This window comes from Rutilus rutilus (genome assembly GCF_951802725.1).
Source record: "Rutilus rutilus genome assembly, chromosome: 1".
NCBI classification, from domain to species: domain Eukaryota; kingdom Metazoa; phylum Chordata; class Actinopteri; order Cypriniformes; family Leuciscidae; genus Rutilus; species Rutilus rutilus.
The window spans coordinates 57,314,020-57,458,198 of record NC_140209.1 but is presented as its reverse complement, the minus strand read 5'-3'; the positions used below and the strand labels follow the sequence as shown (position 1 = coordinate 57,458,198).

General features: G+C 40.5%; 4 protein-coding genes and 1 long non-coding RNA gene across 7 annotated transcripts; 1 reads left to right on the top strand and 4 right to left on the bottom strand.

Annotated features, from left to right (window-relative positions):
• Nucleotides 1–11,352: 11,352 nt before the first annotated feature.
• On the top strand, nucleotides 11,353–27,527 carry LOC311286621. Its single transcript, XR_014626603.1, has 9 exons — nucleotides 11,353–13,624; nucleotides 14,036–14,121; nucleotides 20,372–20,437; nucleotides 21,291–21,324; nucleotides 21,447–21,543; nucleotides 21,733–21,880; nucleotides 23,852–23,937; nucleotides 25,158–25,334; nucleotides 27,390–27,527. It is a non-coding gene; the product is annotated as an uncharacterized lncRNA (long non-coding RNA).
• On the bottom strand, nucleotides 26,640–36,673 carry LOC311286477 (tripartite motif-containing protein 16-like). Its single transcript, XM_084402692.1, has 6 exons — nucleotides 35,982–36,673; nucleotides 35,159–35,254; nucleotides 34,840–35,073; nucleotides 33,096–33,255; nucleotides 30,024–30,071; nucleotides 26,640–28,921 (listed from the first exon to the last, which is right to left on the bottom strand). Exons 1-6 carry the CDS (start codon nucleotides 36,558–36,560, stop codon nucleotides 28,401–28,403), a joined length of 1,638 nt encoding a protein of 545 aa, XP_084258818.1. The 5' UTR covers nucleotides 36,561–36,673; the 3' UTR covers nucleotides 26,640–28,400.
• Nucleotides 36,674–58,587: 21,914 nt separating this feature from the next.
• Nucleotides 58,588–68,431, bottom strand: LOC311286488 (tripartite motif-containing protein 16-like). The gene is made up of 6 exons (XM_084402703.1): nucleotides 67,726–68,431; nucleotides 65,919–66,014; nucleotides 65,600–65,833; nucleotides 62,729–62,888; nucleotides 59,851–59,898; nucleotides 58,588–59,623 (listed from the first exon to the last, which is right to left on the bottom strand). The coding sequence occupies exons 1-6, from the start codon at nucleotides 68,302–68,304 to the stop codon at nucleotides 59,106–59,108; spliced, it is 1,635 nt and encodes a 544-aa protein (XP_084258829.1). The 5' UTR covers nucleotides 68,305–68,431; the 3' UTR covers nucleotides 58,588–59,105.
• A 7,421-nt stretch (nucleotides 68,432–75,852) lies between these two features.
• LOC311304881 (E3 ubiquitin/ISG15 ligase TRIM25-like) lies at nucleotides 75,853–93,286 on the bottom strand (the record flags this gene model as incomplete). The annotated part of the gene is made up of 6 exons (XM_084432224.1): nucleotides 92,696–93,286; nucleotides 90,336–90,431; nucleotides 90,017–90,250; nucleotides 77,649–77,808; nucleotides 76,620–76,667; nucleotides 75,853–76,373 (listed from the first exon to the last, which is right to left on the bottom strand). Exons 1-6 carry the CDS (start codon nucleotides 93,272–93,274, stop codon nucleotides 75,853–75,855), a joined length of 1,638 nt encoding a protein of 545 aa, XP_084288350.1. The 5' UTR covers nucleotides 93,275–93,286.
• Nucleotides 93,287–107,028: 13,742 nt separating this feature from the next.
• LOC311286445 (general transcription factor II-I repeat domain-containing protein 2B-like) lies at nucleotides 107,029–133,398 on the bottom strand. Of its 3 annotated transcripts, none has more exons than XM_084402668.1 (7): nucleotides 127,521–131,120; nucleotides 122,894–122,989; nucleotides 122,575–122,808; nucleotides 113,239–113,398; nucleotides 111,139–111,186; nucleotides 109,258–110,911; nucleotides 107,029–109,137 (listed from the first exon to the last, which is right to left on the bottom strand). In XM_084402668.1, exons 1-6 carry the CDS (start codon nucleotides 128,091–128,093, stop codon nucleotides 110,394–110,396), a joined length of 1,629 nt encoding a protein of 542 aa, XP_084258794.1. In that variant the 5' UTR covers nucleotides 128,094–131,120; the 3' UTR covers nucleotides 107,029–109,137; nucleotides 109,258–110,393. The 3 variants fall into 3 exon arrangements, with proteins under 3 accessions (XP_084258794.1, XP_084258795.1, XP_084258793.1); XM_084402669.1 differs by lacking the exon at nucleotides 127,521–131,120 and adding an exon at nucleotides 131,138–133,398 and having other exon boundaries at nucleotides 107,030–109,137; XM_084402667.1 differs by lacking the exons at nucleotides 111,139–111,186; nucleotides 113,239–113,398; nucleotides 122,575–122,808; nucleotides 122,894–122,989; nucleotides 127,521–131,120 and having other exon boundaries at nucleotides 107,042–109,137; nucleotides 109,258–110,385.
• Between the last annotated feature and the right edge of the window lie 10,781 nt (nucleotides 133,399–144,179).

Genomic DNA, 144,179 nt, shown 5'->3' with positions numbered 1-144,179 from the left:
ACAAGAGCTGTGCTATAGATTTCCTTAAGAAAGTGGCTGCAGTGTTACTCAGTAACGGACAGGTGGAGTTGAGCTGAGAGTCGACGCTTTGCTTCAAACTTATGAGCGCGTGAATGAATGTGTGTGTGTGTGTGTGCGCGCGACGTCAGGGGCGGGACGGATAAGGTGTGGGACGTCACGCGCGGTCCTCTCTGACAGGTGCAATCGGACAGAAGCAAAAGATAAATGCTGACATCTGCTGCTTATTGTCGTTATTGCAGACATCTGAACATTCACACAGAGTCTGTACTTGCTTTCAAGAAAAACAACACAAAAATGCACTGAAAAACAAGTGTAAAACTCCTTTTCTTTTACTTTGCAAGTTTTTGCACTCAGTTCTTTTTAAAAGTGAATGCAATTTTAGATTTATTGAGCTTTTTACTTTTTATGCACGTGATGTTTTATGTTCTCTTTTTGTTTATATTTATAATTATAATAATAATAGTACAAACTTTAACTGCAATTAATCGATATTACATACACACACACACACACACACACACACACACACACACACAGATATATTAACTTTATGTTTGTGTTTTTTAAACATCTTGCGAGGGGTGGCATTGGCAACACCAAAGCAAATGCCCATGCATAGTTTTATTGTGGATTTATGGCCTAATATTCATGAATGTATATTGGGTGCTGTCCAGCCAAAATAAACTTTGTTGCATTATTTTATTATAATTATATTATATTTATAATATTATCACTGCTGCTTTGAAACAATCTGTATCGTAAAAAGCACTATATAAATAAAAGTGACTTGATTTGATGAATATGTGAATAAAACAGCTGCATTATCACATACTAATCTGTCTGAAAAGAGTTAAAGTCCCCCTGAAGTCAATCATTTTATCCCTTAAAACCCACCTTTGATCACCAAATTGACACATTTAAACGCTTTTTCCTTGAAAAAAAAAATTATTCATGTCTTAAAATAGCTTGAATGTAACTCTACACCTTTACCTCATTTAGTATACGTGGTTCTATGAATATGTAAATGAGCCCCGCCTCCACTCACTCACACCAGCTCAGAGATCCACTGGTTGACGATCACACGTTGATCTGATTGGTTACAAGGTAGTTTGTGACGTCAGAAACACCAGCGATTTCAAACCGTGTTTTTGAGACTGTCTTTGGTTCACTGCAGTTTTAAGGAGAAAATACTCAGCAATGGTGTCGACTTATGAATTTACACATGGTTTGTCTTAAAGCATATTAAAAATAGCACATAGACATATAAACAACATTAAAAGCTTGATTTTCACCACAGGGGGACTTTAAAAATAAATAACAAAATGTCATTATCCAGAGCACAAAGTCAAGACACTCTGTGTACTGTACATCAAAAACATCAAAAGATTATAAATGTCTCTGAGCTTGTACAGTATCATTACTTCATAGAAAAGACAAGTTGTTTTAGTAGTATTATATTCTGGCTACTTGGATAATATAAATCTTAAGAGCAACAAAATCTTGTGAATTTGTTAACATTAGAACGAAATAGCCTAACATTGTTGCATCTTGTTTACTCACATTTTGAGGTTTCCAAAAATCATGTGAAAATGTAAGACTCTCTCACTGTTACTGATTTATCATGCAGCTCAAAGCATCCCTCACGAAAATTAACCATGGTTTTTTTGTAGTTACCATGGTTTAACTATGGTTTTTGCAGTAAAACCATATTAACTACAAAATGAACCATAGTTTAACTATGGTTTTTGCAGTAAAACCATAGTAACTGCAAATTAACCATGGTTTTACTACAATAACCGTGGTTTAACCATGTTTTTTTTAGTTACCATGGTTTAACTATGGTTCTCTTACGAGAGGTCTCTCGTACTGCGTAAGATATCTTACGCTAGGGGAAAATCCTTTTTCCGCGAGATATTGAAGCCAAAAATTATCCTTAATTTTGTAATAATGCAAAACGCGTTGCGGCAGCATGCAGACATAGGCGAGGCAGCTCGCGCGCCTATTGGCTGCTCTGCGGCAACTGCAGCAGCCTATCGAGCGAGGCCTGGCGTGACGCCAGACCCAATCAGGGCACTTCGCTCCCGCTGCGTCACGTCCCGCCGAAATGGGCGTGGTCTAGGCCTATAAATACCGCTCGCAGGCAGCTATTATCTGATTTTTCATCCTTCAAGCGAAGCACACGCATCGCTGGAGCCGGAGAAGAAGCCGCGCCGTCTGAGAGAGAGCACCTTCAGCGGGACGAGTCACTGAAGTCGCTGGCCGCGCCGCCTTCCTGCTGCGCTTTCCGGCGCTTATATCCTTTCTATTACTCTGTACTTTTGAGTGTGTGTGTCGCCGCCGCGACACACATTCTAAAAGAGCTAGCGTCTTTTTAAAGATGCCTTCCTGCGGCTCGTGCAGAGCCACACTCAGCGACGGGGACCGCCACGTGATTTGCGTTTCCTGCCTGGGTGAGGAACATGCAGCTCTCGCGCTCGCTGACGGCGGCTGCCCTCACTGCGAGCTGATGGCAATGGCGACTCTGAGGACTCGCCTAGCCTTCTTCACCGAGACTGCTCCCCCGCCCGCCGCGGCGTCGCGCCGTAAAAAGCGCCGTGCCCAGCGGGCCCCGGAACCCTCCCTCAGCCGCCAAAGCTCGCCGGTTCGCCCGCTTGCTTCCCCGGCTTCGTCACCCTCGCTTCCTGACGGACAGCGGCCGCCGTCTGCCGCCGCTTCCGTTGACATCGTGGATGAGGAAGCCCTGCTGGGAGAGGATGATTCCTGCTCTATCCTGGCGTCAGGCAGTGAGGATTGGGCGGGCTCTGAGGACCCCGCGCCCCCTGCCCGCATGTCTTCAGGCAAGAGAGCGTCCATCGAGACGGAGCTCACGCGAGTACTCGCACAGGCCGCGGCGAGCCTCGGCCTCGAGTGGTCTTCGCCTGAGCAGCCTGCTCACAACCGGCTGGATGGATTTTTCCTGCCTGGGGAGCGCGCTTCGCCTGCGTCCAGACCGGCGCCTTTTCTTCCTGAGTTACACGAAGAAGTCGCCAAGTCCTGGAACGCCCCCTATTCGGCTAGAGTGCGTCCTGCTGTTTCTTTGGCATTCTCCGCTGTTGACGATGCCAAGAAAAAAGGATACCTTTCGCTGCCGCCGGTCGAAGAGGCGATAGCGGCCCACTTATGCCCGCCCTCTGCTGGACGGCGTGCTAAGTCGGCCCTACCCTCTAAAGCTTGCCGCACGACGTCAAGCCTGCTCCGCCGCGCTTTCTCCGCCGCCGGGCAAGCTGCGTCAGCGCTGCGTCAGCGCTGCACACCATGGCAACGCTTCAGATCTTCCAGGCCGATCTCCTCCGTAAGATGGATGAGGAAGGGCCTGACGCGATCTGCGTGCCGGACTTAAGGAGTGCCACGGACCTCGCTCTCCGTGCTACTAAGTCTGCAGCGCAAGCCATTGGACGGAATATGGCCTCTCTCACCGTGACTGAGAGACATCTTTGGCTGACGCTCTCGGAAATGGCCGAGTCTGAGCGCACCGCGTTCCTCGACGCCCCGCTTTCCGCCACAGGCCTCTTTGGATCCTCCGTCAAGGATTTCGCGGAGAGATTCGCAGAGGTACAGAAAGCGTCACAGGCTATGAAGCACTTCCTCCCGAAGCGCTCCAGCTCTGCAGCAGGCCGTGCGAAACCGCCTGCTCAGAGCTCACAGCCACAGCCACCGTCCACTGCCTCCACTTCACAGTGCCGCCAGGCCCGAAGCGCGAGACCGCGCTCCCGCTCATCCGGTCGCCGCCCCGCTGTACGTGGCCCGCGACCTAGGATTACGGTGAAGCCCGAGGCCCCGAAGTCGTCCTAGCACAGCTAGGAAAACGACGGTGTTTAAGTCCCGCTGCGGCCAGACTCACACCAAAGCTATTCGCTCGTCCAGTTCCAGCAAATGTGACTGTTCCAGTGTTTTCTGCAGCCAACAAGTCGGTTCTGTCACCCGCTTGCCTGCACACAAATGCCGTTTTCACGGCTACCCAGATAAATCCCCAAAAGAGTGTATTTTCTGGTGTCCCGGCCGCGGCCGATGGTGTTTCATGTGTAGTAAGAATGCCCACTGCCCAGTGCCCATCCCTACACACAAGCACAGCCTGTCACACAGGGCTCGCGCACATAAAACCGACTCAGATCGGTTGCGCTTCAAACATGGTGAAAGTGCCCACTACCCAGTGCCCACTAACACCGCGTTGTGCATGTTTCATGGTTTCTGTAAAAACGAAACCAACGTGCACTCGCTTCACGCAAGCGAACGATGTTTTTGGTGTGATAGATGTGCCCGCTGTCCCGCGCCCACATTATAAAAAGAGGCTATTCGCTGCAGTTTCGCCGACGCCCTCGCCGCTATGTGGCGCGCGTCGAGACCACGGTAAAAACAGAAGTAGCACATTTACTTCGAGCCGAAGTGACGAAACTACTGAGCAAAGGGGCCATAGAGCCTCTCTCTCAAGTTCAGCGCGAAGGAGGGCTATACAGCAGATACTTCCTGGTACCGAAAAAAGACGGGGGTCTCAGACCCATACTCGATCTAAGGCAACTGAACAAAGTGCTTGTGAAGCGACAGTTCAGGATGCTCACGACCAGACAAATCCTTGTGCAGATTCGCCAAGGAGATTGGTTTGTGTCAATAGATCTGAAAGACGTGTATTTTCAAATACAGATAGCGTCACGTCACAGGCGATATCTGAGATTCGCCTTCGAGGGCCAGGCATATCAGTACACAGTCCTGCCATTCGGTTTGTCCCTGGCACCCCGTACATTTACGAAGTGCATGGATGCGGCGCTCGCACCCCTCAGAATGAGAGGCATACGAGTGCTGAACTATTTGGACGATTGGCTGATTCTAGCGCAATCTCGCGCAGTGCTCATAGAACACACGACCATTTTACTCGATCACCTCGAGGATTTGGGTCTCAGTGTCAATTGGGCGAAGAGCTCTCTGTTACCCAGTCAGAAGATATCTTTCCTGGGCACAGAATTGGACTCGCTGTCCATGATAGCTCGACTATCACCACAGCGCGCGGTAGACATTCAGCGCACAGCGAACGCGTTTCGCTGCGGCGCGTCTGTCCCGCTCAAGAATTTTCAGAAGATGCTAGGTCTCATGGCCTCAGCATCGTCAGTGCTCCAGCTGGGCCTGCTCCGCATGCGCCCGCTGCAGTTTTGGCTGAAAGCGCGAGTCCCACGCAGAGCGTGGGCATCCGGTTCGCTTCGCCTCAGGGTCAATCAGAAGTGTGTCACAGCTCTGAAACCTTGGAGAGCGAACGACTGGTACCAATTAGGTGTAAGCCTGGGGACTTCCTCGAGGGTGAAAGTGGTGTCCACGGACGCGTCCACCTCGGGATGGGGAGCGCTGCTCGAGGGCAGACCGTTCTTCGGCCAGTGGTCGGAACGGGAGAAGCTCCTGCACATAAACTGCCTCGAAATGCTGGCAATAGACAACGCGCTGACGCGTTTTTGTCCCCAGATAAAAGGACGCCACGTCTTGGTCCGTTCGGACAACATGTCTGTGGTGTCCTACATAAATCGCCAGGGCGGCCTCAGGTCCAAGAACCTGTACAGGCTGGCAGAACGCCTTCTGGTATGGGCTCAGTGCAACCTGCGCTCGCTCAGAGCAGCGCACGTGCCAGGGCTCCTGAACATAGGACCGGACAGACTGTCCAGGAACAATGTTCCGGCAGGCGAGTGGTCTCTACACCCACAGACAGTCCAACTGCTGTGGAAGAAATTCGGCAGAGCGGAAGTAGACCTGTTTGCGTCTCAAGAAAACGCTCACTGTCAGGAATTTTTCTCAAAGAGCAGGAGCGCGCTGGCCCATGTGTGGCCCCGCCGCCCGCTCTATGCTTTTCCCCCCGTCTCTCTCCTGCCTCAGGTGATAGAACGGATCAGGGAAGAAGGATGCTCAGTACTGCTGGTGGCACCGTTCTGGAAAAACCAACCTTGGTTCCCAGTCGTGATGCAGTTAGCAAGTACTGCCCCGTGGCCAGTACCAGTGAGGAGAGACCTCCTCTCACAGGCCCACGGTTCGATCTGGCATCCTCACCCGGAACTGTGGTCCCTTCATGTCTGGGCCATCAACGGGTACATGTTGGACTCCCTGAAGGAGTATTAAACACGATCACGCAGGCTAGAGCTCCGTCTACGAGACGACTCTATTCCTCGAAATGGTCAGTGTTTTCGGGCTGGTGCACAGCCCGTGGTGTGTCACCCACAGACTGTGGTGTGACGGAGGTGCTTTCCTTCCTACAAGAGCTGTTGGATGGGGGCAGGGCCCCCTCCACGCTCAAAGTTTATGTGGCGGCTATAGCAGCGTTCTCAGAAACAACGCTTGGTCAGTCAATAGGAAGGAACGATTTAGTCATCCGCTTCCTTAGAGGGGCTAAGAGACTGAATCCTCCCAGACCTCCCTCAGTCCCCGTATGGGACCTTTCTACGGTTCTGGAAGCCATGAAAGGTGCGCCATTTGAGCCTTTACAGTCAATCGATTTGAAACACCTGTCTTTCAAGACGGTGTTTTTGCTGGCTCTCGCTTCGGTGAAGCGCATAGGGGATCTACACGCGCTCTCTGTGAGCGCGGCGTGCATGGAGTTTGGGCCTAATGACTCAAAAGTTATACTCAAACCTAAGCACGGTTATGTTCCGAAATCCCTCAACACACCGTTTAGGGCGCAGGTTATTTCCCTGTCAGCCCTACCGGTCCCTGATGAGGAAAGAGACGCGAGCCTCCTCTGCCCAGTCAGGGCATTACGAGCTTATGTGTCTCGCTCGTCTGGTTTCAGACAGACGGAGCAGCTCTTTGTTTCGTTTAGCGGACGTTCTAAGGGACTAGCCGCGTCGAAACAGAGCCTATCCAGATGGATAGTTGATGCTATAGCGCTGGCATACGCCTCCAAGGGCATGCAGTGCCCGTTGGGTGTCAGAGCGCACTCCACGAGAGGCATGGCCTCTTCGTGGGCCTGGTCAAGTGGGATTGCCTTGCAAGATATTTGTATGGCGGCAGGCTGGGCCTCCCCGTCTACATTTATAAGGTTTTATAACCTAGAGGTTCCCGCCCTGCAGGCCAGGCTGCTGTCGGTCTAAGTTTACCAGTATTATCTGACCTGATGCGTCAGCTCAGAATGCTGCGTCTACTGAGCACAGCTCAATGTTCAACAGTAAAAAAAGTAGCAGCACGAGATGTGCCTGGGCAAACTATGTAAGACCCACATTCCCCCATCAGTTCAGGCCGTACCCCGCCCTGTCTGTATGATGAAATTCGCGTCTCAGCGACGCTACCATATGTGGAAGAGTGCGGCTTCGCCCCTCCCTCTTCCTGGACTCCCTGTGAGTTCCCTGAGTGATTGTGCACTATATGTACCCCGGGCTTTCGCCCTTGGGTCTTTGGTGTCAGATCTCAGCATGCACGGCGTTTTGCATTGGGTCCCCTAGCGTAAGATATCTTACGCAGTACGAGAGACCTCTCGTAAGAGAACGTACTCGGTTACTAACGTAACCTCGGTTCTCTCTCGAAGAGGGAACGAGTACTGCGTATCTTGCCGTGCATGCACACGCTCTGGTTGCTTCGATGATGAAAAACCAGATAATAGCTGCCTGCGAGCGGTATTTATAGGCCTAGACCACGCCCATTTCGGCGGGACGTGACGCAGCGGGCGCGAAGTGCCCTGATTGGGTCTGGCGTCACGCCAGGCCTCGCTCGATAGGCTGCTGCAGTTGCCGCAGAGCAGCCAATAGGCGCGCGAGCTGCCTCGCCTATGTCTGCATGCTGCCGCAACGCGTTTTGCATTATTACAAAATTAAGGATAATTTTTGGCTTCAATATCTCGCGGAAAAAGGATTTTCCCCTAGCGTAAGATATCTTACGCAGTACTCGTTCCCTCTTCTAGAGAGAACCGAGGTTACGTTAGTAACCGAGTACGTTTTTGCAGTAAAACCATAGTAACTGCAAATTAACCATGGTTTTACTACAATAACCGTGGTTTAACCATGTTTTTTTTAGTTACCATGGTTTAACTATGGTTTTTGTAAAACCATAGTAACTACAAAATGAACCATGGTTTTACTACAATAACCTTGGTTTAACCATGGTTTTTGTAGTAAAACCATAGTAACCATAAAATGATCCATGGTTTTTATAGTAAAACAATAGTAACCATAAAATGAACCATGGTTTTTGTAGTAAAGCCATAGTAACTACAAAATGAACCATGGTTTTCAGTGTACTGTTTTTTTTTTTTTTTTTTAGCATGTTTTTGTTCAGTCCAATGTAAATATATCTGCTGTGCATTGCACTGACTTGTTTGGTAAAAAAAAAAATCTGCAAATATTTTTGTGAACAATCTGAGGAATTTCCTACAATTTGAACTATTTTAGTATTATGGCAAAGCGTACTAAAGTGATTTTATGCCCAACAGTAGTTGGTTAGACAAAAATCTATGGAGGTATTTTTGGTGCAAAACTACTGAACGCCTGTGACAGTGAAATTTGTAGTTGTAGAGAATAGCCACACATGTGTATCAGTAAATTTGAAGTCGCAGAGAGAAATGTTTTAAGAGTTGCAAACTTGTAGACTTTTTTTTATCTTCCACAAACACAACACAACAGTTACACCTTCTCAAATACTTCATTGCAGATGCACAAATCCTATTCTACAAATCACAAATTAAGAAACTCATACGCTCACATTTTTGCTACAGTTGCTGCAGTGAATATGGTGCAAAACGCATTTAAACACCTGCATAAAAAAAGGTGAAGTCACGGACTAATTTTGCTCATCTGCAAATCAGTATGTGAATTCATCCAATGAGAGTTGCACACTTGTAGAATATTTTCTCACAAATGTCTTGTATATTTTTCTAGCACAAACACAAGTATATAATTACAGCTGCTTGAATCTGCTGCGACGAATCTCAAAGTTTTGCGCGCTCTCCCTTTTGCACCAATGGTGCCTTCACGTGCTATGGAAAAGATGATGTTTTCCACTTGTGAACTGGTATTTACCAGTGTGTTGTGTTCAAGTGCTTTTGTTGTCGTAATGTAGGGAAAAGATGGACTCTCAGATCCAGGCTCCTATTGACTGCTAGCTAGCATCTGCTCTGGGTAGGTAACACCAAGCCATAACGGTATTTTTAAAACTGACACTGAGTGTTAATGCATTATATTACAATTGTTAATGACACAACATTGTATAGGCTACAAAAACTGTCCGCTAACAGTAGCAAAAAACGTTTAGTTGTGTACAATGCTTATCATTCACGACTCTTGCGATGCTCTCCGCCATTTTGAAAAGGTCAAAGGTTATCTCATCTCGGCAACTCGTGCAACAAAATATCCTACGAGTTGCCCAGTGGAAAATACCACATGAGGGGGTGTTCATGTGCATTTTCCAGGTCGGCTTTTGGTATTTACCATAATTACCATAGCACGTGAAGGCACCACAAGTGCACCGTGAAATGTGGGGCAAAAGTGAGTTGTGCATCTGTAGAGGCAGTGGGCGGAGCCTACATGAATATTCATGAGTTTCCCGGGCATGCGCGTGGAACTGCTCATTCTAGTTCACGCTCCTCGTTTCTCAGCAGGTTTAATGGATTATTTCAAAAAAGGTAAATATAGTTTCAGCGCGAACTTAAATTACAGTTCTGTATCGTTTTGTTAAATTCATAATGTTTTTATTAATTCATCACTGACTGAATGATTGCTGGCATTCACTTCGTGTAGGCCTATATGGTCCGTGTACGTTTTGATAGTTTGTTTTTTCGTTTGAAACACAAAACAAAATAACGAGAAACCACCTGTTTTTCGTTTGTCGTTTCAAACCAAAAACAAAGAAACGGTAAAAAAAGAGCCCTTCTCCCGTTTTTGGTTCTGAATCCAAAAACGAAAAATTACAAAACCAAAATCAAATAACGGTCCGATTTTGGTTTTTTGAAATTCCTTTTTCCATTTTTCCGTTTGAAGATCTACATTGAAATATAGACAGGTTGGCCACGTGACCCGGAAGTAATAGTAAATATGGCCTATCAAAATAAAAGCCAAGCTTTTAGAACGGTCATAATATTCAGCGCTAATGTTATACCAGAGTAACGTTAAAGGAAGAAAAATCAATTAATAAATAGCCTTATATAAACCGGACCGGAATAAATATGTTAGCAACAGTAGTTTATTACAGCTATTTAATATCCAGACATCACCAGTCACGTTTAATGAGCGCATTGTTTGGCTCAATTTGTGTGTGCAGAGTTGTTACTGTTAGCGCTATATTATATAATTAAATGTATTTAATGTGGTTTCCACCGTAATGGATAACTGTTCCCCCTTTCTACCAGCAGGTAGCAGTATTTAAATGACTGATTAACACTGTATAACGTGAGCGAGGTAACAGCGTGTCCTTGGGCTTTTTGAAAATAGATATGATGCGTTAGGATAAAATTATATTTGAGGACCAACACAAGTTTTACGAGGGTGTCAATCGAATGGCAAAGACGAGATAGGGACGGATATTATTAGGCCTACGCATGACGTCACGTGGGAATTCACGTTGACAAGTATTCATTCAATCGCTGTCAGATCGCTGTCCATTACGGTGGAAACCACATTAAATATAAATTTAATTATATAATATAGCGCTAATAGTAACAACTCTGCACACACAATAAGTTTTTAGGTTAACCTATATTACCAACTGTATTGAGTCAAACAATGCGCTCATTAAACGCGACTGGTGATGTCTGGATAGGCACGATATTAAATAGCTGTAATAAACTACTGTTGCTAACTACTTTATGTTTGCAAAATATCGAACAAGTACCCCTAGCTTTATCTACAATATCTAAATTCTCAAAAGTATCAGGATTAAACGTTAAAAAATGTGAAATTCTGCCCCTTAAAGACAGCAGCCAATCTGAAATATGTAATATCTCGCTCAAAAACACTATAACTTATCTTGGTATTAAAATATCGAGAAATCCTAGAGAAACTCTGGACCTATATGCTCCCGGTGACTCAGACCATCAAAACCAAATTTAATTGTTGGTCTGCCAGAGATCTATCCATATATGGCAGAGTTCTGTTAAGTAAGGCAGAAGGGATGTCAAGAGCAGCTTATGTTTTCTCATCTCTAGATGTTCCAAAATCCACTTGTTCCCAATTTGATAAAATTCTCTTCAAATTTATATGGAAGAATAAGCCTGACAAGGTTAAAAGGTCTGTTCTCTCAAACCCTCTGGCTGAAGGTGGTCTGAATGTACTGACATTTACTTCATTTAACCAAATTATAAAAATCAACTGGATTAAAAGGTTCCTCAAGTGTCCAAATAGTATGTGGAATATTATTCCAAACAGCTTATTTGAAACTATTGGTGGTCTTAACTTTCTATTGATATGTCCTTTTTCGGTAGGAAAGCTCCCCGTGAAATTAAGCAATTTTCATAAACAAACCTTGTTATGTTGGAATCTTATCTTTAAACACAATTTCTCCCCTCACAACTGTATTCTTTGGAACAATGCATATATACTACACAAAAACAAAACACTCTTTCTGAATAATTGGTTTATGAGTAATCTGAATACAGTAAACAATCTGCTAAATACAAAAAATGAATTTTATTCTTATGAGCACTTCATGGAAAAATATGGTATTGATACATCTCAAGAAGAATTCGAAATGGTGATTGAGTCTATTCCTGTTAGTCTTGTTTCTTTAGCACAGAGCATACAGACAGATACTTCTCTATCTGTAACAGTCGTTCTCCTGCTATTTCTGGCATACCACTTACAGATAAGAGATGTAACAATACTTTTATTAGAAACATACTTGATCCTATCAGTACTCCTGTAAACACCGATGGACTTTACTGGTCAAGAAACTATGGAACATGATCTTCCTGCTACCTCATCAGTATATTATTGTAAATAAAATCAAAGAAGTTTTATTCAAAATTGTTCACAGGTATTACCCTTCAAAAGCAAACATCTGTACTTTTTTTCCAACTGTGAGTAACATTTGTACTTTCTGTGGCTGTGAAGGAGAAACCATTGAGCATGTTTTTGTTGATTGTCCCCTTGTAGCTTCCTTTTGGTCCCATTTACAAAGATTTATTTCCCAAAAGATAAAAAAGAATATTTCTCTAAGCAAATTTGAAATACTTCTTATAGTCACTGAGCCATATTTATCAGCCAATGAAAAATATGTAATTAACTTAATTATTTTAGCTAAATATTATCTGCACAAAATGATTTGGCAAAGAAGCAAACCCTCCTTTTACAATTTCAAAATTACAGACCTTAAAAAATATTGGGACAGCATTGAAAATTAAAAAAAAAAAGAACAACAAATTAAACAAAACAAATTATTTCATTATTTTAACTTTAATGCATAAGCAGACCCCTAAGTGTTTTTCATTTATGTTTCTATGTGTTTTGTTATTTTATTTCTATTTTATTTCTTTATTTCTTTATTTTTAATTTTTTCACCTTGTTAAGATCAGATATATGAAGTTGTATATTGATTCAATTTCGTATACGTGTTAAAATTGTAATTTGACAAAATGTTAATAAAATTTGTAAAAAAATAAAATAAAATAAACTACTGTTGCTAACATATTTATTCCGGTCCAGGTTTATATAAGGCTATTTATTAATTGATTTTTCTTCTTCTAACGTTACTCTGGTATAACGTTAGCGCTGAATAGTATGACCGTTCTAAAAGCTTGGCTTTTATTTTGATAGGCCATATTTACTATTACTTCCGGGTCACGTGGCCAACCTGTCTATATTTCAATGTAGATCTTCAAACGGAAAAATGGAAAAAGGAATTTCAAAAAAACAAAATCGGACCGTTATTTGATTTTGGTTTTGTAATTTTTCGTTTTTGGATTCAGAACCAAAAACGGGAGAAGGGCTCTTTTTTTACCGTTTCTTTGTTTTTGGTTTGAAACGACAAACGAAAAACAGGTGGTTTCTCGTTATTTTGTTTTGTGTTTCAAATGAAAAAACAAACTATCAAAACGTACACGGACCCTATATACAGTAGCTACAGCAAACTTCAACTCGTCGTATAAATTGCACGAATCTTTAAAACTGTGGCTTTTACTAATTGTTATCATTTGTTGATTGCAATAAATTAAATAAACCCTCATAAATGTATCTGTGGGCTAACACTTTTTAAAATATATATAATATATCCTGGTGTGATTGTTCTTAAATTCTTGTTCGTTTAAATAAGCCAAATTAAAAGACCAAACTCAAGCATGAATGTGTTGCTTTAATACATGCGTACAATTTGGATTAAACAAAATTGTATGGACAAAAGAGGATAAATTACATTTGATACAACTAGGTTACTGTAAATGCGTGTAACTTACACATAATATGGCGTTTGTTCTCCATTATCCACTATAACTGTTAAATGTTAACTTTGCTATTAGGCAACATAAATCTGATTGCCCAAGGTCGCTACAGCCGTTACTGCATTTTCAAATAGATGGAGAGCGGGAACATCGGAGCACGAGCACCACAACAACCATGGCTTCGCCCTCGCTTCACAGAGGCCGGACCCGAATTATAAGATGAAGAGAAGAGGAAATGCAAAGGTGGGTTTTATGTTTATGTTTAACCAAATAACACATGTATAAAGCGTTACAACTTAACATGACAATAACGAGTGTAAATTGTGTAGGTACGAATCGAGTCGGTGATATCTGCAAATATATTTTAAAGCAATTGAGTTTCTGTGTCGTGAGTACACATTTAATAGGTAATTATTGTAAATGAATGCTTAACCAGAGGTTCCTTGCTGGTGTACTTTACATTAGTCCACAATACTGTATGCAGTTGAACGTGACTGAACACCACTGAACAGTGCACAGATAAAATAGTTGATCACTCGTTCTCTGTGAAATGATTGCGATTAACTTACCTGATTCTGCCCTAAGTCATATACAGGTCATTCATTTTAACAGAGAACTTTGTTGAAACTCAGCAAATGCGTTTTTGATTTTTAGATCATGAAGATGATGGGGTAAACTACCAGTGCTGGTCTCACTGATCATCACACATCTGGAAGTCTTCCTGCATCCTCAGATGTGAGGCAAGTATCAGTACAATGAGTTATTTGAGTTTCTTAAAGGGATACAGGGTGGCCGCGGGTCCTTAAAAAGTCTTAAAATGTCTTAAATAAAGTTTTCCTAATAAAAGGCCTTAAAAAGTATTAAAATGTCTTAAATTCAGATTCGATAGGTCTTAAATATTTCTGGTCACGTTACCGCTAAAATTTCTCCAGTCTGACGGACCTAATGTCCGTCAAATAACCAGTGAAGCATCGAATCGCGAGAATGATTCAGATTTTATTACATAAACAGATATTGATAATGTTAATGTAGGCTTTTTCTGGTAACGCCGTTTCGTTGTTTCAAATGTAGGCGCGTTGCGCGTGGAAAGCGCGCTCATAATGTAAGAGACGCCGGCGCGACCACAACAGTGCCCAACATCAAATGGCAAACGTAAAATGCAAGCGGAACGAAACTGCTCGTTATTATGTGGTTGAAGGACCTTTTATCAGTTTGGACCAGTGCAGCGCGAGCCGATCGTGATCATGCGACACTGTTACTACACAGCGCTAATAAGAGATGCAGTAAAGAAAGCATTTGAATTCGCCACAGAACTGACAGAAGTAATAACATCGCTGCGAGATCTAGTGAGACGCATTCATATTTCTCCGTTATTAACGGATCAAACAGCGCTGACGTGGAAACCTGGAAGAAACATTGTGCCATGAATGAACTATCAGTGTCCACAGATCAGCAACATTCACCATGGATTTACTGTAGTAACACTAACTGCAACCAGGGCCGGCCCTGACCAATTTGCTGCCCTAGGCAAGATTTTACCTGGCGCCCCATGCATCAACACTCATAATAAATCATCATATTAGAATGATTTCTAAAGGATCATGTGATAGACCGGATGTCACATGTGACACTGAAGAATGGAGTAATGATGCTGAAAATTCAGCTTTGCATCACAGAAATAAATGATAATTTAAAGTATAATAAATTGAAAACAAATTATTTTAAGTTGTAATAATATATCACAATATTAAAAAAAAATTCTGTATTTTTGATCAAATAAATGCAGGCTTGATGAGCAGAAGAAACTTCTTTCAAAAACATTAAAAATAGTAATGTTTCCAAACTTTTGGCCTGTACTGTATCCCCCCAAAAACTGCACAACTGTAGAGTAAAACATTAATAAAAAAAGTGATAATAAAAAATGCGTCTTAAAACTGACATGATTGTACAAAATCACAGTCTGGGGACTCAGAACTCAGAACAGCTGCTAACATTAAGTTTAAGGTAAAAATAACTGCCATGAAATTATAGTATCTTACTCCTATGCAATAAATTGTTCATTCACTACATCTCTTTACCTCTGTCTTTATCCTCTTCTCTTCTTTTTGGCACTGTATCTATCGCAGACTATGCTCATTTATAATGTGTCATGTAAATTCGGCATTCCGTCAAAATCAGGAAACTTTCACCGTGTCTAGAACTGGCGCGAGCTGCCAGGCCCGTTTCTACGAGCTGTTAGCAGTGCTGTCTACATTAGATGCGGCGTCGGGCGCGCTACACAACAAATTACCAACAACTGATCGCGCGCGCGCTCTGTTTCTGACGCACTTCAAGCACTCGATGGGCGGGGGGAGATTGAAGAGCCGGATTTTTTTTTTTTTTTTTTTTTTTTGCTTTATTTGGTAGTATTTCGAATTAATGGTTTTAAAATAGTAGCCTATTATATAAAAAAAAAAATGTAAAAAATAAAAAAAAAATTCACTCGTTCACTCATTCTGGCGCCCCTATGGATGAGTGGCGCCCTTAGCATTTGCCTATACCGCCTATGCCGCGGGCCGGCCCTGACTGCAACCATGGACGTTTGGCAGGAATAGTAGGCTATAATGCCTTCAAGTAACACGTCGGTTTTATTTTGACATTATGAATATAATTGCTGCCCTCAAATGTTAATCTGAACTAAAATAAACCTTTGTTTATAACTATTACAATATGACATTTCATTTTTTCCAAGGAGCTGTTTTTTTTTATATGCTCCTAAGAATAGTCAATTATAGCTCTAGAATTGCTCAAAGTAAAAAAATAAATAAAAAAAATCATACTTTATGATGTTAGTTTTAATATAAAAAAGAATAAAACATTTAAATCAAGGACATTTCTCTGGCATTTATTTCTTTATGCTGTATCAAAAACGTACCGAACCGAACCATGACACAAGTGTATCGTATCGAACTGAACAGTGAATTTTGTGAACCGTTACACCCCTAATATATACTTATGTAATATAATTTGTATTTCCATCACAGGTTTGGTCTTAAATTTCATTCAAAGTGGCATTAAAAAGGTCTTAAAAAGTCTTAAATTTAACTTGTTCATATCTGTAGACACCCTGACTCCACTTTTTTTGGAAATAGGCTCATTTTACAACTCCCCAGAGTTAAACAGTTGAGCTTTATCGTTTTCGAATCCATTCAGCCGATCTCCGGGTCTGGGGGTCCCACTTTTAGCATAGCTTAGCATAGATCATTGAATCGGACAGGACCATTAGCATCTCTCTTAAAAAAATGAACAAAGAGTTCATATCATTACGCCTGCTGGACCCATGGTACGGCAGCGAAGTTTCTTGATTATTACGCAGGAATGAGAGTATAGTTCCTAGCCATATCAGCCTAGAAAATCGCAACTTTACATTTTCCATCGGTCTTAGTACACGATGTAACTACAGAAGAGTCAAGTTTTAAATAGGAAAAATATCAAAACTCTTTGTTCATTTTTTTAAGAGACATGCTAATGGTCTTGTCCGATTCAATGATCTATGCTAAGCTATGCTAAAAGTGGTACTGCCAGACCCGGAGATCGGCTGAATGGATTCGAAAACTGTAAAACTCAACTGTGTAACTCTGGGGGAGTTGTAAAATTAGCCTATTTCCAAAAAAAGTGGAGTATCCCTTTAATATTATGATATTCTTTTTTCTGGTGAGGTTGAATTTTTAGTCCTAAGAGTTTGTTTGCCATAATGACAGAGTGATGTCAATCTTGATAAAGTGCCTGCTGGGATTACTATACTAGCTTTAACATATAATTTGAACATACATTTGAACATTTATATGTTTTTAAAATTACAATTAAAATTTATTACAGAAATTAGATGTTTAACATGTTCAAGTAAATATTGTAACAAAATGATAATTTAAGTTGTGTTTCCTAGCATTTACACTCAAAGTTAAGGCACTTGATGCAGTGATTGACAGGGCGGTGCGGGAATGTGATTGGCTCGGAATCCTTTTTTTAAATCCACATTGAATTTTGCTACGTTCATTGCGGGTATTTATAAAAATGCAATCGTAAGTGTCTTAACTGTGAGTGTAAATGCTATTAAGAAAAAATAGCATTTAAATGATCATTTTGCTACAGTTTTAACTTGAACATGTTAAAGGGTTAATTCACCCAAAAATGAAAATTCTGCCATTAATTATTCACCCTCATGTCGTTCCAAACTTGTAAGACTTTTGTTCATCTTAGGAACACAAATGAAGATCTAAATAATGAAATCTGAGAGCTTTCTGACCCCCATAGACAGCTAAGCAACTACCACTTTAACGCTTTAAAAAGTTAAAGTGATTGTAAAACTAATCCATATGATGACATGATCGCTTCCTTTATGATGAACAGGTTGAATTTAGGCTTTTATTCACATATAAACATTCATAAATTCACACATCAGTTACGGTAAACAGAAGCTCAAGCATGTTTGCTTGACATGCAAGAACAAACAAGGTTCATTCTTGTGTGTTGCGCAGCACGTTTGAGAGAGGTTTGCTCTCACGTGTCAAGCATGTTCGGTTGAGCTTCTGTTTATGTTCGCCAATCATTGTTTTAAGTGTGAAGAAAAGACAAAATTAAATCTGTTGTGGCGATAACCGCAATATCGAAGTACCGCGCTACTGACAAGCCAACCACAGAGGAATGTAAGTAACCGCAGCAACCGCGATATTCGCGTGTTTTCTTTTTTCAAAAGGCTATACCCTTCTAGTTTTGAACTTCGTGCATGTGTATTGAATGTAAAATAAGTTAATAATGATAACAAGACTGTTTTTATCATGGTGGTTTGTATAGAGGCTTCGCTGATTTGCACTTAAGCCTAAACAGACAGTGAATGAGAGTGATCGACTGAGTGCGTGCGATGACCTGCGTCTGTTTTTGAGGTCAAGTCATATATATAATCGTGAAAAGGTTGCCGTGTCCAAGGAAAGCGAAATATTTGTCTTGTCATCCTTTTAACGTTTAAGGGTATTTAACATGAATGGTGACAGTGTCAACCTGTTCATCATAAAGGAAGCGATCATGTCTTCACAAAATTTAGACTAAACCATTCAATTTATATGGATTAGTTTTACAATCACTTTAACTTTTTAAAGCGTTAAAGAGGTGGTTGCTTAGCTGTCTATGGGGGGTCAGAAAGCTCTCAGATTTCATTATTAAGATCTTCATTTGTGTTCCTAAGATGAACGAAAGTCTTACAGGTTTGGAACTACATGAGGGTGAGTAATTAATGACGAAATTTCCATTTGGGAGTGAACTATCACTTTATTTACTTAATTTAAATTCTGAAAGTATCAAAAATATTGTCCATGTGACTTCTTCATCTTATTTTTAGTGAACATCTTGCCTTTCACAGGGCTCTAGAGTGCGACCAAATTTTGTAAGTGTGCGACTAACATTTTTCCTAGGTCGCACCGGTGCACCTAACGTCCTCGCATCCGCTGCCTCTGCACGAACGTTTGTTGGCGTTTGTTCTCCTTTGACGGAACTCACACTCTTCTCTCACGCGATGCCACAGCTCGCACAACACGACAGCCCTGCTTAATGAGTGACGACGGAGGACAGAATTAAACATTCAAACGTAGCCTGGTTACACTTAAGGTCTGTTATATTAGTCTGATTTTATTTTAAATTTCGGCTTCCAAAGATTATAAAAAATAATATATTGAGGTAACTTAAAACCATTAAAAACTATCTACGCGCAACTTCTTCCCTTCGCAGCATTACGCTGTCATTTCTCCCTAAAACTCAGAATCAGAATCAGCACGATCGGTGATTGTTGTAAATGCAGTCTAGCTACTGTTGCTAAATTGCTGGACGCGTTTAATAATTGAAAGAGCTATTAAAAACACAAAAATCTGCGCAAGAGATGTTGTTCGCATGGCGGCGCGCGCTCCGAAACAGTCCGAGACAAGCAAATTATACTTTCGGTTTCATGTGCAGATTGTGCGCGTCTAAACGATCAATTGTACACAAAAGCGTGTCAAAATTACCGGCTTTGAGATTCACTAAAAACAGTTTATGTCTTAAATGGACGTAGTTATGGAAACAGTTGGGAGAATATGGTGCCTTAAAGGGGCCGCAGTCTAATAAACATGCTGACGATTGCGCCATTACTGCAAATCAAACAACAAGAGAAAAATCACTCACAGCTCTCGAAAGAATAACTTCAGCTTTGATAAGCATTAATCTATTGATGATAAATTTTACAGTGTTATTTTACATTTTATTACTTTATTAGATTTCTTTTTAGACCATGCCTGAACAGTAGTAGGCCTTCCTGAAATTAAAGCACTGTGTAGGCCTATATAAAGTGTATCTTTGTTTAATTGTTTATCTTTTGTTTATCTATTGTTTATCTTTGTTTATTATATATAAAACAAAAAGAACCATAAGAATACAGTTAAAGTACTGTATCGATAAGCAGTATCGGTAAGAGTAGGAATACCGTTAATAATTGTGCTTCAAAAAATAAATAAAAGTTTTTACCTACACCTTCTTGTTTAAATTCATTTACATAATATATATGAATGTGTATAGAGCGTGATAAAAAGGTGACCTTAAAATTGTGGCGTTAAAGGTGATATGTCCGAGGAAAAATTTGGGTGCACCCAAATTTTGTGCTGGTGCACCTAAATAAAAAAGTTAGGCGCACCAGTGCAACCAAGGCAAAAAGTTAGTCTGGAGCCCTGCTTTCATCATACAGTAGCCCTAGCTCTACTTTGCACATTCAAGAGTGCATGACAAATTAAAGTTAAAGCAGTATTTTTGTGTAAACAGTTTCTCAAATGTGGGAACAAGCTTCTATCATAAAAGTGCACAGTATGGAGAAGATTTGCGCTGTAAAATAGGGCTGCAGCTAACATTTAACTTTTCTGAGTACTTTATATGAAGCTTTTTAAAACTGCTGTGCTTTTTTGTGAAACTGTTGTTTTCTTATCTGCATTTCAGTCATTCCAGAAAATGGACCGAGTGCATGCTGTGGTTGAATTAAGGTGTTTCCAGGATTCCTTAAAGGTATAGTTCAGCTAAAAATTGTAAAAACAAATTCTGTCATCAATTACTCACCCTCATGTCGTTCCAAACCCGTAAGACCTTCGTTTATCTTCGGAACACAAATGAAGATATTTTTAATGAACTCCAAGAGCTTTCTGTTCCTCCATTGGTAGCCTACGCAACTAATACATTCAAGCCCCAGAAAGGTAGTAAAGACACCATTGAGGTAATCCATGTGACTCCAGTGGTTTAACCTCAGTTTAATGAAGCGATGCAAGTGCTTTGTTTTGTGCAAAAAAAATCCAGCATAATTTACCTCTATATTTACAAAATAATATTATTTAAAGCACATTCACGGAACAACTTCCGGTCTTGAGTCAACACAATTCGCATATGTCGCCGTGCTCCCCCTACTGGATTGCAGGTCAGTATTTTTATTTTTTTTGCAAAAACAAGCAAAGCACCGGCATCGCTTCATAAAATCGGTTAAACCACTGGAGTCACATGGATTACTTCAATGATGCCTTTCCTATCGTTCTGGGCCTTGAATGTGTTAGTTGCATTGCTCCCAATGGAGAGACAGAAAGCCCTCAGAATTTCATTAAAAATATCTTCATTTGTGTTCCTAAGATGAACGAAGCTGAACTGAAGTGGGAGAGGGAGTGCGCTGTGATTGGCTGCTGTGAGAACCTGGCATCTATAACCAATTCAAATTGAATTTGAATCTAAAATCTTGTTCCGTATTGTTAATATATTTTGACATCCACACAGAATTGTCTATCCATGCACAGATCTTAAGCATTACATTTAATGACATTGGACAATTTGTGACTGTCAAAAATGTCATTTCTATTTATCATCTTCTTTAATACAGACGAGAGAGTGTGAAACCATCAGCTGTTTGCCAGGTAAATAGTGAAGTCATAGTGAATACCATTAATAAACATATTATGATTATATGGTATGTACAGTCTATCTCAATTTTTAGTGTTTAAAAAAATTTTTTTTTTTTTTTTTTTTTTGTCCCCAGTTTGCCAAAAAAACCTGTCCAATCTATACAAACATGAGGAAAAGAATTCTTGGACTGGAAGAAAGCGAGTTCTATTGACAATTCGAGTGTATTAGTGGTAAGTACTGTAAAAAGGTTTTCAAGCAGTATTTCATCCAATTAATAATTTGTCTTTCAATTCAGTTTACCATTATTTGTTTTACTTTTCAAATAATATTTTTTTCGTTCAAAACATAGTTAAATATTAATATTTTTCATTAAGAGCTCAAATAAGAAATATTTGTTTCGACGAATGTACAATTTCAAGGTTACACACAGGATTGCGCATGGGCATTAAACACAAATCTTCTCGACGACCACGACCAGTCAGCAGACCCGATGTAACCGCTCTTCTACGTTCCGTGGATCACTTTGCTGCTCCAGAGAGAATCAGATTTCATCGCGGATAAACTGAAGTAAGTGAAACAAACAACCATTTAAATGTGCTGCTGTATATTTAGTAGCCTGTATAAGACATGTTGCTCTGCCGAATTTATCTTGTAGATATCGTTATGTAACTTACATTTAGTGTTGCACGGTGTACCGATACTTCAAAAGTATCGCGATACTCGGAAATTAAAAACGTCACGATACCTAAATGTATCAGTATCGATACTAAAAAAAATAAATAAAAAAAACGCCTCCCTATGGACGTCTGTGTTTTTTTCCTGACGCACGCAGCAAAGAACCTGCCGCTGTCAGTGTCATCTGATAAAACACTACAGCGAGATGTGCGAGCACAAGTGCGCCACGACTCGTAGAAAAAGATGACGCGAGGAGTGACATATGGAAGTACGTTGCCTACCTTGCTCTGTTGCACGGTGCACCGATACTTCAAAAGTAAATCGGAAATTAAAAACGTTACGATTCCTTAATTTATTAGTATCGATACTTCTAAGAATGATCGCGTTCCAGATTTGTAAGGACGGCGACACACTGGCTGCGTGTCGTGTCCGGTTTTATTTCGGCTCCCATGTTAACTGCCTGCGTGACGTACGTGTCTGGGCGCAGCTCGAAACGCGCGGAAAACGCGTGCATGTTAGAAATAGAACCGACGCCTATTTTTCACGCGACACGCAAGCGTGTTGGAAGCGTTTCCAGGCAAAATAGAATAGGAAAATATGTTTCTATGTCATTTTGACACGAATACATATTAATAAATGACATTTTGATGTTTGAAAGTTTTGACATAAATACAATATAAATGTAATTAAAAAAAATATTATCGATTTTCAAATATTGCACCTCTCAATACAGAACAAATTATTCTGTAGCCTATTTTGCCGCCAACACTGCCGTCGTTGTCTTTGCTGCTATATATTTATGTTTAACATCAAGTATAGGCCTTCCACAACTCTCTCCCCACATGTCAAATATATCACCAATGAGGCTTATCATATGTTACCAATATTAAACATTGTTTAATATAATAGCTGTTCATATTTTTATTCAAAGTTCAGAATCAAGATAAAGCTCTTATGTTTCTTGTGATAAATGAGATAATGCTGCTAAATTTATATATTTTTTTACCTTTGCTCTAATTTATTTTTTATATTTTGATATTTCATATTTTGTTCAAATGTTTACTATATCTGCTGTTCATATGTTCATTTATTAGTGTGTTATATGATTAGAATGTTGTCCCGGTTTTAAAATAAAGCACAGCAATGATATTTGAGTGTTTCTCCCTTTTCAGGAAAAGTATCGAAAAAGTATCGAAATCGCAATACTTGACTTGGTATCGGTATCGAAACAATAATTTTGGTATCGTGACAACACTACTTACATTAGTTTAAAAATGTGTTAGCTAGCTTAGTTTACACTAGGCAAGTTAACGTCAATGTGTCGACGTTAATCAATTCCTGACCGATTGCAAAAGGGAACATATACGTTTACCCCTGGCTTATTTTGATTTTACAATGGTAATTAACGTGAACGTTTAATCATTGAACATAACGTTATCTCGATGCAGCGTCATAAGAATGACGTTCTCTGGTTAAAACCGTAGAAACCTGATCAACAACTAAGGAGCTAACGTTAACTTACATGTAAAAGGACTGGCGTTCACTTGTGATTAATGGTTACGTTAACTAAAACTTATGACTTTCGACACTCACAATGGTCATTTATTTATGGATTGTATGCTTTTTATTTATGGAAGTATTGCTGCATTGGCGCCAATCAGTTGATGTCAGTTGGTTTTCAAAAAAGTGTAGTACTAGCCAGAGGACACTGGGGGGCAGACATTTTTTCGTGGCGTTAGTAGGATTGACACACTATTGATTCATATATTGTAATGATTATTATATCAACTGATAACGTATATTGTGCTAAAGTTTGTTGACCATAATGTACCCTCATGCCAAATTTGTACTATCTTGATGCAGGAGACTGACACCGCTACAAAGAGCACTTAAATATCTCATCCTTTACATGGGAGAAACAGTGGAGGACCCTCATCAAAGATTTCCTGGTAAGGCCAGATTACTTTAGAGATGTGAAAATGCTTGATATGGCTGTCCACTTCAAAATTAGCCATCAGACTATGTTCAGATATATGTCTGAAAACAGTCTGAAGGCTAATTTCAAATATAGAAACAATTACTTTCAGCTAAAATCAGAGTCCCATGTGCTGGAAAGTTTGTGCAACTTATATTTATGTCAACAACAAATAGGGCTTGGGCGTCGTGACGTCATACTTGGCGTGGCGGCCATGTTGATGGCCTCGCGAATGTAAACATACAGCAAGTCGAACGAGGAGAAGCAGAGTTCTGAGAAAGAAAAGAGATATTAAAGTCCCGAAAATTATGTGGAATTTACGGGGATACGTTAAATAGGGAAGTCAGGGACCAGTAACGTTATGTGGACAAAATCGGCAAAAAAGTGTAGTTAGTAGCTGTCAACCCTCCCGTTTTTTCCGGGTTTCTCACGCATTTGAGCTCTTTTCCCGCTGTCTTCCCGTTTTAGTATTTTCCTATAAAATATCCCGAAAAATGAAAATTTCAACATTCATCTTTCTGTTGCTATCCCTCTGCTGACAGCAAAAATTCATACTACAAAACTGCAGCAATAACTAAGCGAGTTGTGAAGCTAGGTCTAACGTGACTTTGCTTACAGATTGGCATGAAATCGTGCTCTCACAACAACCACGCTGTTATCTTAAAAAGGCCAATATCACGCTAAGGTTGCCTTCAAGTAATCAAAACGATGCTTTGAAAACATCTGTTTCGCTGGAAGGGCAAGGGGGTAGCAACAGGACAACAGTACAGAGACTGACAGGTCCGATGGAAGGGCTAACATTAATGTTATGAGAGTCAGGTATTAAAATACGGGATATTTTACAGGAAAAATTGTCCACATACTGGTCCCTGGTTTCCCTATTTAACGTATCACGGTAAACTCCACATCCATTTCGGGGTTTTAACATCTTTTTTCTTTCTTTTCTTCTCTCAACTCTGCTTCTCCTCGTTCGACTTGCTGTATGTTTACATTCGCGAGGCCATCAACATGGCCGCCACGCCAAGTATGACGTCACGACGCCCAAGCCCTATTGGAGTAAATTTTATAATTAGTTAGAAGTATTAGTATTATGTAAACTAATTTGGGGGGAAACCCAAGCTGTATTGATTCCTTATTCATACTTTATTCATACTTTTTTTCTTTTTCTTTTCTCCTTCCTAAATTCTTTTCCAGGTGTTGGAGAAGGAAGAGGCTGAAAAAACTCTTTTTCATGGAAATCTTTGTCATCAGAGATGCACAAGCTGTATACCCACAAACATTGGAATCATACTTGAGGGTCAAGAGGTTCTGAGGGACTTGCCGTCTGTCGCAAATGTTGAAAATCTGATACGAAATTGTGGATGTGTGGAAGTAATGTACTGTATATAATAATTTATATAATAAGTCTTTTTTATTTGATTTTGGACAAGATGAATTAATGTTCCTTAATGGGAAATATGTTTTATTGGATCTATATCTTTTTGTTTGTTTAAAATAAATAATTTCTATTAACTTGTATTTTTAAAAATGAGAAATAATTGTATTATTAAATCAATATCTATTTAATTGGAGAAAACAAATAATTTCTAATACATATTTATTAAATGAGAATTTTTGTTTTGATTAAATCTATATATTTTTGTTTAGATCAAAAATAGAATTTAAATTAATTGATTTTTTTCAACAAGAAAAATATGCTTTGTGCCAAGTGTTATAAAATAGTTTTCATTGACATAGAAAATATTGGTAAGGGCAAGTTATTTATTTTTCATTGGCTCAAGTTATAAAATATAGATGTGAACCATTACCCTAAAAATTTTTAATTGGATGAATGAAAATATTTTTTCAGTGGATTTACAAACCAATTAATTGTTGTCTAACAAATGTCTGTATAACAAAATATGATAAACATTAAAGGGATAAGTAACTTACCAAAAAATATTTTATATCTGTCGTCATCTACTCTCACGTTTTTTCAGACCTTTATGACTCTGTGGAACACAAAACATGAACTTTGGAAGTAGGGGTGTGCGATATGACGATGTTCTGGCGCCTCTGTCCCAACATAGGCTACTGAACAACGCGACGTATATTCACATAAAATGTTAGCGCAGCGGAACGGGACACTGCAGTTCACAAAAGTTCATAATTTGCATGTGCTTTAATGCCTTGTCGGTTAAACATTTAATTCGCGTGCTGATGCGCTGTTCTAACGTGTGTTTCTCAGCGCCTACACGTGAAGCTCGCATGCACTAAAAGCCTGTCTACCAGCGCCTGGATACTGGACTAAGTTATCTTTCGAGTCTTATTGTGCTAATACTGTCAAATACACAAAAGGTTTACATAAACAAAGTCGGTTATGTCTAAAGTGAACGCAAACTAATAAAACAACAAAGTGCAAAGAGAAAATCACTCACTGCTCTTGACTGATAACTTTTAATAGTAGCTTTAATAAGTATAAATGTATAATTTATACAGTGAAGTCTATGTTTTGTTTTATTTTCATATTTGTTCATTTAATTACTTTCTTCAATGCTACTGTAAAATACACCTACTGTAGCTGAAAACATAAAGCACTGTTTATTTAATTTGTATATTAAGTTGTTGTGTATGTGTAATTATTTTCTTTGTTATTAAATATTAAGATCAAAGATACACATGACAATTTTTTTTATCTTCGCCCCTGTCTGCCATTCTTTTTTATTTTATATTTTGTTACCTAAGGCTTTGTTTTTAAAATATGGACATTAGTTTGGCTGTAATGCTCAGTCACAAAATAGTAGAACCAACATAAAAAAGAATCGTGATAAAATCGTGAATCGTGATTTTCCTGAAAAAAAAATTGTGATATGATATTTTTGGCATATCGCCCACCCCTATTTGGAAGAATGTTCTGATTTGTTCTTTCCATGTAGTGAAATTTAACAGATTTTTTTTTAAACTGTAAAAGGAATGAAAAATCACCATAAAATAGGTCCACGTGACTCATGCACTGTTTTCCAGGTTGAAACAATACAATAGCTTTGGGTGAGAGAAAACCTTTCTTGATTATCTGTTATCATGCATTTACGATTGAATTGAGTGTCTAGAGCTCTATCCCTTTGTTGGTTACAGATGTCTCTACTCAAACCAATACTTTCTCCATCTCATTTTCTCTTTCGTGAAATGATGTATATATGAGACTTGTACTTTTTGTTCTGTTTAACCTTTCAAGAGTATAAGTAAAAGAAGATACACTCAGCTGATCATATAATGTACATTCTTTCTGCTAGGCTTTTGGAGCCCTAATAATTTATGGGTTATTTATGAAACCACTGGCTGAATGGACATTATTGCACTTGGACATTATTACTCGGCTACTCAATAGTACAGTTGAGTATTCCGGCAAGCCGTGTGTTAATGTGGTGTGTATTCTTCTCATTTTAGCTCCTGTGTCCATTTGGGCTGAAGGTCAAGACAGAACCAAACCAAAGCTGGACTGTAACCTGCTGGCCTATATGACAGACTTCATACTGACAGCTACTGGCATGGATGCTGCATCACATGTTATTGAACAAAAACTTCTTCACCTAGAGTTTTCATCCCCCTTGAGGAGACTCCATGTCTTCATCTCTTGTGAGTGGATATCATTTTAAACATTCTTCAAAGAACTGCTAATTTCTTCTGAATTTGTTTAGTAGTATATGTAAGAATGTTCCATTAAACTTTTAGTAATGTTTTTAAGTAATGAAGTAATGTTGTCATCTTGTTAATGTATGTACAGTATAAATTGCAAACATGCTTGTGTTGAACACGTGTTTACATGTTATAGACATTTTTAGAGGAGGTAGATGCTGTGTATTTAAAGGTCATGTTTATTTGTTATATTTGTATATAAATCATTATTACAGTGGAACAAATTGCTATTTTTTTATTTGTAAATTAGCAACTGAATTTAACCATTGCACTTTATCACCAATAATTTTGTATAACTTTGTAGTTTATTGTTTTATGTCACATGTGAGAACAAATGCAAGTCTATATGTTTTCAGATTATGTAATTTCTGTAATAAAGTCTGTATCATAGAATGGTAACTTCTTTCTGTTGTTATTTTGTAGATGTTTGTTGTAAGTAAATGGCTTAAATGTAATTCAAGAATTTTGTAAAACCATGGCTACACTGTGGTAATGCTACAGTAAAACCATAACCATGACTGTAGTAACCATGGTTTTTGGAGAAAACTACAGTCATGGTTACTATGGTTTTACTGTAGCATTACTGCAATATAACTGTAGTAAAACCATGGTATCAAAACCATGGTTTTTAAAAACCATGGTTTCCGCCAAAATACCACGGCTACTACGGTCGTAGTTAACTACAGTTTTACTATAGTAAAACCATGGTTAATTTTCGTAAGGGATTATGGGTAAAATCTCTGTACAGTCTATTCTGAAACATCAACACAGTTTCACTGATGATCCAGACCAAACCCTAAACCCAGGATAGAGCGGCTGAGTGAATGTGGTCTGGACTGTGTGGATGAGGCTCATTGTGTCAGAGACGCTGTAGAAGGACAGAGTTCCTGCACTGTGATCCACATACACTCCTATTCTTCTGCTGATGGACTTTACGGGGAGAACAGTCTGTTTGTTATTGTGTCTGAATGTGTAACTGGAGGAAGAGTAGATCAAACTCCAGGACTGATCATTACATCCAAACACACACTCATAACCCAATCCCTTCCTGCTGATGCTCTTATATGACACTGATATATACACATATTCACCACTGCACTCAATCTCCCAGTAACAGCGTCCACACACACTCTCTCTACACAACACCTGAGAAACCCCATCAAATCTGTCTGGATGATCAGGATACGACTGTTGTGTGCCAGTGACAGTAATCACTCTGTTCCTCTCAGACAGACTGAGGTCTTCATTCAATGTGTTCAGATCCAGAGTCAGCTGATGGGAATCTGATGGAGAGAAAACACATCAGAATCAGGAATTATGAATCTGTCTGATCTTTTAATGTATCTGAACAATGTATCATCAGCAGGCACGTGCACACATAGACATCAAAGGGGGCTTGAGCACCTGCCCTTTTTATTCCTGGAGAGAAAGTGCCCTTTTTTCTGGGGTGCTTTTTTTTTATTTTTGAAAAATAATATATATTCCTGTTTAATAATATATATCCCAAATAAATCTATCAAATAAATAATTAATTTGACACAAAAAATTCATTCAAAAGGGTTAATTGATTTAAACAATCTGACGCACAAAGCACCCTTTAGCGTCCATATGAGACGCATAACCCTACCACAGACCTAAACCTACCCATAACCGAAGCGTCTCATATTGACGCTAAGGGTGCTTTGTGCGTCGGATATTGAAGAATGTTTGAAAGTGACGATTTGGGGATGAGAATGCGTTGACAGTAACCGTAAATCATTTTACGACAGCGGTAATGGACAATTCCGCTTCCAACCTGTAGGGCGACCGCAGAGGAAAAGTTCCATGTTGTTGCTTTAAAGTGTTATGTATTCTGATAGCACCAAAATAATTAAAATGATGTAGTGCCTTGTGCAAAAATAAACAAATTATTAGTAAAACACGCCCCTCTGCTTGATGCAGTTATTTAGGTTATTCTATATATACTTGAAACTAGTAACATAGAAAATGTTTTCAAAACATGCACATTGCGGAATGGTTTCCTTTGCTGCTCTATAAACCTAGTGAATACTAAGTAGACCATGGTTTCTGTGTGAACTGATTAACTTTTTAAATTATTATTTTTTTTAAAGGAAGTCAGAGTTGCGTTAATATATATACTTTTTTGTTAAAAAAAAAAAAACTTAATTATGAGAAGTGCCCTTTATTTCACTTGAGCCCCTGCCCCTCAAAATTTCTGTGCACGTCCCCGATCATCAGTGTCTCAGTACAGCTGATCAGATATCCTGTGCAAATCATCATTTACATGATCAATTATAAAACTCTTCAATCATGTTTATTTCTCCTTCTACAGGAAGAACATGAACACATTCAGTGAGTTTTTCTGCTTGTTTCTTAGTGACTTACATTGTAGGAAGTCGTTCCTGGTCTTGGGATTCATGTTGGTGAATGTGACTGTGGAAATAAACAGACATGAACAGTGTGAAGAGAAGTGACAAGATAAAATACATCCATTTCTAAGACGTTTCTAATCTGATATTAGATGATGAAGGACTCATTTCTGAGAACAGAAGAATCTCCAGATGCCTCATATATAAAACACACGTATCGGATTCCCCCTCCTTGAACTGCCACCTTAACGTGGTGGAGGGGTTTGAGTACCCGAATGACCCTAGGAGCTATGTTGTCCGGGGCTATAAGCCCCTGGTAGGGTCTTCCAAGGCAAACAGGTCCTAAGCGACGGGTCAGACTAAGAGTGGTTCAAAAAGCCCTTTATGAATAATATTAAATCGAGGACCGTAACGTCGCCCGGTATGGCGCAGCCGGGGCCCCACCCTGGAGCCAGGCCCGGGGTTGGGGCTCGAATGCGAGCGCCTTGTGACCGGGCCTCCCCCACGGGGTCCGGCCGGGCTCAGCCCGAAGGAGCGACATGGGGCCGCCTTTCCGTGGGCTCACCACCTACAGGAGGGACCGTAAGGGGCCGGTGCTGAGAGGATCCCTGGACACGGAAACTAGCTCTAGGGACGTGGAACGTCACCTCGCTGGCGGGGAAGGAGCCTGAGATTGTGCGTGAGGTTGAGAGGTTCCAACTAGAGATAGTCGGGATCACCTCTATGCACGGCTTGGGCTCTGGAACCACACTCCTTGAGAGAGGATGGACTCTTCACCACTCTGGAGTTGCCCATGGTGAGAGGCGGCGGGCTGGTGTGGGTTTGCTTATAGCCCCCCAGCTCAGCCGCCATGTGTTGGAGTTTACCCCGGTAAACGAGAGGGTTTTTTCCCTGCACCTACGGGTCGGGGATAGGTCTCTCACTGTCGTGTGTGCCTACGGGCCAAACGGCAGTGCAGAGTACCCGGCCTTCTTGGAGTCTCTGGGAGGGGTACTGGAAAGTGTTCCGACTGGGGACTCAGTCGTTCTACTGGGGGACTTCAACGCCCACGTGGGCAACGACAGTGACACCTGGAGGGGCGTGATTGGGAAGAACGGCCCCCCTGATCTGAACCCGAGCGGTGTTCAGTTATTGGACTTCTGTGCTAGTTACAGTTTGTCCATAACGAACACCATGTTCAAGCATAAGGGTGTCCATCAGTGCACGTGGCACCAGGACACCCTAGGCCGTAGGTCGATGATCAACTTTGTGGTCGTTTCATCTGACCTGCGGACGTATGTCTTGGACACTCGGACAACTCCCACCTCCGACAGAGCCTCGACCAGATCCCGAGGGGGGCTGGAGATATTGAATTCGAGTGGACCATGTTCTCCACCTCCATTGTTGAAGCGGCCGCTCTGAGCAGTGGCCGTAAGGTCTCCGGTGGCTGTCGAGGCGGCAATCCCCGAACCCGGTGGTGGACACCGGAAGTAAAGGATGCCGTCAAGCTGAAGAAGGAGTCCTATCGGGCCTGGCTGGCTTGTGGGACTCCTGAGGCAGCTGACGGGTACCGGCAGGCCAAGCGAACTGCAGCCCGGGTGGTTGTGGAGGCAAAAACTCTGGCCTGGGAGGAGTTCGGTGAGGCCATGGAGAAGGACTATCGGCTGGCCTCGAAGAGATTCTGGCAAACCGTCCGGCGCCTCAGGAGAGGGAAGCAGTGCCCTACCAACGCTGTCTACAGTGGAGGTGGGCAGCTGTTGACCTCAACTGGGGATGTCGTTGGACGGTGGAAGGAATACTTCGAGGATCTCCTCAATCCCGCCGTCGCGTCTTCCATTGAGGAAACAGAGGCTGAGGGCTCAGAGGTGGACTCGTCCATCACCCAAGCTGAAGTCACCGAGGTAGTCAAGAAACTCCTCGGTGGCAAGGCACCGGGGGTGGATGAGATCCGCCCTGAGTACCTCAAGTCTCTGGATGTTGTGGGGCTGTCTTGGCTGACACGCCTCTGCAGCATCGCGTGGCGGTCGAGGACAGTGCCTCTGGGATGGTCCCTCTTTTTAAGAAGGGGGACCGGAGGGTGTGTTCCAACTATAGGGGGATCACACTTCTCAGCCTCCCTGGGAAAGTCTATGCCAGGGTACTGGAGAGGAGAATACGGCCGATAGTAGAACCTCGGATTCAGGAGGAACAGTGCGGTTTTCGTCCAGGCCGTGGAACACTGGACCAGCTCTATACCCTCTACAGGGTGCTGGAGGGTTCATGGGAGTTTGCCCAACCAGTCCACATGTGCTTTGTGGATTTGGAGAAGGCATTCAACTGTGTCCCTCGCGGCGGCCTGTGGAGGGTGCTCCGGGAGTATGGGGTCCGGGGTCCTTTGCTAAGGGCTGTCCGGTCCCTGTACGACCGAAGCAGGAGCTTGGTTCGCATTGCCGGCAGTAAGTCAGACTTCTTCCCGGTGCATGCTGGACTCCGGCAGGACTGCCCTTTGTCGCCGGTTCTGTTCATGCGCAGCCAGGGGCCGGAGGGTGTCAGGTTTGGGGACAACACGATTTTGTCTCTGCTCTTTGCGGATGATGTTGTTGTGTTGGCCCCTTCAGACCATGAACTTCAGCATGCACTGGGACGGTTTGCAGCCGAGTGTGAAGCGGCTGGGATCAGAATCAGCACCTTCAAATCCGAGGCCATGGTCCTCAGTCGGAAAAGGGTGGCTTGCCCACTGCAGGTTGGTGGAGAGTTTCTGCCTCAAGTGGAGGAGTTTAAGTATCTTGGGGTTTTGTTCACAAGGAACGGGAGATTGACAGACGGATCGGTGCAGCTTCTGCAGTAATGCGGTCGATGTACCGGTCTGTCGTGGTGAAGAAAGAGCTGAGCCGCAAGGCCAAGTTCTCAATTTACCGGTCAATCTACGTTCCTACTCTCACCTATGGTCATGAGCTTTGGGTCATGACCGAAAGGACAAGATCCCTGATACAGGCGGCCGAAATGAGCTTTCTCCGCAGGGTGGCTGGGCGATCCCTTAGAGATAGGGTGAGAAGCTCGGTCACTCGGGAGGAGCTCAGAGTAGAGCCGCTGCTCCTCCACATCATGCACACGAGGCACAGGACTTTACCTCTATCAGAGATCTTCTTGATCTCCTCTTCGCAGAAATCCTCCAGTTTGTCTCTCAGCTGACGGACAGATTCTCTCACGCCATCAAAAGAGAAGAGAGAACTGAAGGAAATGTCGGGTTCATCTGTAGATTCAGGAGGTGCTGAGAGAGACTGGAAACTCTACAGAAAACAGAAATATTTACACTCACTTTTAGTAAGTTACTTGTACTTTGAGGTTGAAAAATCGTACCAGCGTAGTCTACTTGAGCTGGATTCATTTAGAAAAAGTAAGTTTATGACCTGTGGGCATGTGCAGATCAGTCCTCTCTACGCTAGACGGCGATATATGGCCACGCCAAGACTCGCCCTTCAATAGCTACTATTGGTAATTTTAAGCCACCATTGTGGTGATTAGTGTTTGTTTCAGTTGGGCTCTTGACCCTTATATCATTAATTTAACCTTTTTTTTGGCTGCTGTACCTGAGTTATAACAGCCAGCTGAACAAACAGAAAAGGTGATCTGATGGTGATGGTTGTGTTTTAACATAATCGTTATTTCACAATCGTTTGACCTGATTCACTGAACTCATATAGTTCAGAGTTAATTTCTGAGTTAGGTTTACTTTATTAATTATAGCAGCACTGTCCTGGTACAGGAAAATATTTTTAGCCATTTCAATGAAATCCAAATAAATAATAATAAAAAAAAAAATCTTTTTTTTTTATTTTTTTTTTTTATGTAGGCACACACAGACATCAAGAATTAGTGTATGAATCTCAACAATGGTGACAAACAGATCACCCCTGATCATAAGCTCATTATTTATTCATGCAGCAATGCATGATGGGAGCCATGAATGAGTTTTGATTGGTTGCACCCAGAATGCACTGCAACATGCTTTATAATGTCACCATTGTTGAGATTCACAGGCTGATTCTTGATGTCAGTGTCTAAAAACTAAATTAAACAATTTTTTTTTTTTTTTTGTATAATGGAAATTTTTAAGAAATTCTAAATATTATGCTGTACAAGGACAGTGCTATAATTAATAAAGTAAACCTAACTCAGAAATTGGTTTCTTTAATTTAAGTGAACTTGAAAAATGAGTGAGCAGAACTAAAAGTGTTAAGTTGTAGGTATTTAGTAATTCTAAGTGGGGTTAAATTTATATCAAGCAATCCACACAAAATGAAAAAACTAAGTTAACACTAATCATGACTATTAAGTTACATGAACATAAAAAAAACGTGCTAGTGGTACTACTTGATTTAGTACAGCACACTTAAAATAAACAAGCTTTTCTAACTCACTAATCTTAAGCTTACTTTGCTTAATTTTTTTGAGGGAACGAGTTTGCATACTTTTTTTAAGTAAGGTCAACTAATTACATTTTACAGTGCAGCACTTTCACACAATCAGCACATTCTTCTCATATTCATCATTTAATGCTACAAACTGTAGTATTTCACACTTACACTCCTTGTGAAAAAGAAAGTACCGTACCTGTAACAGAAATAATATACTTTAAAAATATATAAGTGCAGATTGGCTGTAATGTTTTCAGAAACTTAATTGCATGTTATTTGCAGTTAAATGAATGTGGTATAGTTTAATTTTGTTATTAAATGCAATTAGCTGAACTTTAGAGTGTTTTTTTTTTTTTTGCCCTGCTTAAGTTAGTCTCATTCTGCTCTCATGAAATGTTTCTCTGTGAGTCTCTTGCTCAAGTCCACTATGATCCAGTTCTTCTAGATCTCTGTTACCTGCAGGAACTGGATGTGATGGTGTGTGTGTGAAAGCTGCTCCAGCTCAGCGTCTCTCCTCCTCAGATCATTGATCTCCTGCTCCAGTCGCTCCAGTCGTCCTTCAGCTCGACTCACTGCAGTCTTTTCCTGATCTCTGATCCGCTGTGTCGCCTCAGAGCGGCTTCTCTCAATGGAGCGGATGATCTCAGTGAAGATCTTCTCACTGTCCTCCACTGCTGTGTGTGCAGAGCGCTGTTACACACACATCACAATCACACAGTGAGTTCAGTGAGTCCAAACTGAGACGTCTCACACTTCTCTTCTTCTCCAGACTCACCTTATGAGACTCCACAGCCTCTCTCAGCTGATGAAGATCTTTCTGTCTCTGCTGGATTGTCTGACGGATCTTCATCTGCGTCTCCTTCAGCTGTTTCTGGAGGACAAACCAATAACAGGGAATGACACATAAAACTACTATCACACAATAAGGGTTAAAGATCTAGCATGGCAAGTTTATACTGAAGGTTCAAACCACAGATCAGTGAAGTTTGATGTTATTGACGTCATCATCTTTGATTTGGGCTCTGCGTACATGAGTTGATCAATGATTTGATTTGATTTGATTTGTGAACTGAACGTAATGTTTACAGACACATAGTTGCATGTTAATTGCCATTAAATGAAAATGTATTATAGTTTAAATTTATATTAAACATTTATGAAACGCATATTCATGTTTTATAAATGATTAGTTAATCAACTAATCAAATGTAAATGACTTATAACTGAATCTACAAAACATACATAAAATAATGAACATATCATTTATTAATAATTTATGAATGCATAGTCATGTTTCATAAATGATTAGTTAATCATTAACTAATCACTTGTAAATGACTTGTAACGTAATTTACAAAACATTCATAAAATGTTAGTATATCACTTGCTAATCATGATGTTTTGTAAATGATTAGTTAACCATTAACTAACCACTTATAAATTACTTACAACTGAACGTTATTATAAAGTGTTACACATTCTTCAAAATATCATCTTTACCATCTACAGAAGAAAGTGAGTCAAACCGGTTTGGGACAACATGAGTAAATGAGTGAGTAAATAAAGACACCGTGTGATCAATCCCTCTCAGTTCATACCTGTTTCTCTGTCCTCTGTACTGCAGTTGATACAGTTTTGTGGTTTTTATGTTCATACTCCTTACACAGAACACAAATGCATTCTTGATCAGTAATACAGAACATTTCTAGCTCTTTATCATGTTTACGGCAGATCATGTCCTGCAGTCGTCCAGTGGCATCAATCACTTTGTGTGGTTTACGAGAGTGATATTCCTCATGACGGTCAAGATGAGTTTGACAGTAAGATTCCTGACACACCAGACAGGACTTGACGGCTTTGTATTTTCTTCCAGTACAGACGTCACACTCCACGTCTCCAGATCCAGCGTACCAGTCAGCAGGAAGTTTAGTCTTCTTCAGTTTCTCCACCACTTCAGCTAGCATGGTGTTTTTAGCTAAAGCAGGTCTTGAACTGAAGGTCTGTCTGCACTGAGGGCAGCTGTAGACTCTCTTCTCATCCTCCTGATCCCAGCAGCCTGTAATACAGATCTTACAGTAACTGTGTCCGCAGGGAATGGCCACTGGTTCCTTCAGGAGATCCAGACACACTGGACACGTGAACTCATTCTGATCCACTGAAATTCTGGCTTCTGCCATTTTACTGCATGGATACAGAGAAACACAAACACACAACAGCTCAACAACACTCCAGTTTCTGTTTCCCTGAACTGAGGAGTTGAAATAGTTTCCTGGTTCTGTGTTTGAGTGCCGTGTGTAAAATAGGCGTGTCTGTAAAGCAGTTTAATTCCTCATTCCTGATCAAGGAGAGTCACTTTTCTGCTGTGATTACTGTATGTGTCCTTCAAGTGGAGTCAAAAATGTCATAATTACGAGTTCCGAGCTCATGAATGACTGAGCGAAGATTTAGGCTACTCACAAATGCATGTTTCTATACTGTGTCAAAGTAATGTCAATATGTCAAAATGTACAGTTCTAAGATAATACAGATCAAGCTAGCTAACATCATGTATTAATTTAGGCAGAAACAATGAGCTCATAACCCTTTCCCCACCAGAGTCTTTAAAAAAAATTGCAACTGCCAGCGTTTTTCGTAATTTTCACAAAACTTTCATGGCCGCCAGAATATTTTGTTGAATGAATATAAATATATCAAAATAAATAACAGAACCTCTGTAGCTTTTAGAGATGCGCGGATGGGCTATTATTTCATCCGCACCAACGTTTTTGACCAATTTTCAAAACCGCACCCACCCGCCATCTGCTGATTGTATGTATACATATATTTTTCATTTGATTGGTTCAACCACCCGCCGCCCGCCACCCGCCCGAATTTAATTACAATATTATTTTTCTTCACGGCATCCGCCCGATCCGCGGTTTATCCGCGGAGTCCGCGGCTGTAACCGCCAACCGCGCATCTCTAGTAGCTTAAAGGCCTGTTCACACCGGGACGACGTTTAACGCCTCGTGACTAAACAAAGGGCGCCAATATGAGTGTGCACACCGGCGTGAAAAACGGCACGCGTAAAAGCGTAATTTTTTTAAAAACGCCTCGGGTTCGTTTTTTTGGTTTGACGCGCTGCGTCAAAAACGATCCGACCAATGAGATTGGCGCTTTTGCTCACGTGTCTGGAGCTTCTGAAGTTACAGTAAAACACAATTTGGGGGCGCTCAAACACAAACGGTCTTGCCGTGCACACGTACATAACGGCGAAGAAGATATACACCAAGTAGCGTCTACACTGCCGGGAAGAAATAAGACGAGGAAGATGCAAGGCAAGATGAGTGTAGAGCTGCTGGTCTCGTTGGTGTCGGAACATAAAGAACTATTATGACAAACGCGACAGCGACTACAAAAATCTTGATAAAAGAGAATTGTTATGGAGTGGTTTCTGTTTTACATTAAGCGCCATCTAATGTCAGGGAATGAATTTGCATGTTCACTCGGCTCATCGTCAGCGAAAATCGCTTGGGTGTGAACACAAAAAACGCATTGAAAAACGCTGGCGAATAACACGCGCCGATATTCGTCCCGGTGTGTAGGGCCCTTTAGGCATTCTTTTTTTATCAACACTTAAATGTGGGTAAGTTTCATAAAAACAACAACATTTTAAACAAAAGCTGAGAAAATTGTGTCACGATACACACACGGGAAAAGGTAAGATCCAATCGCAGTATTTATTTGGGAAATCCGTACTCACAAACTAGTCCAGGCAAGGGTCAAAATCCAATAAGGCAATCCAAAAACAAGAAACAAACAAGAACAAGCAAAAACAGACTTCCAGAAGTGGTGTGACAATATACAAGGACTCAGAACCAGCTGCGTGCAATGAATCAATGATAATACAGGTTTTTTTTTCGTTTTTTTTTTTTTTTTTTTTTCGTTTGGTGGAAGCCGACGCGCTGGCTGGTTGTGAGAGACGCTACTCGCAGGAAAACCAGTGCTGTTATCAAAGTGGTAAAAAACAACAGGGTGTCGGCGGTTCGGTACGGCTGTACTGTGACTGGACCGGAGATGGAGGAAAGAGGTGGAGGAGGACGAGAGAAGGGCAAAAGTGGAAAGGGAAAACAGGTAGGGAGTGGAAATGAAATTATGATTAAGAAAAGGAAGGCTAACACACTAGGAATAGGTAGTAGTTCGGAAATGAGTGGTGAGGAAAGTGAGGTATTTATACAAGAGGATCGTGATATTGACGAAAATATAGTAGTTGTCAATTTTCGAGAGGAAGGCGGAGTAGGAGGTGTAAATCCGGTTAGATTGACATCGGCATTAAAGAATGCGATAGGTGATATAGTTGCAGCGAGGGTGATAAGGAATGGTAGTTTAGTGGTCACATGTAAGGATAGGGATCAAAGAGAGCGGGTACTGAAGCTGGAAAAGGTGGGACAATTTCAGGTAGTAAGTGTTGTTAAATATCAGGGAGGGAAAAGATGGAATAAGGGGGTGATTACAGGTATTCCGGTGTGTGTACAGATGGAAGAGATTAAGAATAATATAAGAGGGGGGACACTAATGAGTGCACAAAGATTACAAACAACAAGAGATGGCGTTAAGGAAGATAGTATGTCAGTTTTGTTACAGTTTGAGGGAGGGGTCCTTCCAGAGAAAGTAACAATTGGATATATGAGCTACTTTGTGAGATTGTACGTGCCTAAACCACTTAGATGTTATAACTGCCAGCGGTTTGGACATGTAGCAGTAATGTGCAATGAAACAAGAAGATGTGCCAGATGTGGAGGAAACCATAGTTACGGTCAGTGTGGGGAGGGTGTCCCACCTAAATGTTGTAATTGTGGGGGAGCACACAGCGTGGCTTATGGAGGGTGTTCAATGATGAAGAAAGCGGTGCAAGTGCAGCAAATGAGAGTGGGACAGAAAGTGTCATACGCAGAGGCAGTTAAAAACGTTCGGAATCAGACAGCAGGGGGTAGTAGTGAGGATAATGTAAGATATGAAGCAAGACAAGCCAGGCAGAATGAGGGAAATATGATACAAGTGGATGTTAGAAAATTAGTGACATTTATTGCTGGTGTGATTAATGGGACTGCGGATGTAAAGTCAAAGACAGAAAGAATACTGATATTTGGGTTGGTTAATATTTATCATGGTGTTATTAATACATTGGAATGCCAGAAGCCTGGTTGCAAATGGACAAGAGTTTAAACAAGTTATTGATGAAATGGTGCAGAAACCAGAGGTTATTTGTATTCAAGAGACCTGGCTTAGGCCAAATCTGGATTTTGTAATACAGGGGTATGTGGGTGTCCGTCGAGATAGAAGCACGGGAGGTGGGGGAGGGTGTGCTACATTTATTAAACAGGAGATGCCATATAGGATTCTGGGGTTAGGGAAAGAGCTGGAGTATGTGGTGGTGGAGGTATGGGTGGGAATGGAGAATGTAGTGATAATCAACTTCTACAATCCATGTAAAAGGTTGGATATTGGTTTAATGGAAGAAGTAGAGGGACAGGGAGGACGAAAGGTAGTGTGGTGTGGAGATTTTAACGCTCACAATCCACTTTGGGGGGGGGGGGGAGAGATTAGATGAAAATGGGAGGGTGATGGAGGAGTTAATGAATTTGAAAGGGTTGGTGTGTATTAATGATGGCAGAGGAACAAGGATTGAAATGGGTTCAGGAAAGGAGTCAGCACTAGACCTTACCATCACATCTAATGATTTAGCAAGGCTTTGTGAATGGGAGGTATGGGAGGAGTTGACAGTAAGGAGTGATCATTTTCCTATATTGTGCACAATTAGAATGAGGGTAGAAAAACAGTCTGGAGAGGGAAGAGGGAGATGGGTATTTAGTAAGGCTAATTGGGGCAAATTTAAGGAGTTATGTGAGGAAAGGTTAGCCGGGGAGGTTAGGGATATGGAGAGAGATAGAGAGTATAATATTTTCCAAAATATTATTAAAGAAGTGGCGGATGAAACTATTCCTAAGAGTTCTGGGGTGAGGAGAAGGAAAGCGGTTCCATGGTGGACACAGGAATGTACTGAAGTAATAAGAGATAGAAATAAGGCTTTCAGGTTGTTGAGACATACTCATAATTTTGAGCATTTACTCCAATATAAAAGAATGCAGGCAGTTGTAAGAAAGACTGTACGCCATGCTAAGAAGAAATTTTGGTGCGGGTTCTGCAGCTCAATAGGAAGACAGACACCTGTGGGAGAAGTGTGGGGGATGATTAAGAAGATGAGTGGAATAAGGAGGGAGTGGAACTACCCTGTAATGGTCAGTGGGGAGGCTAAGGCAGTTACTGATTTAGAGAAGGCAGAGATGATGGCTAAAGCTTTTGTGTCAATACATAGCTCTGACAACCTGGAGGGCGAGTGGAAGAAGGGAAGGGACATAACATTGAAGGAATATCCTGGGGTATTGGAAAAAAGGGAGGAAGTGGGTGATGCACTGAGTGCTCCATTTTCTAAGGCAGAGATGGAGAGAGCAATTGCTAGAGCAGGTTTGACATCACCAGGAGAAGACGAAATGTGTTATATAATGTTTTCACATATGGGTGACGTAGCATTAGGAAGACTGCTTAGATTATACAACAGAAGTTGGGAGGAAGGACAGCTTCCAAAGTTTTGGAAGGAAGCAGTTGTAGTTCCAATTAGGAAACCAGGGAAGGATCCGACAAAACCTACTAGCTATAGGCCAATTGCTTTAACATCTCATGTGGGAAAAATTATGGAACGTATGGTAACAGACAGACTGGTTTATTTTCTGGAGAAGAGGGAATTAATTGTATCATGTCAAAGTGGATTCAGGAAGGGGAGGGGAACAATGGATCCACCGATCCAGTAATATGCTTGGAAGACGAAATAAGGAAGGCCCAAGTCAATAAGGAAACAGTGGTAGCAGTTTTCTTTGACGTTGCGAAAGTGTATGACATGATGTGGAAAGAGGGGCTGATGATTAAACTGGATAAATTGGGTATAGGAGGTAGGGCTTTTAACTGGGTGAAGGATTTCCTGTATGGACGATCTATACGAGTGAGAGTGGGGAAAGAAATTTCTGGCAGCTACCTCATAGAGAATGGGACCCCCCAGGGAAGTGTGATTAGTCCTTTGCTCTTCTCCATCATGATAAATGATGTATTTTCAGAGGTGGGGCTTGGGATTGGAAGATCTTTGTTTGCTGACGACGGGGCTATGGGGAAAAGGGGAAGGAACGTAAATTATACAGTTAGAAAAGTCCAGGAAGCAATTGATCTAGTAGGGCGGTGGTCAGTGAGATTAATGTTGGATGCCAACCGCCGTTAAACATCAATGAAGAAGAAGAAGAAGAATGATAATACAGAACAGGATGATGGGAAATGTAGTGAATGAGTGAAAGACACCGTGGGGGAAGAGGACCTCTAGTGGTTACCCGGGGATACACAAACCAGACACTGTGACAAATTGTGTTTGTTTTCAAAGATTACAACGTGCGGTCATGTGATGACGCCGAGCAAGATGGCTGCTTAGGTTGAGAGCGGCGGTGCCACAAGTTTACATTTTGTGTGAATATATAGGCATTCGCAGTTTATTGCATTGGGTTTTTTTTCCCACAAGTTGCCTATAATAAGCGTCAACCACTACCGATATGCCAAACCCCCGGAAAAGCAAAAATGCGTCTCAACAGCAGCAAAGTGCTAGGGCTACCGCTAGCTCAAAAGCTGCCCACGCCTCTCCTGTATCGCCAGCATGTGAAGACACGGATGAGTCCATCTCCACTGCTAAAATACACGAGCTTCCTCAGAAACTATCAGATGAACAAACCAAACACTGCTGTTGAGGCGATTGAGGGTAAGCTAGCCGACATGTTAACCAGGATAACTAGCGTGGAGGTTTGGCTCGATATGCTGGAGGAGGTGGAGAGGCAGCGCTGCGTCTCCCCCCCAGCTTCGGCTTCGGACGTTGAAAAATTGAACGCCAAACTAACTGAGTATGAGGATGGGGAAAGGTGAGTTAATCTACGAATTTTTTTTTTCAGTTTTTCATTAAATTTTTTTTTTTTTTCATTGTCTTGCATCGCTACCTGTAATCAGGCCCGGATTGGCTAATCGGGAGCACCGGGAAACTTCCCGGTGGGCCGGTCTGTTTTATTGGCCAGGAGGGCCGGTGTTGTCATGGCACTGGGTTGAATGCTTTCCTTGTGGCTCCAGTCATAGCGTAGCCGCACTATATATTTTTTAATATTATTTTATCGCAGCCCCACAAAACAAATTAAATAAAGTCACTTTATTAGAGATGTGCGAACAAAAAATAAGAGATACAAAACATGGATAATAGCCTATAGGCGCAAAGGCGGCGCTGAAAAGGCCAGAATAATAAAATATCTCTAGAAACTCAAGCGGCCAAATAGCCTACGAGTCAGGGCCGTACCGACCATTGAGGTCTCCGAGATCCGGACCTCGGTAATTTTTCCTGAGTGTATAATGAACGTTGTGAAATAATTGCCTAATATTACCTGCTGCAATGATTCGCATATCGCGACGATAACCGACCTCATCATCTGAGCTGCTTCAGCACTCAAACACCGCTCGTCGGCAATGGCAAAATGTTTGAGATGACCGATCAAAGCAAGCGGGATTTAAGTTCACAGAAGCGCGAGCCGCGGCCGCGCGCGAATCCCAAAGCGACGCTTCATGAGATAAGGTGCGTGGCTAAAATAAACGGCTGTTTTACGATAGAAATTTTAAACGACCGACATAAATAATCACTTTACAAAGACTGTATCAATCTAAGCTCAGCTTCAGGAAGGGGAGATTTACAGGTAAAGATAAAGAGACTGAGAGAAGGAGATGGAGATGAGAGAGGAGAGCAGGTAGAGCAATAGCCTATTGCATAATAATGAGAATAACTTTATTACAATGGATTCCTATTTAACACAGTCAGATGTTTATGGAAGCTTGTTTCCGCCACACACACAAAAAAAAAAAGATAATTGCGACTTTTTATCTCACAATTGCGAGTTTACATCTCGCAATTCTGACTTTATTTCTCAGAATTGCGAGATATAAAGTCAGAATTGCGAGATATAAAGTCAGAATTGCGTGAAATAAAGTCGCAATTGCGTGTTATAAAGTCAGAATTGCGAGTTATAAAGTCAGAATTGCGTGAAATAAAGTCGCAATTGCGTGTTATAAAGTCAGAATTGCGAGATATAAAGTCAGAATTGCGTGAAATAAAGTCACAATTGCGTGTTATAAAGTCAGAATTCTGACTTTTTTTCTCGCAATTGTGACTTTATATCACGCAACTCTGACTTTATAACACGCAATTGGGAGATATAAAGTCAGAATTGCATGATATAAAGTCGCAGTTGCGCGTTATAAAGTCAGAATTGTGAGATAAACTATTCTGAGAAAGGAAAAAAAAGTCCGTCTTCCCCCCCCCTTAGAATAGGACTTTATATCTCACAATTGTGAGTTTATATCTCACAATTCTGAGAAAATATGTCAGAATTGCGAGATATAAACTCGCAATTGCGTGTTATAAAGTCAGAATTGCGTGATATAGGCCTAAAGTGGCAATTGCGAGAAAAAAAGTCAGAATTCTGACTTTATAACACGCAATTGTGACTTTATTTCACGCAATTCTGACTTTGTATCTTGTAATTCTGAGATAAAAAGTCGCAATTATCATTTATTTATTTTTATTTTGTGGCGGAAACAAGCTTCCATATTGGGGGAAGTGCCAGATAGCCCTTGAAAGATTGGGCCTTATATACTGAGGGTTTAATTGCATTATTTTAATAGTCAGTCGGGAACTAAAGTGGGCCGGTCTAAGGCATGAAACTCCAGGGCTGAAAATGAGTCCCAATCCGGCCCTGCCTGTAATCTACTTCATAGCATAGGTCTACCACTCTATGTTCATTTAATCGTCTTTAGTGTTGTTTCTATAGGTGCATTTTTTTTTTTTTTTTTTTTACTCCATAAAGCTAGATCACCCTATCACATTGCAGGAGTGCGAGGCTGCTGCTAGGGACATGCGTAAAGGTAGATCACCAGGGCCAGACGGAATTCCACCCAAATTTTAGCCCTCTGTTATTCGCCCTTTCTCTTGAACCACTGGCGCAAGCTATCCGTGGCTCACCCACAATCTCTCCAATTTCCATTAGAGGAACACATCATCATGTTTCACTGTATGCTGACGCTGTTTTATTGTATATAAACAACCCAGTGCAATGTATCCCACATGTTTTGTCTACCTTTGTGGCAAGCTTTCTGGTTTCAAAATAAACTGGCAGAAATCAGCTTTGCTACCTTTAAATCAGGCAATGTGTAATGTTCCCATCCCTGCATCTATCCCAGTCACTAAAAACTTCACTTATCTGGGGATAGATATCTCTTCCACCATACAGACAATTATTAAAAACAATTTTTGTAAAACACTTAAAACAAAGTTGTGGCGGTTCTCAGGTCTCTGAACGCCTCTTGGTTCGGGCTAACCTTGTCCAGTGTGCGGAGAAGGTTCGCCTGAAACACTTGATGCACCGCCATCGTGTGGAGTGCTGATGCAGCCTGACCGGCGGCGGCGTAGGCGCGACCGGTGAGGGCTGAGGTAGTCAGGCAGGCTTTAGAGGGGTGAGCGGCCTTAAGCCTCGTTCACACCGCCAGCGACACGCAGCGACAAAGCGACATGATCCCATTCATTTCAATGGAGCGCTGGCGACATCCGGCGACACGAGCGACAGTGACCGTTGGCGACACGGCGCTGATCCACTTGTCCGTGCGACACTTCTGTCGCGCCGCGCTCCACTATATTCCTATGGGTGACGTCAAGCGACTTTGTCGCGTCCGCAAAGCATTCCGGGAAGGCGGCGCTTCATTTGAAAAAATGCTGCGCGTCAAAAAGCTGGCCGATGCCCATCTTTATGCAAATGAATTCCGTCAGACGCGACGCGTCTATCCAATAGAAGTAGAGCATATGGAGACGGAGGGAAGTCAAAACCACGCCCATAGCGGTAAACCCCCATCAACGTACCAATGTGGGGAGGCGTCGCGACACCACGCGACAGTCGTGTCGGACAAGTGGATCAGCGCCGACAGAATGTGGGCGTGTCAAGCGACACGAGACGCGCGACAAAAGTTCAGAAATTTCAACTTTATGCAAATGAGAAGCGATTTTCGCGAGCGACAACCAATAGGAAAGAAGACTTTCAGTGGAGTTCAGCTCACGTCACCGTCTCGAGTGCAGGCAAGAAGAGTTCGAGGGCGATTTCACTGCTTTATATGATTTGACTGTATGGATATAATAAAATGATGCATGGAAAAGAAACTGTCGACATTCTCAGTGAGTTTAATTCACACATTTAGTTCGAGTGTTGTAATTTCATGATGCAAGTTTAGCACTGCTGCAGACAGTTCATTTTACAGTTTCCCCTGCATTATGTGGATTATAAGGGACAAGAAATGGATTATTTGTCAAATTCGAATGACGTTTTAGTAACTATTGACAGTATGAGTGAGTTTAATTTGTTGATTGATCGATCGTTAATGTAGTTAAATATTTAATGTACTGCACGGCTGTGGTTAATATAACAACACTCTCCCAACAGCATAATATTGATTTTAAATCTTTTAAGACCAATTCCTAATCAAATTAGAATTATATCTCAGTTTTATATAACACTTGTGATGGTATATGCTCAGACGTGCAGTCTACCAATAACATTAGAGCGACAACACTAGGAACGCCCACAAGCGACTTCACTGTACATAGACTAGCGACATGCAGCGACAAAATCGCTGGCGGTGTGAACGGGGCTTTAGACTGCCATCCAGTGGAGGGCGGGCAAAGGTGTGTGAAAACAGCCTCTTCTATGGGGGGAAGATGCTGGTAGCCCTTTTCCTGAGCGCCGTCGACAACGGAGAGCGCTGAGGAAACAGTGGTTTTCAGCCTGGCAGAAAACGGACCCTTCCATGATTTAGTGAGTTCATCATGGAGTTCTGGCAGGAAGGGGGCAGGCCTTTGCTGAGGGGCCTGGCGGCGTTCTTGCAGAAACCACTCGTCGAGCCTGTTATGCGTTGGTTCGGCGGGAAGTACACTGAAGTACAGTTGAGGCGGGGCATTTGAAACAATGCCCGCAAATTTGCTCTTTTAGGAGAAAAGCTTTAAAGGATATGTGCGCGCCGGATAGCGCAGCTGAGACGGCGCCTGAAGGCGGTGTAGGAGGTATCCAAGCCGGCTTCCTCAGTCCTGCAGTGCAGTGGCTCGTCCCGCTGAAGTGCTGTGTCAACGGCGCGAGGCTTCTTCCAGAGTCAGCGAAGAGAATCCTACGCTGAAAGGAGATGAAATCAAAGCACCGATGGCAGGGCGCAGTTTATATAGCCTCGGCCACACCCGTTTTGGCGGGCTGTGATGTGCAAAGAGCGCGAAGCGCCCTCATTGGTCAGTATGTCACCGCTGCCTCTCCATAGGTTGCAGCAGTTGCCACAGAGCAGCCAATAAGCGCGCTAAGCTGCCTCACTTAGGTCTGCTGCTGCAGCAAGTGCGTTTTAAATTATTACAAATTATAGGATAATTTTGGCTTCAATCTTCTCAAGAAAAGGGGCTTTCCCGTAGCGTAAGCTAAGGCTTACACAACACGAGAGTACTCTCGAAAGGGAACTGGAAAATTCCGTCAATGGAAAGAGTTAAAGCAATTATTACAAGTTGTGATCATAATGATTACAATATATGGAAAATTTGGCAGTTTTGTATGTTGATTCAGAGTTTGCATCATCTGATGTCCTAGCAGGGGTTGGCGTCCTCTCTTCACAAGTGTTGGATCATCTGAAATCTTCATAAGAGGCTGGATCCAAACTGGAGCTGGCGTACTCAGGATCCCGAGGTAAAAACAGAAAAGCAAATGAAAAATAATCAGCGGAGCTTCTGTTTCAAGTAATAATCATGTGCTTTTGATCTGATATAACTGGAGTATAAGGTTATGAGGTGCATTATGTGAATGATTGGATAAAGAGATACGTCTTTAATCTAGATTTAAACTGGGAGAGAGAGTCTGAGCCCTGAACATTATCAGGAAGGCTATTCCAGAGTTTAGGAGCCAAATGTGAAAATGCTCTCCCTCCTTTAGTGGACTTAGAAATCCTATAGGTACTATCAGAAGCCCAGAGTTTTGTGATCTTAAAGAAAGTGATGGATTGTAGGGTGATAGAAGATCAGTTAAATACACAGGAGCTAAACCACTTAGGGCCTTATAGGTCAGTAACAATACTTTTAATCTATACAGAACTTAATAGGTAACCAGTGTAGATATAATAAAATTGGGGTTATATGGTCATATTTTCTTGCCCTGGTAAGAAATCTAGCAGCTGCATTTTGGACTAACTGTAGCTTGTTTATTAAGGATGCAGGACAACCAGCTAGTAATTCATTACAATAATCTAGTTTAAAGGTCATGAATGCACGAACTAACTTTTCTGCATTAGAAACATATAACATGTTTCGTAGCTTAGCGATGTTTCTGAAGTGGAAGAAGGCTTTTGTAACATGAAATATGATTTTTCGAAAGACAAGTTATCTAATATACAGTTGTGGTCAGAATTGTTCACCCCTGGTAAAAATGATCAAAGATGGCTGTAAAAATAAATCTGCATTGTTTATCCTTTAGATCTTTCATAAAAAAAAAACAAACAAAAAAAAACTAACCTTTCATTGAAGTAAAAAAATTTAAAGTAGGACGAAAATCACATTATGAAATAAATGTTTTTCTCCAAACCACGTTGGCCACAATTATTGGCACCCCTAGAATTTTTTTAGGAGTAAAATGTGTCTGAAGTATATTCCCATTAATATTTTAATTTTTAGCACACCAGGGTGACGAGGAACATGAAATTGTCCACAACTGGAACACCCAGAACTTTAACTGTTGAGGATGAAGTAACAGTACATCCTTCTAGATGCACATTTTATTCTAAGAGATTCTGTGTAAAAATGTTTGGTCCAATCAGTAATACAGAATTTAATAGAAGAAAATTACTGGTCATCCAATATTTTGGATATCTTTAACACAGATCTGTAAAATTGGATAATTTATAGAGATTTCACCTGGTCGTGATGAAATATATAACTAAGTATCATCAGCAGAACAGTGGAAACTAATTCCATGTTTTCTTATAATATTACCAAGGGGCAGCATGTGTATTGAAAATAGCAGAGGGCCTAAAACAGACCCTTGTGGGCTGCGGCACTCCATATTTTACTGATGTTAACTTGGATTTCAATAAACAAAATGGTAACATTCACACAGTAAAGCACTTTAATGCCTGTCCCTGAATACCAGTGTAATTGTGTTATCCATTTAAGAGTATGTCATGATCTATTTATAGTGTTGAACACAGCACTAAGATCAGGTAAAACTAGTATTGAGATGCAGCCTTGGTCAGAAGCTAAAAGTCAGTCATGATGGGGCCTGAATTAGATTTTTCATACAGTAGATACATTTTTTAGCAAGAAGGATTTGACAATCAGTTTATGGTCCTCTGCCTTCCACAGATGATATACAGTAGGCTACACAATAATATACAGACATATATTTAGACTACTTAACTTAGCAATTGCTATCAGGATGTGAAGAGACTTCACAGAGAGGGAACATGTGTTGGATATTTTCCTTTAGTTTGCCTCAAGTAAAAGTCTGTATTGCTGTGTCTCAGACAGAAATCAGGTTAAATTAGGTCAAAGGGTCTGTGAGGATGGAAAAGTACCTAACAAGCTCAGAGAGAAGATGTGTAGGTGGTTGATAAGATGGTACTAAAAACATGTTAATTAAAAATGATGGATGGCACTAGGACACTGCAGGTGCAGGGAATCTTAGGGAAACATGTTACCTGAGATATTTTTTTTAAATGGTAAAGAGATACTATAGGACAACCCTCCAAAAATGGGGAAAGAAACCTAAAAACAAAATGACCAGCAGAGGGAACATTTGATGTGGCTATGTGCAGAGACACTGAATCATATATATATAAAAAGAGGTATTCAAAACCAGTTTACTAGGAGATCAAGTAAGATTGGTGAAATCTGCTAGTCCAGTCAGAATTAAACCTAGGCTAATTTCACAAATACCAAGAAAACACCAATAAAAATAACTGATAAGAAATTAACCTGAAAGAAAATAATAAATTTGCTTAAATGTTAGTTGATCGGTCAATAATAAGTGATGGCTTATTAAATTAATAAGCAGGTCTAACAGGGATTGATATGGAGAATTGCCCAAACTGGTGGCCATCAAAACACTGGAGTTTTCTCTTTAGTATAAGTCGTTTGTGCAATTCCCAGAGGAAATTCAAATAATTGACAAAAAGGTTTATAGAAATATCTGACATATAGAGATTAAAAAAAGAGATGCTAGATGTGGGTATGTTATATAAAGACATAGCTTATGATGTTTGTATCTTGTTATCCCTGGGAGACAGTTTGAAATTTGATCCATTGCAGAATTTTTGAGATTTTTGGATTGTGTTACTTAAAATAACTTACATATAAAATAACAGACATATTGTATTATACCTATTTTACAGTAATGAGACTCATTGATTTAATCCTAAAATGCTTGAGAGAGTAGGGATCGATATAATGAGTGATAAAAATACTATATATGTGACTGAAAATAAGGCAACTCAGACAGACTGACAGGCTGCTATTTTCTTCATTCTGCAAAGAAGAAAGATGCTTGCTCTTTTCTGCAAGGAAGAACTTATTAAAATTGCATGGGGAAACTGCTGTTATCAACCAGATGAGACTTCTGAAATTAAGAGACAATTGAAAGAGATGGTTGCAGAATTTATAAAGGATGAATTTGATTCATGTGGAACTCTGAGTGTTCAATTTCCAGATGACACCAGACAGCTTTTGGGACGGCTGCCTCAACATAAACAACAGCAGCTGGACTGTGCAACAAGTGAGAGCGAGAAACATAAGGACACGGCTGCAGAGAAAAGAAGAGGCGTTTGGTTGGTGGGCCTTCATCCCCCCTGAAAGAGGAAGTTGAAACTTCTGAGGGGCTGGTATGGACAAAGACTGTGTTGATGCAGAAACAACCAAGAAAAGCATCCTGCCATTATGCAAAATTGCCTCCTCTGTGGCTTGACCAAGAGCCAGGCTGAGGAGAGGCAGAGAGACAACAGCATCCAGAGTCAAACCACTATTGTCACAACATGACGCCAACAAAGACTGACAGATCAAATGCATCGGATGAGGAGGGAAACACTCAGACAGCAGCCCAACCAGTTCAACTGATCGCTGATCCAAGCAGAAGGACTGCATCCTTTCATAAGTGGGCACAGGTGATACGTTTTCAATGATCACTAAAGAGATCGCTCCAGATTTCATTGATTGGTCATATTAATTGTATTTTGATTAGTCACTGTTCCAGCAGCTGTTCTCTATGTTCTGTTAAGCTAACACGCTATTTACCTTCTTTCAATAGACATCAGTCCAGCTGTAAGCATTAAAAAATTAAAATATTAAAGAAAGAAAAGAGAAGGGGAGGGGGAAGTTCAGTGTTTGCATGACTCAATAATGAACTAAAACTGAGGCTGGACTTGCAGAGTGCATTAACCATATAGAGGAGAATGCATAATTAGATAATTGATGATAGTGTCCATTGAACAGAGAGTTTTTGGGTTCTGCTTTCAAGACAGAGCTGATATAAGCTTCAGTGATTCTGAGCTCTCTATTAGAAAAAAAAAAAGAAAAAAAAAAGGACATAATGTGTCCAACAACAAAAATGTGGATGATAAAGCTATGGTGCCGGTCACTCCATCTTGGTCAATAGTTCATTTTGTAGGTTTACAAATAAAATAGTAACTACACAAATTACAAACATGTGATATCACAAATGCTGTCATTACCATGGATTGCACGATATTAATATTGTTGGTCATGAATTCGAGATTATGATGAGATCTCCAGTCATTTAAAAGAGCAACTCAAAAGCAACAGAAGAAAAGATTATGAAGAGAAATGAAATTAACAGATGAATGACAAATCAGATTAGAGAAATTGATAATGGTTCTTTCAAACGACAGCATGTCCAGACCTACCAGATAATTTGATCTATTAGATTGTTTATTATAGCGGTTTATGATAGCGGTATTTAACACAATCAAATGGCGACTAATGTGGGCCAGCTGTGTTATTCAAAACATTTAGACACTGTCACATGGGGAAAGCCACATTGCCTACATTCAGTAGCTTTTGTCATCAGAGTTGTGTTACCAATTTAGAATCGGTTGTATTCGCACCTTGAAATTTAGGATAGATAATTGAATATAAAATCAAGTCTATATCGATAAGTCAAGAAGGCATAAGCAAAACCTTCAACTTCAGACTATATTGAACAAATGAGGTATTAAAGGACAAATAATTACACTAGCAACCAATTAATTTAAGCAATTAATTAAAAATTAATATTTTAATTTCAGATGTGCGTGAATAAGTGCTAATTATTGTTTATTATTCACTGTTTCAGGCCACACAACATACTACCTCAGATACCACGTCTGATAAGATAATTCCATGCAATGCCCTGTGGTCTGACTGTGCCGGTCATTGTGCTGATTATTCATGCTGGACTTAATTAAACTGTAACTTCTGATTCCTGCCTCCTGTGTTCTGACCGACACACCAGTGCGAGCACAGCTACTTAAGTAAACTCATTAACACCCGATTTGAGGACTTCGAATTTTCAACAACAAAGACAATTGTTATTAGGGCTTACAGTGGATTCGTTTACTTACAGTTTTTCTGGATTGCTAGAACACTGTAACTGATTCAGATAGCACAATTTCCTAAACCATTCTTTCAGCTCTCAAAACAAAGGCACATTTCAAAAGTTCACACTTACAGATAATCAGATATAGTATATATTATGCAAGTGTATAGAGATGTGCCTTGGTTGTGTTTCAATCATCATCTCATCACGTTTGTCTACGGTCTCATAATTCAAGTGTGCAAAACTAATTTATTCCTGTTCCTCCCCTATTAATATCTAATGATCCGACTCTCCACACACCCATTTAGAATCTTTCTGGAATCTTTTCTTTTTATCCAGAACTTCAGAGCTCAGTTTTTTTTTTTTTTTTTTTTTGCAACATAACGGATAATATAAATTTCTCCATATCTGAAAATAATTATTTTACATCAACAACTTTATTAAACGTTGAGGAATCATTAGATCATATCATGTTTTTCATCCCTTGTGACCCAATATCTGAAACCTCAGGAAGTTCATCTTCATCCCTCATCTTCTGCATCACAATTTTCCTCACATTTTGAACACTATTTTCTCCACTACTAATGTCATTTTCTACATCTTCACTCCTTACATTGTTCACAACTGTTTTATTTCATTATTCAAAACCACACTAAAAACGGTAACACTTTAGAATACTGTTCCTTCATTAATGAATAACTACACAGGAACAAATGAGTAATGCACTATTAACATTCTAGTAACTACTATTAACTAACAAGATACTCTGATTAATGAATTAGTAAGTCACTGATTCTTGAGATAAGGGACAAAAGTACTTTTGAAAAGTGACAAACAAAAAATCGATACTACATTAATTTGAATTGGATATCTTCATAAACACGGGTCTCATCTTTCATACCATGAAAAGGAACAGGTTTTTTATTTAACCACTTTTTATAAAAATTTACATTTACTCACTTAGTAACTTGACATTTGTCAACTCTCTTACACATGAAAATATGTTTTTTTGTGTGAGTGCGCGCGTGTGTGTGTGTGTGTGTGTGTGTGTGTGATCAATTCAAGTGTGTAGAAATGGTGTGCCTTAGCAGGGTTAACTGATAAATTGCATTGTATACACTTCTAATATTATTTTACATTGTTTTGGAAATGAGCCATTTTAAATTACCTTAATTTAGTTTACAAATGTTTTCATTTTTAATATATACAATCAGTGCTTTTGTGCACACAAGACACCGATGCATGTAGATAAGTTGGTGTTTTAATGTATGGACTCAATTGAACAAAAGAAACAAATTGTTTTATAAAAATGAAAAACCTCCATCTTACGGTATTGACACACAACTAACGGTGTTGACACACAATTGACAAACTAATCGAGAATCAAACTGATTAAAGATATTTACCTAGTTTTGACATGGCAAAGGGAGAGAGTATCAAACTTCAAACAAAGAGTACCTGGTGACAGGATCTTTAAGGCACACATGAAAATGTCAAAATGTTCCTGGTATCAAAAGAAAAAAGCAAATGTATCTGGAGGTCCTCTATTGGTCATCTATATTTGAACTAAACTGTAAATCTAACAACTGATTTGCAAGAGGACACATTAGGCTGAGAACTAACTAAGAAAGTTATGTAATAGTGTTAATAGTGTACAAATGTTGAAGTGTAACAGGATCCAGAATTCTCCTCATGTATTTCCTGACTCCTTCCAAAGGCTCACTGAAAAAATGAAAAGTGAACAATCAGACTCATAATGTCAGTGTTTCTGTAAATCTAAATTGGTTGAAATGTCTGTTGTAATTCCAGCTATACTTTAACACAGGGGTTCAGACAGGTAATTCATCTTTTGTTCTACAGGGCCTCAGGCAGGTCATTTCTATGATTTGCTTCAATTTCTCTCAACATGTAAGTAAATATATAGAGAGAGTTTTATCTGTCATTACTGCCTTCAGTGTAGAGCCAAGCATTAGATATTTATATAATAGTTTGTCTAACCTGCGGGACTTGGGCATTGGACAAGAGGTGTTGAACATGCCTACACTCTATGAGGTCCATACCATCAGGGGCTATGGCATAGAGCTCTCTGGTCCGGCTTGCTTGGAGGGGAAGAGCTGTCCCCGTCAGTATCAAAAGGACATCTTCCACTCCGTCAGCTTACATGTCAACACCGTCACACAAAATATCTGAGAGAGTTGACAACATGTTTTTTCAACTTAATAATCATGTCTAGTAAATGGTAGTCATTTGGATTTTCCTCAGTTGCCAGCTGCCACTAAATTAAACCAAAATACCAACTTTTATTTCAAAATTCTTGATTTAAATCATCCCTAGTTTGAAGACAGTGTTGACAAATAAAAGCTGTGACCACAGGGATTTCAACTTGTTTGCTGAATATATATATATTTTTAAACTTACGAGACCATAGCTGCGTCCCAATGCTATCCACCCTATCTGCCCTAAATAGTATTGACAATTACTAATGTCACATACTATTTAGGATGGATAGAATGCAGATTTGGACGCAGGCCATGTGTTGGACTGCTGCATCCATCAACAGAGAAAAGTCAAAGGGGGTCCTCAGGGTTAAAGCTGACCAAAATATGCCTGATTTATTTCGAATTTGAAAAATATCTGACGGAGTTGACGTGAATTGATGACAGATTTTTAAAAGGCTGTTGTTAATGTATAAAATAATGCAATGTACACTTTAAGTATTTTCGTGATATTTTAATACGCCATCCAATTAACTTTTCATATTTGTGCATTCTGGGCATTTTAAAACACTTTTTTTTTTTTTTCAGTTTGATACTGTGACCTCTACGAAGGACGAGTTCATTTGCATGGGCTTTCATAGCACAGTGCCGGTAATTTATTAAATTACTATGAAATAATATAAATATGTACAAAACTAAGGGTCTAAACATACACAAGTCTTTCATATACAACTTTTAAAGCCTTTTTAAATGAAAAAATATATTGTTTTTTAAGGCAAATTGCAACATTTTGATGGGGGACATTATTTCCCTTCAAGAATCAGTGAAGTAATAGCGCTCAGTTTAATGTGGTAGTTCACTATTAGCTAATCAATAACCACTATTTTTCATACCTCACTGAGGACTACTAAGAACTACTATACAGGTGTATTATTAATAATAATAATAATGCATAATGTATAATATAAGGTAATGGTAACCCATTAGTAATGAATCAAGTGTTACTACATCCTTCTAAAGGAACTACTAATTTGGATCAATAATCTAAAGTGAAGATCATGGGAACACACTAGTAATGACTAAAGTGTTACCAAATCCAATATTCAATATCTTATGAAAACGTAACGCACATAGCCCGATCGCATAAGCCTAACAAGAGCATTTTAATGAAAACGACTAAGTTAGATTAGCCCAAGCCACACGTAGGGTAGAGTGGGGGAAACCGCCCCCCTGGGGTAAAACGCCCCCCACCTGTTTTTCCCAAAATAACCACTAAAAGTAGTCAAGATACATTTTTACTGTTGCTATGCACTACGTTGATAACGGGGATATACAAATCTCTATGGAGAAGCTGACACCAGCGACACATTTGAAGAGAAGAGGATTACATGGTAAATGCTATAATTTTCAGATATTAGTAAATAAGTGTTTAAGAGAATATTGTTCTGCAGGATATCACAGTGATGTATGATAGATGAATAGTGAAGTCTGTAGTTTGAGATCATATATTATTTATAAGGAATATAATTATATTTTAAAAATTAAACATTATTTTAAAAAACTCATAGCTTGTGGGGTAAAACGCCCCCTACGCTGAGGGGTAAAACGCCCCCCCCCCTGGGGGCATAGTTTCTCTATCATAATTACTATAATAACATATTTCTGTCTATCAAATCCTTTGTTTTACACTTAATGCAGTATAACTAGGTGGTAAAATCTAAATATTTGAACAAAACATGAAAAAAATACCTCAAGTGAGCATTAACTAGCTAGCTTGCTAGCACAGTTAGCTCACTGAGGGAAGGTAGTTAATTTTGCCTATTTTGAACATTTCTGAAATAAATATTAATATATATACACATGTTGATACATACATTACTTGCCTTTTACCTTTAGAGATTAAAAACTATTGTCTGTTAATTTTGCTGTTTATCTATGAAGCAAACTGGTTGGTAAGAAAGGGGGCATTTTACCCCACCTTGGGGGGCGTTTTACCCCACCGCTGGGGCAAAACGCCCCCTTTGTACAAAAATATTTTCAGTGGAAATACTAATTAATTATGAAGGCTGAGCAATTTTAATATTTGGTGAATAACTCCTGCCATAGTCACTCAAAACCGGGATGGCAATTCTAGTCACATTTATGTTTTTTATGTCACATTTTTCCTTAAGGGGGGCGTTTTCCCCCACTCTACCCTATGTTGCCAAAACCCTGACAGATTTTAGCAATGAGCATTAAAAAGGAACTTAGCTTAGCTTTGTGAAGACTTTCAGAGATTAATGGAGAATGAATCACGTCGAGTCCTGTGTCAATAATGCAGTGATGCGAGCAGCAATGCAGACTGAGGTCACTTCCAAATCAGGCAACTTATGATCAATCACACAGAGGGCCCTATTTTAACGATCTGAAACGCAAGTGTCAAAGCGCAAAGCGCAAGTAACTTTGTGGGCGGGTCTCGGCGCTGTTGCTATTTTCCCGGCGGGATAAATGACTCTTGCGCCAGGCGCAAATCTAAAAGGGGTTGGTCTGAAGTAGCTTCATTATTCATAGGTGTGGTTTGGGCGTAACGTGAAATAAACCAATCAGAGCATCATCTCACATTCCCTTTAAGAGCAGACGCACTTTTTCCTTGGCGTATTGCTATTATAACGGCGGATTTGCCAGGCGCGCGTCAAGAGCGGTTCACAGCCGAGGAGAGCAACGCTCTCGTCACGGCCGTAAAAGAGAGAGAAGTGACATTGGGGATGGGAGAAACACACCCAAATTAGCTTCGGCTAAACAGGCATATAATAATGTGGTAAATGTGTAAGCTAGATGTATGCTTTTATAATAAATTATTATATTTATAATAAATTATCTATCTATCTATCTATCTATCTATCTATCTATCTATCTATCTATCTATCTATCTATCTATCTATCTATCTATCTATCTATCTATCTATCTATCTATCTATCTATCTATCTATCTATCTATCGTTTGTAATAATATGATTTGCAAAAATGAAAACTGCTGCTTCTGTGTAGATTAGAGAATCACAGTGTATGAGCGTTTGTGCACTCTATACATTATGGTCAAGCATGCGCCCTTAAAATAGCATAATGAACAACGCGCAACGCGTCACTGACTTTAGACTAGGTTTTTTCTGGCCAGTGGCGCAATTGTTTTATGGAACAGTAAAATAGCACCAGGGAACGTTTGCGCCAAAACACGCCTCCTTTTTTGCGCTGAACCGCCCAGAGAGCGCAAGTTCATTCCCTAGTTTAGCGACGTGCTTCTGTGGAGGGAAAAGCGCGCTTTGCGCGGGTGCAAAATAGGAATGAAACATGCGTCGGTGTACAAAGTCAATTGCGCTGGGTGCAAGATAGGGCCCTCAGTCTGTACTTGCTTTCAAGAAAAACGAGAACACAAAAATGCACTAAAAAACGGTAGAAGCTGAGTGCAAAAACTCGCAAGTTTACTTTTCTTTTACAAGTTTTTGCACTCAGTTTTTTTTAAAGTGAATGCAATTTTTATATTTATTGAGCTTTTTACTTTTTAGACACGTGACATTTTTGTGCACTTTTCTCTTTTAATATTCATATTTATAATTATATATAAATATGCATGTGTAGATTTAAATAAGTATAAATGCACACACACACACAGTATAAAATATACAAGTATAGTTTCAAGAAAGACCCAATTAATACTGTGCAAAATTAGGAATATAAATGTGTTGAATTATTTGAATAAAAAAATATTATTTTGATCAAATGTATTTGTGTACTTAATTAATTTAACATTTTTTTTATTTTAATTTTTATTCATATTGTTTAGTGCTGTCAAATTAATTAATCGCAATTAAAGTTTGTACTATATATATATATACACACACACACACACACACACACACACATACATGTATTGTGTGCTGTCCAGCCAAAACAAACTTTGTTGCATTATTTTATTATAATTATATTTATATATTTATAATATTATCACTGCTGCTTTGAAACAATCTGTATCGTAAAAATAAAGGTGACTTGACTTGATTTGATGAATATGTGAATAAAACAGCTGCATTATCACATAATCTGTCTGAAAAGAGTTAAAGTCGCCCTGTTGTCAATCATTTTATCCCTTAAAACTCACATTTGATCACCAAATGTACACATTTAAATGTTTCTTTCCTTAGAAAAAAACTGATTCATGCCTTAAAATAGCTTGAATGTTTTTGAGACTGTCTTTGGTTCACTGCAGTTTTAAGGAGAAAATACTCAGCAATGGTGTCGACTTATGAATTTGCACATGTTTTGTCTTAAAGCATATTAAAAACACCACATAGACATATAAACAACATTAAAAGCTTGATTTTCACCACAGGGGGACGTTAAAAATAAATAACAAAATGTCAGTATCCAGAGCACCAAGTCAAGACACTCTGTGTACTGTACATCAAAAACATCAAAAGATTATAAATGTCTCTGAGCTTGTATCATTACTTCATAGAAAAGACAAGTTGTTTTAGTAGTATTATATTCTGGCAACTTGGATAATATAAATCTAAAGAGCAACAAAATCTTGTAAATTTGTTAACGTTAGAACAAAATAGCCTAACATTTTTGCATCTTGTTTACTCACATTTTGAGATTTCCAAAAATCATGTGAAAATGTAAGAGAAAATAAGAGACTCTAAAACATCTCACTGTCACTGATTTATTGTGCAGCTCAAAGCATTATGGGTAAAATCTCTCTACAGTCTATTCTGAAACATCAACACAGTTTCACTGATGATCCAGAAGCAACATTAAACCCAGGATAGAGCATCTGAGTGAATGTGGTCTGGACTGTGTGGATGAGGCTCATTGTGTCAGAGACGCTGTAGAAGGACAGAGTTCCTGCACTGTGATCCACATACACTCCTATTCTTCTGCTGATGGGCTTTACAGGGAGAACAGTCTTTATGTTATTGTGCCAGAATGAGTATCTGGAGGAAGAGCATATCAAACTCCAGGACTGATCATTATATCCAAATCCACACTCATTACCAAATCCCTTCCTGCTGATGCTCTTATATGACACTGATATATCAACATCACCACTCCACTCAATCTCCCAGTAACAGCGTCCACACACACTCTCTCTACACAACACCTGAGGCCACCAATCAAATCTGTCTGGATGATCAGGATACGACTGTTGTGTGCCAGTGAGAGTAATCACTCTGTTCCTCTCAGACAGACTGAGGTATTCATTCACTGTGTTCAGATCCAGAGTCAGCTGATGGGAATCTGATGGAGAGAAAACACATCAGAAACAAGAATTATGAATCTGTCTGATCTTTTAATGTATCTGAACAATGTATCATCAGTGTCTCAGTGCAGCTGATCAGATATCCTGTGCAAATCATCATTTACATGATCAATTATAAAACTCTTCTATCATGTTTATTTCTCCTTCTACAGGAAGAACATGAACACATTCAGTGAGTTTTTCTGCTTGTTTCTCAGTGACTTACATTGTAGGAAGTCGTTCCTGGTCTTGGGATTCATGTTGGTGAATGTGACTGTGGAAATAAACAGACATGAACAGTGTGAAGAGAAATGACAAGATAAAATACATCCATTTCTAAGACGTTTCTAATCTGATATTAGATGATGCAGGACTCATTTCTGAGAACAGAAGAATCTCCAGATGCCTCATATATACAGTGGGGCAAAAAAGTATTTAGTCAGCCACCAATTGTGCAAGTACTCCCACTTAAAAAGATGAGAGAGGCCTGTAATTTTCATCATAGGTACACTTCAACTATGAGAGACAAAATGAGAATTGGGTCACCTACAAACAAGCAGGATTTATGGCTCTCACAGACCTGTAACTTCTTCTTTAAGAGGCTCCTCTGTCCTCCACTCATTACCTGTATTAATGGCACCTGTTTGAACTCGTTATTAGTATAAAAGACACCTGTCCACAACCTCAAACAGTCACACTCCAAACTCCACTATGGCCAAGACCAAAGAGCTGTCAAAGGACACCAGAAACAAAATTGTGGACCTGCACCAGGCTGGGAAGACTAAATCTGCAATAGGTAAGCAGCTTGGTGTGAAGAAATCAACTGTGGGAGCAATTATTAGAAAATGGAAGACATACAAGACCACTGATAATCTCCCTCAATCTGGGGCTCCACGCAAGATCTCACCCCGTGGGGTCAAAATGATCACAAGAACGGTGAGCAAAAATCCCAGAACCACACAGGAGGACCTATTGAATGACCTGCAGAGAGCTGGGACCAAAGTAACAAAGGCTACCATCAGTAACACACTACACCGCCAGGGATTCAAATCCTGCAGTGCCAGACGTGTCCCCCTGCTTAAGCCAGTATGTCCAAGCCCGTCTAAAGTTTGCTAGAGAGCATTTGGATAATCCAGAAGAGGATTGGGAGAATGTCATATGGTGTCACGGGGACACACAGGAAAGTAAGTAGATCCAAATGCAGTATGGCAGTAATTGTTTATTAAAGTGTAATCCATCTCGTAGTCATCCAGACAAGGTTCAAAATCCATGATAGCAGTCCAATAAACACAATAAACAAAACAAGAAACAGGCAAGAACGCAGACCAGAATTGTAGTGACGATTAACAAGTCGTCGGGCGGCCACGGGGGAGAGGACCCCTCGGGCGGCCATGGTAGAGATGACCCCTCGGGCGGCCACGGAACAGGAACAGGCACCGGCTCAGGAACAGACACCGGCTCTGGTGCGGCGCCTGCAGGGCGAGACTCTGGGGCGGCGCCGTCAGGGCAAGCAGCTTGGGGACGGCCTCCGGGACGACAGCGGGCTGTACGGGGACTACCTCCAGAACCACAGCGGGCTGCACAGGGACGACCTCCGGAATCACAGCGGGCTGCACGGGGACGGCCTCGGGACATTAGGGAGACGGGAAGTCTTCTTCTTCCTCCTTGTCCGTGAGCGACTGGGTGCTGTTCTCTCCCCGGAATAAACCGGGAGTGCAGCACTCTCCTCCCTGATACGAGCACACAAAGCATAACACTCAACTAACGTCATGCGTGGCTCCTCCTCTTCAGCTTGATGATTGCCATTCCGCTGTCTCTTCTCCCTTCTCGTGATTAAGGAAAAATCACGAAAACTTATACCGCTGGATCTATATGGTGACGGAGTCATTCTGTCACGGGGACACACAGGAAAGTAAGTAGATCCAAATGCAGTATGGCAGTAATTGTTTATTAAAGTGTAATCCATCTCGTAGACATCCAGACAAGGTTCAAAATCCATGATAGCGGTCCAATAAACAAAACAAGAAACAGGCAAGAACGTAGACCAGAATTGTAGTGACGATTAACAATGACTCCGTGACAAGGACTAAAACAGACAGGGTATTTATACACAGAAACTAAACAATGTAATGGGAAACAGCTGTGTGCAATGATGAGTGATGAGAACAGACAAAGGGATCGTGGGAAATGCAGTTCCAGAATGAATGGTGACAGTAAGAAGAAGAGACCTCTAGTGGACATCCGTGGAAACACAAACCAGACACTGACATATGGTCAGATGAACGTTTTGGTAAAAACTCAATTCGTCGTGTTTGGAGGAGAAAGAATGCTGAGTTGCATCCAAAGAACACCATACCTACTGTGAAGCATGGGGGTGGAAACATGCTTTGGGGCTGTTTTTCTGCAAAGGGACCAGGACGACTGATCCTTGTAAAGGAAAGAATGAATGGGGCCATATATCGTGAGATTTTGAGTGAAAACCTCCTTCCATCAGCAAGGGCATTGAAGATGAAACGTGGCTGGGTCTTTCAGCATGACAATGATCCCAAACACACCGCCCGGGCAACGAAGGAGTGGCTTCGTTAGAAGCATTTCAAGGTCCTGGAGACTCCAGATCTCAACCCCATAGAAAATCTTCGGAGGGAGTTGAAAGTCCGTGTTGCCCAGCGACAGCCCCAAAACATCACTGCTCTAGAGGAGATCTGCATGGAGGAATGGGCCAAAATACCAGCAATAGTGTGTGAAAACCTTGTGAAGACTTACAGAAAACGTTTGACATTGACAATTTGACAATTGGTGGCTGACTAAATACTTTTTTGCCCCAATGTAAAACACACGTATCGGATTCAATCCTAAATTTCAATGGATTTCAATTTAACTTCAAAGTATTTATTACTTCTAAACCATCAAGGGATGTTTGTGACTGTTCTGTAGAGTTGATGCACTTGAATTAAAGATGAACTATGATTTATAAAGTGGGATGCGTTTAGAACAATTATTTGTGCGCATGTTTTATAAATCATAGGAACATTTCAGAAACTGTTGTACGTTCACATTTCGGATCATTCTCCACACGTCTGTATAAACGAGGCGCAGGACTTTACCTCTATCAGAGATCTTCTTGAGCTCCTCTTTGCAGAAATCCTCCAGTTTGTCTCTCAGCTGACGGACAGATTCTCTCACGCCATCAAAAGAGGAGAGAGAACTGAAGGAAACGTCGGGTTCGTCTGTAGATTCAGGAGGTGCTGAGAGAGACTGGAAACTCTACAGAAAACAGAAATCAAAACTCATCATCTCCACACTTCAGCCAATAACCTGCACTATATCAGATCTGAGCGGCTCTTGTTGACTTCACTTCTCTTCAGTGACTCGCTTCAATCCAGCACTTTCACACAATCAGCACATTCTTCTCATATTCATCATTTAATGCTACAAACTCTAGTATTTCACACTCACACTCTTTGTGAAAAAGAGAGTACCGTACTTGTAACAGAAATAATATACTTTAAAAATATATAAGTGCAGATTGGCTGTAATGTTTTCAGAAACGTAATTGCATGTTATTTGCAGTTAAATGAATGTGGTATATAGACCCCTTTTCAGTTGGTAAACATGGTGACTTTTTTTGTGGGCGGAGCTTAGTTGGAGGCAGAACGATCCCCTTGGCTGCTTCACTAACGTTAGTGTGCAAGTTTTGTTAGCTTGTTTTTTAACAATGACTGGAGAACATCCGATTTTATCTTAATGTGCAAGGTCACTCACTGTCCAGGACCGCGATTGTTATTTGCAAAAGTTCATTTTAACGGACATCCCAGATTGGCTGGCTGACCCGTACACGCTCAGTCAATGAATGGACGATCTGACAGGATTAACGTTAACGCTACCTCTGGTTGAATGGCCTGAATTCTACACCTACTTGATAGAGAAACTGAGCGTAAAGAGAAACTGAGGGCATATCAATCTTTAGATGCCTATAACTGTATGGTCACATACAAGACTTGTGTGGTAGCCTACGATCCGCAGTTCTGCCTAGCCAGCGCCAAGGCCAGACAGAAGACGGCAATGTAAAGAGTGACATTACGGTGCAATTTTAATGATGTGAATATTTTCCAGAAATAAAAATTCCAGATACAGCATATTCATTTTTTAACTATGTATTTGCTTACCCTTTCTTACCAGGTTCTTCAAAAAGTCTAGATCTAGTCTAAATCACAATAAAACAATGTATACAATCATAGATGATTCAGAAATAATCACAATCATTTAGAAAACATTATGCGATAAAATTTAAAATTGGAGCCTGTACTCCGTCGATTCTTGCACCCAACAACACAACAAGATGACATTTAATAACAGTAATAATAATTTAAGCTCCTTATTATGTAGCCGAATCTGTGCTGGTTTGTATTGGCCGCCTCCAGTTTTCCCTTTGTTTTGCCTCCAGCTAACGCTGTGACGTAACTGTGACGTCGGCGCAAAAGGGGTCTATAGTTTAATTTTGTTATTAAATCCAAATAGCTGAGCTTTAGAGTGTTTTTTTGCCCTGTTAAGGCCTCATTATACTTCTGCGTCGGACCTACGCCGGAGCCTCTACGCCAGGGGTCTCCAACCTTTTTTCATTTGAGAGCTACTTTTTAAAAATGAAAGTGGCCGAGAGCTACTCATGTAATGCAATCTCTTAAATAATGTCTCATAACTCTCATATTAACAACTATGCAAACTGTTTTAGACCTAAAAGATTTATTGTAAACCTATATATGTCACCCTTAATTGTCAGAGATAAAATAAAAATAAATTATACTGTAAAAACACATAATTATTGTTGATTTTATAGTGCATCATAACTAGAGATGAAATGGTATGAAAATGTAATTTCATGATTATAGTGACCAAAATGATCACAGAATCCTGTTCAAAAAGTACTAATACTACACAGTAAAATTAATTCACCAAGTTTTACGTCAAAAACCAGCAAATAACAACTAAACTTAGCATCAATATGCACTTTTTGTTTACATAAACATTAAAATAATAACATTAAAAATGATGGCCAAATTTGAAAGGAGTGTCTTGCAACATGTTATCTACAACATGTACAAGTTCAAAAAAAGTTTTGACAAAAAAGTTTGTATAAAAAGATAAACCTCGTATATTTCAGCCTTTAAATCATTTTTATTAAAAGAATGAGTCAAACAAGATAAATTACTGACATTTACAATGCACAAATGCACAAGCTTTTATCTTTTATTATTAATAGTAAAATTCGGTCCGTTTTTCCCGTATCGTCTGTCGTTGCTATGCAACCATGCCCTGCGCTCTCCACAACGACAAAGAAGTTTTAGTAGCTAATGGATTTCCACCATCGAAAAACGCTTGCTGTAGCTCTGCTACTGCTACTAGATTTATTTACGGAGAAGAAAAAAACACCCATAGTGTTTGGGTGCACCCCCATCCTTCATGTTGACTCGCTGCGCCTGGAAAAAATGAGCACGCGCTTCAATTATTTGAAATAACGAACTTGAGCGCGCAAAAGACGCGATATGTGAATGGCCCTTGGTGAGCTACCTCCAATGAGGCCACAAGCTACTGGTAGCTCGCGAGCGATGTGTTGGAGACCCCTGCTCTACGCTGTAGGCAACGCGTTGGTTTTCATTTATACTTCTGCGTTGTGTTCCGCGTTGACGCGCAATTACACATGCAGAGGGAGCATGTGAAACCCGAGGGAGCGGTCCTAGCAGACCAATCACATCGCTTGCGTCTGCGTAGAGTTGACGCGTTGTTACATTTTTGGAGAGGTGCATGTCAGGGTACGCCGAAGAGTATGCGCGCTACACACAGCCTACGACGTAGCTACGGCGTGAGTTCGACACAGAAGTATAAATAGGCCTTTAGTCTCATTCTGCTCTCATGAAATGTTTCTCTGTGAGTCTCTTGCTCAAGTCCACTATGATCCAGTTCTTCTAGATCTCTGTTACCTGCAGGAACTGGATGTGATGGTGTGTGTGTGAAAGCTGCTCCAGCTCAGCGTCTCTCCTCCTCAGATCATTGATCTCCTGCTCCAGTCGCTCCAGTCGTCCTTCAGCTCGACTCACTGCAGTCTTTTCCTGATCTCTGATCCGCTGTGTCGCCTCAGAGCGGCTTCTCTCAATGGAGCGGATGATCTCAGTGAAGATCTTCTCACTGTCCTCCACTGCTGTGTGTGCAGAGCGCTGTTACACACACATCACAATCACACAGTGAGTTCAGTGAGTCCAAACTGAGACGTCTCACACTTCTCTTCTTCTCCAGACTCACCTTATGAGACTCCACAGCCTCTCTCAGCTGATGAAGATCTTTCTGTCTCTGCTGGATTCTCTGACGGATCTTCATCTGCGTCTCCTTCAGCTGTTTCTGGAGGACAAACCAACAGGAAATTACACATAAAACTACTACCACAAAAATTAAAGCTACATGAATCCAGAATTGGTGGAGGGTTAAAGATCTAGCATTGTAAGTTTATATAAGTTCAAACCACTGATTCATAGTTTCCTGAAATGAGATTATGAATGAATATGAAACTGAAATGTCAGCAGTATTTCATCAGTGCCTAGTTTTATATGAATAATTCTGTCATCATTTACTCTCCCTCATGTCACTCCAAACCTGTATGACTTTCTGTCTATTCTGAGACACAACAGAAGATATTTAGAAGAATGGCTCAGCTGTTTACAGAGGCCAAATAAAATATGACGACACAATCTCATTGGTTCTTGCATGCCACATGACTAAACATCATGATGTCATCACACAAGCATCAGTGAAGTTTGATGTTTTTGATGTCATCATCTTTGATTTGTGCTCTGCGTACATGAGTTGATCAATGATTTGATTTGATTTGTGAATCAAAATTGGTCCTTTAAAAAACAAGTGCTTTTAAAAGTAGCATTCCTTTAAAAAAATGCATGTAAATAATATACTTTAAAATAATATACTTAAGTGTGAACTGAACTAAGGGCCCTATTTTAACGATCTTAGCGCATGGTCTAAAGCGCACGGAGGAAGTTCACTTAGGATGTGTCCGAATCCACTTTTGCTAGTTTAACGGGAAAAAAGGTCAGCGCACCAGGCGAATGGTCTAAAAGGGCTGTCCCTATTCTCTTAATGAGTAATGGGTGTGTTTTGGGATTAACACGCCACTGTATTTGCTATTTAAACAACGTGGCGCAGGACGTGAAAATGATAACTGCGTCGGACTGAAACTTGCAAAAAACACTGCATTGCATAATGTAAGATAGGGCCAGTAGGCTAATGTTTACAGACACTTAGTTGCATGTTATTTGCCAATAAATTAGCATGTATTATAGTTTAAATTGATATTTAAATTAATAAGATAAAGTTAACAGTGATTTTTTAAGTACTTCTTCATATGTAATTTCATAATTAGGCTACTTCTATTGTTTTTAAAATATAGTTAGTGTATGGTCATATGTACAGACTAAAATATACTGTAATAATGTTGTACATTAAACATATAAACTTTAAATATATTGAATAAGACACTAGAGTTGTAATTATGATCAAGTACTTTGGTATGTCAGTCAATACATCAAAATAAGAGCACTTTCTTTAAAGCATGACAAAAGAGTTACTTTGAAATATAAAATATTATTAAAATGCATTTTAAAGTAAAACTTTTAATTTGACATTTTTACTAATTGTATTTATTAACAGTCATGACATTTTACTCTCTTTAAGTGCACTTAAATGGCCTTTCATTTCATTAATATTATATTATCAGCAAGTACAGTTTTATTTTTTATTTTTATATACTTTTAATTTGAAGTACACTACAAGTGCACGTTAATACAATTAATCGCATTTCTTTTTTAAACTACTAGTTTTTAAGATTAATTTGATGCTTTTTCTCCTTTTTGGAGCTTGAAACTTTTGTACCCCATTGACTTTCAATGTATAGAGTAAAATAGATGAGACATTCTTCAAAATATCATCTTCACAATCTACAGAAGAAAGTGAGTCAAACCGGTTTGGGACAACATGAGTAAATGAGTGTGTAAATAAAGACACTTTCATTTCTGTGTGATCAATCGCTCTCAGTTCATACCTGTTTCTCTGTCCTCTGTACTGCAGTTGATACAGTTTTGTGGTTTTTATGTTCATACTCTTTACACCGCACACAAATGCATTCTTGATCAGTGACACAGAACATTTCTAGCTCTTTATCCTGTTTACGGCAGATCATGTCCTGCAGTCGTCCAGTGGCATCAATCACTTTGTGTGGTTTACGAGAGTGAAATTCCTCATGACTGTCTAAATGAGTTTGACAGTAAGATTCCTGACACACCAGACAGGACTTGACGGCTTTGTATTTTCTTCCAGTACAGACGTCACACTCCACGTCTCCAGATCCAGCGTAACAGTCAGCAGGAAGTTTAGTCTTCTTCAGTTTCTCCACCAGTTCAGCCAGAATGGTGTTTTTAGCTAAAGCAGGTCTTGGACTGAAGGTCTGTCTGCACTGAGGGCAGCTGTAGACTCTCTTCTCATCCTCCTGATCCCAGCAGCCTGTAATACAGATCTTACAGTAACTGTGTCCACAGTGGATAGTCACTGGATCCTTCAGGAGATCCAGACACACTGGACACGTGAACTCATTCTGATCCACTGAAATTCTGGCTTCTGCCATTTTACTGTATGAATACAGAGAGACACAATCACACAACAGCTCAAAAATACTCTGAACTGAGGAGATGAAATAGTTTCCTGGTTCTTTGTTTGAGTGACGTGTGTAAAACAGGAGTGTCTGTAAAGCAGTTTAATTCCTCATTCCTGATCAAGGAGAGTCACCCCAGGTAAATATGATCAAAGATGGCTGTAAAAATGAATCTGCATTGTTTATCCTTTTGATCTATAAAAAAAAAAAAAAAAAAAAAAAAAAAAAGCAAAAATCTAACCTTTCATTGAAGTAAAATAATTAAAAGTAGGGGGAAAATCACATTATGAAATAAATTTCTGTCTATATAATGAAATGCAACTAGAGGATTCTGTACCTCAGATGAGCCCATGATGTTGAAGGACTCAAAGACTTCAGCATCATGTATTTCCTAATGTCGGGTTCGCATCTCTTCTCTTTATTCCAGAGCATTTGATGTTTTGTATTGATTATCTTTGAACTGATTATGTAATTGGCATCATACATTTACCTGACATAATAAATTGTAAACATTTGATTTTATTCTAATGGACTCATTAACTTATTTTCAGTAAAGAGTTAAAAAGAATAGTCAAACATTCGCTCACATTTAATGATGCACAGATATCATTAAAACCTTTTCATTTATGAAGTCAGATGAAATAACGATAGAATACATATGAGAAACATATGACTTTGCCACGCGGAAAGACTGTAACGCGCAGAGACCTTCCCCCGCTGATCGGATGCCTCCATTCGGCCGATTGAGTGCGGACTGGGAACATGAAATTGTCCACAACTGTAACAACCAGAACTTAAACTGTAGAGGATGAAGTAACAGTACATCCTTCTATTATTCTAAGAGATTCTGTGTACAAATGTTTGGTCCAATAAGTAATACCGAATATAATAGAAGAAAAACACTGGTCATCCAATATTTTGGATACCTTTAACACAGATCTGTCAAATTGGATAATTTATAGAGATTTCACCTGGTTGTGATGATATATATAACTAAGTATCATCAACATAACAGTGGAAACTAATTCCATGTTTATAATATTACAGAGGGGCAGCATGTGTATTGAAAATAGCAGAGGGCCTAAAACAGACCCTTGCGAGCTGCGGCACTCCATATTTTACTGATGTTAACTTGGATATTTCTCCGTTTCAATAAACAAAATGGTAACATTCAGACAGGTACGATCTAAACCACTGTAATGCCTGTGTTACGTCCTGTGGACATATTATGTAATAAGTGTTTTTGATATGTATTTTACTTTGTTAAACTTTGTTTACTTTGTTGTTGTTTTTTTGTTTTGTGCTCTGTTCTGTCTCTCCCTCACTCTGCTTGCCTTGCAGTTAATTAGCCACACCTGATACTCGTAAGGAGTGTTACACAGCTACGCTATAAGAGAGCAGACTGAACACTGCTTGAGAGGTTCACTTCTCCCTGCACCAGACTTGTGTGTTTGTTGTAGTAACCAAGTGTGTTGTCCTGGTGTGTTGCAGTTCATCTTTTGTGTGCGTTTGGGTGTCAACACAGCATTATAGCTTTGTTATCAGATAGTGATTTGTTTCTTCATTTTTCTTTCTAACTTTGTTTCGGTATTAAAAGGTATTGTATTTATATGATATTTTTTTACCTCTTATGGAAAACGGTAGGGAGATTGAGTCACCTTTTTCTTTTGTAATAAGTTAATCCCTGTTTTTGGTTAGTCAGGGAGTGGAGGGAGCATATATTGTTTATTTATTTTCTTTTACCTCTGTAGGTCATTTAGTTCTCCTTCCAAAAGTAAGATTCCTCTTTTGTTTATTGTTTTGGTGACCTTCTCCTGAAGATTGAAACTTTCACACAATAAATATTTTTACGTTTGTATCAAGTTTTGGCTCACATTTCTGGGACAGGGGACTGAAGGGAACCATCCACGTTTAAGTTTTGATTTAATTTAATCCTGTTACGCTCTCCCAACCCTAGACGGGGAGAACTTGTAACACCTGTCCCTGATACCAGTGTAATTGTGTTATCCATTTTAAGAGTATGTCATGATCTATAGTGTCGAACACATCACTAAGATCAAGTAAATCTAGTATTGAGATGCAGTCTTGGTCAGAAGCTAAAAGTCAGTCATGATGGGGCCTGAATCCTGAATTAGATTTTTCATACAATAGATACATTTTTTTAGCAAGAAGGATTTGACAATCCTCTGCCTTCCACAGATGATATACAGTAGGCTATACAATAATATACATCTTTAGACTACTTAACTTAGTGATTGCTATCAGGATGTGAAGAGACTTCACAGAGAGGGAACAAATCACCTACCCTGCTTTCACAGGATCGCTTTATGCAAATCTTTATATTTATTCACTAACGTGAAGAATCTCAGGACAAATTGTATTATAGATGAAAGGATAAAACATGACTTTGATAATTGAATGTTGATAAATTGAACTCATTGTAGGCCTACTATTGAAATTGATTTCTGGACTCCTGTCCCACAAACTTTTTAAAACGAAGTGACGCCACAATTCACTATGAAACCTCTTAAGGGCCGAAATCGCTGCTCAGCGGTGCTCGTGAACTTCATTTCCTTGTCGACACACACACACACACACACACACACACACACACACACACACACACACACACACACACACACACACACACACACACACACACACACACACACACACACACACACACACACACACACACACACACACACACACACACACAGACAGACAGACACAGACAAACACACAGAGAGAGACATCTTGCATAGAGTGCAACACCAAAGCAAACGCCCATGCATAGTTTTATTGTGGATTTGTGGCCTGACATATATTCATATTCATATGTTCATGAATGTGTATTGGGTGCTTTCCAGCCAAAACAAACTTTGTTGCATTATTTTATTATAATTATATTTATATATTTATAATATTATCACTGCTACTTTGAAACAATCTGTATCGTAGAAAGCACTATATAAATAAAGGTGACTTTGATGAATATGTGAATTAAACAGCTGCATTATCACATAGTAATCTGTCTTAAAAGAGTTAAAGTCCCCCTGTAGTCAATCATTTTATCCCTTAAAACTCACCTTTGATCACCAAATTTACACATTTAAACGCTTTTTTCCTTGAAAAAAAAAATTCTTCATGCCTTAAAATAGCTTGAATGTAACACTACACCCTTGCCTCATTTAGTATGTGTGGTACTATGAATATGCAAATTAGCCCCGCCTCCACGCACTCACACCAGTTCAGAGATCCACTCATTCAGTAACTCAGAACGTCAATGGGAAAGGCATAGTTCATCATTCACCCGTTATATTGCTAAATGTACCCGATTTTTCATATCAACTGAAAAATATACCGGGATAACATGGTTTCTCTTGAGACTGAATTGCTTCAGAGAATAGTTAATGATATGCTAAAGTCTGCCTGTATGTTGATGTGATTGGTTACAAGGTAGATTGTGATGTCAGAAACACCAGCGATTTCAAACCATGTTTTTGAGACTGCCTTTGGTTCACTGCAGTTTGTCTTAAAGTATATTAAAAACACCACATAGACATATAAACAACATTAAAAGCCTGATTTTCACCACAGGGGGACGTTAAAAATAAATAAAATGTCAGAATCCAGAGCACCAAGTCAAGACACTCTGGGCCCTATCTTGCACCCAGCGCAATTGACTTTGTACACCGACGCATGTATCATTCCTATTTTGCACCCGCGCAAAGCGCGCTTTTCCCTCCACAGGAGCTGTCACGGTAGGATGAATGCAAAAAGGTGCGAGGACTCAAGTGCAGGATAATTGATATAATTTATTACAAAAGAAACATTAAACACAAAATAAAACCCACGAGGGGGAAAACATAACTTAATAAATACAAAACCAAAACAGAACATAAACTTTCATGAGGATCACAGGAAACATTAGACAACGAACCGACACAGACTGCAAACAAGAGGGGACTTATAAAGGGAACTAATCAAGAGGGAACAGGTGGAAGAACTCAAACAATAATCAGATAACAAGGGGGAGGGACAGGGCGGACAGGGCGGACAGGGCGGACAGGGCGGGCAGGGCGGGCAGGGCGGGCAGGGCGGGCAGGGCGGGCAGGGCGGGCAGGGCGGGACGGGAGGGACAGGACAGGGCAGGGAGGGACAGGACAGGGCAGGGCGGGACGGGAGGGGCAGGGCGGGACGGGGCGGAACGGGAGGGACAGACCAGGGCAGGGCGGAACGGGAGGGACAGACCAGGGCAGGGCGGAACGGGAGGGACAGACCAGGGCAGGGCGGAACGGGAGGGACAGGCCAGGGCGGAGCAGACTGTCCATCGGGCGGCCAGGGCAGAGACTTCCCCTCGGGCGGCCAGGGCGGAGACTTCCCCTCGGGCGGCCAGGGCACAGGAACAGACACCATCGGCTCAGGAACTGGAACAGACACCACCGGCTCAGGAACTGGTATAGACACCACAGACACCACCAGCTCAGGAACAGGAACAGACACCACCGGCTCAGGAACTGGAACAGACACCACCGGCTCAGGAACTGGAACAAGCTGGAACAGACCAGGGCAGGGCGGAACGGGAGGGACAGACCAGGGCGGAACGGGAGGGACAGGCCAGGGCGGAGAAGACTGTCCATCGGGCGGCCAGGGCGGAGACTTCCCCTCGGGCGGCCAGGGCGGAGACGACCCCTCGGGCGGCCAGGGCACAGGAACAGACACCACCGGCTCAGGAACTGGAACAGACACCACCGGCTCAGGAACTGGTACAGACACCATAGACACCACCGGCTCAGGAACTGGAACAGACACCACCGGCTCAGGAACTGGAACAAGCTGGAACAGACACCACCGGCTCAGGAACTGGAACAGACACCACCGGCTCAGGAACTGGAACAAGCACCACCGGCTCAGGAACTGGAACAGACACCACCGGCTCAGGAACTGGAACAGACACCACCGGCTCAGGAACTGGAACAGACACCACCGGCTCAGGAACTGGAACAAGCTGGAACAGACACCACCGGCTCAGGAACTGGAACAGACACCACCGGCTCAGGAACTGGAACAGACACCACCGGCTCAGGAACTGGAACAGACACCACCGGCTCAGGAACAGACACCACTGGCTCAGGAACAGACACGGATCGCTGGGGTGGGAGTTTGTGAGGTAAATGGGAGGTGGGCCAAGGGGTGGAAGACCACCCTCCCATCCGCGATGGTGAACATACCCCACAAACTGCCAGAATGACAATATCCCCAGCATTCCCATCTCCCAGGCAGGCACAGGCATATTAAAGGCCTGTTCACACCGGGACGAATTCCGCGCGCGATATTCGCCGACGTTTAACGTCTCGTGACTAAACAAAGGGCGCCAATGTGAGTGTGCACACCGACGCGAAAAACGCCACGCGTAAAAGCGTCATTTTTAAAAAAAACGCCTCGGGTTCGTTTTTTTGGTTTGACGCGCCGCGTCAAAAACTATCCGACCAATGAGATTGGCGCTTTTGCTCACGTGTCTGGAGCTTCTGAAGTTACAGTAAAACACAACTTGGGGGCGCTCAAACACAAAACGGTCTTGCCGAGCACACATACGTAACGGCGAAGAAGATATACGCCAAGCAGCGTCTACACTGCAGGGAAGAAATAAGACGAGGAAGATGCAAAGCAAGATGATTGTAGAGCTGCTGGTCTCGTTGGTGTCGGAACATAAAGAACTATATGACAAACGCGACAGCGGAGTATTTCTGTTTTACATTAAGCGCCATCTAATTTCAGGGAATGAATTTGCATGTTCACTCGGCTCATCGTCAGCGAAAATCGTTTGGGTGTGAACACAAAAAACGCGTTGAAAAACGCTGGCGAATAACGCGCGCCGATATTCGTCCCGGTGTGTACGGCCCTTAAGGCTGGTGTTAAATGTCCTTGAGCTCTGCGTAGCTGATGTTGAGCCCCTCCGCTACAACCACAAACTGGTGAGCAAACTCCTTTACGCTGGCCCTGATACACTGATACACTTGCTACACTGATCCACTTGTTGAGCAGAGGGGCAGGGAGATGGGAAAAGGAAGATGCCCATTTCTTTTGCTGAGTCCTCAGATGGTCGGTTCATTCTGTCACGGTAGGATGAATGCAAAAAGGTGCGAGGACTCAAGTGCAGGATAATTGATATAATTTATTACAAAAGAAACATTAAACACAAAATAAAACTCACGAGGGGGAAAACATAACTTAATAAATACAAACCCAAAACAGAACATAAACTTTCATGAGGATCACAGGGAACAGGAAACATTAGACAACGAACCGACACAGACTGCAAACATGAGGGGACTTATAAAGGGAACTAATCAAGAGGGAACAGGTGGAAGAACTCAAACAATAATCAGATAACAAGGGGGAGGGATCAGACAATGACATGAGCACATGGCCCAAAATAACAAAACACCCATGTGCAACACAAGACAGGACAGGCATGTGACAGAAGCACGTCGCTAAACTAGGGAATGAACTTGCGCTCCCTGGGCGGTTCAGCGCAAAAAAGGAGGCGTGTTCCGGCGCAAACGTTCCTTCATGCTATTTTGCAGGTTTAGAAAACAATTGCGCCACTAACCAGGAAAAAATAGTTTAAAGTCATTGGCGCGTTGCACATGTTATTCATATGCTATTTTAAGGGCGCATGCTTGGCCATAATCAATGTAGCGTGTGCACAACGCGCATACACTTTGATTCTCTCATCTACACAGAAGCAGCAGTTTTCATTTTTGCAAATCATACATTATTACGATAGATAGATAGATAGATAGACAATTTATTATAAAAGCATACATCTAGCTTACACATTTACCCAAATTATCATACGCCTGTTTAACCGAAGTTAATTTGGGTGGGTTTCTCCATCCCCAACGTCCCTGATGAGAGCGTTGCTCTCCTTGGCTGTGAACCACTGCTGGCGCGCGCCTGGCAAATCCGCCGTTATAATAGGAATCCGGAAATAATAGGAAACTACTTCACACCAACCCATTTTAGATGTGAGTCATTTATGCCGCCGGGAAAATAGCAACAGCGCCAAGACCCGCCCACAAAGTTACTTGCGCTTTGCGCTTTGACACTTGCGTTTCAGATTGTTAAAATAGGGCCCTCTGTGTACTGTACATCAAAAACATCAAAAGATTATAAATGTCTCTGAGCTTGTATCATTACTTCATAGAAAATAATAGTTGCTTTAATAATATTGTATTCTGGCTATATTTGGATTATATAAATCTTAACATCTTATAAATCTTAATCTTGTGAATTTGTTAACATTAGAACGAAATAGCCTGTTTGTTGCATCTTGTTTACTCACATTTTGAGGTTTCCAAAAATCATGTGAAAATGTAAGAGACTCTAAAACACTAAAGTTCAGCTATATTAATGAAAATTAAAATAAGAGTCTCTGAAACATCTCACTGTTACTGATTTATCAGCTCAAAGCATTATGGTTAAAATCTCTCTACAGTCTATTCTGAAACATCATCAACTCAGTTTCACTGATGATCCAGAACAAACATAAAACCCAGGATAGAGCATCTGAGTGAATGTGGTCTGGACTGTGTGGATGAGGCTCATTGTGTCAGAGACGCTGTAGAAGGACAGAGTTCCTGCACTGTGATCCACATACACTCCTATTCTTCTGCTGATGGACTTTACAGGGAGAACAGTCTGTATGTTATTGTGCCAGAATGTGTAACTGGAGGAAGAACAGAACAAACTCCAGGACTGATCATTATGTCCAAATCCACACTCATAACCCTGTCCCTTCCGGCTGATGCTCTTATATGACACTGATATATACACATATTCACCACTCCACTCAATCTCCCAGTAACAGCGTCCACACACACTCTCTCTACACAACACCTGAGAATAACAATCAAATCTGTCTGGATGATCAGGATACGACTGTTGTGTGTTAGTGTAAGTAAACACTCTGTTCCTCTCAGACAGACTGAGGCGTTTATACACTGTGTTCAGATCCAGAGTGAGCTGATGGGAATCTGATGGAGAGAAAACACATCAGAAACAGGAATTATGAATCTGTCTGATCTTTTAATGTATCTGAACTCGTCATGAATCAATGTTCAATGTATCATCAGTGTCTCAGTACAGCTGACCAAATATCCTGTGCAAATCATCATTTACATGATCAATTATAAAACTCTTATATCATGTTTATTTCTCCTTCTACAGGAAGAACATGAACACATTCAGTGAGTTTTTCTGCTTGTTTCTCAGTGACTTACATTGTAGGAAGTCGTTCCTGGTCTTGGGATTCATGTTGGTGAATGTGACTGTGGAAATAAACAGACATGAACAGTGTGAAGAGAAATGACAAGATAAAATACATCCATTTCTAAGACGTTTCTAATCTGATATTAGATGATGCAGGACTCATTTCTGAGAACAGAAGAATCTCCAGATGCCTCATATATAAAACACACGTATCGGATTCAATCCTAAATTTCAATGGATTTCAATTTCAATATATACATAAGTATTTATTACTTCTAAACCATCAAGGGATGTTTGTGGCTGTTCTGTAGAGTTAATGCACTTGAATTAAAGATGAACTGTGATTTATAAAGTGGGATGAGTTTAGCAAAATTATTGGTAACACTTTATATTACGACCCGCATACAACTGCGTAAGTAAACCAAAATTACGGTGTACGTTTCTGTAATTATAGTGTACTTCCGTGTAGGTATAAGGGAACAATATGTTAAGTTTTGGGTAATAAAGTGGTAACAAGCAGATATACAACCTGCAAAGAACTTCATAAGTAAACCGAAATTACGGTGTAGACGTACAATTTTTGCCTGAAATATATTAACAGAATAGGTACCTGTTAGTTTTAAAATTATTACATTATAAATAATTTGCTTGTATATCTGGTTGTACCCCTTTATTATCCAAAACTTAACATATTGTTCCCTTATACCTACACGGAGGTACACTATAATTACAGAAATGTACACCGTAATTTCAGTTTACTTACGAAATTCTTTGCAGGTTGTATATCTGCTTGTTACCCCTTTATTACCCAAAACTTAATTATTGTTCCCTTATACCTACACGGAGGTACACTATAATTACAGAAACATACACCGTAATTTCGGTTTACTTACGCAGTTGTTTGCGGGTTGTAATATAAAGTGTTACCAAATTATTTGTGCACATGTTTTATAAATCATAGGAACATTTCAGAAACTGTTGTACGTTCATATTTCGGATCATTCTCCACACGTCTGTATAAACGAGACGCAGGACTTTACCTCTATCAGAGATCTTCTTGATCTCCTCTTCGCCGAAATCCTCCAGTTCGTTTCTCAGCTGACGGACAGATTCTCTCACGCCATCAAAAGAGGAGAGAGAACTGAAGGAAACGTCGGGTTCGTCTGTAGATTCAGGAGGTGCTGAGAGAGACTGGAAACTCTACAGAAAACAGAAATCAAAACTCATCATCTCCACACTTCAGCCAATAACCTGCACTATATCAGATCTGAGCGGCTCTTGTTGACTTCACTTCTCTTCAGTGACTCGTGTTGGAGAATTTTCCTTTGATTCATGTCTAAGTATGATGTAATGAAACAAAACAAAAAATGATGACAAGCATGAAAAAATAGGTCTGAAGAAGGATGAGAGAATGGAAAATAACCAGTATGCATCAGCAATATGAAGTGTCAAAACAAAGTATGAAACAGAGCACCATTGTGTGAGGTTTGACCAATAGAGAAGACATGTCTAACTGTGCCAAGGTCACCAGGCGTGACAGAGGGGAAGAGATAGATTTGAGAGTATCCATTGGGCACCTAGCGATAAGAAAAAGTATAAGACATGAACACTGGCCAATGTAACCTGAGATGTCCGGACGGACGGCCGGCTTCTCACTTTGTTGCTTGTCAATAAAGTTAATTCTTCTGACCTGGAACCTCGACTCCGAGAAACTTCTTTGAGACCTGACCCAAAAAGAACTATGAATTTGCCACAACATAATTGGCGAGCCAGCCAGGAGGGACAAGGGGTCGAGGAGTGACCACAGTGGGCTTGCTGGCAGAGGCCTCACAAAACAAAGGCGCGCCATAAATATAAGGTAAGCAAATTTTGCTTATATTTGTTTTGTGCTGCCCCTGGTAAGCTAACGCCCGGTTGGTGACTGCCTTAAACAAAAGACTCCACCAAAAAGAACCTAAAAAGTGATAAAAGATAAGGAGGTAAAAGGAGGGTAGGTTCCAGGTTTTGAGAAAAAGTGCATGCAGTATCTGTTTGTCTGTCCATACGCAGAAGTGCGTATTCCATTCGCATGAAGGTGCATTGTACATGTGTGCGTCACAGTATTTTATGCGAAAAGTGCGTTTGCAAGATTATATGTTGTATTGTCCCTAAACGCAGGAAAGGTGCGTTATAACGTGAGAGGCACGTTATTTGTACACGGAGGCGTGTACCCACGCGAGAGGCGCGTGGCCCCAACGCAGTAGACGCGTTGCACGTGAGAGGCACGTGATTTGTTATATGTTGTGTGTGCGTGCAACGCCCTACGTGAAAAGTGCGTTTGAAATGATGAGCACGTGATCTGTTGGTCCTGTTTGATGTTAGTCGTGCAACGCCCTACGTGAAAAGTGCGTTTGAAATGATGAGCACGTAATCTGTTAGTCTGATCTGTTTTTTGTTTAACCTGTTAACCGTTGCCAGTGCGCCCGCGCACTGAAGCGTTATTTATTTATTTAATTCAAAATTACTATCAGATTTAATGTTATACCTTGACAAACTATACATAATTAAAAAGATATAATACTCAAGTTTCAGTATTTGACCACTATTGTATTCTGAGAAACTCATAGTGACAGTTATGTCTTAATTTGTGTCAGGAGTTATGAAATGAAAAAATGAGTCGATACCTTTAATATGAATTATGCGCGTCAGCCGCTTTCATTCATAAAAAACTCTGTGCTGTCGTCATGACAGCGATACACAAAACAACGTCCCTCAGGGCTTTAGCTCAAAACTGTGCAGATTTGGAGAAATATTGATAGATTCTCATAGATTTACATCATATTTCTATAGACAGGAATAATATTTATTGAATTTATACCCAAATGCGTCGATGTAATCTTTATGAGCATTTGGTATTCCGATACTGTGTTTTTTAATTCATACCAATAGCCTGAGGGCGCTACATGCACAATAATAGTCCATATATGGAACATGAAGAAGAGCCATGACCATGTGACATTCCAGGACGTCACTGATACCTGACTGATACACACAAAGCTACAGAGATCGCGCTGTAACATGCAGATACAGATGTTTTGAAGACAATAAACATGATTGCACTGATATTTGAGTTACCTGTGTTTTTCAAGCCATGCCAGGTATTTTCATAATAATAGATTATATTTATAATGTAATGCTAATCTATATAGACTATCATTGTGCAGAACACTATCCAATAGTATATTTTCTGTCTGATTTTTTTATCTGAAGCCAAATTAGATCACAGAAGATTATTTAAAATACTCAACGTGCGTTAAAAAGTAAGTTTAGAGCACAAACATGGTTTTAATCTCATAAATTGTCGTGTATTGATGGTGTGCTAAGCTAACATGCTAGCTAGCCCTAGGTGCACCTGCTACCTAGAAGTTATACTTTTATTATTTTTTGAATGCTACCTGAAATGTGTCTTTATTCAAGAAATGCATTTGATACAGTTTAAAATGTGTGGTAAACTTTGAGAAAAGAAATTAGGGACTGAAACCCTATTTTACCCTAATTAGGGAATGAGCCTGTGAATAGCCAGTCGTTAGTAACTATAATGCAGACAAAAGAAATGCATATTTCGAGCCATAACCAGGCTGGAGAGGTGTGAATGTGTGCAGGGGGAGACTGAGACTGAATGGGGATCGTCTGCACCACAAAACAATAGAGATAATATACTGGATAGATGGTTAGAAGATGACAATAAACATCAGTAGCATTTTAGCGTCAAATCAAAATAAAGTCATTTGACATGGTCTTGAAAAACATTTAACTAAATACAGAGTTTTGGACTTATTATCTTCAGATTTTAAACATAGAATTTTTAGACATATGGCTTTAGCTGTAGTGCATTTCTAGATTGCTCCAGTGCCAACTTCAATTTTATTTTCATGAGGATGTTTCATAAAAATTAATTTCTAATAATTTTACAAAACTTTGAAGCTATTTATAACAATTTTTGTCATTATGACAATAATTAATTCTACATTTACAATAAACTGCCAGGTGTCAGCTTTCAAATGAGATCATACTTGTGCTTTTAATGCAAAGGGTTCATGAACTGTATCTGTTTCAGTTTGGGTATGTCATTTCTGGGGATTTTTCAAAAGTGGGGTTGCAGCTTAACAGGTTAAGTGATTTTTCATCTTACGTAGAAGGAGAGAAATCTGTAGTCCTGTTTGTCTAAAGTGATTTTTCATCTTAAGTAGAAGGAGAGAAATCTGTAGACTTGTTTTTAAGTGATTTTTCATCTTAAGTAGAAGGAGAAAAATCTGTAGTCTGATCTGTTTTTTGTTTGTGTAAGTGATTTTTCATCTTAAGTAGAAGGAGAGAAATCTGTAGTCTGGTTTGTCTAAAGTGATTTTTCATCTTAAGTAGAAGGAGAAAAATCTGTAGTCTTGTTTGTCTAAGTGATTTTTCGTCTTAGAAATAGGGGGAAGGGTCATTTCTGAGAAAATTAGTAAAAGTGATAATAATAATAAAATACAGTTTACTTATAATGTATTTTTCCAAAAATCCAAAAGTGATAGAAATTAAAAGTTAGAAATTATACAGCTGTATTTGAGTAAAAATTCATGGAAGGGACAGAGACGCAGAGATAAAGTGTTTTTTGACTGAGCTCTGTGCTTTGCATGAAATTACAGCTGAGCCACTGTCCCGAAATTGTTACAGTTGTTTTTTGGCTGAGCTCTGTGCTTTGCATGAAATTGCAGCTGAGCCACTGTCCCGAAATTGTTGCAATTGTGTGCAAGTGACCTTGGCACCGCTCAGTGAGAAAGGAGGGAGTAATTAGGCTGAGACAGACAAAGGCACATAAAATAAAACTCTTACAAGAAATAATTTTTGAATCAGTGTTATTAAAAGTTTAATGGATGATAAAACAAAAATTGATGACAGGAGAATTAAAATTAAAATAAAGAAATCAAGATATCAAAGAACAAAAAATATTCCACGAAATTGGTTTTGTCGGCTGTTTGGCCATCTTCCGGACTGTAATCGTTGTGATCCGGATAGGGAAACACAGCCGATATTGTCAAAAGTTTGATTGATTGACTTTGACTTTTCCTTTGTTACAAGACAAAGTAGGAAAATAATAAATAAGTGTGAGAGCGGCTGTCTGTGTGTGTGTGGCTTCGAGTGGGTGAGAGAGCAGTTTTGCGTGTGTGTGTGGTTTTGTAGTGGGTATGAGAGCGGTTTTGCGTGTGAGAGAAGCTCTGTGTGTATGTGTGACTCCGAGTGTGTGTGTCTGAGCGACTCTGCGTGGGTGTGAGTGACTTTGTGCACAGCTGTGTGACAGTGCGTATGAAATCCCGGGTGTATGAGTGTGCGTTATAACAGACTGAAAGCGTTTATATTGAGATAAGAAAATAAGGAGGGAGAACAGTGACAGAGATAGAGTTTTTTCTAACCTTTTGACACCTGAAGAAAAGTACACATGTGGTCCAGAGTGGGAGATAATTATGAGGCCGAGGAGACTAGGTTGCAGAAAGAAAGAAAAGATGAAAATGATTTTCAAGAGGCATTAAAACTAACCAAAGGAATTAAGAATCACTTCTGGTTAGAAAAAGAGTTCATAGATAATGAAGGACGGAGACAGGAGTTAACAAACCAAGGGAAGAATGAGCTTTTGAAAAAACTGACAGGAATAACAAATTTGAACCAGGTTGAACGAAAGTGGCCCTTAGTGGATTGGCGTAATGTGATAAAAAACCAGATAACTCTTGAAGCCCTGAGACCACATTTGAACAAATTTAATCTTCTAAAAACAGTTCTTTTGAACCCACAGCTCACAGCCATCGAAATAAAGATAGATCCAATATGGATTCCATACTGTATGTGAAAAGGAAGGAAAGGAGGAATTTGCCTAGAGAACTGAAAGTGGCAACCATTCTGAGAAATGTATATATAAAGGTGGATTCGTACATTAGGTCAGTGAAATGGGAGAGTGACACAATCTTTGAAGTCAAGCAGGGAGGGGAAATCAGGCCAGTCTTTGTAGATAGTTGGACATTGGAAAGACTGGCAGTGTTGGTTGTTTTTGAAAAAGATCCAAGAGATATAACTCATTTGTGGATGTAAATTCACCGAAACAGGCAGGAGATAGAAAGACATCCTGCATCAACCGAGAATGCCGCAGTTCTGGAAGAACAGGAGGGGCGCGAGGGGCAATAGAGGGAGAAGATTTTTTTTTTTTAAAAAGGAAGAAAGACTTTAATTGATTTATTTGAACCATTTGAATCAGACACTTGTAGCAGAGAAGAATTAAATATTTCAGTCATCATGTTGAACGGCCATGAAGTGAAATCAACCCCATCTCTCACTTATCTATATAGGGCAGGAGAAGTAACTGCACGAGGACGGTGGTTTGAGTTTCTAACTGGTGTGCCTGGGGGAGGACATAATTTGGAAACGAAATATACACAACCAGCTAGAAAAAGTGATGCCGAAGCCATTGTCTGAGGTATAAATACGAACCATTTGAGGTATCTTCAAAAAAAACTAAACAGATACCAGAATTTTTAAACTTAACAGAAAACTGAGAACACAAAATTATAATTTGATTAATTGAATGAAGAAATAATTGAGACTTGCAGCAATGGCTTCGATGTCACAGCAACAAGAGACCCCTGTAGAGCAGATTATAACACAATATCCGATATGTAGAGATGCTATTAAAAACTTATCTCGGAAATGGGAAAAAAGGACCAGAGAGTTAAACACTAAGTGGGCAGCAGAGGGAACATTTGATTTGGCTATGTGCAGGGAAATGGGAGCACTAATAAAGAATCACAAAGCCAAAGATAGAAGCAAAAAAAAGAGTTGAGAAGAGAGAGAAAGAGCAGGAAGTGTTGAATCTTTTTAGAGACATGGGGATAAAATTAATTAAGGGAATTAGGGAGAAGATAGAAAATAAAAGTGACATAATGGCAGCCCCACCCCCTTATGCACCCCCCTATGATTCAACCGGTAAACAACTGCCACTAGTGAATGCAACTTTAACAGTTCAAGGTAAAGTGGATTTTGAAGACGAGCCAAGTGATGAAGCAAGTAGGGAGGGAGGAGAGGATGACGACAGAAAAGTGAGCCCTGGCCACAGAGAAAGAAAAACTACAGACATCTTTGAAGTTTCAAAGCAAGACACTCTGAACTATGGGGGAAGTCAAGACAGCAACCTAAGCATGAAACATCTGACCAGGGTAACCCCAGACCCCACCCTATCCAATCCTTATCATCATGCAAGCAAAGCCCTGCAAGAACTTGAAGAGAGACTGCAAAAGGAGATGGAAGCTGACACTCCGAGCAATCCGAGCCTGAACAGGATGAAATAGAAAGAGACATACTCATCACCAAAGAACAAATCCAAAGAGAGACTGAATCCATGCGAAAGGCCTTGGAGGAAAACATGTGAAGAGAACATCAGAGACTTCAGGACTACACAAGAAACAGACCCCACTCAGCCATCCCTAACAAAGAATACAAGAATGTGTCAGGGACCCTGCTCTTGGAAGAACTCCCCCAAAGCAAACCACACTGGATAAGAGGGGACAATTTGAGAAGAAGGTCAATGAGTGGAGCATATCTGCATGAAGACGGAAGAGACCAACTAAGAGAGGAACAAAAACAGTGCCCCATCCTGATTAAAGGACACCAAGGACAGTACGTGCTGTGGGCGGGACAAGATCTGGACGGACTGATAGCACGCCTACCTGACATACACGAAGGGGCGGGCAAATGGATTCGACTACTGGAAGAAGAGACAATGGGCAAGATACTAGCCATCGGAGACATCAAAGCCTTGTTGGCAAAGTGTGTGGGAGGTGCAAGAACAAATGAAATCCTTGATGACTCAAGACTTAACCAAGCAGTTGACTCCAAAGGATGGATGCCATACCACTTGACCATTACAGAACAGTGATTTGGCAGGCCCTAAGAGGACATTATCCCACCCAGATGGATCCAAAGTTATTAAAAGGGGAACCAATGGGCGAAGAAGAAAACCCAACCACCTACGTCCAGAGACAATAACGAAGATGGAAGCAAGAGCTGGAAAAAGACCCTGAACGAGATCCAGTGATAACAGTGCTGTTCAGGGCTGCCATAATGGAAGCCATGCCAACTGTTGTAAAAGCCAAGCTGGAAGATGTAGTGGGACTGAATTCAAAGACGACAAGAGAGTTCTGTGACTATGTGACTCATGCAGTAGAACAATACAGGAAGAGTGAACAGAAGATGAAGAATCAAGAAAGAGAGCTCCAAAGAAGGCTGACCCAATTACAGCTGGATGACCTAGTCAATAAAAAGAAGAAAATCCAAGCTAACATAAAAGATGTTGAAGATCAGTCAGCAGTTATGGCAGCGGTAAACATACCGAACCCAGCTGCACAAGCCATGCCGCATGCACCAGCCCCTATGGGTCAGAGCACATCCAACACCACAGGAAATCAGCAACAGCCAAGTGCACCAATTGTGATATACCTACCTAAACAGCTAAACAACAGAAATGGAGCAATGCCAGGAAGAGGATGAGGACGAGGAAGAGGAAGAGGAAGAGGAAGAGGAAGAGGAAGAGGAAGAGAATACAACAATCAACAAAGAACACAAGACATTCAAGGCATGTGTTGGGGATGCAACCAGCCTGGACATACCAAGAGGAACTGTCCTATTAACCCATGGCCCCAAAATGAACCGCTGCGTGACCAAATGTACCAACCATGGCAACAGACTAATCAGAACCAGCAGAACAGTTAAAAAAAAGTGTGCCATAATCTGAGTTTCATTGTACAATGATATATGACCCCCTTAGAAACCCGAGATTAGAAAATGACAGGTTAGAAAAAACGAGGGGACAGAAAGTATATTTGAATTCAAATTATATATTCGTAGAACCAGAAGGGACAGCATTGCAAATTGAAAAATGTGACTTTACTAAAACATGGTTTAGAGTAGACGATTCAATCCCACATGTAACTCTTTACCTGAATGAAGGGTGTCAAGCGAAAGATATAGGCCCAATGATGTTGAAAGCCACAGAAAAACAGTGGGAAGCCACTGAAAACCCTTTCATTTTTCAAACACCAGATATGACACATCTTAAAATTGTATGCTCGACTAACATGTTAAGGATCCCTAAATTAATAGTAGAGACAGAAAAGAAAAATGAATTGAAGTCAAATATGGAGGAGCTGAAATTGGAGATGGAACAAAAGATACTGGTAGAGTTGTGGTCTAAGCATGATACAGATGTGGGCCTGGTGAAGTCAGCCAATCCTGTTAGAATTAGAGTAAAATCAGGAATGAAGTTGCCAAGAAAACAACAATACCCATTGAAGTTAGAACCAGTAGAAGGAATCAGAACAACAATTGAGGGATTGGTAAAAGCTGGAGTGTTAGTTGAAACTGTTAGTTATTGTAACACCTATTCTGCCAGTTGAAAAGACTAGTAAGTCAAAATGGAGATTAGTGCATGATTGAAGGGCAATCAATGAGATAGTAGAAGATTGGCCGGCAGAAGTCCCAAATCCACATGAGCTATTGAAAAAGTGTTCCACCTGCTGCTCAATATTACACTGTAATTGATCTCTGTTCTGTAAGCAATATACATAAACTGGGATGCCCTAAGTATTTAAACACTCACCACTTGGTCTTGGACCAAGTCCTGAAGCTTGATTTGGAACATTTAAGACTGGATAAAATATATTTTATATTTTTATATTGCATATTATAGCACCAAATTGAATAATGTTGCTCAAGGCTACCCACCATGCTATCAACAAGACTTAGACTAATATTTTGAACAATGACATTTTGTTTTAACCCAGGCTAGATGTTTGACATACTCCATGTTACTAACATATCCTGATATTACAATAAGGAGATTTACTGCAGCAAACTCAGCTAATTTTGTCCAGCTAGAGGGGGAGGGAACACCTCATGAATGTATTTTTGCCTCTCTAGCCTTTACTGGTCTGAGACCAGATTTGGAATCAACACCAATTGTTGATGCAGACGTGGACTACTTTGTGGATGGCTCGTGTTTTAGAGACCATTTAGGCAATCATGCTGGTTTTGCTGTTGTACAGAGAGATGGAGATGATTTCAATTCTGTTGTGATGCAGCATTGTGAACAACCTTGCTCAGCACAATTGGCCGAACTAAAAGCACTTACTGAAGCTTGCATGTTGGCTAAAAACAAAGTAGCCAACATCTATACCGAATCTGCATATGCTAATGGCGTATGTCATCTCTTTAGTGCAGTATGGAAACAAAGAGGATTCAAAAAGAGTGATGGAACCCCAATCCAACATGGGGACCAAGTTACTAAACTAATCACAGCTATGATGTTTCCAAACAAATTGGCCATTAGCAAGTGTGAAGCTCATAAAAAAGGCAATAACTGTGATCAAAGGTAAAAATGCGGCTGATATACAGGCGAAACAAGCCTCAGGATGTCAATTAGCAGTTATGGCACCATCTGTTTTGATTCAGCCCCTACCTACTGTAGACAGCATTGCTCAAATGCAATCCAGAGCCTCTCGATCTGAAATACATATATAGCAGCAAAGGGGGGCGACAAGAGAGACACTAACAATATATATGGAGATCACATGAAGGCCATATGATAGACCCCACCCCATTGCTTAACATTTTAATTCCAGATGCGCATGGTGTTGACCATTGCGCAAGGGGGGAGATTAGATTATTAGAAAAATTAAATTATTAGAAAAATAAGAAAGATAAAGATTCACAAAATAATGTCAGAAAAGGAACATCAACTCCAATAGGCTCTATCCCAGTTCAAGAAGGACCCTTCAAACATCTAGTGATGGATTATGAGGACATGATCAAATCAGTAAGAGGAAAACGATACAGATACAGTTTTCATAGATAGATTTAGCAGATGGGTCGAAGCAGAACCCTCAGCAGACCAAGAAGCATAAACTGATAAAATTTAACCAAAGAAGTCATCCCAAGATTTGGCATACCATCTCAGATTAGCTCTGACAATCAACAGAACAATTAAGACTAAGATCAAGCAATGGATGCCTTAGGCCATCAGCTAAAATACACCAGCAAAATGACATGGCAAAATAGACAAGCTCTGAATTGGCTACTGGCAGAAAAAGGAGGGGTATGTGTGATGTTTGGAATTGACTGTTGCACCTTTATTCCGAATAACACAGCCTCTGATGGAGCTTTTACTAGGGCCATGAAGAAGCTGAAGGATCTGAGACAAGAAGTTGCTGAAAATGCGGGGAGATACAGACACGTTGGATACTGGTTTGACTCTATATTTGGGTCTTGGAAAAAATGGTTCATTAAGGTGGGAATAATAATATCTGTGGATGTTGTCATTTTTCTTTTTCTTTTGTGTTTTGTGTCTTCTTTTCTGCTGTGTTGTGCCTTTTCTAAGATCCATGCTAGCCAACGTGGCCGCCAAACAGATGATTAATGTGTCAGTCAAACCATCGGCAGTTGACATCGGGTGCACAAACACAAGAGTGCACCAAATTGGGCCAGGACTGGACGAGCTAGATGACTTCCTCTAAGGAGTTCTGGTGAAGGAGTAAGGAATGGGGTACCTTGTTACTTCTGATTTCTAACAGTTTGATTCTGTTTTTGATAAGAGAGGGAGGTAGTAACACTGTGTATTTTATTTTTGGGGTAAAATTAGACAGATCAGTAGAATATGAATAGAGCAGGGAGTTAGTTAGAGGGGTTTTAATTGTTTCTTTGATTTTTATAAAGGACCCCTTCCTGAGTTTTCTTTTTCTTTTTTATACTTATAATCCTACTGAGAATATTTTTACATATAATCACACTAACTGTCACAATTATGAATATGTGAATGAGAGGGGGCGATACAAGGTTTGAAGCAGGTCATTGCCCGTGGTACGAGGTAATGCAACCAGATATAAAGGGAAAAGATAAGAATGTTTTTACTATTTTTATCACTTACTAATCATTTTACTCTTATAACAGAGTTCTTTTAATATTTTAAAGCTTTTATAATCAAAAGTAAAACGTGCATCAGACTACTGGTAGATGTTTTTACGGGGTAAAACAGAGAAATGAATTACAAGCGCGGTCACCAATTGCTGGACCAGTAAGGGCAGACTCAACTGGTGGTTTAAAAACCCACTGTTTGCTCCAACACCAGATAGTGCCCAGGGCACCTCTGGCAACGATGGAGCAACCCAGATAGCACTCCAGGCCACCGGAAGCGCCTGTGCAGTTCCTCTGGCACCGTGGGACAATCGTAACTCCAAGTCTGCACACTGAGATATTTTGATTATGATGAAAAATCAAATGTTTGAAGTAATCTATCCCTTCAAGATTGATGATAGAAAAGGAAGGTGGGATCTTTTACTCCACCCTAGTCAAGTGGGGGCGGAGATGTTTGGTCGCACTATTCCTCCAGGGTGTACCTTCGTGAGTGGGCTTATTGATAAGAGAGATGGATGGTCCATATTGGCCATGATTGAAAGATAATGGAGAGAAGCCTGATCATGAAGATACATTCTGGGACAGAAATGAAGGTGGGACTAGGATTAGTCCCAAAGGGGGGATATGTTGGAGAATTTTCCTTTGATTCATGTCTAAGTATGATGTAATGAAACAAAACAAAAAATGATGACAAGCATGAAAAAATAGGTCTGAAGAAGGATGAGAGAATGGAAAATAACCAGTATGCATCAGCAATATGAAGTGTCAAAACAAAGTATAAAACAGAGCACCATTGTGTGAGGTTTGACCAATAGAGAAGACATGTCTAACTGTGCCAAGGTCACCAGGCGTGACAGAGGGGAAGAGATAGATTTGAGAGTATCCATTGGGCACCTAGCGATAAGAAAAAGTATAAGACATGAACACTGGCCAATGTAACCTGAGATGTCCGGACGGCCGGCCGGCTTCTCACTTTGTTGCTTGTCAATAAAGTTAATTCTTCTGACCTGGAACCTCGACTCCGAGAAACTTCTTTGAGACCTGACCCAAAAAGAACTATGAATTTGCCACAACACTCGCTTCAATCCAGCACTTTCACACAGTCAGCACATTCTTCTCATATTCATAATTTAATGCTACAAACTCTAGTATTTCACACTTACACTCCTTGTGAAAAAGAAAGTACCGTACTTGTAACAGAAATAATATACTTTAAACATATATAAGTGCAGATTGGCTGTAATGTTTTCAGAAACTTAATTGCATGTTATTTGCAGTTAAATGAATGTGGTTTAGTTTAATGTTTTTATTAAATGCAAATAGCTGAGCTTTAGAGTGTTTTTTCGCCCTGCTTAAGTTAGTCTCATTCTGCTCTCATGAAATGTTTCTCTGTGAGTCTCTTGCTCAAGTCCACTATGATCCAGTTCTTCTAGATCTCTGTTACCTGCAGGAACTGGATGTGATGGTGTGTGTGTGAAAGCTGCTCCAGCTCAGCGTCTCTCCTCCTCAGATCATTGATCTCCTGCTCCAGTCGCTCCAGTCGTCCTTCAGCTCGACTCACTGCAGTCTTTTCCTGATCTCTGATCCGCTGTGTCGCCTCAGAGCGGCTTCTCTCAATGGAGCGGATGATCTCAGTGAAGATCTTCTCACTGTCCTCCACTGCTGTGTGTGCAGAGCGCTGTTACACACACATCACAATCACACAGTGAGTTCAGTGAGTCCAAACTGAGACATCTCACACTTCTCTTCTTCTCCAGACTCACCTTATGAGACTCCACAGCCTCTCTCAGCTGATGAAGATCTTTCTGTCTCTGCTGGATTCTCTGACGGATCTTCATCTGCGTCTCCTTCAGCTGTTTCTGGAGGACAAACCAATAACAGCGAATGACACAAAACTACTATCACACAATAAGGGTTAAAGATCTAGCATGGCAAGTTTATACTGAAGGTTCAAACCACTGATCAGTGAAGTTTGATGTTACTGACGTCATCATTTTTGATTTGGGCTCTGCGTACATGAGTTGATCAATGATTTGATTTGATTTGTGAATCAAAATTGGTCCTTTAAAAAGAAGTACTTTTAAAAGTAGCATTCCTTTAAAACAGTGCATGTAAATAATATTCTTTAAAAGAATATACTTAAGTGTGGGGTGACCATATTTTAGTTTTCAGAAAACAGGATGGGGGCGTGGTTTGGGGAGGCGTGGTTAAGGGGTGGGGGCGTGGTTGGGGGGTGAATGCATAAAGAAAATACTTGGCAAATGCATCCACAACCTTGCAACTAACTATGTTATTGTACATAAAGTAATGCATCCTTTCCATTCAATGTTTGGCCCGCAACAATAGAATACTATTTAAAAAAAACCTTTTACACCTTTTACATGACACTATTTCTTTTCCTGGCCATAGGTTAAAAATCTACTACTAAAATAAAAAATCTACACTATTTCAGTAAGAAAATAATTTCAATCCTCCTGATGTTCTCTTGTAGCCTATACTTTATTTATGTGGGCTTCTAGGTCGCTAGCACCTTTATTTGACACTGACACGTACGTGCCAGCTTTGCAGTTCATGTATTCTGCTTTACACGGATCCCGACCGAAACGAAAACACAGGAATTTTCTCTGTAAATCATCTGTGAATTTACATTTGGGCTGTTTTTTTTTTTTTTTTTTACGCTGTTAGCTACTTACATCTTATCTCGCACTTGACCATAAAGTGAAGCGTCGAGTCACGCTGCTAAAATTCTTTGAACGTAAAGTCCGCCTACTTTGATTTGATTGGTCATTTCAAATATTCTGACACTGACTAGCAGTGACAGACCAATGAGGCTGAGATGAACACACACACACACACACACACACACACACACACACACACACACACACACACACACACACACGTTGTCCTACTGTTAGTTTAACTGCTTCTATTGTTCTCATTTGTAAGTCGCTTTGGATAAAGCGTCTGCTAAATGAATAAATGTATATGTAAATGTAAATATATTAACTTATAACCCTCTGGGGTCGACCAACACGGCGGAGCATTTTGCTGGATTCTCTTCACATAGCAGCAAAATAGACTTAAAATACTCCGTCATTTATGGTCATGCAGGCTTAAGAAATATGAAAAAATAAACTGTAAAATGTATTTTTTATGTGTTCACTTACAGTCGAAAGAAAACATTGTGCTTTTGTAAAATAAAGAAAATAAACGGTATTATTTCTGCCTCTCTGTCTCTGTAAACTTTTTTTCTGGAGCACGTCTCTAAACTTAAACAACACTCAGCGAATACTAGTCACACAGGCATGAGCAATATATCTTTATAAACATTTAAGTGTCTATGTTTAAATGATCTAATTCAAAACGAAAACAAATATTCTCAGTTTCTGTAATCTGTATGAAAAGAGAGAGATTTCAGTCGTTCTCATTGCAACTCATTATCTGCTAATGTGAAAACGGCCCTGTTTGTGCTGAATAGATTGTAATGACACCTTTGCCATTAATATGTTTATAAGCAACTGAAAAAAGCACAAATGTCAGGGCATGTCAAAACATCTTAAGGGCCCTAAAAACATGTTGGACCCCTAAGGGTTAAATATTGAATAACACACTACAGTTGTAATTATAATCAAGTACTTTACATGTGCTTTAGTATGTAAACACATCAAAATAAGTGCACTTCTTTAAAGCACGGAGCAAAATAGTCACATTGAAATATTAAAAATTATTAAAAGGTACTTTAAAATATAACCTTAAATTTGACATTAAAAATTGTATTTATTAAGTGAAACAGTCATGACATTTTACTCTCTTTAAGTACACTTAAATGGCCTTTTATTTCATTAATATTATATTATCTGCAAGTACAGTTTTTTTTTTTCAATATGCTTTTAATTTGAAGTACACTACAAGTGCACATTAGTACAATTAATCACACTTCGTTTTTAAACCACTTGAAACTTTTGTACCCCATTGACTTTCAATGTATAGTGTAAAATAGACATTCTTCAAAATATCATCTTTAAAATCTACAGAAGAAAGTGAGTCAAATCGGTTTGGGACAACATGAGTAAATGAAGACACTTTCATTTCTGTGTGATCAATCCCGCTCAGTTCATACCTGTTTCTCTGTCCACTGTACTGCAGTTGATACAGTTTTGTGGTTTTTATGTTCATACTCTTTACACCACACACAAATGCATTCTTGATCAGTGATACAGAACATTTCTAGCTCTTTATCATGTTTACGGCAGATCATGTCCTGCAGTCGTCCAGTGGCATCGATCACTTTGTGTGGTTTATGAGAGTGATAATCCTCATGACGGTCAAAATGAGTTTGACAGTAAGATTCCTGACACACCAGACAGGACTTGACGGCTTTGTATTTTCTTCCAGTACAGACGTCACACTCCACGTCTCCAGATCCAGCGTAACAGTCAGCAGGAAGTTTAGTCTTCTTCAGTTTCTCCACCACTTCAGCTAGCATGGTGTTTTTAGCTAAAGCAGGTCTTGGACTGAAGGTCTGTCTGCACTGAGGGCAGCTGTAGACTCTCTTCTCATCCTCCTGATCCCAGCAGCCTGTAATACAGATCTTACAGTAACTGTGTCCACAAGGAATTGCCACTGGTTCCTTCAGGAGATCCAGACACACTGAACATGTGAACTCATTCTGATCCACTGAAATTCTGGCTTCTGCCATTTTACTGCATGAATACAGAGAGACACAAACACACAACAGCTCAACAACACTTCAGTTTCTGTTTCCCTGAACTGAGTAGTTGAAATAGTTGGTTCTGTGTTTGAGTGACATGTGTAAAACAGGAGTGTCTGTAAAGCAGTTTAATTCCTCATTCCTGATCAAGGAGAGTCACTTTACTGTGTTTACTGTATGTGTCCTTCAAGTGGAGTCGAAAATATCATAATTACAAATTCCGAGCTCATGAATGACTGAGCGAAGATTTAGGCTACTCACAAATGCATGTTTACTGTGTCAATGTAATTTCAATGTTTCTAAGATAATACAGATCATGCTAGCTAACATCATGTATTCATTTTTGCAGAAACAATGAGCTCATAACCCTTTCCCCAGCAGAGTCTTTAAAAATAAAATAAAATTGCAACTGTCAAAGTTTTTGATCATTTTCACAAAATTTTCATGGCCCCCAGAATATTTTTTTGATTGAATATCTGAACATACAATATATCAAAATAAATAACAGTCTACAGCTGCCCTCTGTCAGGTTTCGTACAAACGAAGCAGGCAAGATGGTAAGTTTGATATTTTAATTTGCAGAATGGATCGGTACAACGTAACAGGTGAGTAAACAGTAAGTTGAATATCAGATGATAGCTTAACTGAAGTGTAATCAAGTCTCTCTCTCTCTTTCTCTTGCAGATTATGATGAAGGAGTTCCTTAGAAGACGGAATGATGACTGGCAGAGAAGATTGGGATCGTAGGTAGGAACACAGGTACGTATAATTGGATGAAGCTTAACTGAAAGATAACAAAGTCTCTCTTTCTCTTGCAGATGCAGATGATGAAGCTTCTCTGAAGATGGACTGAAGACAGGCTGAAGAAGATCGGGATCGACGGTAAGTATGCCGGTAGGTGAAGTAGAGAGTCTGTGAGTCATGAATAGATGTGTATCGACGAGACCAGACAAGGTGTGAAGGGAGAGTGCTGAATATAAAGGGGTGAGATGACGAGGTACAGGTGATGATGATAATTACTAGTGAATGCAGGTGTGCGCCAAGGAGGATTCTGGGGAGTGTAGTGCAGAGACAGATGAGGAAGACAAACGGTGAATGTGACATTACTCCCCCCTCCCACAAGGCGCGACCCGCGCCGAAGAAGGCAGAACACGGGAGGGGGGGTGGGCATCCTGAAGTCCGTGACGGGGAGGTTGACCGGGTACAGATGGACGGACTCCAGGATGGTGGTAGAGCAGACTGAGGAGGAGACCACTGCCATGCAGGCTGATCAGGGGACCACAGCGGTGCAGGACGAGGAGGAGACCATGGCGGTGCAGGCTGAGGAGGTGGCCATGGCGAAGCAGGCTGAAGAGGTGGCCATGGCGAAGAAGACCCTTCGGGCGGCCACGGCAGTGAAGACCCTTCGGGTGACCAAGGCGGAGAGGACCCTTCAGGTGGCCATGGCGGAGAGGACCCTTCGGGTGGCCAGGACGGCATTGGGAACCATGTCGGTGAGGCCTCCACGGTCCCCCCAGAGGACTTATAGCCCCCCCCCCAAAATTTTCTTGGGGAAATTATCAGGCTCTGGTTCTAAGCTGGATGAGACAGGGGGCGAAGGCGGCTCTGGGCTGGACAGGATCAGGGGCGAAGAAGTCTCTGAGCTGGGCAGGATCAGGGGCGAAGAAGTCTCTGAGCTGGGCAGGACCAGCGGCGAAGAGGGCTTTGAGCTGGGCAGGACCAGCGGCGAAGAGGCCTTTGAGTTGGACAGCACCAGTGGCAAAGAGGGCTCTGAGCTGGACAGGACCAGCAATGAAGAGGGCTCTGTGCTGGGAAGCGATGAAGAGGGCTCTGTGCTGGGCAGGACCAGCGACAAAGAGGGTTTTAAGCTGGGCGGGACCAGCGGCGAAGAAGACTCTGAGCTGGACGGAACCAGCGGTGAAGGCTCTGTGCTGGACGGGATCAGCGGTGAAGAGGGCTCAGTGCTGGACGGGACCAGCGGTGAAGACGGCTCAGTGCTGGATGGGACCAGCGGCGAAGAGGGCTCAGTGCTGGACGGGACCAGCGGCGAAGAGGGCTCAGTACTGGACGGGACCAGCGGTGAAGAGGGCTCAGTGCTGGACGGGACCAGCGGCGAAGAGGGCTCAGTGCTGGACGGGACCAGCGGCGAAGAAGACTCTGAACTGGATGGAACTATTGGTGAAGGCTCTGTGCTGGACGGGACCAGCGGTGAGGAAGGCTCAGTGCTGGACGGGACCAGATGTGAAGAGGGCTCAGTGCTGGATGGGACCAGCGCTGAAGAGGGCTCAGTGCTGGACGGGACCAGCGGTGAAGAGGGCTCAGTGCTGGACGGGACCAGCGGTGAAGAGGGCTCAGTGCTGGACGGGACAAGCGGCGAAGAGGGATTTGAGCTGGACGGAACCAGCAATGAGGGCTTTGTGCTGGACGGGACCAGCGATGAAGAGGTCTTTATGCTGGGCAGGACCAGCGATGAGGGCTTTGTGCTGGACGGGACCAGCGATGAAGAGGGCTTTGAAAACTCTGGCTCTGGCTCAGGGAGAACGACGCTCACAGACTCTGGCTCAGGCGGGCAGGCGACTGGCTCTGGCTCGTCAGGGCCAATAAGAGGAGGAAGATCGCTGAAGTCATCAACCTCAGACATAGGCTTGGCGGGCACGATGCTGTCAGTCACAGGCGCGGCGGGCATGACGCTCACAGTCTCAGGGGCGGCGGGCACGACGCATACTGCCTTGGTCTCGGCAGCTCTGGCGTGAAGTGCGGGTTCGGCTGGACTGGCGTGAAGCGCAGGCTCGGCTGGACTGGCGTGAAGCGCAGGCTCGGCTGGACTGGCGTGAAGTACAGGCTCGGCTGACTTCCGGATGATGAAGGGTGGCGTGGTGAAGATGGCTGGCTCTGAATCGGATGGCTCAGGCTCTGGATCGGATGGCTCGGATTGGATGTGGAGATCTGACTGGACGATTCCCACGGAGAGAGAGGAACCGCACACCCATAGCGTGAGATCAACGAATTCCATGAATGTCTGGTGGATATCGTCAAGCAGTAGCATCTGGGCGAGAGGATCCTCTAGTCCACCCCAAAAGTGCAATTTAAGATCCTCCTCCTTCCAGCTCACATCCTGATAGAGATCCAAATAAAACTCTGCATATTCCTCAAGAGATCGACCATTCTGGAAAAGGTTAGTAGTTTCTGTGGGGCTCTGCATTATGGTCTGGTCTTCTGTCAGGTTTCGTACAAACGAAGCAGGCAAGATGGTAAGTTTGATATTTTAATTTGCAGAATGGATCGGTACAATGTAACAGGTGAGTAAACAGTAAGTTGAATATCAGATGATAGCTTAACTGAAGTGTAATCAAGTCTCTCTCTCTCTTTCTCTTGCAGATTATGATGGAGTTCCTTAGAAGACGGAATGATGACTGGCAGAGAAGATTGGGATCGTAGGTAGGAACACAGGTAAGTATAATTGGATGAAGCTTAACTGAAAGATAACAAAGTCTCTCTTTCTCTTGCAGATGCAGATGATGAAGCTTCTCTGAAGATGGACTGAAGACAGGCTGAAGAAGATCGGGATCGACGGTAAGTATGCCGGTAGGTGAAGTAGAGAGTCTGTGAGTCATGAATAGATGTGTATCGACGAGACCAGACAAGGAGTGAAGGGAGAGTGCTGAATATAAAGGGGTGAGATGACGAGGTACAGGTGATGATGATAATTACTTAGAGGAGAGTGAATGCAGGTGTGCCAAGGAGGATTCTGGGGAGTGTAATGCAGAGACAGATGAGGAAGACAAACGGTGAATGTGACACCCTCAGTGCAGACAGACCTTCAGTCCAAGACCTGCTTTAGCTAAAAACCCCATGCTAGCTGAAGTGGTGGAGAAACTGAAGAAGACTAAACTTCCTGCTGACTGTTACGCTGGATCTGGAGACGTGGAGTGTGACGTCTGTACTGGAAGAAAATACAAAGCCGTCAAGTCCTGTCTGGTGTGTCAGGAATCTTACTGTCAAACTCATTTAGACCGTCATGAGGAATTTCACTCTCATAAACCACAAAAAGTGATTGATGCCACTGGACGACTGCAGGACATGATCTGCCGTAAACATGATAAAGAGCTAGAAATGTTCTGTATCACTGATCAAGAATGCATTTGTGTGCGGTGTAAAGAGTATGAACATAAAAACCACAAAACTGTATCAACTGCAGCACAGAGGACAGAGAAACAGGTATGAACTGAGAGGGATTGATCACACAGAAATGAAAGTGTCTTCATTTACTCACTCATTTACTCATGTTGTCCCAAACCAGTTTGACTCACTTTCTAGATCAGGGTTCACCAATCTCGGTCCTGGAGGGCCGCTGTCCTGCAGAGTTTAGCTCCAACCAGCTCCAACACACCTGTTTGAAAGTTTCTAGTATGCCTAGTGAGACCTTGATTAGCTGGTTCAGGTGTGTTTAATTGGGGTTGGAGCTAAACTCTGCAGGACAGCGGCCCTCCAGGACCGAGATTGGTGAACCCTGTTCTAGATTGTAAAGATGACATTTTGAAGAATGTCTCGTCTATTTTACTCTATACATTGAAAGTCAATGTGGTACAAAAAGTTTCAAGCTCCAAGAAAGAGCAGATCTTACAGTAACTGTGTCCACAGGGAATGGCCACTGGTTCCTTCAGGAGATCCAGACACACTGGACAAGTGAACTCATCCTGAGAAAATCTGTCTTCTGACATTTTACTGCATGAATACAGAGAGACACAAACACACAACAGCTCAACAATACTTCAGTTTCTGTTTCCCTGAACTGAGGAGCTGAAATAGTTTTCTGGTTCTGTGTTTGAGTGACGTGTGTAAAACAGGAGTGGCTGTAAAGCAGCTTCCTCGTTCACACACACACACTTTACTGCTGTGTTTACTGTATGCGTCCTTCAAGTGGAGTCGAAAATATCATAATTACGAGTTCCGAGCTCATGAATGACAGAGTGAAGATGTATTCACGAATGCATGTGTCTATATACTGTGTCAAAGCAATGTCAATATGTAAAAAATGTAGTTCTAAGATAATATAGATCACGCAGTTAGCTGACATCATTTAGGCAGAAACAATGAGCTCATTAACCCTTTCCCTAACCCTTGTTCGTACTCTAAGGAATGAGTGTAGAAGGGCAGAAAGAAAATGGAGGAAGGATAAATTACAAATCTCAGTAACACTTTAGAATACTGTTCCTTCATTAATGAATAACTACACAGGAACAAATGAGTAATGCACTATTAACATTCTAGTAACTACTATTCACTAACAAGAAACTCTGATTAATGAATTAGTAAGTCACTGATTCTTGAGATAAGGGACAAAAGTACTTTTGAAAAGTGACAAACAAAAAATCGTCACTACATTAATTTGAATTGGATATCTTCATAAACACGGGTCTCATCTATCATACCATGAAAAGGAACAGGCTTTTTATTTAACCACTTTTTTTATAAAAATTTACATTTACTCACTTAGTAACTTGACATTTGTCAACTCTCTTGCACATGAAAATATGTTGTTGTTTTTTTTGGTGTGTGTGTGTGTGTGTGTGTGTGTTTGATCAATTCAAGTGTGTAGAAATGGTGTGCCTTTTAACCGTGTGCTCTCAATGTGCATTATGTTTTTTTTTTTTTTTTTTTTTTTCTCTTTATTGATTGATACTTATGTCTGAGTTGATCGAGCTGAATGAAATGGCATGTGATGAGTAATGGGGGTGTGTACATTTGTGATTGGTTGTTTAATTAATAAAATCACCTTGAGTGAGCACAGCTGCTGCTGTTTGTGTGTTGCAAGTCAGATACGTTGTTGTGCTTACTCTGTGAACAGGTTATGGACCCAGAAAGTTAAGAAGTCAAGTGTTTGTTTAAGTAGAGCCATGAGTAGGCCTAACGCCAGAAAAACAGAACATAGCGGTCGCTGGTCGCGGCTACTGTTTGACGGGGATGAAAATAATTATTACCTTTGGGAGGTTAAGTTTTTGGGCCACCTCCGGCTGCAAGGCCTGAAAGAGATAATTACTACGGAATCAGCGGGTGTGGAGACACCGGAAGAAGCAGCTTCGAATGCCGAGGCATATGCAGAATTAATCCAGTTCTTGGACGATAAAAGTTTGTCGCTTGTAATGCGAGAAGCAGCCGACGATGGGCGCGCAGCGCTAAAGATTTTGAGAGACTACTATGCAGGTAAAGGAAAGCCACGAGTAATAAGCCTGTATACTGAGCTAACCTCGCTTCAAAAATCAAGCAGCGAGAGTGTGACTGAATATGTTATTCGTGCTGAAACTGCTATCACGGCTTTACGAAATGCTGGAGAGACTTTGAGTGACGGACTGCTGGTGGCTATGGTTCTAAAGGGGCTTCCTGAGACTTTTAAACAGTTTGCCATCCATATAACACAATCGGATGACAGGATAACGTTTGCTGAGTTTAAAACAAAACTTCGGAGCTACGAGGACATCGAAAAGATGCGTGCTCCAGCTGCAGAGGACAATGTAATGGCTGTGCGGACAAAACAGTGGCCTGCGAGACCCACCAGTGCTGACTCAACTGAACGGGCTGCAGCGGATGTGGTGTGCTACAGATGCGGTCTGAAGGGACACATTGCCCGCGCTTGCCGGCGCAAACTGTGGTGCAGCCACTGCAAGAGTAATACTCATCGCGACGTAACCTGCAGGAGGAGACGGCGCCAGGACGCAACATGGAGGGTCACCGAGGAAGCGACCGACGAGTATGTTTTTAGGGTGACCGATGGAGCGGCAGGATCCCAGCCAAACAACCAGGGTGTCGACGTGAGGGGCCTGATGGTCGACTGCGGGGCAACCTCGCATATCGTCACCGACTTCTCCAAGTTCAAGAGGTTCGATGATGAGTTACAGGCACGGACTCATTACATGGAGTTAGCTGACGGCACAAGGTGTAAGGGAGTAGCAGAGCGCAGAGGTGATGCTGAGGTATGCTTGGTGGACATTCGCGGACGCCACCTAAAAACAATGCTGAGACGGGCGCTGTACCCTCCCTCATACCCTCATACCCACAGGACATATTTTCGGTGCAAGCAGCGGCTTCCAGTGGAGCAAGCGTGACATTCAGGAAAGATGAGGACATTCTGGTGCACAAAGACGGTACAAAATTTCCCATTCGTTTACATGATAGATTATATTATTTGCATACAGTACCTGATGGATGTTATGACCAAGTGAATGGATGTTATGATTTAAAAACATGGCATGAGATACTGGGACACTGTAATTTTGATGATGTGCAGAGATTAGAAGGTGTTGTTGATGGTATGAAAATTGAAGGTTCAACAAACAAACCTATAACTTGTGAAGTGTGCACCCGAGGCAAGTTTCCACAAACCAGAAACAGAAAGCCTGATGTAAGAGCTAAAAGGCCTCTAGAGCTAGTGCACACAGATTTGGCCGGTCCAATTCACCCAGAGTCCAGAGAGGGGTATAAATATGTTTTGTCATTCACTGATGATTTTACCAGTGCCGTGTTTGTATATAGTCTTAAAAGTAAAAGTGACACACTACAAGCAACGGAGGGGTCTCTTGCCGATATGGCCCCATATGGTAAAATTCAGCGTCTTCGATCAGACAATGGCACTGAGTTTACTGCAAAGCAATACAAAACTCTGTTGGTTAAGAATGGTATTAGACACGAGACTTCTGCGCCATATTCTCCCCACCAAACTGGTACGGCAGAGCGAAATTGGCGTACACTTTTTGACATGGCATGGTGCATGCTGATAGAGAGTAAGTTACCTAAAGATTTATGGCCTTATGCAGTGCAGACTGCAGCCATAATCAGGAACAGGTGCTTTAACAGACGCACCAAACATACACCAGTTCAGATGCTAACAGGGAGACGGCCCAATCAGAGTGTTTTGCTTATAAACAAGATAGAAGAAAGCTGGATCCAAGATGTGAAAAGGGTGTTTTTATTGGTTATGATAAAAGCAGTCCAGCCTACATTGTCTATTTCCCTGACAGCAGGAAAGTACAAAAACACAGGGCTGCGTTTCCCAAAAGCATCGTAAGCCTAAGTTGATCGTAAAAACGATCGTACGACTGATCTTAATATTATGGTCTGTTTCCCAAAAGCATCGTAGCTTAAGTAGCACTTGAAAATCTTCGTAGATCTACGAGGGCTCTGGAGTAATCGTACATCCCCAAGTGCGTCGTAAGAAGACAGATTTACGAGGACACCTGCAGGACAACCGGCAGATTACACCTTTAACTTTATTCAAATGCAATGTGATTATAATATAAGGTTTTGATTGTACTTTATTGTACACTTTATTACTCTTTTTTTGTTGTTGGTTAAATTAATTTATAAATTAAATAATTAAAAAAGTCAGAAAACAAAGCAAGAAAATTGAAATAATTTAATCTAATCATTTTAATCAAAATTAAATGAACAAAATAAAAATAAAAAATCCTTTAAATCTGTTAAAAAGTACATCTTTGTTTCGCTCTATCTCCTCTAAAAGGACATTAATTTCATCTTTTTGAAAGGTATCTTTTCGTGTTTTTTTTTTAGCCATTTTGTCAGTGCCTACGCAAGTAGGTGCTTTATATAGACTTGTCTTGATTGCTAATCCACAACAGATGACAATTATTAGGTTAAACGTTCAGAATACGATTCCATATAAGGTTATGTTTCAGCACTTCGCGAATGGACAGCGACTCTTAAGTAGCACGTAGAGCGCGTTCTCGCGCGTTCATGTTAAGTTCATTTTTGGGAAACATTCGTGGAATTGCTGCGAGCGTTCGTAACTTTGCACGTAGAAAGCGCTCTTAAGAGCTAAGATACATCGTTATCGGGAAACCCGGCCCAGGTTAGTTAAGTTTCTTTCTAAGACCCGTGTTGAGCAACAGACTCAGACGAGCATTGATGATGATGATGATGATGATGTTCTGAAGCAGAAAGCCAATAGAACTAGGCAGGATGTAAATTCAAGTCTAGCAAGTGACCAGGTTTCAGTCAAAGAGGAGGAACTGAGTAGTAGTCCTCAGACCCAATCAGTTGAAGCTATGCCTGAGCCTCCAAGATACCCTTCTAGAGTGAGGAAGAGGCTAGACTATCTCCATGACTATGTTTCTCAACAGGCATCTGATGAGGAAACTGATCAGGTGCAGATCAACATAGATTACTGTTATAGAGTGACATGTAATATACCTGTAACTTTTACAGAAGCTGTAACCTCGGACAGATCAAAAGAGTGGGTCTGCAATGGATGAGGAGATGCAGTCACTTAGAGAAAACCACACATTTACCCTAAGTAGTTTGCCTGAAGGTAAGAAAGCAGTGGGGGGTAGATGGGTTTATGCGATTAAGAATAACATAGATGGATCTGAAAAGTGCAAAGCACGTTATGTAGTCAAAGGATACAGCCAGAAGAGAGGTGTCGATTATGAAGAGACTTTTTCCCCTACAGCTAACTTGATAAGTATCCGAGTAATAATACAAAAAGCAGTACAAGAAAATCAGATTTTGCACCACATGGATGTAAAAACTGCCTACCTGAACGCACCAATAGATCACGAAATTTACATGGAACAGCCAGAGGGTTATGAAGTAAAATCTGGCACAAATGAAAAATTGGTTTGTAAACTGGAAAGGTCATTGTATGGGTTAAAACAATCGGGCAGAAACTGGAACAAGGTACTACATGAGTACTTGACCAAAAAACACTTTGTGCAGAATCAAGCTGATTATTGTGTGTATACATGGGAAACAGCCAATGAAAAAGTGATCATTGTAATATGGGTTGATGATTTGTTGATTGTGGCAAGTGATGAAAATGTTCTTAGACGTGTGAAGGACATGCTTACTGAAAGATTCCAAATGAAAGACTTGGGCAAATTAAGGCATTTTTTAGGTGTTAATTTTAACCAGAGTGACAACTGTGTGAGAATGTCACAAGCAAAATATGTGACAAAAATATTGCAAAGGTTTAACATGCAGGATTGCAAACCTAGATCGACTCCTTGTGAACAAAAAATTGAATATACTAATTATGCCGAAAAGATGATTGATGTGAAAAAATATAGAGAGGCAGTGGGAAGCCTCATCTATTTGACCATCTGTACTAGAGCTGATATAATTTTTGTTGTAAGCAAACTGTCACAATATTTCACAGAGCCAACTGTTGAGCAATGGTCCACAGTTAAACATGTACTGAGGTATCTTAAAGGCACACTTGCAAAGAACTGTGTTACAGAAAATGTAATGAGACACTGGGAATAAGAGCATACAGTGATGCAGACTGGGCGGCTAGTAATGACAGACGTAGTACAACAGGCTATTGTGTAAGTCTAACTGAATGTGGTGCTTTGATTTCATGGAAAACAAAGAAACAGCCAACTGTCGCACTGTCCACCTGTGAGGCAGAGTATATAGCCCTAGCCACAACCATACAGTGTCTCTCTTAAACAACTGTTGGAAAATCCCGTCAGTACTCTCAACCTAAGGTATATGAAGATAACCAAGGTACAATCGCCTTAGCGAAAAATCCCGTGAGCAGGCAAAGATGCAAACATGTAGACATCAAGTACCATTTTATTAGGTCTTCTGTAAATAATGGTGACATTACATTAGTGTATTGTCCCACTAATGAGATGGTAGCAGATGTGTTGACAAAGCCTGCAACCAAGTGTAAGTTGATCAAGTTTGATGCATTGATTTTTGGAAAATGATGCGTTATACTCTATGTTAACAATGTGAGAGCAAGTGGGGGTGTTAACAGTGTGCATTATGTTTTTTTTTTTTTTGTCTCTTTATTGATTGATATTTATGTCTGAGTTGATCGAGCTGAATGAAATGGCACGTGATGAGTAATGGGGGTGTGTACATTTGTGATTGGTTGTTTAATTAGTCAGATACGTTGTTGCGTTTACTCTGTGAACAGCTCTGTTTGAAATTACAATAATAAAATAAACTACAACTTAAGATTTCAATAGTTGTTGTTATTAATTTCTGTAGTATACTCACTCAGCCTTTGAAAAAATTCAAAAGCCTTTGATGGCAACATCCAGAGGTGTCAAAAGTATTCACATTCATTACTCAAGTATAAGTATAGATACTAGGGTTTAAAAAGACTTCTGTAGAAGTTGAAGTATAAACTCAAGCTTTTTACTCAAGTAAAAGTATAAAAGTACTGGTTTCAAAACTACTTAAAGTATAAAAGTAAAAGTAATGTAAGGAAAAAAATGCCATTAAGGACAAAAGCTTAGGCCGCGCCACAGGGGCCTATTAGTTCACTACCCCAGCTCCTCAAAAAAACACATTTTTTGTGAAGGCCATATTTGACTATAATTATATTAAAATGTTGATGTTGAAAATTTTGGGATGATGCACTAGGCTACCTGTTTCAGTCGTATATATGCCCATAGAAAATTAATTTTCTAAATAAATAAGCTAAATAAGCTGAGGAATCAGGAAATTAATAGGATAATGTATTAAGGTTTTTAGTCTATATTGACCTTAACAATATGTAAATTAATTAATTCTGTAATGTTACAAATAACTAATAAAGACATGGTGGCAGTTTAACAGAGACTTACCTTTACTCCACTCATAGTGCAATGCAATAGTGCAATACTGTCTTGTTCCTTGCTTTTTGAAGAAGCCAAACACAGGTCTGCATCTTTCATTAAAGGGATATAGTTCACCCAAAAATGAAAATCATTTACTCACCCTCAAACTGTTTCAATCCTGTATGAATTTCTTTCTTCTGCTGAACACAAAAGAAGATATTTTGAAGAATGTCGATAACCAGACAGTGGATGGACCCCACTGACTTCCATAGTAGAAAAAAAATACTATGGAAGTCAATGGCTACCATCAACTGTCTGGTTATCGACATTCTTCAAAATATCTTCTTTTGTGTTCAGCAGAAGAAAGAAACTGGTTTGAAACAACTCGAGAGTGAGTAAATAATGACAGAATTTTCATTTTTAACTAAGTGAACTAATCATTTAACAGAAAGTAACTGTTGGCATATGTTTCACATCAATTCTGTCCAGTTTGTCCTGTTGGAGACGACACACAGCAATACTGTCAAGTGTCACTTGTGACCATTGCTCTGAGCCATGTTTTCAGTGTCCTAAGAGCACTGAAACTTCTTTCAGTCCAGCTGATGAGACTGGGATGATTTGATCAACAGGCCTTTCATTTCAACAAGACCAGTCTTCAACAGACAAAGCAATGTTATTTTTTCATATTTTATGGGGACTTTCCATTATGAAGGTAAATCAGTAGCAAAACTCGAGAGCACGTAAATGTGAATTTGAGAACTTGTAAAATAAATATTTGTACTTGTACATGAACATTTACACTCACAGCTCCAATGTGAAAACCTGTAAAATAAAAATCTGAAGTTGAATGTTGAAATTTGCACTCACAGACAATAGTCACAAACCTGTATTCTGAATTTGAAGCTGCAGACAAGTAGACACAAATGTGTAAAATGCCATTCACAGAAATACAACGACAGACACAAACTTGTAATATATATTTTGCGTTTAATCTTACGTTCACATTCGCGGTACTTCGCGGTACTTCCTCAATTAGGCACTTACAACTTCTCAACTTCTATTATCGTTTAATAGAAATGTGTTTCTATTCACAAAATGAGAGGCTTTTATTGGTCGCCATCAATGTAAATGTTTCTATGTGTATAGAGACAAAAGAATGAGGTTAATCACTGTCTGTTACCATCAGTGTACTGCCTCACTTTTATTTATGAAGACATTTATGAATGCAAACACAAAATACAATCTTTAGTTTTTGTTTTTATTTCACAGCAAACTATAAATACAAATCTCTTTTGTAAATGAATTAGAATTTTAAATAATACACAATAGATACAAAAAAAAGTTTCTGTTTACAAATTTTTAAGTACTTTGTAATGTGTGTAATGGCAAACAAAGTCTATGCATCGTTGTCCCTCAGTGCATCAAAAAGGACCTGATTCAGCTTGAACTTTACATCAAGCTTCTTCCTTGGGTCCACTTTTGCAAGCATGTCAGCTAAAACTAATGTAAACCTGTAGTCCTCATTGTCCTGCTGCATGGCACTTTGTCTCTCTTCGTCCAGCCTCTCCGGTCTTTTTAGCAGGACATCTTCAGTGCTCCGTTTTCTTTTACGGGATAAAGGACATGGCGACTGGAAGGGATGCTGTGGATTGCCTCTCGGTGATGGTGTTTGTAGGGAGGACAAAGATGGCGTAGGAGATGGTGGAATATGCAATGTTATAGGAAGTGGAGAGATGGGGGGTGGTGATGGCGTAACTGGTGAGGAGCTGTCCGAAGTTGTTGTCTCTGGAGGTGAAGCAGATGTTGAAGATGTTCCAGGTGACTGTGTGTGGCCATGGAGATATGATCATCTCTGGTGTTATCTTCCTCCTTAAAAAGGCAATAAGTAAAAAAAATCAATAAAAAGTCTTTTAAAAAACACAATGCTACAGAAATATAGAATGCCTATGTAAACACAATGTATTCAAGTTCCTCAGGCACATTACTATATACTTGTCAACACAGTAAAAGTATTACTTTGCTAATAACTTAAAAATTAAACATACAACTTAACTTTTAATTAAGTAATTACGTTATACAACATAGGCCTATCATACAATCTTACGCCTATTTACGTCAAAACAAAATTAAATTACCAAAAAAATACTAGTTAAATTCCTTAACTTTTAAAAGAGAAAAGGTAATTAAAAATATTGCTCACCTCAACTTGGAATTCCATATTGGAATCGTTTTCACGGTGCTTTACATACTGGGACAGCCAACTTAGTTCGTTTAAAGGAACACTTCGACTTTTTGGGACTTTAGCTTATTCACCGTATCCCCCAGAGTTAGATAAGTCCATACATACCTTTTTCATCTCCGTGCGTGCTGTAAGTCTGTTTGACGCACCCACCGCTAGCCTAGCTTAGCACAAAGACTGGATGTAAATGGCTACAGCTAGCATACTAATCCCAATAAGTGACAAAATAACGCCAACATTTTCATATTTACATGTTGTGATTTGTATAGTCACAGTGTGTACAAATAACAAGGTCATATGAGACACAGTCATTTTTTAAACGTTTAAATACTGGGAACTATTTTCTCAAGGCGAAGCACTGCTACTTGGGTGGAGTGATGAGCGCAGCACCCGAGAAGCGCCGTTCTGTCAACAAAACCAACGTGACTAACTAGTAGCGAACGTGATTCGTGATCATGGCTGACTTTGAGGAATTGTCAGAGGATTTTTATTTGGTATCAAACCAAGATCCAGAACCATATTGTTTTGAGCCAGAATACACAGACGAGGAGTTACAAACTTTGGAAGGTGATAGACAAGATGCCGAACAGACTGAGGTCGAGGGGAGAATCAGAACGGGAGTAGCCTGCTATTTCACAAACAAGGTCACTGTTTTCTCAAAAATTAAAACTGCCCATCCCCCCCTCAAATTCATTAGCAAGTTGAAGGCTACAGTCCTGAAAGTTACCTTAAGCGACGCTTATTTGTTACTGGGGCGATAGAGCGCGTTTGTGACAACACAATACTAACATTACAGGGGATACATGGAGCCCGGGAACAACTGTAATGGAGGATAAACTGATAATTAATTGGGTTCTGTCCAGCCAAAACAAACTTTGTTACTACTCAATTATTTTTTCTGCTTCTATTCATTAATGAACTTTTAACATAAACAAACAAAACACATTACTGAGTAGCAAACTTTTTTTTTATTTTGTTATTATTCCAGTGCAAACATTGTGGGCTCTCAGAAAAACATAAGCATACTTTCCACCATAGGCTATATCTCACATACAGGGGGGGAAAGTTTAAAGTTGATGAGATACTTGTGGTCTCTCCTGCTGGCGTACAATAGACTGGGTGTCAATGTCAGTGTTAGTGCAGCCAATCCTCATGAGCTGAAACAGAACGTCATCGCTGATCCTGTTTCTCTCTTTCGACTTTATATGTTTCATTGTGGAGAAGTTGCTCTCGCAAATGTACGTGCTCCCAAACATGCTGGCCATTGACAGTGCAAAATCCCTGAGAAGTGGAAAGCGGGACTCTGGTAGTAAACTCCAAAATGAAACTCCCCTCTCACTACGCTTTGCTTGAAAAAACGGGTCTGACTGAATTTCGCAGAGTTCAAGCTGCAACGGTTGCTCGCTTTCAGCAGCAGAGAGGGGGTCAGTGAATAATGCTATTCGTGGCTGCATGGCGTGGAAATCATGGAAGCGGCACTTAAACTGCTGCTGAGGTGTTTCGATGTCGGCTCTGTATTTGTGAAAAATGTTCTCGCATTCAGGGACATCTCTCCGCATCTCTTCACAAGAGGGAAAGTGTACACATTTTTTACGATTGGATGAAAATCCTTCTTTGAAAAGCTCTAATTTACGCCGAAATGCATTCATGTGTGCGTAAAGGTCGGATACAGTTTGGCCTCGCCCCTGTAACTGTGTGTTCAGGTGATTGAGGTGTGAGGTAACATCCGTAAGGAAGGCCATATCGCAAAGAAATTCTGTGTCTCTGAGTTTTCGGGTGTAGGCACTTGTATCGCCTCGAACACTGTCCTCCAAAAACACAGGAAGTTCGGTGCGCAACGCAAAAAAACGCTCCAGACACTTTCCTCGGCTCATCCATCTAATCTCGTTGTGCATTTGTAAATCCCCATACGCCGTGCTCACTTCATCCAAAAAAGCTACAAACCTCCTGTGACTGAGAGACCTATTCCCTCCTCGGATGAAATTTGTAACTTTAGTCACCAGATCCATAACGTGACTGAAGTTAAGTGTCTTGGCACAGAGAGCCTCCTGTAGAATTAAAATAAAGATTAGATTCAGCGCTAAAATCTACACATCCTGTCATATTAATCTCATAAGGCCGCCCATATTCATAATCATAAAAAGTGAGCTGAAGATAAAACAACTCACCTGATGGATGATGCAGTGCAGTATAGGACAGTCCATCCCACTCTGTTGGAGGAGCCCGACGAAACCATTGTGTTTTCCTTGCATCGCAGGTGCCCCATCAGTAACGACGGCTGACAGCTTGTCAAAGCCACCATAGTACTCATTCACAACACTGTTAACGGCGTTGAAAATATCCGTCCCTTTAGTAGTGTTGTGCAACGACACCAATTTTAAAAGTTCTTCGTGTACAACAAATGACCTGTCATTCGTTCTAGTGAAAATCAGTATCTGGCTAATATCCATCACATCTGTGCTCTCATCCAACGCTAATGAGAAGTATTTGCAGTCGTGCATGACTTGTTTCAGTTTGCCATCGACGTGATTATGGATGTAAAAAATTCTGCGTGTCACTGTGCGACGGGACAAGGAGACAGTTTCAAAGTTTTTAGCCATATCCTCGTCTCCAAATGATTTGGCCATTTCCATTGCATACCTCTTCACCATTTCGCCATCTGACAAGGGCTTCTTGGCTTTAGCAAGCTCCAGTGCCACAGAGTAAGACGCCTTGAGGGCAGACTCCTGTGTGGATGTAATTCTGGTAAAAATACTCTGTTGTTGATTGAGCTTCACTTTCAGGTCAGCTATAACAGCGGACCTAGCAGCTCCGGTGTACTTTCCATATTTTTCCCTGTGTGTGGTATTGTAATGGCGACTTAAGTTGAAATCTTTGAATACTGATCTTGTTTCCAAACACACTAAACACATACTGTAGGTCTACCTTTGAATTCTGTAAACAGATAATCTGTTTCCCCTCTCGTCTGAAAAGTACGATTCTCTTGATCCAGTTTTCTTTTTTTACCTCTCATGGTTCTTTCTCTTCATCGTTGACTGTAGTGAAGCAGGTCCGACTAAGTGTTTTGCATAGGAGGCGCCCTCTATCGGTATACTGTATCATTACCATTTGGAATTTGTTCAGATGCGGTAAAACCCGTGAAAACAACATTTCTATGGTATTTGAAAATTGCCCCACGGGCCGCAGTGAGTGAGGAGGCGGGCCGCAAGGTGCCCATCCCTGCTCTAAAACATCTCACTGTTACTGATTTATCGTGCAGCTCAAAGCATTATGGGTAAATCTCTCTACAGTCTATTCTGAAACATCAACACAGTTTCACTGATCCAGAATCAACATAAAACCCAGGATAGAGCGTCTGAGTGAATGTGGTCTGGACTGTGTGGATGAGGCTCATTGTGTCAGAGACGCTGTAGAAGGACAGAGTTCCTACACTGTGATCCACATACACTCCTATTCTTCTGCTGATGGGCTTTACAGGGAGAACAGTCTTTATGTCATTGTGTTTGAATGAGTAACTGGAGGAAGAGCAGGACAAACTCCAGGACTGATCATTATGTCCAAACACACACTCAAAACCAAATCCCTTCCTGCTGATGCTCTTATATGACACTGATATAAGCACATATTCACCACTGCACTCAATCTCCCAGTAACAGCGTCCACACACACTCTCTCTACACAACACCTGACACCACTTATCAAATCTGTCTGGATGATCAGGATACGACTGTTGTGTGTCAGTGTAAGTAATCACTCTGTTCCTCTCAGACAGACTGAGGTCTTTATTCACTGTGTTCAGATCCAGAGTCAGCTGATGGGAATCTGATGGAGAGAAAACACATCAGAATCAGGAATTATGAATCTGTCTGATCTTTTAATGTATCTGAACAATGTATCATCAGTGTCTCAGTACAGCTGATCAGATATCCTGTGCAAATCATCATTTACATGATTAATTATAAAACTCTTCTATCATGTTAATTTCTCCTTCTACAGGAAGAACATGAACACATTCAGTGAGTTTTTCTGCTTGTTTCTCAGTGACTTACATTGTAGGAAGTCATTCCTGGTCTTGGGATTCATGTTGGTGAATGTGACTGTGGAAATAAACAGACATGAACAGTGTGAAGAGAAATTACAAGATAAAATACATCCATTTCTAAGACGTTTCTAATCTGATATTAGATGATGCAGGACTCACTTCTGAGAACAGAAGAATCTCCAGATGCCTCATATATAAAACACACGTATGGGATTCCATCCTAAATTTCAATGGATTTCAATTTCAATATATACATAAGTATTTATTACTTCTAAACCATCAAGGGATGTTTGTGGCTGTTCTGTAGAGTTGATGCACTTGCTCACGTTGCACTTGAATTAAAGATGAACTGTGTAGCGTTTATAGGTAACAATCGTAATTAGGTCATATATGAAATATTAGCTCGAGCAATATTCAAATTTGGGGAAATATTAAAATCATAACTCATAGTCATAATTCATAAATTTCACATATGCGATTACATTACCTGCTAATTATCAAAAATATTTCGTTCTGTAACTGGTCTCTCATCAGTCATTCGACCAGCGAATACTTTGATTATACCCGTTAAGAAGGAATATTTATATTATCAAACCTCAGACAAATTCTCTCCTGGCCGTGGATGCAAATTGCTGGGTTTATGAATCAAAATAAAGAGCTAGTAGCCAGATCTTATCGCAATTTCATTGACAATTACATTGGTGGGATTGTAACACAGAGTCAGTCAAAGTATAAAAGATTTATTTAATCAAAAATGACACACAAAGGATTATATGTATATAGGAAGTAATATAGGCTAATCTACGTACGTAAAATTACACAAGACACACGAACGTTTAAACAAACAAACATAAACATGACTTGATCAGAATGAAAATAGGAAGAAAGTGAGGGAGAAAGTATGGTAATTCACAAACAGAACCTTTTAAGAGACAACTGTGAAAGCCGCTTCGAGAGAGATCATTTGATACGTTACTTGCGATTCTGTTCCTTTGTCTGTGTGAAGCTGGGCTTCGGGACCACGTGCGTATCTTGGCTGGACCGTGTCTCATCGATTTGTAGGCTTGCGTTTCGCGTGAAGTTCTTAAAACTTACTGATCGTAACATTACCGAGAGGTACGGAAGTCTCTTCCCGGTGCGGGAAGGGCGAGAAAACTTGGTTACAGGACGAGACTGGATTTCTACATCCGCGGTTGGTTTGGATGAAGGCCCTGTGCCTTCTCTCGCTCCGCTGCCCTTGGTGCAGGGAGGGGTGAGAGTGCAGAGTTCAGAGTTCGGAGTCCCGAGGGTGAGAGAGTATGAGCGCAGAGAGAAAAAACGTCTGCTTGTGTTGTGGTTTTTAAAGCAGCGCGGGGTAACGCCCCGTTTGATGACGGGACCCAATGAAATCTTTCGGTTCTGAGGCGGGAGCGTTTCATTGTTTGTGAAGGAACGCCTCTTCTGATCGTACACAGAAAAATGCATTAAAACTTTAATACCACCTTATGTCTAGGAATAAACATTTTGTGCGGAATATAGTTTCTATCTCTGTATAAAGAAGCTCAGTACGATCCGTAAGATATCACACCCGACATTAATATCAGTTAATGAAACAGATACATCTCAAATGTATCAACACACGTGTCCATTACATCTGCAGAGGTGCATAAATCTCAATTTATCCCATCACATCCCATAGACAAGAAAACTACATAAAAACATTTTGATAATGATTCATGCGTGTGTGTGTAACTTGTATTTTAGGAGTTTCAGAGCGGTTTGGTGTGTGTGTGTGATTCAGAGTGGGTTTTCTCTTGAGATCGGAATGTCAATAATGTCTTTGAAGCTCACACTGTGGAAAGGGGGAAGTGGGTCGTAAAAGGGATTCAGTTACAGAGTCTGCCCAGTCTGTGGGACTTAGAAAGTGTTTTCACTTTTAATTAGTATATAAATTAAAAGTCCATTTTTACCCATCGAGCCATAGTCGTTACAACTGTGATTTAAAAATTGGGATGCGTTTAGGAAAATTATTTGCTTTATAAATCATAGGAACATTTCAGAAACTGTTGTACGTTCACATTTCGGATCATTCTACACACGTCTGTATAAACGAGGCGCAGGACTTTACCTCTATCAGAGATCTTCTTGATCTCCTCTTCGCAGAAATCCTCCAGTTTGTCTCTCAGCTGACGGACAGATTCCCTCACGCCATCAAAAGAGGAGAGAGAACTGAAGGAAACGTCGGGTTCGTCTGTAGATTCAGGAGGTGCTGAGAGAGACTGGAAACTCTACAGAAAACAGAAATCAAAACTCATCATCTCCACACTTCAGCCAATAACCTGCACTATATCAGATCTGAGTGGCTCTTGTTGACTTCACTTCTCTTCAGTGACTCGCTTCAATCCAGCACTTTCACACAATCAGCACATTCTTCTCATATTCATCATTTAATGCTACAAACTCTAGTATTTCACACTTACACTCCTTGTGAAAAAGAAAGTACCGTACTTGTAACATAAATAATATACTTTAAAAATATATAAGTGCAGATTGGCTGTAATGTTTTCAGAAACTTAATTCCATGTTATTTGCAGTTAAATGAATGTGGTTTAGTTTAATGTTTTTATTAAAAGCAAATAGCTGATGTAACCGAGGCCCTGTGTGGCCCAGGTAAATTTAGCAAATGGATTTGAGATGATCAAATTAAGGAATAATGCCTGACTACGCCACCTTGGGAATTTCACCCAAAAAATCTAACTCACAAGGCTGACACAGGTTCCCTACCCAGTGGCAAGCAACGTGGAGACACAGGTATCAATCAAATACAAAAGTTTTATTATGATGACATAAAAGCATAAATTAGACAATCTCACACATCAATTTTAATACGGGCTTACATAAGTCACTTCAAATGTCATGGAGCTGCAGCCAAACTACAGGGAAGATGCTCCAATAATGAAGGATCTCACAATCTGCACAGCACACTCATACCATTAAAGAACCCCAGTGCACGCCACAAACCACAGCACACAATGAAGAAACACCACCACCATCTATAGAGGAATGGTCGCCCTGGTCAAGAAGGCCTGCAGCTCCTAGACAGAAAGAACTCAATACACAACTCACGCACACACGCACACACACACACACACACACACACACACACGTTAATACAATATATTGTACTAATTACACAACTGTAAAGGAAAAAACTTAAACAATACTTTACTCAAAATAAACTACAACAAATGAACAAACAAATGTTTCACAATATTATCAACCAAAAATAAATCAATTAACAAAAAATAAATTTAAATTAAGACAAAGGAAAAAATGAAATCAGCTTAAAGTCAAATAATCCAATTTCACATTATGAAAACTAAATCACAATACACAAGAAGAAACCCATAGCCTACTGAAGATTTGCAAAACCAAGATCAAACAAAAATACAAAACAAAATAACTGATAACCTAAATACAAAATAACCGATTTGAATTAAATAGACAAGGAATCCAACAAATTTAACAAAACTGAGTACCACACAAAATAAGGACACTCGAAGACGCTTGTTGGAACAGCACGTGTGCACACATATACAGTTCGTTGGCACGGGTCAAACACCACTGCGACCCAGAACACACACGGACTCAATGCAAGTCGACCATAGGACGAGACAGCGGTGCTGCCACTGTAAGGATGTTATTCATCCTGCAATCAGCGGAAGAACCATACAGTTAACATCCAATAATCTATAAAGAATACAAAGAAAACTATAAACTTACCAAGTGACAGCTGCGGGAACCGGGATATAGCTGTAGGTTTAATTATTCGGCCTATTTGCAACAGCCGCCACCCGTACACAAAACATCAACTGAAATAAAAAACAAATTGCGACTCGCACCACTTCCACGGCTGATAAGCGGATGTAATAAAGTCAACGCATACCTGGAGAAGGACAGATACAAACTCATAGCCATCAGCCGATTAGAGCAGCTGTGGCAAAACGGCGAACACGGAAGCGACCATAAACACAGCCGCTCTCCTTTACCGAGCCGAACCAGGCACGAGTCACGTTCAATCGCAACAGCGAAAACCACACCACATCCGGGAAATGACGCTCTGCCTAGGTGCATTCGACAATGGCTTTTATAGCCCGCACAATTGATGACATTAAAAATGTCCAGCCCAACCACTTAACTCAGGAAATCATGCCACAATCTACCCCTTGATTTTGTGTAGTCGCCCCGACGATAGCTTCAATTCCACGGCCTAAAAAGCGCAGAAACAGCACTAGAACCTATAGGGGTATCAGATACAGATTGTCCCACTGCCCGAGGGAGGCGGTGAACGTTAGGATGATAACCGGCCGTTGCTCGCCTCGACCGTCGAGCCCCGTCCTCCTCTGCAATAACATGGTTATGCACCCCCAGACCTACCGATACCTCACCGACCTGCCGTGTCCCCAAATCAGGTCCTATAGGCACTACAGGCGTTCCTCCCGTAGGTGCCACCAAACCAGCAGAGGACGATTCTAGATCACCTGACACTTCAGGGGCCGGAGGTAAAGGTGCTTGATGCTCTAGGGCCAAGAGCCCATCAAAGGGTAATCCCACACCACCTGGCTCTTTAGGACCCAGTGCCATGGGAGCCTGATGCTCTCTGGGAACCATCAGCAACCAGTCTGCCTCATCCAGCTCTTCATCCTGCACAACCACCTGCTGCGCCGGAGGACTATCCTCCTGCCTTTGCACAGGCAGCTCCTCCTGATTTCGGGCCTTCAATAAAGAACGATGAACATGCTTTACCTTATCTGGCTCATGCACTGGTACCACTGAGTAAACAGCCCCACCATCCTTCGGTGCCTTCACTATGCGGTACACTACGGAACTCCATAAGTCTTGAATTTTATTATGACCCCTCTTGCCAAGGTCCCTGAGATAAACCGTCTGACCCTCGACCAATGGGACATCCTGAACGTGCTGATCGTAATTAGCCTTTCGACGGTCTGCCGCTGCCTTTATACGTTCACGAGCCCCCTCAAAAGCAACCTGAAGCCTGGCTTGATGTTCTACCACCCAGTCATGTACTGTACCAGGTACCACATCCTGGACCCTTCCCAAAAGGAAATCCACTGGGAGTCTGGGTTCTTGCCCGAACATCAGGAGGTAGGGCGATTCACCAGTGGTCTGGTGGGGAGTAGTATTGTAGCAAAACAATACTTGTGGGAGGCAAGATACCCAATCCCTTTTCCTTGAAGCTGGGAGGGTACGCAAAAGATTGTGCAACGTACGGTTGAACCGCTCGCACTGGCCGTTACCGGCCGGATGGTACGGCGTGGTGCGAGACCGGTCAACCCGATACAAGTTGCACAACTGTCGCATTAGCTGTGACTCAAAGTTTCGACCTTGGTCTGAGTGAATTCGACCAGGTACCCCTAGCTTATAAAACCACTCCGTCACCAATACCCCCACCACGGTCTCTGCCCTCTGGTCCCGAGTAGGGACAGCCATACTGTATTTAGTAAAGACATCAGTCATTACTAATACGTTCTCTATACCTGTCCGTGATGGCTCCAAGATAGTAAAATCTATCGCCAGGACCTCATTAGGCCTGGACGCTAAAAAATGACCCATGAAACTTCGGGCAGGTGGCTGTGTGTCCTTAGCCACTTGACATCGTTCACAATGCCGACACCACTGGGCTATATCCAAAGCCATACCAGGCCAGTAACAGCGCTGCCTTACCAATTCTGTGGTCCGCTCAATTCCCTGGTGCCCATGCTCCTGGTGTAATAAGGTCAACACCTCACTACGCAGAGCATCAGGTAGTAATACCTGTAGAAGCTCTTCTCCCCCGTCAGGACGAAAGACACGACGATAAACCACCCCGTCCCGCTCCACCAGCCTCTGCCACTGACGGAGCAGGACTAAGGCTGGCTTAGAGAATAAACAACGCTCTTCACGACTGGGAAACATCCTCCGCTCCCAGAATCCCAAGACCTCCCCAAAAACGGTGTCTGCTCTTTGTAATGACCTTATGTCATCAACTGAACGACTTGGAAAAGCCATAACAGTTTCTTGGGTGACTGCTTGGGTGCCCAGGGTACCCACTCGCTCATCCATAACCTGTTGTAACTCCAGAAGTACATTGGTACCAAAACTCTTGCGGCCTAACTCACAATGCCTTGCTGGATCAAGTCTCGAAAGAGCATCCGCATTGCGATTACTTCTCCCCGACCTATACCTAAGTTCAAAATCAAAGGAGGCCAGTTGTGCGGCCCAACGCTGTTCAGGTGCACCCAGTTTGGCAGTTGTCAAATGGCTAAGGGGATTGTTGTCTGTAAAGACAACACACTTCTGCCCTATCAGGTACTCCCTGAATTTGTCAGCCATGGCCCACTTGAGTGCCAGGAACTCCAACTTCATGGAGCTGTAATTAGACATGTTCCTCTCAGTGGGCCGAAGACTGCGACTGGCGTATGCGATAGGCCGCACCCTACCTTCCTGCTCCTGGGAAAGGACTGCTCCCAGTCCAGCATGACTGGCGTCCACTTCTAGGATGAAAGGCAGAGAGAAGTCTGCATATGCAAGAACTGGTGATGACGTAAGCTTGCCTTTTAACCCTTCGAAACTCTGTTCGCATTGTTCACTCCACGCAGCCGCAAAACTCGAAGATGCTCGCTTTCTGGATTTTGGACCCGCAAACAAAGCCACCAACCTGTGAAGGGGTGCCGCCAGTCTTGCGAAACCTTCTACAAAATGGCGGTAATAGCTAGCGAAACCCAGAAATGAGCGGAGTTCACTAGCCGTTTCTGGGCGACGCCACTGAGACACTGCCTCGATCTTACTCGGGTCTGTTGACACTCCCTCCGATGAGATCACGTGCCCCAGATACCTAACCTCTTTCTGGAAAAAGAAACACTTCTCTAACCTCGCCTTCAACCCCTCACGCTCCAGCCGATTCAATACCACTTCCAAACGCATCAAATGCTGCTCTGCGGATGAAGAAAATACCACGATATCATCGAGGTAAAGCAGCAAGGATTGACCCTGCTGGTCACCGAACAGACGTTGCATTAGTCGTTGAAATGTGCTGGGGGCATTGCAGAGCCCAAATGACATCCGATTATATTCGAAAAGCCCAAATGGGGTGCAGAAGGTGGTTTTCGGCCTATCTCCCTCCACCACTGGGACCTGATTATATCCGCTGGCTAAGTCCAAGGTTGAGAACCAACGAGCCCCTGTCAACGCATCCAGTGATTCTTCGATGCGTGGCAACGGAAACGCATCCTTACGTGTCTTGGAATTTAACTGACGGTAGTCTACGCACATGCGCAGACCACCGTCCTTTTTCTTGACCAAGACAATCGGGGACGCGTAAGGGCTAGAACTTTCCCTTATCACCTGCGCTTCCAACAGCTGGTTAATATGAGCTTTTACAACGTCATATTCTGATGGAGGTATTCGACGATAGCGCTGCTTAACCGGAACATCATCAGAAAGCGGAATCTCATGTGCGATGAGGTTGGTGCACCCAAGGTCTCCTTCATAACCAGAGAACACTGACTGGTATCTCCGAAGCAATGCTCTAACCTGAGCTACTTCTTCACCTGCCAACATGGACAAATCCATGGCATCAATCTGATCCCGCACAGGGCTTACTGAAGGGGGCTGAGAATTAACAGTGGCTGTAGCGGACTTAACCTCAACTACATCTGTGGGCAAGCTGACTACCAAGACAGTGTTCAAGATGCCCAAGGTGTTATGTGGATACAACATAACATCTAAGGTGCTTACATTCACTACTGGTACATACGCAGTACCATTGGTCACACAGACCAATGCAGGAGCTGCAAACAAACCAGCAGGCAGTCCACCCTCAAGAGGTTCAAAAAGCACCGTAGTAGCCGCAAAATGCCTTGAACATGTGGTGGCCACCAATTTCATTGTGCCACCAGGTATACAACATACCCGGCGACCGCGTATCCGAACTTTACCATCGCGGTCCTTCTCAGGCTGGGTACTAACCTGACAACAATGCTGAAGGGCCTGAACCATAATGCTCGGGGCTTCTGACACGGATGGTACACTAAATAATGCACGGCCATGTTGGCCAAAGAGCTCCTGGTAACAGCGCCGGAGAACATTCATTCCCAAAACACCCGGAACTGAGATACTAAGTCCACCAGGAGGATCCTTGACCACCAGCACCCCACACTTTGGCACCAGCTTACCACAGAGCTCGACATCCAACTCTACATATCCAATATATGGTATCTCAAGCCCATTAGCGGCCCGAAGCTGTAACCACTGGCATGTTTTAACACTTTGTTCAAAATATTTGCGGAAACAACTTTCTGTAATTGTTGATACCATCGACCCGGTGTCAATCAAACAGGGTATCGAAACTCCATCGAACAAGGCGATAAGATTGGGGCATGACGCAATCAATGTATGAGCAGAATCAGGATGATGCAACACAGAGCCATTAGACTTCCCAACTGAACTGTGACTCTGCAGTCCAGTGGGTGCTAGTTTTCCGAACGCCGCGCAAAACGGATCTGTCCTCCCCCACCTGCGGAGTCAGTCGTGGAAGGCCCGGGGCGAGAAGGAACACGTCCACTATCACAATCCCTGGCAAAATGACCAGCTCGTTGACAACGCCTACATATTACTGGAGAGGGAGCACGTTCACTATCACAATCCCTGGCAAAATGACCAGCTCGTTGACAACGCCTACATATTACTGGACCACGGCGAGGAGAAGGGTTCCGCAAGCGAGAGCCCTGTAACTGGGAAAGCCCCTGCGCAAGTTGGCTTAACTGCTCTTGTTGCTGCTTTAACATATCCCTTAAGTCATCAAACTCAGACCTTGGGCTACTGAAATCTCCTTGCGACTTCCCTTGTACCCCACACTGAAGCCCATACGTTACTGGAAGTGACTGACTTCGAAGCCTTGCACCCCCTGGCATACCTTCCCGCTCCCACCGAATCGCTTCACTTCGGACGTCCAAAAAAGTACATGATGGTTGACGGCGTACCAATTGCTTAAGCTCACGACGCAACGCCGGATCCAAAACAAATTCAACAAATTGGTCACGCAGTAATATTTCAGCGTTTGGCATAGCGGTAGACGACTGTTGCTTAACTTTCTCCTGGAGGCCCATCAAAGAAAGGGAAAACTCTAACAGGGTCTCCCCTTCCTGCTGCCTCCGGGAAAAAAAGGCTTCTTGCAAAGCTACATATGACAACGAACAACCATACAATTCACGAAGTGCCCCAATTATTCTAGCTGAATCCCCCCTATCCATATCAGGGCGATGCCTAATTTCTTCACGAGCTTCCCCTTCTAAATGATCGAAGAGGAAGAAAGCTTGATCAGCCAATGACAAGCAACGGGCCCGCATACAAGCCTGCGCTTCATCAACCCATTCCTCAATACCTATACCGGATGTTCCACTAAATTTTGGGCATTTCCGATCCCTAGGCACAAAAACAAACCTATCCACTGAGGCAGCACCAGTACTGGCCAATGCAGGTCTAGCCATTGCTGCTGCAACATCACTATTATTAGTGGTACTAGTACCTGGAGAACTTACCGATGGTTGTTCCTGTCGCAGCCTTTCGTTATCAGCTCTTAATTGAATCACCAAGTCCCGCAACTCCTGCAATTCACTTTCCATTTTTAACTCAAACAACAAGTTAAATCACCTATAACAGAAAAATTTAGTAGGAGTAGGCCTACAGTTGAACATACACCGCTGTCTCGTCCCTACACAAAACAAACACAAAAAAAAGAATACCAAAGTCTCCAAGAAGCTGCCAAACAAAGAGCAGACCCTGCCGACTGCGCCAGATTGTAACCGAGGCCCTGTGTGGCCCAGGTAAATTTAGCAAATGGATTTGAGATGATCAAATTAAGGAATAATGACTGACTACGCCACCTTGGGAATTTCACCCAAAGAATCTAACTCACAAGGCTGACACAGGTTCCCTAACCAGTGGCAAGCAACGTGGAGACACAGGTATCAATCAAATACAAAAGTTTTATTATGATGACATAAAAGCATAAATTAGACAATCTCACACATCAATTTTAATACGGGCTTACATAAGTCACTTCAAATGTCATGGAGCTGCAGCCAAACTACAGGGAAGATGCTCCAATAATGAAGGATCTCACAATCTGCACAGCACACTCATACCATTAAAGAACCCCAGTGCACGCCACAAACCACAGCACACAATGAAGAAACACCACCACCATCTATAGAGGAATGGTCGCCCTGGTCAAGAAGGCCTGCAGCTCCTAGACAGAAAGAACTCAATACACAACTCACGCACACACGCACACACGCACACACACACACACACACGTTAATACAATATATTGTACTAATTACACAACTGTAAAGGAAAAAACTTAAACAATACTTTAACTCAAAATAAACTACAACAAATGAACAAACAAATGTTTCACAATATTATCAACCAAAAATAAATCAATTAACAAAAAATAAATTTAAATTAAGACAAAGGAAAAAATGAAATCAGCTTAAAGTCAAATAATCCAATTTCACATTATGAAAACTAAATCACAATACACAAGAAGAAACCCATAGCCTACTGAAGATTTGCAAAACCAAGATCAAACAAAAATACAAAACAAAATAACTGATAACCTAAATACAAAATAACCGATTTGAATTAAATAGACAAAGAATCCAACAAATTTAACAAAACTGAGTACCACACAAAATAAGGACACTCGAAGACGCTTGTTGGAACAGCACGTGTGCACACATACACAGTTCGTTGGCACGGGTCAAACACCACTGCGACCCAGAACACACACGGACTCAATGCAAGTCGACCATAGGACGAGACAGCGGTGCTGCCACTGTAAGGATGTTATTCATCCTGCAATCAGCGGAAGAACCATACAGTTAACATCCAATAATCTATAAAGAATACAAAGAAAACTATAAACTTACCAAGTGACAGCTGCGGGAACCGGGATATAGCTGTAGGTTTAATTATTCGGCCTATTTGCAACAGCCGCCACCCGTACACAAAACATCAACTGAAATAAAAAACAAATTGCGACTCGCACCACTTCCACGGCTGATAAGCGGATGTAATAAAGTCAACGCATACCTGGAGAAGGACAGATACAAACTCATAGCCATCAGCCGATTAGAGCAGCTGTGGCAAAACGGCGAACACGGAAGCGACCATAAACACAGCCGCTCTCCTTTACCGAGCCGAACCAGGCACGAGTCACGTTCAATCGCAACAGCGAAAACCACACCACATCCGGGAAATGACGCTCTGCCTAGGTGCATTCGACAATGGCTTTTATAGCCCGCACAATTGATGACATTAAAAATGTCCAGCCCAACCACTTAACTCAGGAAATCATGCCACACTGAGCTATGATCCAGTTCTTCTAGATCTCTGTTACCTGCAGGAACTGGATGTGATGGTGTGTGTGTGAAAGCTGCTCCAGCTCAGCGTCTCTCCTTCTCAGATTATTGATCTCCTGCTCCAGTCGCTCCAGTCGTCCTTCAGCTCGACTCACTGCAGTCTTTTCCTGATCTCTGATCCGCTGTGTCGCCTCAGAGCGGCTTCTCTCAATGGAGCGGATGATCTCAGTGAAGATCTTCTCACTGTCCTCCACTGCTGTGTGTGCAGAGCGCTGTTACACACACATCACAATCACACAGTGAGTTCAGTGAGTCCAAACTGAGACGTCTCACACTTCTCTTCTTCTCCAGACTCACCTTATGAGACTCCACAGCCTCTCTCAGCTGATGAAGATCTTTCTGTCTCTGCTGGATTCTCTGATGGATCTTCATCATCGTCTCCTTCAGCTGTTTCTGGAGGACAAACCAATAACAGGGAATGACACATAAAACTACTATAATAAGGGTTAAAGATCTAGCATTGTAAGTTTATACTGTAGGTTCAAACCACTGATTCATAGTTTCCTGAAATTAGATTATGAATGAATATGCAGGGATGGGCAGTATTTCAGATACATGTATTTAAAATACGTATTTGAAATACAAAATACTTTTTTGTATTTTGTATTTTAAAGCCTTTGGAAAAATTCAAATGTAATTTGTATTTAAATACATTTAAGGTGAGTATTTTTGTATTTTCAAAATACATAAAATACTTTTTGCCAGTCAACCTCTTTATCAGGGTATTGATTTTGTGCATCAACTAGTTCAGACACTAGCTCAGCATTGGATCAGCGATTCTTTTTTTTTTATATAATATGGTGAGAATGTCATGATCTATTCTACTTGTTGATTAAAGTTAAAATAGTGCATTATTCACTTCAGTTACCATGAAAGAATAAAAGTGCACAGACAAGTGGGAAAATAGTAGCCTGGGAAAACCCAGACAAACTTCCGGCAAATTTAGATTTGCTCTGCAAGTAGTCTGGCAAAGAGCTCATTCAAGCCGATTTCTAATCCGTCCAAATCGAGGCACCAATCAGAAACGTTGAGGCGGGCTTTACACGATGACGATCGCTCTGATTGGTTTTAGGTCTATCCAATTGCGCCCAGAGGCATTTGAGCGACGTCCGTTGGTGAAGCGCACCAACTTTTTTAAATGCATTATTATATGCAAATTGCAAACACATGAGGACAGTCTCCATGAAAGACCCACTGGCAGATGAACGTGCTACTACATTTCTCTCCGAAACGGTAGGAAATTAAATTAGATTTAATAGAGGATTTTAACTGTGACAAGATGATTGACAGGGCAGTTTACGTGACGGGATGCACGCGACAGATCCGTCCGATAAAGATGACGAAGTAGTATGTCCCAAAGCTTGCCTACTTTTTTGCTACACATTCAAAAGTAAATACCTTTTCTTCACAAAAAGAGTACATACTTTTATGGCATAGAGTAACTTAGGCGAATTGGGACGCACGATTTACACGATGACGATCGCTCTGATTGGTTTTAGGTCTATCCAATTGCGCCCAGAGGCATTTGAGCGATGTCCGTTGGTGACGCCCCTTTGGAAATTAGTTATTAATGAAGCTTTGCCAGACCATAACTCAGTTACTACTGAGAATGGTCTGGTTTTAACCAGGCTAGGAAAATAGCGTTAGCCAATCAGTCTTGACCGGTTGTTGATTTTTATCAACTAGCTTGTCAAATGTGTTTAAAGCATTACTGCATGTTAGGGCTGGGTGATATGACACTATCATAGTGATGATATAAAGTGTGAATTGATGGAACTTTTTCTAAATCGTTTACATAGATGGGCCTAATTGTGAGGTAAGCAAATTTATCCGTGCAGCTTTTAGTGGGCAGGAATTATTGGAACGTTGGAGTGGAAAAACAAACACTGATGAATGATACTCCACAAAAATCTTCAGCTTTTAGTTTTATTGTACATAAAAAATAATAATAAAAAAGGGGGAAATAGTGTCAAATTAATCTAAATTAATTCTAAATTAAATATCTACTTTCTAATTTGAATAAACTTATAGAAACAAATAAACTTCACACAAAATAAACATAAAATTACTTAAAAAGAGTTTGAAATTCAGTGTATGCTGTGGAATCAAAACTGATATTGAGAATTGTGAAAACATGATATTGTTACTGTGAAGTAAAATTGAGGTCATATCGCCCATCCATATTCTTTGCTAGATATTAGAAAATGTTCCCACAGTTTTACATACAGTATGAATATTTTAATAGTGTTCCACAAGTAATAGACTACATTGTAACCAGAAATAAGTATATAAATGGCTGCTATTTTCCATAAGTTTATTTGTAATTGCCAGAAAGAAAGAAAGAAAGAAAGAAAGAAAGAAAGAAAGAAAGAAAGAAAGAAAGAAAGAAATAGATGAGGTTAGGAATGAAAAGTCAGTAGGCCTATGTAGTTTCTTCATTCACTGTGACCTATACCTGCACTGGATGGCCAATTTCACATGTATTTTCAAAATACATTTCCATGTATTTATGCCCATCTCTGTGAATATGAAACTGAAAATGTCAGCAGTATTTCATCAGTGCCTAGTTTTATATGAATACTTCACCCTAAAGTTTTAATTCTGTCATCATTTACTCTCCCTCATGTCGTTCCAAACCTGTATGACTTTCTGTCTATTGTGAGACACAACAGAAGATATTTAGAAGAATGTCTCAACTGTTTACAGAGGCCAAATAAAATATGATGACACAATCTCATTGGTTCTTGCATGTCACATGACTAAACATAATGATGTCATCACACAAGCATCAGTGAAGTTTGATGTTTTTGATGTCATCATATTTGATTTGTGCTCTGCGTACATGAGTTGATCAATGATTTGATTTGTTAATCAAAATTGGTCCTTTAAAAAAATAAGTGCTTTAAAAAGTGTATGTAAATAATATACTTTCAAATAATATACTTAAGAGTGAACTGAACTAAGGGCCCTCTTTTAACGATCTTAGTGCATGGTCTAAAGCGCAAGGCACAAGTTCACTTAGGGTGTGTCGAATCCACTTTGGATTTAAATGGTAATTTAAATTTTAAATGGTCGGCGCACCAGGCGCATGGTCTAAAAGGGTTGTCCCTATTCTCTTAATGAGTAATGAGTGTGTTTTGGGATTTACGTGAGTTAAACCAATCTCATTGAGTCTCATCTCCCATTCCCTTTAAATGTCAGTTGTGCTCGCACCATGGCAGATTCACTATTTACATGACGGAATTTGATAGTGGAAAGACCGAAGCCGTCTCCAGAGCGCAAACAACTGCTCGTGTGTGAGGTTAAAGTGCACAAGCAGACCATCTACGGGACAAGCCGGATTCCTCCATATCTTTATATACACAATAATAATCTTTTACATTGTAATCCTTTTATTTTAAATATTTGGCATGTTTGTGTGCTGCTGTGCGTCCCTGTGTGTTTAAAAAGCAGAATGTACATGCATTGTGGATTCGCCTATAGGCGCACATTACTAACACGCTCATTAAATAACAAAAATAAATAAATAAATTTTGCGGCATTGACTTTAGGGGCCCTATTTCAAAGATCTGAAATGCAAGTATCAAACGCAAAACGCAAGTAACTTTGTGGGCGGATCTCAACGCAAATCTAAAATGGGTTGGTCTGAAGTAGCTGCATTACTCATAGGTGTGGTTTGGGCATAACGTGAAATAAACCAATCAGAGCGACATCTCACATTCCCTTTAAGAGCAGGCGCGCTTGTTCCTTGGCGGATTGCTATTATACCGGCGGATTTGCCAGGCGCACGCCAGGAACGGTTCACAGCCGAGGAGACCGACGTTCTCGTCAGGGCCGTAAAAGACAGAGAAGTGACAATGGGGATGGGAGAAACCCACCCAAATTAGCTTCAATTAAACAGGCGTATAATAATTTTGGTAAATGTGTAAGCAGGATTTATGCCTATTTTTTCACATCTTCATGGACACAACAATGATGCGCCACTGAAAACGCGTCTACATTTGCTATTTAAACAACGTGGCGCAGGACGTGAAAATGATAACTGCGTCGGACTGAAACTTGCAGAAAACACTTGCATCGCGCTTGGCGCTGCATTGCGCCGGGTGTAAGATAGGGCCAGTAGGCTAATGTTTACAGACATGCATGTTAATTGCCATTAAATTAGCATGTATTATAGTTTAAATTTATATTTAAAGCAATTAGCTGATAGCCGAACTTAACAGTGATTTTTTTCTTCATATGTAATTTCATAATTCTATTGTTTTTAAAATATAGTTAAGGTATATGTACAGACTAAAATATACTGTAATAATGTTGTATATTAAAATATATATTAACTTTAAATATATTGAATAACACACTACAGTTGTAATTATAATCAAGTACTTTGGTCAGTCAATACATCAAAATAAGTGCACTTCTTTAAATCATGACAAAAGAGTCACATTGAAATATTAAATATTATTAAAATGCATTTTAAAGTAAAACATTTAATTTAACATTTTTACAAATTGTATTTATTAACAGTCATGACATTTTACTCTCTTTAAGTGCACTTAAATGGCATTTCACTTCATTAATATTATATTATCTGCAAGTACAGTTTTTTTTTTTTTATATATACTTTTAATTTGAAGTACACTACAAGTGCTAAACTGTAAGTTAATACAATTAATCGCACTTCTTTTTTAAACCACTAGTTGTTAAGATTACTTTTATGCTTTTTCTCCTTTTTGGAGCTTGAAACTTTTGTACCCAATTGACTTTCAATGTATAGAGTAAAACAGATGAGACATTCTTAAAAATATCATCTTCACAATCGACAGAAGAAAGTGAGTCAATCCGGTTTGGGACAACATGAGTAAATGAGTTAGTAAATGAAGACACTTTCATTTCTGCGTGATCAATCCCTCTCAGTTCATACCTGTGTCTCTGTCCTCTGTGCTGCAGTTGATACAGTTTTGTGGTTTTTATGTTCATACTCTTTACACCGCAAACAAATGCATTGTTGATCAGTGACACAGAACATTTCTAGCTCTTTATCATGTTTACGGCAGATCATGTCCTGCAGTCGTCCAGTGGCATCAATCACTTTGTGTGGTTTACGAGAGTGAAATTCCTCATGACGGTCTAAATGAGTTTGACAATAAGATTCCTGACACACCAGACAGGACTTGACGGCTTTGTATTTTCTTCCAGTACAGACGTCACACTCCACATCTCCAGATCCAGCGTAACAGTCAGCAGGAAGTTTAGTCTTCTTCAGTTTCTCCACCATTTCAGCCAGAATGGTGTTTTTAGCTAAAGCAGGTCTTGGACTGAAGGTCTGTCTGCACTGAGGGCAGCTGTAGACTCTCTTCTCATCCTCCTGATCCCAGCAGCCTGTAATACAGATCTTACAGTAACTGTGTCCACAGGGAATAGCCACTGGTTCCTTTAGGAGATCCAGACACACTGGACACGTGAACTCATCCTGAGAAAATCTGGCTTCTGCCATTTTACTGTGTGAATACAGAGAGACACAAACACACAACAGCTCAACAACACTTCAGTTTCTGTTTCTCTGAACTGAGGAGCTGAAATAGTTTCCTGGTTCTGTGTTTGAGTGACGTGTGTAAAATAGGCGTGTCTGTAAAGCAGCTTCCTCGTTCACACACACTTTACTGCTGTGTTTACTGTATGCGTCCTTCAAGTGGAGTCATAATTACGGGTTCCGAGCTCATGAATGACAGAGCAAATATTTAGGCTACTCACGAATGCATGTTTCTATATATTGTGTCAAAGTAATGTCAATATGTAAAATTTTTACAGTTCTAACTTCTAAGATAATACAGATCTTGCTAGCTAACATCGTGTATTCATTTAGGAAGAAACAACGAGCTCATTAACCCTTTTCCCACCAGAGTCTTTAAAACTATTTTTTTATTTAAAATGATTTTCACAAAACTTTCATGGCCCCCAGAATATTTTGTTGAATGAATATATGAACATAGGCTACAATATATCAAAATAAATAACAGAATCTCTGTAGCTTTAGGCATTCTTTTTTATCAACACTTAAATGTGGGTAAGTTTCATAAAAACAACAACATTTTAAACAAAAAGCTGAGAAAATTGTGTTTGTTTTCAAAGACTACAACGTGCATAAGCAATGCTTTTATTCAGGAGATTCTGTACTCTTTCAAAAGATGTGTGATAGCGCCCCCTACCGTATAACAGGGAAAACTGGAAAAGTCTGTCATTGGCTGGGAAAGAGTTAAAGCAATTATTACAAGTTGTGATCATAATGATTACAATATATAGAAAATTTGGCAGTTTTGTATGTTGATTCAGAGTTGGCATCATCTGATGTCCTCGCAGGGGTTGGCGTCCTCTCTTCACAAGTGTTCGATCATCTGAAATCTTCATAAGAGGCTGGATCCAAACTGGAGCTGGCGTACTCAGGATCCCGAGGTAAAAACAGAAAAGCAAATTAAAAATAATCAGCGGAGCTTCTGTTTCAAGTAATATATAATCATGTGCTTTTGATCTGATATAACCTGAGTATAAGGTTATGAGGTGCATTATGTGAATGATTGGATAAAGAGATGTGTCTTTAATCTAGATTTAAACTGGGAGAGTGAGTCTGAGCCCTGAACATTATCAGGAAGGCTATTCCAGAGTTTAGGAACCAAATGTGAAAGGCTCTCCCTCCTTTAGTGGACTTAGATATCCTAGGTACTACCTGAAGCCCAGAGTTTTGTGATATTAAAGAAAGTGATGGATTGTAGGGTGATAGAAGATCAGTTAAATACACAGGACCAAAACCCCTTAGGGCCTTATAGATCAGTAGCAATACTTTTAATCTATACAGAACTTAATAGGTAGCCAGTGTAGAGATGATAAAATTGGGGTTATATGGTCATATTTTCTTGCCCTGGTAAGAATTCTAGCAGCTGCATTTTGGAATAAATGTAGCTTGTTTATTAAGGATGCAGGACAACCAGCTAGTAATGCATTACAATAATCCAGTCTAAAGAAACTTACTTTTCTGCATCAGAAACATATAACATGTTTCACAGCTTAGCAATGTTTCTGAGGTGGAAGAAGGCTTTTGTAAAATGAAATATGATTTTCGAGTTTTCACCTGGTCGTGATGAAATATATAACTAAGTATCATCAGCATAACAGTGGAAACTAATGCATGTTTTCTTACAAGTATCAAACGCAAAACGCAAGTAACTTTGTGGGCGGATCTCAACGCAAATCTAAAATGGGTTGGTCTGAAGTAGCTGCATTACTCATAGGTGTGGTTTGGGCATAACGTGAAATAAACCAATCAGAGCGACATCTCACATTCCCTTTAAGAGCAGGCGCGCTTGTTCCTTGGCGGATTGCTATTATACCGGCGGATTTGCCAGGCGCACGCCAGGAACGGTTCACAGCCGAGGAGACCGACGTTCTCGTCAGGGCCGTAAAAGACAGAGAAGTGACAATGGGGATGGGAGAAACCCACCCAAATTAGCTTCAATTAAACAGGCGTATAATAATTTTGGTAAATGTGTAAGCAGGATTTATGCCTATTTTTTCACATCTTCATGGACACAACAATGATGCGCCACTGAAAACGCGTCTACATTTGCTATTTAAACAACGTGGCGCAGGACGTGAAAATGATAACTGCGTCGGACTGAAACTTGCAGAAAACACTTGCATCGCGCTTGGCGCTGCATTGCGCCGGGTGTAAGATAGGGCCAGTAGGCTAATGTTTACAGACATGCATGTTAATTGCCATTAAATTAGCATGTATTATAGTTTAAATTTATATTTAAAGCAATTAGCTGATAGCCGAACTTAACAGTGATTTTTTTCTTCATATGTAATTTCATAATTCTATTGTTTTTAAAATATAGTTAAGGTATATGTACAGACTAAAATATACTGTAATAATGTTGTATATTAAAATATATATTAACTTTAAATATATTGAATAACACACTACAGTTGTAATTATAATCAAGTACTTTGGTCAGTCAATACATCAAAATAAGTGCACTTCTTTAAATCATGACAAAAGAGTCACATTGAAATATTAAATATTATTAAAATGCATTTTAAAGTAAAACATTTAATTTAACATTTTTACAAATTGTATTTATTAACAGTCATGACATTTTACTCTCTTTAAGTGCACTTAAATGGCATTTCACTTCATTAATATTATATTATCTGCAAGTACAGTTTTTTTTTTTTTATATATACTTTTAATTTGAAGTACACTACAAGTGCTAAACTGTAAGTTAATACAATTAATCGCACTTCTTTTTTAAACCACTAGTTGTTAAGATTACTTTTATGCTTTTTCTCCTTTTTGGAGCTTGAAACTTTTGTACCCAATTGACTTTCAATGTATAGAGTAAAACAGATGAGACATTCTTAAAAATATCATCTTCACAATCGACAGAAGAAAGTGAGTCAATCCGGTTTGGGACAACATGAGTAAATGAGTTAGTAAATGAAGACACTTTCATTTCTGCGTGATCAATCCCTCTCAGTTCATACCTGTGTCTCTGTCCTCTGTGCTGCAGTTGATACAGTTTTGTGGTTTTTATGTTCATACTCTTTACACCGCAAACAAATGCATTGTTGATCAGTGACACAGAACATTTCTAGCTCTTTATCATGTTTACGGCAGATCATGTCCTGCAGTCGTCCAGTGGCATCAATCACTTTGTGTGGTTTACGAGAGTGAAATTCCTCATGACGGTCTAAATGAGTTTGACAGTAAGATTCCTGACACACCAGACAGGACTTGATGGCTTTGTATTTTCTTCCAGTACAGACGTCACACTCCACATCTCCAGATCCAGCGTAACAGTCAGCAGGAAGTTTAGTCTTCTTCAGTTTCTCCACCATTTCAGCCAGAATGGTGTTTTTAGCTAAAGCAGGTCTTGGACTGAAGGTCTGTCTGCACTGAGGGCAGCTGTAGACTCTCTTCTCATCCTCCTGATCCCAGCAGCCTGTAATACAGATCTTACAGTAACTGTGTCCACAGGGAATAGCCACTGGTTCCTTTAGGAGATCCAGACACACTGGACACGTGAACTCATCCTGAGAAAATCTGGCTTCTGCCATTTTACTGTGTGAATACAGAGAGACACAAACACACAACAGCTCAACAACACTTCAGTTTCTGTTTCTCTGAACTGAGGAGCTGAAATAGTTTCCTGGTTCTGTGTTTGAGTGACGTGTGTAAAATAGGCGTGTCTGTAAAGCAGCTTCCTCGTTCACACACACTTTACTGCTGTGTTTACTGTATGCGTCCTTCAAGTGGAGTCATAATTACGGGTTCCGAGCTCATGAATGACAGAGCAAATATTTAGGCTACTCACGAATGCATGTTTCTATATATTGTGTCAAAGTAATGTCAATATGTAAAATTTTTACAGTTCTAACTTCTAAGATAATACAGATCTTGCTAGCTAACATCGTGTATTCATTTAGGAAGAAACAACGAGCTCATTAACCCTTTTCCCACCAGAGTCTTTAAAACTATTTTTTTATTTAAAATGATTTTCACAAAACTTTCATGGCCCCCAGAATATTTTGTTGAATGAATATATGAACATAGGCTACAATATATCAAAATAAATAACAGAATCTCTGTAGCTTTAGGCATTCTTTTTTATCAACACTTAAATGTGGGTAAGTTTCATAAAAACAACAACATTTTAAACAAAAAGCTGAGAAAATTGTGTTTGTTTTCAAAGACTACAACGTGCATAAGCAATGCTTTTATTCAGGAGATTCTGTACTCTTTCAAAAGATGTGTGATAGCGCCCCCTACCGTATAACAGGGAAAACTGGAAAAGTCTGTCATTGGCTGGGAAAGAGTTAAAGCAATTATTACAAGTTGTGATCATAATGATTACAATATATAGAAAATTTGGCAGTTTTGTATGTTGATTCAGAGTTGGCATCATCTGATGTCCTCGCAGGGGTTGGCGTCCTCTCTTCACAAGTGTTCGATCATCTGAAATCTTCATAAGAGGCTGGATCCAAACTGGAGCTGGCGTACTCAGGATCCCGAGGTAAAAACAGAAAAGCAAATTAAAAATAATCAGCGGAGCTTCTGTTTCAAGTAATATATAATCATGTGCTTTTGATCTGATATAACCTGAGTATAAGGTTATGAGGTGCATTATGTGAATGATTGGATAAAGAGATGTGTCTTTAATCTAGATTTAAACTGGGAGAGTGAGTCTGAGCCCTGAACATTATCAGGAAGGCTATTCCAGAGTTTAGGAACCAAATGTGAAAGGCTCTCCCTCCTTTAGTGGACTTAGATATCCTAGGTACTACCTGAAGCCCAGAGTTTTGTGATATTAAAGAAAGTGATGGATTGTAGGGTGATAGAAGATCAGTTAAATACACAGGACCAAAACCCCTTAGGGCCTTATAGATCAGTAGCAATACTTTTAATCTATACAGAACTTAATAGGTAGCCAGTGTAGAGATGATAAAATTGGGGTTATATGGTCATATTTTCTTGCCCTGGTAAGAATTCTAGCAGCTGCATTTTGGAATAAATGTAGCTTGTTTATTAAGGATGCAGGACAACCAGCTAGTAATGCATTACAATAATCCAGTCTAAAGAAACTTACTTTTCTGCATCAGAAACATATAACATGTTTCACAGCTTAGCAATGTTTCTGAGGTGGAAGAAGGCTTTTGTAAAATGAAATATGATTTTCGAGTTTTCACCTGGTCGTGATGAAATATATAACTAAGTATCATCAGCATAACAGTGGAAACTAATGCATGTTTTCTTATAATATTACCAAGGGGCAGCATGTTTTTGCAAATAGCAGAGGGCCTAAAACAGACCCTTGCGGGCTGCGGCACTCCATATTTTACTGATATTAACTTGGATATTTCCCCGTTTCAATAAACAAAATGGTAAAATTCTGTAGGATTGAGTGCGAAACAAACACAAATTAATCTTCCAGGTGAATTGTTCAAACATAATTCCACACAGAACTCAACATTATAGACACCAAATCACCAACCCCAGAGCCATAAAAGAAGGCTCCTGCCAGTCTACCTAACCAACGGAAACCCTCAGCTAAAAACTTTACGGCCATGCAAGCTTCAAAGAGATGAGCCAAACTAAAGGAAGAACTTGTCAATGTGAGATTGCTTGGAAAAGAATGATTGGCTCAGAGATGGCACAGCTCAGTGCTCGATCAAGATAATAGCAGAAGCTGCTCGACCCCCATGACAGAGATACAAAACAGACCATCTTCTTCTTAGGACCTCTGAATGACCAAACCAGAGTTCTAATCTCATCAAACCACAAGAACTGAGATTTTACCTGTAATACATAAAACCATCCCAGAACAATTTTCGATGGACTTATAATCAAACATCATGCAACTACGTAATTCTATGTTGTTTCTACAATATATGTGTGTATCTAATATGCTTAGATGCCATATAAGTCATTTAATGGTTATTACTGTTAGATGTTTGAATGAAAGTGTGTTGTGTTTCATATCAGTATGATCGTATGCTCTTGATTCAAAAGATGGCTTGATTGAAATCTGTGTAAAATGTTTCGTATTCTTGTAATAGTAATAATGTCTAAACTGTGGCCTCTTTCCTCTCTGCTAGAGCTTAGAGAGTAAGGGGATCACAGATAAGCTTGATTTACGATAAGAAGTGAAGAGAACGCCACCTCCTAAATAAAGCCAATGTCTAGTTGGTCAGATTTTTTCCAGGAGGCCGGACAGACATGTGATTTTAAAATCTTAGACCCGAACAAAGTTTTTCTCTCTCGTGAAGAGTTCTCAACAAGGTTAGAAAAGTGCGCGAAGGGAGAAGAGACCAGACAGACTAGTAACCATGTAAACGCGCAGACGAAAGAACCCAAATCAAGATCAGAAGAACATGGGTTAAACAACTTCATTCAAGCCATCATCTACTCTCGTCTCAATTTCCTTTCTTTTCTTAGTTTCCTTTCTTTTCCGTTGTGAGTCTCGGTTCTAAGTTAAGTTTTGCGGCAAGATTTCAGTCCACGTTTCTTCTGCAAAGCCAGCTTCAACAAAGACTTTCCATCAATCCGCCATCCACACCACGTGAGTGGCCGCCACAGACATCTATCCAAGCACGGGGACACCAGCCAACGAACGAACTCGGGAAACCCCCTTTGACGCTGACCAAAGGAATTCCCAAAAGGAACGCAAAACGAGCAAGTAACCTCCAGACTCTTAAGCTGAACTGGTGTATTTGATATAGATTTAATAACCTACGAAAGGATAGAAGGGTTAAATTAATGCTTGATGGTTCATTCAGGTTATGTCTTATAAGTGCATATAGAAACTTGGGATTTCATCATCTCACTCTTAAAACTCATTCTTTCCTCACTCTCTTTCTTTCTGCAACTCGTATGAATGTGTGTGCGTGTGTTTGTGTTAGATATTAGTTTTATGTGTTAGAATAATCAATAAAGTCTTGTTTGTATTTTAAAGAGAAGTATTACTTGTGTTATGTGCTTACGAATTTAATGTCTTAAACTTCTGATCTAAGTTACCTTACTAACTATAGTGTTTCACTATAGTTTGGATATTTATATCCGTTGCAGAGTTGATAGTTACAGCCAGTTCAAATGAACCGCGAACGAGTCATTTGCTCGGTTGTAATAAGTGATTCTTTCGAATTCCCTATAAATGAATTAATAATTCCTTTGAGCTAAATTGACGAATCACTACAAATACAAATATATTACAATTCAGACAGGTACGATCTAAACCACTTTAATGCCTGTCCCTGAATACCAGTGTAATTTTGTTATCCATTTAAAGGCACAGTATGGCATTTTTCGCCACTAGGGGTCGCTAACCTATTTACAATAACAAAGGCGTAGTTTGATGACGCAACATTTGCTAAGAATTATGGATCTTGTCGTCAACGTCAAGCCGACCGATCTAATAATGTTTATGGATGACTGAATACATCGATGCTTTTATCATGACTGTGATATGAAGCAGGTCGGGATTGCTAAGAGCCAGCTATCAGCTCCACACGCGACGCGAGTCCCGCGGATATAAAAGGAATATGTGACCCGTCACGGAAACCAGGGACACAAGTCGGCAGCACAACTTTCGAGCAAAATGAGAAAGAAGCTTTTTTTTTCAAAATTGGTGATTTTCGTTTTTTTTTGCAGAATCTGTTAGTTGAGATCACGAAGAAGCCTCTCCATGTTTGAGACAGCAGTATTGGTATATTTAAAAGCGTACATTTTGAGTTTGAAATCGGCTTGTTTTTCGGAGATTCTAGCACGCAGTAGGGGCGTGTCATTGTCGGTGTGTATTTCCATACTGAATAAGCCGGAGTGGTTACTTATTATGCAGCGCTCTGGCCGGCTCTATCTGATTTCAAAATTCAATGAAGATGGACGCCAATAACATAAGGATGTACAGCAATCGATTTAAATAGGTTACATGGGGTTTAATTTGTCGTTTAATAAGATAGCCTAATACATGTTGTCAGTGCCAATACATAGATCCGCCGATTTAACCAATGTGTATCTTAATGGTCCAGTGGTAGAGCTTTCGCTGGTCGTGTCAGAGGGTCTGGGTTCGAACCTGCCCTCGTATAGGTTTATTTTCTCGTATAGTTTTTTTCTCTCATCAAACATTTCAGGTGTTAAAGGGATAGTTGTTGAATGAATATTGAATTGAATATTGAATATTTTCAATATTCAAAAATGAATATTTTGTCATAAACAGGTTTGGAACAACATGAGGGTGAGTAAGTAATGACAAAATATTCATTTTTGGGTGAACTATCCCTTTAATTAAGTTTTGTGCATGTGTAATGAACTTTGTGTATATCGTACTGCATATTTTATCTGCAACTTCTCATCCAAATCTTCTAACATCCTGAAATAGTTTTGAGGCTGAGCAGGACCCTGAGGAGGCAGGAGCTGATGGTAGTGTTGATGTTGTGGCTGTGTGTATAAAGGGGTTGAGGAGAGCATTTGTGTAGGTGAGTATGTAGCTGGTGGAATATGTGAGGATGGTGATGGAGTGGACTGGTCAGTCTCCTGAGCCTCAAACAAAACATTCATTATTTTTTTCTTTGCCCTGGTCTGTATGCTTTTTTTATTTTTTTATATAAATTTAAGTTCCACAGCAACTTGAAGTCCAAAGGAACTGTAAGGATCTGAAGTGGCAAGAACTGAAGTAACTTGCTATTAAATAATAGCTATTATTAATTAAATAATATTATTATTAATAATAAATATCTCCATAACCTGTAAAAGAATAATAATATGTAAAGAATAGTTAATAAAATAAATAATTTGAATAAAGACATTATCATAAACATTGACCATTGTGGATACACCAGTTAGGAAAATGTCACAGCTTGATCTGTTTTGTGCAAACTTGAAAATAGGACACCTGGCACCCTGAATGACAAAACGTTCTAATCTGTCATCACTTTTTCAGCATTTTATTGGTCTTTACATCTACAATTGTTATTTTACCTGGTGCCTCAGATGTAATTATAATGTCCTCATCGCTGGTGGGGTCATCCATGTCCTGCCCGTCAATCAAGTCTTTGACAGATTGATCAAGCTGAAAAACTATTTTATGTCAGTGCAAGTATTTAAAGGATTAGTTCACCACAAAATGAAAATATCCTGGGCTGCGTTCTCCGATAACGTTGTCTCTTAGCTCTTAAGACTTAAAAGGTACACCTTAAAGGACAAGTTCGGTATTTTACACTTAAAGCCCTGTTTACAGATCGTTTCTGATGAAATAGAATGGTTAAGATTAAAATTTGGACACATGCTGCTGTCCCGAGAATTTTAGGTTTATTTCGCTTTCCCCCCACCTACAGAATGGGTGTATAGGTGCACTCGAACATATCCTTCCTAAAACGCATTAAACTTTCGTTTACAAAGAGATGAAACTCACCGAGTGGTCAGGGGTGTTCACTGATATGCTCATACAAAAATTGCTGCAAAATATGCTTTCCAACAGGTGTTTTACCATTCGTTGTAAAACTGTGGATCTATTTTTCCAAATGTCTCACACCCGTAGATTCTTCCGTTGAGAGCTTGAATAATAGACACTCCAGCCCAGTTGGTGGCGATAATGCACCTTTGCCAATTGCAAGCAAACCACTGGCATTTCATTGAATACACAGAAGAAGCAGAAGAAGAAGCGGCGGAGTAATACCGTACCTCACACAGCTCTTTCAATACAAGTCAATGGAGTTGGACAAAAACTACGATAAAACCTGTTGGAAAGCATATTTTGCAGCGATTTTTGTATGAGCATATCAGTGAACACCCCTGACCACTCGGTGAGTTTCATCTCTTTGTAAACGAAAGTTTAATGCGTTTTAGGAAGGATTGTTCCAGTGCACCTATACACCCATTCTGGAGGTTTTGGGGAAAGCGAAATAAACCTAAAATTCTCTAAACACTAAACACTTCCATACACTGGGTGTAGGCTATAACAACTTAAGTATTTTATGTGTAAAATTTTAAAGTAAAGTAAAAATGTAATTTTAATCCTAAATCAGATTTTATATTAAATGTTCATATAAAATTTTCTATGTGTAATTAAACTGCGATGTAAAAAAGCTTTTTGCGTAGTGGTGGCCACTAGCGGTATGAACCGTCAGCAGCGATAAGGTATAGCTAAGAGCGCTCCAGACCAACCTTATGAACGTATGACTTACAGAAGGTATACTTAACTAAGAAGGTTTCGGAAACCACGTATTAACGATAAGGTACTTCTTAAGGTACAACTTAAGAACGACGTAGCGTTAAGGTAGTTTCGGAGAACGCACCCCTGATAATTTACTCACCCCAATGCCATCAAAGATGTTCATGTCTTTCTTTCTTCAGTGGAAAATAAATTAAGTATTTTGAGAAAAACATTTCAGGATGGACTTCAATAGCAACCATGTTGAAGTCTGAATCAATGCAGTTTCAAAGGACTTTAAAGTGCTTCAAATGTCTCTCTTCGATCCCAGCTGAGGAATAGGGTTTTGTCTAGCAAAACTATCGTTCATTTTCTCAAAAAAAAAAAAAAAATTCTGGTTGCTATTGAAGTCCCAAATAATTATACACATATGCCTATCCGTAATACTGCTCTGCTTACACTGGGGCGTTGGGCAACATGTTTTTTGAGGAACTCCAAATTCCTCAACAGCCAAGCCTGCTTATGAGTGAGCCCTTTCTCCCCACTCCCACTTGGTTTGGGTTTGAGAAGCTTGGTGTATTGTGTCCGTAATGTTGTTGCTCGTTTTCACCTCATCCACTGAAAATATACACTGGCACTGACATACACTGTTTCCTCTCTAAATTCAACTGACCTAATATCATTAAATATTATTAATATTATTCAAACAAACTATGTGCAATTCATCTGTAGCAGATGAATGTAGCAGATGATCATTGACCTAGATCTAATGTTTACATTTGCTAGCTAATGCGCTAGCAACTTTCTACACACACCCGGTACGTTCAAATCTGAATTGATCTCTCCCCAGCTCTTCTCTTTGTTGTTCCGGTTGTGGTACTCTTTTGAGGAGACATTAAATAGGCACTTATACTGTTGCCACATCTCCGCCATCCGTTTCTTCCATCTCCGTTGTCCAACAGACCCGTACAGCTGCTTTAGCGGTTGACATTTTCAAAAGTTCCGTCACTTCTGTCTCCTTGTAGACCTGTCTCTCATTGGCTATTTTGGAAGTACTGACGTAATCATAGTCGTTTCACGCCCGATTTATAATCCTAGATAAAATCTGGCATAAATCGGCCTAAAATTCCTGTAGAGTGAGCCAGGCTTAAATGAGAAAATCTGACCACTTACTGGAAACCGGCAAATTTATTTGAAAAGTAAATTCAATGTTATGAAAATCAAATGTAAAACATAATAATAATGTTATAGGGGCCATTTAAATGGAATGTTATCCAAAGACGGCATGCTGTTCTTTCCCCCATGGAACACAAAAAAATAATCACATAGATTGTTACCAACAAGTTTATAATAACTACAGACTGTCAAGTATTCACTGGACAGAATGTTATCAATCTCTGTGCGGAGGTCTGGGTAAGAACTGTAAGTATATGGTAAATCAAGAGTAGCTCCACTAGTATGAACAACTGGTCTTCTGCTGAGGCCAGATTCAACATTGAAGCTTACCTTGATTTGATCAACACATATGACAGAAGAACCAGAACAGAAGCGTAGACATTTTTCTGCTTTGCTTTGGTCAGCATTTCTGACATAACGTTGCAGAGGATTGAATACCATCTGTTCTTTCTGAGAGCAAATCACCTGTGTTGTTTGAAGTAGCTGTGCCACTTTTTTGCCAGTGGCCTTCTTTGTGCCATAAAGAGACAGGAGACTTTCCTGGTCTGGTACATTCAGCAGTGCTAATGGCATGGTTTTGGAGAAGCAATCAATTATATATTTGGGCTCTTGAATAATTGCTTTATGAGCCATTGTTTGTATGGCAACTTCCATGGTGTTTGTTGGAGGGGTGCAATGAAAGCCCATTCTTGTGAAGAGGTCAAGCAAATCCTCTTCATCACATTCCTCCAGTGTGCCCTGATGAGCCTTTGCAACAGCAGATTGTTCAGTTGAAGAGAGGTAGTTGTGGAAAGATGACATCAGGACATCATCACTGACTGAGTCAATTCCATGCATGCTAAAATGAAAGCACTGGAAAGCCTCACTGGCAGTTCATCGAGGTCAAGTAATCCTTTTCCCCAGATCCTTCCTTCTGCCTCCCATTCAGCTTCAGAGAAGTCTGGTCTTAGTCTAGGAACACACTCATCTTCCCCTTCACACTGTTCAAGGAACTGATCCCAGAATGCAGTGTAAACTTCTCTGGGCACTCCAGCATCATCTACAGCATTCTCATTTACAAATCCCATGAATTTGTATCCATGAACACAGCCAAAATATCTTCTACAACCTTTACCCTGTGTATTAAAGCATGCACATCTTTTGGATTTGCTGAGTTTCCAGATGAAATTGTAGGAGAAAGATGGTTTCTTGAATGCGATGGCAAATCTTCTGGTGGTGAAGGCGTTTCGCTACCCATCTAGAAAAAGGTCAAAACCATTTAGAACTATTATTTGTATTATTACATTTTCAAACCAAGATTTTCTTTTGTGTCACTGTAAAGTGGGACATTTATATATAATTACGACAAATTACAAAGTAATCAACTTTTTAAATATACTGCGTATCAAAATTATAATTACACTTGTTCTCAATCGCTTTGGCACAAAACAGACTTGTAATTTCAATTGTCATAACTGTTTGCTGGACCATCAGAACTCTACAGTATATTGCATGTCTGCAAAATGTAGTTACTTACCCAAAACATTTACAGTTTTTCTCAATCGCTTTGGCTCAATTCTCAAATTAGACTTTTTTTCCCCCTCAAAACAATAAGTTGGCTTGTTCATCAAAACTGATAATTCGTTACATTTATATAGCGCTTTTCTGGGCACTCAAAGTACTTTACATGGAAGGGGGAATCTCCTCAACCATCTCCAGCTTTACAGTGATAATAGGAAATTAAAGTAACAGAGATTGTTTTGGCTTTACAGCAGCTCTAGAATAAAGTTATTGTCCAGCTAAAGTTAGTTTTGATTAACTTTCGTCACAATGATCATTAGTTATGAACTTAAGGGCCGCTAACACGACACCGTTCTAACAGAAAACCCTTAACGTGCTCCGGCCCGCTCACCCGCACAACAACAGCGCCTGTCGGCTCGAGAACGCAAACCTTGCATTAATAAAATAAATAAACAAATATATAAAATAAAAGTGTTTTTGTCATTATGTGAGCCACACTGGTCAAAATGTTTCAATGTTTTTTTTATTTGTTATAAACATTATATACATAAATATTTTATTATATACAGTATATATATTTTTCTATCTATGTTTTTATTGTCATTGACTGCTTTATATACTATACAATAATGTCAGTTTTGTCTCGCTGAATGTTCTTGTGTATCACACTGAGCTTTTTAGGTACATTTACAGATAAATATACTGTATGAATACAAATATTCATTTTATTTTTGTGACATTTCCAAGTCAGTTTTTACAATTTGTATTCATACAGTGTATTTATTTTTTATTACACAGAAATGTGTTACATGTAAACTGAGGATTCACAGTTGCTTGTCCATTTTTACACACTCTATTATGTCTTTCTCTTCAACGACATGCAACTGTGAATTTTCAGTTTACATATAACACATTTCTACAGAAGTTACTGTACTGTATAAATAATAATAATAATAATAATAATGCATTTTATTTAAGGCGCCTTTCAAACCACTCAAGGTCACCGTACAACAAGAAGCAACAGTAACAGTATTAAAACAGAAAATAACAGTAAATAACAATGACAATAAAAAACAGCAATAAAAATAAATAAATAAAAAGAATAAAAATACTGGACTTGAGTGCACAAAGTAATCATAGAAGATAAGCAGTTCTGAATAAATGAGTTTCAAGTTTGACTTTAAATTGAGCTAAAGAGTCTGAATTACGGATGTTGACTGGGAGAGAATTCCAAAGACGAGGAGAAACATGACTAAAGGCCCTATGGCCCATGGTGGTTAGGCGAGCAGAAGGTGTATGGAGGAGACCCAGTGAAGAGGAACGGAGAGTTCGAGAAGGGGTGTAGGGATGTAAGAAGTCTGAAAGGTAAGGTGGAGCGAGGTTATGAAGAGATTTGTATGTGAGGAGGAGAATTTTAAATTCAATCCAAAAGTTGATAGGAAGCCAATGTAGCTGTTGAAGTGATGGGGTGATGTGTTGAATAGGTGAAGTCCGGGTTATGATACGAGCTGCAGAATTCTGAATCAGCTGGAGTTTATGAAGAGATTTGTGTGGTAAACCAGATAATAGAGAGTTACAATAATCGATGCGGGACGTGACAAGCGTCCCGTATTCTCTAACAAGAATAGAGGAACTATGCGGGGTGAGAAATGGACGGAGGCGAGCAATATTGCGGAGATGAAAATAACAAGACCTGGTTATGTTATTAATGTGAGCATCAAATGATAGGGTACTGTCAAAGATGACCCCCAAGTTCCTAGCCTGGCGGGAGGGAGAAATGGAAGAACCGTCAATGGATAATGAAAAACTGCATGACTTAGAGAGAGTAGAATTAGTACCAATGAGGAGTACTTCAGTCTTACTGGCATTAAGTTTGAGGAAATTGGCAGAAAACCAAACATTTATTTCATGAATGCAGTTTGTGAGACAGGTGGGAGGGAAAATGGAATCAGGGTTTGTAGAAATGTAAAGCTGTGTATCATCGGCATAACAGTGAAATTTAATACCGAATTTTGAAAAGATATTGCCGAGTGGGAGAAGGTAAATTAGGAACAATAGGGGGCCTAGGACAGAGCCTTGGGGGACACCACAGCTAACAGAAGAAGGTTGGGAATGAAATTTCTTTAGTTGTACAAACTGTGTGCGGTTTGAAAGGTATGAAGTGAACCAGGCATAAGGAATACCAGTGATACCAATATCAGATAATCGATGCAAGAGAATACTGTGTGAAATTGTGTCAAAAGCTGCACTCAAGTCAAGTAGAACAAGAATAGATAACAACCCGCCATCAGCAGCCATTAACAGATCATTCGTTACTCTCACTAGTGCAGTTTCAGTGCTATGCTTAGGACGAAACCCTGACTGAAAACACTCATACAAGTTATTATTACTAAGATGATCCTGAACCTGTGCTGCCACAGTTTTTTCAAGAATTTTTGAAATAAATGGAAGATTTGAGATAGGACGGTAATTATCTAAATTGTTAGGGTCTGCGCCAAGTTTCTTAAGAACAGGGGTTATGGCAGCTATTTTAAAAGATGATGGAACAATGCCGGAGCTAAGAGAAGTGTGAATAATACGAGTTATAAGAGAAGATAAAGAGGGAAAACAGGCCTTTACCAAATAAGTTGGTATAGGATCAAGTAGACATGTGGAAGAAGTAGATTTATACACTGTAAATGATTTCTGTTGTTTTCACAGCATTATACTGTTTTTCTCAACAGTTTCTTGCTGTATAACCTATGTACAGTATGTTACTGTAGATTTTGTTGCTTTCACAGTATTATTTTGTATTTTCAACAGTTATGTACTGTGCACACAGTTGACAGTATGTTACTGTATATTTTCAATGCATTCTGGGAAATTATTAGTTACTGTAAATCTAAATACAGCAGTGCAAATTGACCGCGAAAAACACCACACACAATTCCACGAGTAAAATTGCTAGCCTACAAACGTTATCCTTACATAAAACATTTTCAGGACTGGGTGACCATTAACAGTCTTAATTTCTGTCAGTGGGGGGTGCATGAGAGCGCATTTGAATGAGTTTTTCTGTTGTGTCAGTTGTGTCAGTCTTTTCTGCCGACCTGGAACTTCAGCCCGGTGTTAGGAACTTCGCCATATGGTAAGTAATAAATCTTAATATTTGTATGCATGGATTCTAGCTAATAACTTTAAAATTATTTAGAGAGTATGACCAGGAT

Bases quoted from the DNA above. Each gene is read 5' to 3' on its own strand.
- LOC311286445 (XM_084402667.1), bottom strand. From the start codon at position 110,001: ATGTGTTTAGTGTGTTTGGAAACAAGATCAGTATTCAAAGATTTCAAC. The intron at 109,138-109,257 runs GTGAGTTGTTTT...TTAATTCTACAG, and splicing joins TGCACTGCATCATCCATCAG to GAGGCTCTCTGTGCCAAGAC.
- LOC311286488 (XM_084402703.1), bottom strand. From the start codon at position 68,304: ATGGCAGAAGCCAGAATTTCAGTGGATCAGAATGAGTTCACGTGTCCA. The intron at 62,889-65,599 runs GTAACAGAGATC...TGTTTTCTGTAG, and splicing joins ATCACATCCAGTTCCTGCAG to AGTTTCCAGTCTCTCTCAGC. The intron at 59,899-62,728 runs GTAAAGTCCTGC...TTATTTCCACAG, and splicing joins CAAGAAGATCTCTGATAGAG to TCACATTCACCAACATGAAT.
- LOC311286477 (XM_084402692.1), bottom strand. From the start codon at position 36,560: ATGGCAGAAGCCAGAATTTCAGTGGATCAGAATGAGTTCACGTGTCCA. The intron at 33,256-34,839 runs GTAACAGAGATC...TGTTTTCTGTAG, and splicing joins ATCACATCCAGTTCCTGCAG to AGTTTCCAGTCTCTCTCAGC. The intron at 30,072-33,095 runs GTAAAGTCCTGT...TTATTTCCACAG, and splicing joins CAAGAAGATCTCTGATAGAG to TCACATTCACCAACATGAAT.